Genomic DNA, 143,874 nt, shown 5'->3' with positions numbered 1-143,874 from the left:
AGAGAGAGAGGGAGGGAGAAAGAAAAAAGTATAGATTACGGAAGATTGTGTCCGAAGATGGCCTACATATCCAGCAAGCTGCAAGAAAGGGCATCGACGTCAAGCTGCCGAGGCTTTTCTTTATATTCTTTCTCTCTCCCTCCTCCTCCCTCCCTCTCTCTCTCTCTCTCTCAGTCTTCCTAAACGAGGAAGATGTCGGCCTGTACGTACAAGGGAGGGAGAAAGAGAGCGAGAGTAAAAAAAGGGGTTCTTCGGTCACCAGCACTTCCTTTGCACGCTAAATTCCCGCGGTCGTTTTTCGGTGGTCCCTTCGAATGATGAAAACCCGTGAGAGAGAAAAAAAGGGGTTCTCGTTTAAGTAGAAGAAAGCGTGCGTCTTCTACATCTAATGCATGCTTTTCTTGCGATTACGTATTCATAGCGTTTTACGCTCCCTTGAATTTGCCGGATGTGTAAATGGCTCCTTCGAAGAAAGAGACATATTCTCCTTTCAAACGCATAAACTCGCTCTCGTTTCTCGTTAAAACTATTTATTTCCAATACTTATTAATCATGATCGATTAATATCGAAATTGAATGGTTCGTCGGACATACGATCATACTTGTAACGATACGATTGATTTGTGATTTCAGGAGTAACGTTCAAAGCTCACAGATTGATCCTCGCAGCATGCAGCAAACATTTTCAGGAGCTCTTCGAAGGAATGCCGCCTTCTCCCGCAGGACTGATCGTTATTCTCGACGGGACGAGCGCTCACAATATGGCGTCGCTTCTCGAATTTATGTACCGCGGAGAAGTACACGTGTCTCAGGAATCTCTGAGCTCTTTCCTCAAGGCAGCGGAATGCCTTCAAGTATGTCGACGTTTTTTTCTTACCCTTCTCTCTCTCTCTCTCTCTCTCTCTCTCTCTTTTTATCCGTATCTTATCGTTTATTTAATTAACGATAGATTACCCGAAGAAACGATTTAAAGAGTACGAATCAGACGCGAGTTTATATGCTTAGAAAAAGTGGAATCGTAAAATTAAAGATGATAAAAAAGAAACAATTGTCGGAACGCCAGGTAAAAGGTCTGTCGATCGAGCACGAGAAACTAGCAGTGGCGCAGAGACACGCGGCTGAGAGCAATAATTCGTCGACGGACACCGGCGGAGAGGGTGGCGGAGGAGGCGGAGGCAACGGAGTCGGCGAAGTCGGTGCACCAGGAAGTATCGGTGGTAGCAGCAGCGTTGGAGTCGGCGGTAGCATCGCCGCTGGTACCGTATCTACTACGAGCGCTGCTGGAGATAGCGGAGCCGGTGATATCACCGATCTCAGCGAGGCCGGTGAAGCTACGATGCTGAGGAACAGTATAAAAAGATGCAGAGACGCAACCCCTACGCCTGCGCCGTCCCCGGCACCTGCATACACCGTACCCAACATGTACTCTCACTATTTCGAAAGTCCCCCAAAGAGGTTAATGAGGTAAGTGTACAAGGCCCTTTCGTCTTCGTTCGAAAAACTACGACGTTATTTTCGGTACTATTTTCGTACGTTTCCTCCGGTGTGACCTTTCGCGAGACTATTATCTCGATTAAATGCATCGACTCGACGAGAAGAGAGCTCCCGTTCGGTCGACGCGAGATTTAAAGCTCTTTCGAAATTATGCAAGCTGTGCGTGTTCGTCGTGTCTCTACGTAGCCGTATGCGCGTGGGTCGTGCACGCACGACGCTTTGGCTTATCTAACAGCCGATTCTCCGAGGACTTTCGCTCGGTTTCGTAATCTCATTGATAATCGATTGCGTCATTTATTTTGTTCGTTACAAGAAGGAGACACGTGTTGTTTATTCCCCTTGTAGTTTCGTTGTTGCTCCGGTACTTCTAATAAACAATTTTAGTGTTCGTCTGATCTTGCAGATCGCCGAGCGACATCGACACGTTAGGCAGGGCGAGCGTGTTGCGCGACGGTGCAGCGTTCCGACCAGCCTCAGCGCCGCACCCTCTTCTTTTGGAAAACCACTTTTATCAGCCCTTTGCCCATCCCTCGGAAACACCGGCCCACTCGCATACCGCGCCTCACACGCCAACGGATCTCGAGCAGGAATTGGAACAAGCGCGGTCGGAGGAACGGAATAACTGTGATAACAAGGAAAGCGTCGCGGAAGGTTTGTTGAAATCCATATAAAATCACGCTCGAGTAAGACTTTCGAATAATTTTAACGAACGAGACGAGCTCTTTCGTTAAATTCTCTCGAGACGAGCGGACTTTTTAATATCGCGAATATCTTCGTATTTGTTTGGCAGATCTACGGATAAATCACGAACGTATGTTATTGACGGATCGAGAGCGAGCAGAGAAATTGGCAGAGAGATTGTCGAGCGAGGTATATTCCGGGGGTAGGGGGTTCGAGGGTTACTGCTCAAATTCGGAACATTTACAACGCGGCGCGCAAATGGGTTCCGCGATGGTATCGATACCACCGGCACATCCACCGACTCCAGATCTCAGTCCCGCTCCGACTACTCCTGCCATGTGGAATACGAAGATGAACAAGGCTGGTACCGTATCGACCCCCGAGGGTAAGTACGATTCGTTTCTTTCTTTTTCGTTATTTTACCTGGCGATAGTCGACGACTCGTTCAACGACGATTAGCTGTTCCAAAGAATCGAACGACGAGCGTCGTTCGTGCAAAATATAATAATAATAATAATTTTTCGATTGATTAGACCTTTACTCGACTCGTTGCATCATCGCACACGTAGGCTGCACGTGGAACTCTGGTCGATGTTGCAACTGGAGCCCTCCGTAATATCTCCCCATTCTCTCACGAACCCTTTCCGTCCCTTCTCATTCACTTTCAAGGCTCTTCCGAGCCGAGTTCTTCCAATCGTGAACAGGAAGAATGCCTCGAGATGCTGCCGAGATGCCGCTGCGAAGGAGCACTTTGCTTTGTCATCGTGAAAACGAAATGAAATTCTTTTGACGATCGTGGTGCTGCGTCTTGCGTTATAACATATCTTGCGTTATAACATCTTCAATTTGGAAATTAATCAACGGGGTGCGATCTTATGTGGCGACGACGACGACGATGACGACGACGACGACGACGAAGACGACATTAAATTTTGGCGTTAACATTCAACGTTTACGGATCATTATCGTAACTTTTCTTTCGAAACGTTTGCGCTTCGATAATCGAATAACACGACGATATCAACATTATAAAAAGCAGTCTTGAGTGAACTTTCGAAACTTCCGCATTACAAGGTTCGACGATTTTCAAAGTCGTGATTCGTATTAACCACGACGAGGCGCATCGGGAGAACTAGGAGAGGTTAGCGGCTGGCTAGTCGCGTTAAGTTGCTGCTCGAGGTGTCACAAAGAAGCGACTAGAGAGCAAAAAAGAGCAGGAGCTTGAACGAGAGAGAAAGAGAAAGGTGCCGACGAATTTCGAAGTCGCCGGCGTGTGCATCGTGGTATATATATTTTCGTGGCAAGGCAGTCCTTTTTTTCCTGCCACGTGTCTACGTCACAGTCTCCGCTTCGGCGACGCTCTAACGTGCAGAAAGAGAGCAACGGAGCAGCCCGTGGGTAGGACCGATTTACGAGAGCGTTTCTGTGTGCGTAAATCCCTGTCTTTTTCTTCGTCATCATCGTACGTGTCTACTACGTGTACGTGCACGTGTACGTGTGTATCTGTCTAACGCCCATCTGGGACGGTTGTGCCTTAGAGCACGAGGACTCATCGCCGCTCGTTGGTGTCTCTCTCTCTCTCTCTCTCTCTCTCTCTCTCTTTCCCTCTCCCTCCCTCCCTCTCTCTCTCTCTCTCTCTCTCTCTCTCTCTCTCTCTCTCTCCTTCCTCGCCTTCACGGTTTGAACAAAGTCTACAAAGAGGATGCAGGCGAGCCACGGTGCAGCCACTGGGAACATCTTTTGCTTCGACGAGCAGATCACCGGGCGTGACGTTTACGACGCTGCTTGGTAAAACCTAAAGCCGTGAAGTCGCCATTATTTTTCGCGGTTTCGTTCCAACGATCTTCTTCGATGGATCGTTAGATGAGAGAGAGAGAGAGAGAGAGAAAAAAGGAGAAGAACGAGCATCCACGAAAAATAAGAGATAGAAACTTCCTTATCGTTACACCATCTCCTAATATTAGCTCGCACCAGATGATAAATGAGAGATAGAGAGACCATAACGCCGATTAAATCTTTGATCGCTCGACTCAATTTCGTGCCAAGATGCATATCTCGAATCGGCCTTTGCTTCTTAGTCGCTCTCGATGCACGCCATGTCGGCATTAAAAAACAATTTTGACCGACACGCCGTCCTTAAATTTTCCTTTTTAATGACTGCGAAAACGTAATTCAGTCGTGACCTCGACTCTATCGCGATCGAGAGGATATCTCTCTCTCTCTCTCTCTCTCTCTCTCTCTCTCTCTCGTCTTATTTTGTTTCTTTTCATTAAAAGTTTAGATCAGATTCTACAAGTTTGGATTTTTATCCGAGTGTACATTAACGTCATAACTTCTTTCAACTCGTAACTTTTCTCGACGACGACTCTTTCCTTCTTCTTTGTTCTTTTTTTCCCCCGGTTAATTTCTATGCGTTAGAAAACGTTATAAAACGTTCGCATTTGCCTGTGAAATCTATGTACATAACTGTACGAGATGTATGGAAAGATTCGAAGAACTAGGGAACGGTATTTAACGTTGTAAGTGTCAAAACTCGCTAGAAGGAGGAAGATAGAGAAACGCGAGAAAGAAAAATCACTTCCTATGTATTCTCTCTTAGCAGTTCTATGAGATACGTACAGTTATACTGGCGTTAAAATCTCACCTTCGTGCGGTCTTAAAATTGCTTTTTTTTCCCTGTCAGGGCGTTCAGGCTCGATCGTTAGAAGAAGAAAAAGAAGAAGGAGGAGGAGGAGACGATGATGAGGAAAGAGAAGAAAAAGGTGTCCTTTAATCGTCTCTCGTTGCCTCGAAAGGTGAACGTTCTCACATCTTCGAATTACGAAAGAATTTTCGAGAGCTCGTCGTTGAATAGAACGAATTCTTTGGATAATTTCTATTTAATATCGTTCGTACTTCACCTCAATAATGATAATAAGGAGAAACAAAAATATAGAAAAAAAAAATAAATAAAAAAAAATTAATTAAAGATATCCTAGAGAAAAAATGGCGAAAGGGAAAGAAGGGTGCTTCCAACTTAAATATAACTTTCGTCAGACTTGAAGATAACTTTCATTTTTGCGGCTTTGCGGCGGGTCCATCGAGATATAATTTATAGTGTGACGGAGATATGAAAGTTACGCGGCTAGGCTGTAACTCGTTAGATCCAGTGGTAGAAAACCACAGGAAATAACTCGAAAGTATCCTACGGTTGGACGATCTCGTACCATTTTTCTTCTTCTTTGCTGCCAACTACGATGTCTGAAACTTTCTCCTGGCCGTTCTCTAACGTCCAAGAAAGAAATCGTCTAACGTTGAGATCTCGTTAATCATATTACTGCTTTAAACGTCTATGAATGGAGACACGAAATTACCAGGTAGAATATAATCGGACGAGAAGAAAAATACGAGACAATAGATTTCATAGATTAAAAACGATAGATCGAAACAGGAAATAGACGTTATTACCTTAGAATTTCTTTGAACATCGAGGGTGCAATGAAAGGGGATGAATGCTATTCCCCTTTAAAAGGCACGCACGCATGCACGTCCCGTAGCGAGTTTGAATTATTGAAGAAGAGAGAGAGAGAGAGAGAAAGTGCAGTTGCACTCGGCACGTGCAGGCAGGTGCACCGGCTCGAGCGACCTTCCGTTTCTTTCTTTCTTTTTTTTCCTTTTTTTCCTTCTATCCCCTACCTTTACTTTCTCAAACCTTCTTCTACTATAACGTTCAACCCTTCTCTCCTATCTCGCGCACGTGCCTCGTAAAAGTTTCAATGAAGCGTATGCGACGACTATACACATTGGAAACTTCCGAGTTGGAGAAGTACGCTTGCATATGGTTGCTCGATTAAAAATTAATTCTTCCTTTCGTACTATTAATTCACTGTAGTCTTTTTCTCTCGAGATTTTACCTGTACGAACAAAAAGTTTACCGTCTATCGATATTCTCGATTCATCGACGACCGTTATCGAGCATTCAGAAACTTTTCTGTTCTTCTTTCTTTCTTCCAATCGCGACGACGTTCTATAATAGTACACGTTGTAATCGTTCTATAAAAACAGCTATCTCATACTTTATTCCTTCGAGTTAATTGCAAAGAAGCGATTGCAAGTGTTTCTTTAACGTGGAATACAGTATTTTTCGTACGAAGATAATCGTTGAATTTTTCAAAATCAATTCTCGTTGTGAAAACGCGAATCCCTACGTACGTATGTTATATCGTTACGTGATCGATCGGGGAATCAGAATCGTTTTTCGTTTTGTATTCTTTTCTTTTCTTTTTTTTTTTTTCTTTTTTTTTCCCGTTCCAAAATATTTCGCCGTCCACGATCACGAACTTTTTCCTTCGTATTTCTGCCCGCACGAATTATCTTATTAGGAATCGTTTAAGCGGTACAACGCGTGTTTCTCTATGTCGAACGAGTGCGTGTTTGCGTCTATACGCGTTGGATAGAGATAGGGAGATAGAGAAGGAGAAGGAACACACTCGAGGTTCTTAGAATCAATTAGAGTTCTTTCGTGTCTCTATGTTGGCTAAGTCCTCGCCAACTTTTTCGTCCCACACCTCGTTGGCTTAACCTTCTACCAGTCGAAAATCATTGCACAATGCAACACGTAAGCGCGCGAGTAAAGGTCTTTTGCTGCTTAGATTCTGCAACTTCGTGTATTCCCTGTCCCCGTCTCTCTATTCTACCTAAGAACTTTCCTTTTCCAAACCGTTTTCGTCGTATCTCGAACGTCCTTCGTCTATACTCCGACTTCAGAATCTCTTTTTTCACGTCGCGAAAGAAAAAGAAAATCGTTCGATGATGGATCTTGCTTTTAACCAATATCTATCGTTTTACACGGGCGACGAACGACGTGCTAATTCTTTCGGATTATGATAATATATATGTTCTATTTCATAGGAAACGTTTCTGTACGCGTGATCTATTTTTAAATAATAGTGCTCGTAAAATAGACACGTTGACAGACCGAAATAGAATGGAATTGTTAGAAATTAGATCGCGGAACTGGTGAGCGAGACAGCACGATGCCGGTGCCGGACTCGTTATTATCTACTTTGTGCTACGAGCGAGCGAGCAAGAAATACGTGCTATTGGCGACGAATAAATATCGTTTTCCCTTTGAGAGAACAAGGAAAAAAAAAAGATAATAAAAAAGAAAAAAGAGAAAGAAAGAAAGAGGAGAGGTGAAGACAAAAGGGTCCGTCGATGAAGCTGATAATAAATCGTTGGATATTTTTCAGAAAGGATGCGAAAGACTCTCGATGTCTTCCATCGATGTGTGTCATGGTCAGATACAGTCATACGGGTATTTGGAAATATTAGAAAGAATTTTGTGAACGTCAAGAGCGTGTATTACTGCAAATCGTACGCACGCAATTTATGTTACCCTATAACGAAAAACCGAATTTCCGAATATAAAGAGCGTAAATGGAAATCACGGATCGTACGAAGTAACGAGCTTTTCTTTCTCTCTTTTTTTCTCATATTAAATGACTGTTGCAATTAATTTCATTACTTTGATTAATTCGTCATAAAAAAAAAAGAAAAAGAAAAAGAAAAAAGAATGATTCTATCTTGTTCTTCAATGGTGATTGCGTTGAACGAAGCGATTTAAAAAGGGCTTCGATTTCACGTCGATTTAAACGTGATATCGTAACTAAAGAGAGAAGTGTAATTGTACATAATCGTGCGGTCGTCCTCTAATTAACGATAAAACGTGCGGATCTTGCGCGTTCACCACAGCCGCAACGCTTTGAGAAAGAAAGAGAGAGAGAAATAGAGAGGTAATGCTTACAAAAAATTCCGGAGGAAAACCAAACGATTCCGTGGGCGACTACCGGAGAGAGGAGAGTCTCTAATTCGGGTTACTGCGATCCTACCGCATACTGCTACCCTCTGACCGATCAATACGAACCCCGGGGATGCCTATCGTGTCGTTTTCTCTCCTTGTCGGCACTTTCTCTCTCTCTCTTTCTCTCTCTCTCTCTCTCTCTCTCTCTCTCTCTCTCTCTCTCTCTCTCTCTCTCTCTATCTCTCTCTGCACGCGCCTACGCATTAAACTCGACCAACCGTGATACTTGATAATTTGAAGAAATTACAATAAATTTCGGTGCCTGAAAACTTGGACAATTTCGTTCATCATAAAAGTAACACGAAATTTTGTGTAAAATGGACAAAATAAAAAAGTCAAGAAAAAAATAAAATAAAAAGGAATACGACAGTTTCGAAAAGAGAACTCTTGCGATATTACGCGAAGCACAAAGGTTTGTTACGACTGCACGCGTATAACGTTCGCAGCGGTAATACACGAATATCAAAGAGGAAAGAGGAGGTGGAGGAGGAGGAGGAGAAACGAATTGAAAGCGCGAATGATACAAGAGAGAGAGAGAGAGAGAGAGACAGAATGGTAGGTGACAATCATCTGGCCGGTTCGTGATAGGAAATAATTCCTCGCTTCGTTCGTACAGACCGATTCATATTAGATCTCACGATTTCTTTCAGTGAAAATAAAAGCTTTACTCGATTTCAAGAACGCTCGAAAAATGTTGTCTCTTTTTTCCTCTTTTTATCAAGTGTGATATCGAATGATAACGTCGATAAGTCTCGTTGGAGATAAATTGTTCATTCTAATCTCGCAAAAGGTAATATAAATATTTATTTTTGAATCAGCCTATAGAAATCTATTTCGAACGCAATACTCGCGCTTTACGTTTTTGTTCGCGAGCACAAACGGCGCCGCTCCGTAGCTCGTTGCGTGCGTGGCTGCGCGTTTGTGGTCGACGACACGGACGCGCGCATATACACACGAACACACAAACGTACATGGATATATATACACGTTCGAAACGGTCGACGACGACGACGACGACGACGACGACGACGACGACGACGTCGTTGTCGACGTTGTGTCGTTGTCGTTGTCGTCGTTAACCGTTAGAAGAGGAGGTGGAGTTTGTGACAGTGATGGTGGCCGGATACGATAGAGTCTAGGCTGCTCATGCAATACCGAATTCGGGTCACGAAATAATTTATGATAACACCGTCAGAGGGCCAACTCATGCGACGAAAAACTGATAAACGAGGCATACGTATTAGCACGGAGCGACGTTCATTTTTCGCTAGAGCTCTTTTCCGTCTGTTCTTTTACAGTATCTATAAATACGTATATATGCACGTATATACCTACGTACGTATACACGTGATCATTTCCTAACAACTTTTATTTCGCGCAACGACCAAATCGTCGAACCACCTAATCGCGTCTCTTTTGTAAGAATCACAAATATATGTTTCCGTGTATATAAATGAATGTATCCTGCTCGTACGGGTACGCTAATACAAAGCGCAGCAACGAAACGGAGGCGTTGAGGCTACCGACTTGGTAATCGCATGTAATTGGGACGCGCGTTATGCGATTTGAGAATGACACTACTAAAAAGCACCGGCCGCGCTATTGCGTTCTATGTCATGGTCACTATATCATCCCGTATCCGTCGATGCGAACGGAGCATGTTCCCTCTGTTTTGAACGCTACAAAATGCAGCATACCTTACGCACGAGTAGATACGCTTTACGCCGGCCGGATATCCCAATCTATGCGTTGTATACCGTGTTCCGGCGTACTTGGCTGGAATAATAATTTATTAGCATTAAAATCTCAAAGTGTTCTCGCGCTGGATGATTATTTCATGAAAATTTGGACTATTCGTGATTGGAATAGCACGTCGTAAGGCCAAAAATATTCGGGCAGAACGAAAAAGTGGAGACACTAGCGTACGAGTGTTTTTCTTTTTTTTTTTTTTTCTTTTTTTTTTTTTTTTTTTTTACGAAAGGAAACGCTTTGGAGGGAAAGAGGGAGAGAGAAGAGGGACATGGTCGGTCCCTCCGAGCTTTATTACCATACTCCTCGGCTCGACAAGTCGGAATAAAACAACGGAGAGGCGCGTTAGCCCGGCGCTACCCTCCCACGCACAATGCGTAACGCTATCTTCCCTGGAAATCCAGGAACCCCTCCTCTGCCTCTCATCCTGCTCTTTCCACCCCTTTCGGAACTTCCATCGTCCTACCCATCTCTATCCCTCCTTCTATTCTCTCTCTCTCTTTCTCTTCCTACTTTCGTATTTTCCTGCACAAAGGAGAAACGCGGCAACCACCACGGGAGTATGTCTCCCTTATCGAAATGCTGCATCGTGGGCGTACTCTCACACATTTATACCTAAGTGTTCATCTTTTTTCTCTCTTTCCATCTCTCTTTATCTTTCTCTTTCCCTCTTACTCATTGCGGAAGTTTCTGGACGCTCTCGAACGGTAGCGCCACCTGCATAAAGCACAGACACGTTTTTAAAATGCGGTGGGGATGAGAAAGCTCTTCTAATTTACTGCAAGAATAGAGATAATTCAATCTCTCTTTCTATCTCTTTCTCTCTCTCTCTCTCTCTCTCTCCCTCTCCCTCTCCGTCTCTTATGTTTTTCAATTTATTGCTATCGAATAGGTTCTATTAATACAGCGAAGAATCATTGGACGTTGGACGTAGGCAAAATCGATTCGGATCATAATACTTATGCATCGAGATCAGGAGACCGTATCTACGTGCGAATAGAGTCATTTTGTTTTTCGTTGGGAACGTAAAGAAACGCGTATGATAAATAGTCGTTGATATATCGAAAATACGAATTCGTCGTGTGCAGTCCGCGAAGGACGAAAGTTTCTCGTTGATTGGTCGATGGCGCGGGGTGCCCGAAAATGCTTAAACGCTCCTGTGGGTAGAGCACGCACCAATCAATAAACGAATGCGTGCGTGCACGGATGCGTGTGCGACTGTGTTCGTGCAACGGCCGACGCATTGGTGTAGGTGCACGTGCCGGCAAAAGTTCTTCGTGGACGACGACGACGCGCAAGGTTTGCGTGCTTCGACCGTCGCGTTTGCTTACGTAAGTGTGTACGTGTGTGCGTGCGCGTGCGTGTGCCTTGTGCGTGCGCGTTCGCTACATCGCGTGATTGTACGTGGACGTACTTACTTACGTAGATGCGCTCGTGTGCGTGACACTATGTTGAGAGTCGAATATACGTCGACGAGCCGTTCGGCGATCTCTCGTGGCTCCTCCCGTGCTTGAAAATTTTCGAGAGCCTGTCGGGAAACCATCGTCTCGTGGGGTGGTCCATCCTTGGAAAAGAGACAAGAGCTCATAAACGTTCAGGAAAAATGATCTTTCGAAATATTCCTTTCGGAGTAACCAGATTTTCGCATTATTTTAAATAAGAAAGACGACCAATCGTTTCTCCTTTTCGTCAATGCCAACAAAAGAACGAGTTGATTCTTTTCTTTTCTTTTCTTTTCTTTTTCTTTCTTTTCTTTTCTTTTCTTTTCTTTTCTTTTCTTTTCTTTTCTTTTCTTTTCTTTCTTTTTTCTTTTTTTTTTTTTTTTTTTTTTTGAAGGATTTCACGAGAACTAGATATTACGAAAGATATAGTTTAGAGGAACGCTTAGAACGTTCGACGGAAAGCTCGAAATTTGTGCCCGCCTGAAAATTTCTCTTTGAAAGTGGAAATGGAATGTTGCGGTCGGGCCGACTATCGTACGAGTCACTCGTTAAACCGATTTGCTTGATCGTTGCAACACTGACAATTAGATTCACTATTGCGAAATTCGTTGTAATCTCACGTATATCTACGTCGGCTTCGGAAAGGATTCTCAACGGACATCTTGAATCGTGGAGAAGTTTCGAAAGTGGACCGTTGTGCAGGTTATGGTTTCCCCTGATGGTCTCTCCTCCTTTGCTCGGTGAAAGAGGGTTGGCATCCCTTGCAGCCGCGAATCGACCAGGGCTCTTCTCCTCTCACTCCGTAGTACACTTGGAATAAGAGGGGGAGGGCCTAGGGCTCTCCCTTGATTTTGGGCTGCAACGCACACCCTGCCTGACATTGATTTTCCTCTCTCGTCCTTTGCCTCTTTTTCCTCTCTCTCTCTCTCTCTCTCGCTATCCATCTATCTCTCCCTCTTTCCTTCTCATTCTCCCTTAACTACGTTGTTTTCCATGTACCTGACGTCCTACCGAGAAAATATTTCGTGAATTTTAATTAATGTTGTTTTCGAGCGCGTATAGGCCGTCTAAAGAATTAGTGGAACTCTAAGTATCGCTAAGTAATTTCGTATATCCTTCGTACAATGAGTAAGAGGAATTTTCGTGGAAAATTGTTAGAGCCAAAAATAACGTGCAAAACATCGTGTTGAATCTTTAGTCGTATCAAAAGAGCATCACGGGAGGCTGTTTCTTAAATCGAACAGATTTACCACGGTATCCATAGTAACGCGGCTAACTCTTCTTTCGAGTAACTACCTCTCGCATCTCTTCCCTTTCGACTTTTTCTTATTTCTTATGATAGGCCGCCTGCTCGACGACCAATTTGGCGCCACCGAACAAAATGTGTCAAGGTCTCTCGATCCACGATCAGCCACTCGCGAGTCCCCTCTTTCTCTTCGCTCTTTTTCCTCTTCTTCGTCTTCTTCTTCTTTATCTCCTTCGTCTTTATCTCCTCCTCCTCCTTCTCTTCTTCTTCCTCCTCCTCCTTCTTCTTCTTCTATATATTTCGTTTCCTCGAGAAGAACACGCTCGCTGCGTTTGATCTAGGCTACTGTACTAGCTTCTACCATTTTGAGAAAATAGGTCGGAAATTTATTTCCTTTGGATGGTTATTTCGGATTGACGTTGGACAATAAATCCATGTTACTGATAACAATATAGCTCTGGTACTCTCCGTATTACCAAGATGCTCGGATAAGAATCGAAGAGCTCCATTGTAAGACGTTCGAATAGAATATCGTTAAGTTTCGACGATAATTGTACGAGTTAATTGAGATACCCTTGTATACTTCTCTATCTCTTTGTAAAAATGTGAAAATGTAGTGGAATCTCTCTTTACACGTCGGCGCTTCGTCTTTACGTTATTCTATCTATTCAGTTTGAAAAGGGAAAAAGGGTCAGATCGTCGTCATAGTTATAATCCAATTGGAGTGGGAGAGACCTTGGAAGTTGCTGCGTTTCGTAACTTAACCTTTCCATTTTCTCCCCTCTCGACGACTACTTCATCGTACCCAGACTCTCGGGCTTTCCTTCGATCCCTTCGGTCAAACACGCACGATTCCGCTGAGAGAGAACTGAAGAGCAAGTATTGCGAATGTGTTTTTCAACGCTTTCTTTTTTTTTTTTTTTTCCTTTTTATCGTATCCCCTATCGCCGATCCATAGATCGGTCTCGTATAATTTATAAGATCGTTCGAATAATTTGAAAGAACGAAAAACGACGAAATTCGAGGAAAATCGTTCGGTTCGAAATTACAAATCGATAATTATTCCTCGATCAAAGTTTTTCTATATTTGGGAAAAATTAAATAAAATTATGAGGATGCTACGATAACGATCGATGGACGAATGTCTCGAAATCGAGCGATTTCTAGACAGAGCAGATGGCGGAGCCTTTCTCGGAAGCGATCATTTTCGTTTCCTGAGCCTTTCGGCACCGTTTCGCGTTTCTGCATGTTTCTCAGGGGCGTATCTACCCCGCAGCGCTATATCTGTCTCTCTTTTTCTCATCTCGTGAAAACGTACATACGAACACATACGAACGCACACATTCTCTATCTCTTTCTTTCTCGTGCCTTTGTCTCAGGCACAACTCTTTCTCTCTCTCTCTCTCTCTCTCTCTCTCTCTCTCTCTCTCTCTCTTCTCTGTTTCACGCGCTCGTCTTCACGGATCCCGCTCTTTGTTCCCCCGGTTGGATCCTTTGTGAATTTCATAGTCAGCTGCACGAAACCGTGGCCCGCCACCGCGGCCCCGTTTACTTTTTCTAGGATGCCCGGCTTCTATTTTTAGGTGCTATCCGCCGAAAAGCCAGAGAACGCGTGGTTCCGCGTGTAAGTACACGCGCTCGCATCGTACCAGTTACCACGTATGCGTTGATTTTTCTTCTTTTTCGATCCAGTTTCTTATCGAGCGACAACCTGCACGTTTTAGTATTTTATTATTAATACGAGTGCAATCTATGGCAAATTCGTCGATCAAAAATATTCGATTTCATTATTTGATTTTCAGTTTATTATTTATAAAAAAAGTTCGGAGAACGCGTTACCGTTTCGTCTACGGTTCTTAGCTATTTTTGGCTGCCATTCTCCATTTGCATTACGTGTTTGATAGCATCGAGATATCCGACCGAATAGAAATTTCGAAGGAATATACCATTTGCCTCTCTCTCTCTCTCCTCTTTTAGGAGAGAAAGAAAGAGAGAGAGAGAGAGAGAAACGTACTATTTCTTATCGGCGATGTACTATAATAGTCTTGAGCGCAACCTGCCGTGTTCGCACGACGTATAATAAACGCGTACACGCACACGCCTCTCACGCCCACGATTATTTATGCGTTGCATGTGGTGGTCGTAACGACTTTCGAGGGCCCACGTTTTACAGCGTTCTAGCGTGCGAGCCAACCCTATACCTACTTCTGTTTTCTACGTTTCAGCTCTTTCTTCCGACTATAACGTAACGTTACTACTTTCGACACAGTAGATAATCCACTTCGACGCAGTAGGTAATCCGATATCATCTATTCGCTTATTTTCTCGCGAACGACGCTTTTCTTGAATCGGTCCAAAAATCAAATCGTTCCAACAAATTATTCTTCTTGTTTTATTCTTATAAAAAGGACGAATTAGAATCGCGGTTGATCGGTTCGCGTTTGTCCTTTTTATGCTTGTATTTGATTTCTTTTTCTTTCTTTTTTCTTACGTGTAGTAAGAATTTCGAACGAAGCAGGAAGAGTTAGAAACAGTCACGGTCGGTTTGCGGAACGTTCATTTCTAACGATCGGTTTCTCCGACAAAAGAAAGAACGCAAGAACGGAGGATGATCAGTGATCTCTTTCTCGTGAATGGCGAGGTTCGAAAAGAATGCGAGTTAATAGTCCTCGATATGGGGAAGCTAGTTGCTCATTGGATGGCCTTGCACGCGCCGACGATCTCTAGAAGGCATTGGCCCGATGCTCTACCGTGAACCGTTCCTTCGTCGTCGTTGACTTTGTTTTCTTCTTATTGAAGGGACTAATGGCAAAGCGTGCGCGCGCGACCATCGGACTAAAATATAGCCGGCGCGAAGTAAAAGGATGGAAGGTTGCGTAACTTGCATTTTCTACGCCAAGATTTGCCTCGATCCTCGTAACACGTGGAGCATGATCTTTTTAATTAAGTTCAATCCTACAAATTTCTTTCAGAGAATCACAGTAATCACAATCCAATTAATTCTCAAGTGGATTGTATCTAATTTAAACTTTATTGTACGAAGAGTTAAATTCAAAATCGAGTATCGCTGGGTTTTTTCGATTTATATACATTTCTGTATACGCACACACACACACACACACACACATATATAAAAGTAATATTACATCATACATACGCATGCGACTTTTAAATATTTTTCCTTTTTGTTTTCTTTTCCACAGGTAAAAAACTAAAGTGTCCCTTTTGCGAGAGACTGTACGGCTATGAGACGAATCTGCGTGCCCATGTACGACAGCGTCATCAGGGCATCAGGGTACATTGCCCATACTGTTCGCGAACATTCACGAGAAACAACACCGTGCGACGGCACATAGCACGAGAGCACAAAGGCGAGTTGAGTTTAAAAGCTTTCCAAGAGACGAATCACTCGGCCTCCGATTCGGTGCCGCAGTAACAACGTTCTCCTCGACCTTCTTATCATCGTCGCCGTCATCATTGTTGTTGTCATCGTCGTCGGCGTCGACGTCGTCGTCGTCGGCTTCGTCGTCGTCGTCGTCGTCGTCGTCGTCGTCGTCGTCGTCGTCGTCGTCGTCGTAATAGTAGTCATTGTTTTCTTCGTGATTCCGTGACCCAGAATGCCGAAGAGGAAGAAATGAAAAAGAAAGAAATGTCGAAACCACCGAAACTTTTTTTTCGGCTACACGTTACACGAAGAAGCTAAAGACGATTGGGGAGCCGTTTAGTTCTCCATTTACCCTTCGACGTTCGACTCGAACACACCGTCCCTATTCCTCGATCGGTAAACTTAGTAAGACGATGTTCCACGGTGTTTATACAAAAACCTGTCCAGCTTCCGAGAGGAACGTCCTTCCGAAGAAGATGAGAAGGAACGAGTATCCACGGATCTGGCTTCGATCAATCTCATGGATTAATAAGTTGGATGAATTTTTTCAACGAACTGGCAATCTCTCAAAAACGTTGCCAATTTCCGAAGATGAAAAAGGACGTCTTCGACATTTACGATCTTTTTCTTTTGCTTCGTTTCTTTGGTTATTTTTTTTTTCTTTTCTTTTGTTTTCACATTTTCCATTTAATAACGATTACAAAAAAAAAAGAACTCAACGGCTGCGTCTTACGAGACCAAACATCGTTCGAAGGCCGTTACGTCATCGTCGTCGTCGTCGTTGTTATCTACCTGGGATCATCGTCCTACTACCACAACATCGAAGACCGAAGCGAAGGAACTTTAAGGTCAGGTTTAGGACTCGCAGTTTTCTGAAAGATTCCTAAGACGCACGGCGAGTTCTTTCTTTCTGAAAGAAAGAATTTTTTTTTTTTTTTTTTTTTATTTTCGAGAAGAAACAAAGAGAGATATTATTTTTGTTTCTCTTCAAGTCGTTACGTTAAACGTTGAAGCGATCTTTCTTTTTGCAAGTAAAAAGAAAAAAGATTTATTGAGAAAGCATAATCGTTTTTGGTTTCCGTGCCTCTTGATGGATCTTTCCGAAAAATATACGTCGCGAACTCGAAGTGAAAAAAGCTGCCGTCGTATGAGAATACGATTATTAGAAAAAAGAGAGAAAGAGAGAGAGAGAGAGAGAGAGAGAGAGAGAGAGAGAGAGAGAGAGAATGCGAGTGTGAGAAAGAGGATGCGTGTGTGTGTACGAATGAAAAAACGTGAGTAAGGTAGAACGAAACGAGGATTGTATGCACGAGCAAGCAAGGAGGAAAGTTAGAAAAGGGAACGCCAGCGAATCACAAAACTAGTCAATGAAAGTGCAACGGTCGTCTAGGGACTAATTAACTATAACTATTAAATGAGAAAGCTAAGCGATAAAAGGAAATAGACGATGTAAGCAAAGAGCAAAAATAGTTAAACGAAGAATAACAACACACGTGGTTAATACAAGAATGAAAATAGTAAATAAACGCGCGAATTAATAGTATAATAATATATCGAAGATAATGCAAAACTGAAATAGTCATAGGATTGAAAACACAAACTCAGGTAAACATACATTTATTAATATACATACATAGGTATATGTTGAACTAGACGAAACGTTTTCATAGTTGAAGCTGCCGAGTACAGATAATAGAGAAACAAGGAGAAAAAGATAGTAGAAGAAAGCCGTGGTTGTCCCTTTTTTCGGTCATTCGCGAACGATAAGTATATACGTATATACCGAAAGAAAGGATGATCGAGAAGGACCAAAAACGATCATCGGTCGCTACTACTTTTTTGATAGTTCAAACGTGTTACAAAGAGAAAGATGAGATAGTCGCTTCATCACCGATTTTTATTATTATTATCACTACTACCATAAAACTGTTAACTTTTTCAATGCAGATTTCTGGTACTATATTACTGTTGAAGAAAGTCGAGCCTAGGATCGATATTTACAGAGATAACCGTACACGCATACGCATATTTACAGAAACGGGTGATATAAAGAATAATATACATACGTCATACGCTAGTTACGTTCAGTCGTTCACGCGCGCAGTGCCAAAACAATACTAAAATAGCAGAAACCTTTTTACGCTGGAAACCCAACTCGAACGAGATGCATTTCGTTTTCACGCGTTTCCCTCTTTTACTTCTTCTTTTTTTTTTTTATTTGCTACAGAATACGAGACTTTATTATCTATTATTATTATTATTATTATTATTAATTATTAATTATTATAGAGTATAGTTATTATTATTATCATTATTAATTTCTATTATTACTATTATTATTATTATTATTTTTATTATTATTAGTTATTATTTTTATTATTACTATTACTACTATTATTATTATTATTATTATTATTATTATTATTATTATTATTATTATTATTATTATTATTATTATTATTATTATTATTATGATCACCATCATTATCGATCGACCACCACCATGACTATATCACCGTTTTATCATTATTAAAACATCCGACTATCCGTGGAGATTATGATATATATCGCGAGGAGAGGTGGTGGCGTATAACTGGATAACGAAATAATACTGAAAACACGATTTTTGTACAGCTGACAGTTTTATACGAAAAGTTTATGAGATTATTACGATTCTAGGACGAACCGTCGTACGATATAAACCGGAAAGCACGAGAACTTAGTTTCGTTCTTTCTATGGAATGGTTCGATCGGAGTAAGGAAAATAAAGCAATTTTCTCGTACAAAAATCGTCATAAAAAATCAACGGGCACGTTTTTACTCGGGAAAAAAAAAATCGATTCATCACTTTTTCCAATAAGAATATCGCCGATAAGAAAACCACCATTTTCTCATAGAAATAGTTAAACGTTCGTTGTTTCCTTATTCCGATTTCTTCTCTCCTTCCTTAGAAAGACCGATCACGTCCGTGCGAAACAATCACTACCACTTTGTTATTTATTTACAATGTTTAAATAATGGACTTTTGTCCGAAGCAATAGAACCGCTAATCGGGAATATTAGAGAATAATAGAGAGAAATAGATACGGTAAACAGAAAATGAGCCAAACTGGATCGCGTTTATACTCTTAGATTAATGATAAGGTCTCGCGAAGGAAAAAAAAAAAAAAGAAACAAAAACTGCACTTTAGCCCGGTTTTATAGATTGTGATCAATGCAATAGCTTATATTATCTATTAATATTTAGATACTCCTAGTCAGGATGGCATCACGATATTACTTGTTGCAGTATTTTACAAACTTTATACACAGATTTTTCTCTTTTTTACTCGATGAAAATGTCGTTTATTCTTTCTTATTTTTGTTACAGTGAGAAAGAGCATTATAAAGATTTATATTCACAACGATATGCCTACCATAAGTTTATCAGAGAGACAATAGACGATATAGAATTGTTTAGCATTAAAACAACAGAACAAAGAAAATGAGAAACATAGGGAAGAAGGTACATGAAATAGGATATACAAAAAAGCATATTATATATGCATATATATATATATATGCAGACACTTTGTTTTTTTTTCTTCTTTTTTCTACTATTACTACTGATAATATTTAATATAATATTAATTATTATTCTTATAATTGTTTTCAATCGTCCGTAAAAGTGAGCGAGCTACGTCGCCGCTCGCAAATTTTTGCCAAAAGTATGAAAATACTACCTCATCGTTTTTATAATGTGTGCACATTTTTACGCGTAAACGTAACAGGGAACACAATTTACAATAATTAACAAAACAAAAAAGAAGAATTCTGTACATTCCGTACAGTTACCTACTATTGCTACTACTATTACTACTACTATTATTATTACTACTACTACTACTATTATTACTATTACTACTACTATTACAAATATTACTATATTATAATCAGCGCGCCCTGTATACTGGGTGATACAAAAGCACGGATCTCGAAGCTCCTCAGGCTCGAATTTCGAATCGTTCTCGCGACTTGTCGCCGATAATAACGATAATAGTAATAGTGATATTACGGTTTTTTGTACAGCACTTTCTCCACCTACCCCTCAAACGAGTCCTTTTTAATCGATCTACGACATTGCAAAGCATTGATTTCTTTCTACGAGTGAACAATACTAGTCAAGCGTACAAAGCGGACCGATTTTTACGAGTATTTTTTATCCTCTTAAAGCTTCTATCGATAGGACAAGGAAAGAGAAAGAGAGCGAGAGAGTACATAATTAAATATATACATACATATACATAGATACATATATATATATATATATAAATATACATATATATTTTTCGATTAACGAAATTCGAAATTGCTGGAAGGGTTTCGAGATCCACGGCGCACGTGATATATATATAATATATCTCTACGTATAATAGACCCGTTTTTTACAAAGCGTATAATACAACTATGTAACAATAGTAAGGAAGAAAGAAAGAAAGAAAAAATGAGAGCGACCATATATGTATGCGTCTACGCTTACGGCGAGTGCGCGTGTGAGTGAATGCGTGTGTGTGTTTTTATGAGTGTGCATATGTGTAAGCTTGAAAGAGCAAGAGAGCATGTAAATTTTTGAATGGACCAGAGAGAGAGAGAGAGAGAGAGAGTATAGTAAGTGCACGTGATTTAGCGACGTTAGTAACGCGAGAGAGAAAAAACCATAGACACGCGATCGAATGATTCGCCGTATATAAAAACAAAAAAAAAATCAAAAAAAAGAATGCGACACACTATACTATCCGCGTAATCGTATATTAAGCACGTCTGAAAATTGGTCATCTTTTTTATGCGATGTTATCTACGCGAAACCGAAAACAAATCGAAAATCCAAAAAAAAAAAAAAAAGAAAATAGAAGGAAGGAAAAGATTAATCTTCCCTTTTTTCGTGCAGTTAGAAAGAAAGAAAGAAAGAAAAAGAATAAAAAAAAAAAAAAAAAAAAGAAGAAAGAAAAACGTACGGCAAGCAAGCAAGCAAGCGTGTTCGGGCGCATAAATTTCCAATCTCTGTTGTGGGTCGATCGAAGAAACGAAAAGGAAAATGAACTGGAAGGGAGACAAAAAAGAAAGAAAAAGAAAAAAAGAAGCCAAGAAAAAAGATGCAAAAATCAGGGCGCGAGTCGCCGAAATATTTGTTTGAAGGGTTGTACTGATTGTTTCGACCGAGGGAAAGAGGATGATGGGGTGATGATTATGATGGTCTCCGAAATTAGACGACTTAGATTTTAGGCGATAGAGGAAAAAAGGGGAGGGATCGGGAATAGATCCGTGTGGTGGGACAGAAAGGGGAGTTAAAAATTGTGTTACGTGTCGTTATATACGCGCATACACACGCGATGGTACGGGATTTAAAAAACTGAGACAGAGAGAGAGAGAGAGAGAGAGAGAGAGAGAGAGAGAGAGAGAGGGGAAAGAGACAGAGAGAGAGATACCTACACATTTAATTATTAATGGAATGACGAAAGAAGAAAAAAAAAAATAAAATTGATGGTGAATACGCACGTACACACGACACACATACCGCGCACGTGTAAATAGTTACGGTCACATTTTGGCATGTTAAACGAATCTTTTACTTAATATAAATATTATATATATATATAAATATAAATATATATATATATAAATATATATTGTTTTTGGCTACCTGCTAAGCAGATGCAAATGTACCTTTAAATGGTACGTAATGAATTTAGTGTTAAGTTTATTAGGAATCGATTCGGTCGCATTAAAGGACGATAAGATCGAGCGTCGAAAAAGTGATAGAACGTCAGAGGGATGGGATGGTTCGAGGGGGTGTGATGACGAATCGACTTAAGCTTCACGGTTTATCTGTTTCGTCATACGTACAAAAAATAAATGAGGTCATTAGAACGCGTACGTAATGATATTATACGTACGATTACCCGTACACATATATATAAACACGAATACACAGAGTGAAATAGGGAAATGGAACGATACACCGGAACACACACACAAGCGCACACACACGCATACGTACATATATACACACGTAAATGACAGACGGAACGTCGATCGCGGGAATATTCCGAACAATCGGCGCACATGTACCTAGATAATCAATGTAGAATTATTATGGATTTAGAATTAGTCGGTATTTTGATGAAGATTAAGCAAATTATAGACGCGTATAATCTCGTGGCGAAAAAAAAAAGATGTTAAAATATATCTAGGAAGAATCCGGCACATCGAAGGTGGACACGGCTTTCTTTTTCTTCTTTCTTTTCTCTTTTCTCTTTTCTCACCTTCGTGTTTTGACCGACATTTGCTTTTTTTTTTTTTTTTATTTTATTTCTTTTCATTCGTTTTCTCTCTTCTTTAGATAAAGATTTTCGACGAGGTTGAGTTCCGTGTCCCGTGAGTTTATTCGATCGGAGAGATCGTCAAATTTATTTCTTGAATTTCCCGCGTCGGCCATTGTTTTCTCCGTTTCGACGAGCACGTATTGTCACGAGTATAAATGGAAGAGAAATTAATACACGTAGATATAGTTTTCTGTTTGGCGTTCGTGACAGACGTATATCTTCTTCGGAAGTGCAAAATTTCTGTGAACGAGCGAGCGTATCGACTCGAAGTCGAGCGGAGATTGAAACCTTCCTTTGGCGATTCATTGAAATTCGTTATATTGAGAAGGGAGAGATCGTGAGCGAAGAAAAACAAAGGAAAAAGAAAAAAAGAAAAAGAATCTAAAGAAAGACGAACGATATTCGAAATTCATTTTTTCCCTCTGTCACTCGATTTCGTGTCGATCGTTTATCGTGCAATTCTGGTGTAAATTTAAGGGAAAGAAAAAAAAAAAAGTACTGTATCCATGTATATATTATAGAGATACACGCGCGCGTACAGACGGACACGCTCATACACGGATACACGCGCGTTTCTACATCGACGCATGCACGTGCACACGCATAAACACACGAACACACATATTTAAAAGGACACACCGTGTTCCGTGCGACACACGCGTATTCGCGAATCGTCAGGGCTTTAGTTTTTCGGTGAAGAGTATGGAAAGTTATATGAGGGACGGGGGGAGGGAAGAAAGAAAGAAAGAAAAAAAAAATAAATAGAAGAAAAACGAAACAGAAGATCTAGGAAAAACCGAAAAACCGAAAAGAAGGGGACAGCTGACAACGGCTGCTCGTATTCGAAAGAAAACGCGTACGCGACTCAATTATCGTATTATCACGGCGTAGGATAAAATGTTGCATGTTGTTTCTATAATATGTGTTTTACGGATTGAAAATCCTTTTGCAAAGAAAAAGAAAAAAAAAAAAGAGAGAGGGAAGATGTCGTGTGTGACACAGAGAACTTTGGGTGGGAAGTTATAAAGCGAGACGAGGAGCTTACATTCGTGAGATCGATCGTTTTTGGAAGATGAAAAATGACGAGTACGGGGAGGTGTAGAGAGGGCTGGGGAGGAGAGAGGACTTTAGAACAAAAGGAATTTTGGGATCCACGATGTAAATGGTATATGTCCGTGACGGGTGAACCTTCTTCGTTTTATCCGGTATACTGCCTCGCGTGGCGGTTGTTAGGATTAGTTTCGGGATTAGAGAGAAGAGAGAGAAAGTGATAGGGATATCGAGGAAGGGATGAAACGATCCCCCACGCGCGGCTTAGAATGGAATGAGTAGAAAAAGAAAAAAAGAAAAAAGAAAAAGAAAAGTAATCGATGTATCGTTGCTGCACCTACACCATCACGCACAAACAGAGTACATTGGCGGGTAAATAAAAATCTAAAAACATAAAAAAAGGAAGAAAGAAAGAATAGATAATGGAAAAAAGGGAATACGAGAAACTCGCTGTGTACCGTTCTATCTATATTTTCTCTTTTGTTTCTCGTTTCTTGATTTTCGATATAGTATTCTAGATACTACATCGGCGATTAGATGATATAAATAAAAGACTAAGTAATTAAAAAAAGGGATTATATACATCGCTACGTGTAAAAGCGACGTTGATGCATATATGTGTAAATATATATGCATGATAATTCGAGAATGGTTAGGTCGAAAATGATCTAAGAAAGAGAAAGAGAGAGAGAGAGAGAGAGAGAGAGAGAGAAATATGGAAAATTGAAAAAACGAAGAATTACCGGTTAGAGAAGAGAAGGTAGAAGAAAGGAAGGAAGGAAGGAAGGGAGCAAAGAAAAGGGAAGAAGGAGAAAGGAAAGAGAGAAAAAAGGAATATAAAATAAAAAAAAAGAACGTGCGGTCGCAAGGTGGGGCTACTTTTCCGATTTCGGGGGCGAGCGGTCGATTCTCGGCCGTGACTTATAGTACAAAGTTAACAAAAAAAAAAATAAAAAAAAAAGAAATAACGTTTAAGAGATAAAATTAACAATTGACAAAGGTAAAAAAGAAGAAAAAAGAAACATAATAATGGTACGAACATATTAATCGATGGACACACAGATTGTGAAATTTTTCTAGGACTTAACTGTACACGCTGTAAATTTATTGGAACACGATGACGATCAATTTTATAGTGTAATTGTTGAAAGGTTGGAAGGAGGGTTGGATCTCGCGAGGATTGCTCTTCGATAAGAATATATATTCCGATGATCTCCACGTATACAAGTACAAGGAAAATAGAAATGAAAAAGGAAGAAAAAAGAAACGAGAGATACAAAGAAAGAAAAAAAAAACGAAAATGCAAGTTGAAAACGCATATACAATTTCATAGGAAAAGTTTGTCAAAAAGGGAGCACCACTGCCAGAGATCATCGTATATCTTTCGTCTTGTCGATCATCGCGTTTTTTTCTATCCCTGCTGTTCATCCCCGACGACAAGAGTATGATAATGGATCACAATATTTCATCGCACACTAGTACAAATGCTACCTCACACACGACATACAGGGTGCACGGAATATAAAGCTTATAAATCTCTATACGTAAGAGAGAATAGAAAGAAAGAAGAAGAGAAAAAATAAAGCCTACACGATATTTTACGATAGAACAAATACTTCCGAAATATCGAAGCGCGCTGATATTCTCTTCTTTTTTCGCGAATCGGCTGAAGAAAAAGAAAAAGAAGAAAAGGAAAAAAAAGAAGCTTTTAAAATTGGCGCCATCGTCTGAATTGTCAGAAGTAACAGAGCCGAAGAGAAAAAAAAAGAAATAATAAAATAACAAAAAAAAAAAAGAGATAGAGCGCAAAGCAAAAAAAAAAAAAAGAAGAAAGCTTTTCAATAAATAATCAGACAATTCGCGAAAGGGAAAAACGATCGTTGTTTTAATATCCTTCGTCGAGAAGAAGAACGACGAGGTCGATTCTTTTCGCGATCACGAGTCCCTCACTCAGGAATATGAAAACCAAGTACAAACTACAAAGTATAATAGTCGATAAGGTTTTAATAACATAAATCAATAATCAAGCGATGCAATAGTTCGAGCGTATAGTAGGCTTAAAAACAAAAAAAAAGGAAAAAAAAAAGAGAGAGAGAGAGAAAGAGAGAGAGAGAGAAAAAGGAGGATGCTGTCGATGTTCGTTCATTCACAATAATTACTTACTTGTTCGTCTTATTCGTACGAAACAAAAAGTAAAAACAAAAACGTCGTCGCCCGAATAAACTTCGAAACTTCGTCTCTTTTCTTTTTTCGTCGTCGACTATCGTCAAAGAGTTTACGACGATGAAAAAGATCGTAAAACTTGTATCGATCGAATGAAAAAAGGAAAAACGACGCACGCGAGGAACGATCTTCGAATCGTATTTTTTTGTTCGTCTTGATTTCATTTTTCGACGATCGATTCCCTCCCGAACGTGTGCGTTGTACGTTCGACTCTTTTCAAAATTCATGACAATCTTTTCTCATCCTAGCATCCTTTTACACTGCCGAACCGAGACGCTTTGCACGAGACGATTTTCCAAAAGAAAAAGAAATAAGAACCTTCCTTTTAGACGCGTCGAAAATCTCCTTATCCTCGCTTTTAGATTTAATTGCTTACATAAATCCTTAAGCTCGTTCCAAACGCACTTCTATTTTCTTTAAGATTTTTACTTAAAAAACGAACCTTTTCCTTTTTTGTTTCTTTTTTTATGTATTTATTTTTTTTTTCTTTTTGTAAAACCAACCACGTTTATTTTGATTTAGTCCAAATGTTACAACGCTCTTTTGATTTCGAAATATCACTGATTATTTTGAGTCCACCAAACAAGCGTGTTTTTCGTTCGATTTCTTTTCTTTTTTTTTTTTTTTTTTTAATTTAATTTTCTTTTCTTTTTCTCTTTTTTTTTTCTTTTTCATCAAAAGATCGCGAAGATCGTGTTTTATTTTTTTCTCCCATTTGTCCCTCATCTCAAAACACAGACACTACCACACGCACAAGCGCGATTATACGCCAATTCATCGTTCGTACCTGCAAGGAGAATCACGTGGCGACCATCGGTACATAAATAGTACATATATACATAAAACCTGCATTTAAATAATGACATATAAAATAAGTATACGAAACCGCTTCTACCTCAACCTCGCCGCATTAAGCGGATGTATCGCAATACACGAGAAAACACACGTACCTACATACACATGAAAAGAAAGAAACAAAACTCATAAATCATTCATAATTTTCCAACAACTTTTCTTTCTTTGATAATCATAGAAAAAGAGCGAATAAAAGAGGAGTATTATTGTCATTTTTCTTATAGAGACACTAACTCTATAGAGTCTCTAATTGTAAGAACACACGTTACACGTACTAACAAATGAACACGCACGCACGCGTACACAGATACACACACACACACATACATCCATACACATACGCACATACATATGGACAAACATAAATATAATATATACGTAAATGTAGTATATAGCGAGTATATACATAATATATGTATAGGAAAGAATTATACTATCAGGATCCTCCCACACACGAAACACACGCAAAACCACACTTTGTCCCTCCGTCGTCCATTCTCCTCCTCCTCCTCCTCCTCCTCCTCTTCCTCCTCCTCCTCCTCTTGTCCTCTATCATCGAATTCTATCCTTTTCTTCCCTTCCCAACCAGCAACTCCCCGAGTATATGTAAATATATCCGTTTATATTTATTTATTTATGTTTCTATGCGCTGGACGCGTCTATGTTACACGCAATTGCAAATTAATCGATTAACTATTTCCTATTGATATAAATGAAGAAAGGACGAAAGAAGAGTACACTCATTTTTTCAATATAAATATATTATATATATATATATATAGATATATAGATATATAGAATATATATATCTAACGATAAGGACGTACTTGTTAGAATGTAAGAACATACAAAAATAAAGAGAAAGTGGGAGAGAGTGATGTGTTTGTGTGTGCGTGTGCGTGATAGCAAGAGTGAATGAACGAACGTATGAAAAAGAAGAAAAGGGAAAAGAATTGCCCCCGACATCGTGACGCGCAACGCGGCCCCGCAAATTGCGACCGAGCGTTAGAACCATTTATTGATAATAATGATAAATAATAATAATAATAATAATAACATTATTATTCTCTCCCCTCGATTAATATATTACGAGATAAGCAGAAACAAAGAATCAAAGAAGATACAAAAGAAATACAAAATAATAAAAACGAAAAAAAAAAGAAAAGACAAGAAAAAATTAACGAAAAGAAGCCGATCGATGAGGAAATAAACCGACGATTTAAAGAAATGAGCGCGAATTTCAAATTTCCCGCCGACAACGGGGAGAGACGGAGAGAGAGAGAGAGAGAGAGAGAGAGTTTTCTTTCCACGTTCGACGTGTAAATAATCGCACTCACATATATGCAGGCACACGAATGACACACAAAAAGAGACACACATACGTCGTACATACGTGATCGTTTCGAAGCGGCTTTTCGTTCTTACGAAATTTTGAATGAAAGAAGATAGATACTACGTATAGTCGATTTTCGTGAAACGTTCGAAAAGACCGTTTCGAGACGACGATAAGAATAAAAGTTAAAATGTGAGAAGATATAGAAAAAAGGCGAGTCTATTCCGTATAGGATATCGCTTTAATCAAATCGATGTTCTTCGAATAATCAATATCGAGGAGAATTATATGTCGATTATTTCGATTTCAATGTAATTTTCTTCCGGATTCAAAATGGCCGGAATATCTCGGTGCGTTATTATTTCTAATTTTTTCTCTTCTTCTTCATCTTCTTCTTCTTCTTCTTCTTTTTTTATCTTTCTTCTTCCGTTTTTGATTTCCTTCCTACTTCGCGTGTATAGAACGCGAAAGAGAAAAAGAGAGGGAGAAAGAAAAAGAGTAGGAGAAAAAGAGAGAGAGAGAGAGAGAGAGAGAGAGAGAGAGAGAGAGAGAGGAAGGAAGAGAGAGAAAGAGAGAGGGAGATAGACATATACGTACTCGTAGGTCGATAAAACGATATGATAGTCTTTTTCTTTCTCTTTCTCTTTTTCTTTTCTTCGAAAAAGAGCCGAAGGAGAAGCGTCGGGTGTGTTTTGTCCGGGGATACGTGGTTACCAATTTTGTTTTTAAGTTGAAAGATTAAATTTACGTTACGATTATTGAAAATGAGAGATCACGTGGGATTTGGGTTGTGGGGTGGATCGGGGTGCTTTGGAAAGGGAAGGATAAAAGGAATATATCGACGTCACGTTTTCATTGGCGAAAAAGCTACGATCGTGACCGCCTGATAATTCTTTCAAAGGATTTCCGTACACGCGAACGTCTTCGTAGAGGGGTTGAGAAAAAGGGGGGCTCGGAGACAAAGACTCGTACGAAAGTCTCGACTGTGTTCTTCGAAAATGTCAGGGCAACGAGCTTCGCGTTATTATTACAGATATTTTATTTATACGAGAGACAGAGCGGGTGTAACTTCTACATCCGTTGTGTGCATGTAAGTGTGAAAGAAAGTGAGACAAAGCGAAAGAGTAAATTTAACAGGATGCAATTGCGCTTTATTACGTAGTAAAAGAAAAAAGGTAAAATTTGCGTTGGTGTGGGAAAAGTTTGAGCGTTTCGGAAAGAATTAGTATGAGTGAGCGAGAGAGAGAGAGAGAGAGATAAAGAGAGAGGGGAGGGGGAGAGAGGAACAAAGGTAAAAAATGTACGTCGAAGCTCTGCCATTGTCAAACACCTTGCGAAAGAGAACACTAGGGTGAAAGATAAAAGGAAGCTTTCTTCCTTCAAACGCGAAGAAACGCGAAGTATCACGATCGTTTTCTTTTCCTTTTCTTTTTTACCCCCGAGCCATCCCACCCGCATTCCTGAAAGAAAGAGTGAGAGAGAGAGAGAGAGAGAGAGAGAGAGAGAGAGAGAGAGGGAGAGAAAGCAGAAAGGTGGTAGAGGTTCGTGTTTCGTCGTTGAGTGTAACTCATCAATCCTTTTTGTTTGTATAAAATTAATCGAAATTTAATTAGACTATTAATAACTGTTCGATTACTGTAAAACAAGAAAAAAAAAACTTTACCATTAATTATAAATTACAAAAAACATGAAAGTCAAGAGAGCGAGCTTATTTTCGATCGATCCCATGTTATTCCTTTTTTTCTAGCCCCTCGAGGAGATCTTTTTTAAACAGAGAGCACCTTTGGAGATTTTCGATGAACCATCGACAAAATTTTTAATTGCTCGTTCTTTCAGTGATTACGTCAAAGGCACGTTCCGCCATCGCTATCAAGACGGAATTCGGTGTACCGGAAATTGGCGAAGGCAATATACTGGCGTCCATTATTCGCAAACCGATTACTCCTCTTACTCTGAACAAAAAGAAGAAACAAAAGAAAGATATCCTTCGTAGCATTTCGTATTGCAATTTTCTTTTCCTTGATATTCTTTTTAGACACGAACACGTTCTCCGCCTCACCTTAATTTTTCATCGACCACCGAGTTATCGTCTGTGCCCATTCTACAAGTACCACAGGGATGATGACTGGTAACTCCACCGATTCTCATAACGCATTCGGAATAATCCTGATCCCTGTAATCTTGTCTGAAGTGTCGGCATTCCTCGAAATCGGGAAAATGAACGCGAGCACCGAACTCGCGAAACTTTCGCGAATTTAAAGTCTCCACTGCCAAATTTATCGCTGCGAACATCGTCTCGTATTTTATAATACATCGGTATAATCGATATAATCTTTTTTCTTCGGTATATTCACTGCGTACCCTTGTGAGTGCAATGAACGTCGTAGTCGTTTTGAAGATAAGCCGGATCGATTTTCGGTTGATCGAAAATGCTTCGTGATTTCAAGGTAACGTTTCCACGACTCTTCGGTCGAAGACAAGTGGCGAGATAGAGGAAACCTTCGTGGGCAGTGTCGTTGTAAGCAGGAAAGAGCGACCTGAAAGTCTCGGTTTGATAATTAGCAATGTCCTTCAACAATTTTTCATCGGTGGAAGCCATCCCGAAGAGAATGATACCGCTATTGTTAACGCGTGCAGTAGCCAAAACACGATTCGAGGAAAGAGATCCTTATTTTGTAAAAATAAAACAAAATACAAAAGGATTATTCCGTTAGCGGAGGAAAAAGAAAGATCTGATTAAAAGTATATTTTAATTACCGGTTCCAAAGAGAAGGTATTTGGCTACTTCCTGAATCGATTGCATCTTTTTTAAAGTCAGACTAACCGGTGCTTTGAGATTTACGTATACTGGAACATTCATATGATCGAAAAGATTCTTCCCGACTTCTGGGAGATCGCTCACCGTTCGTATCTATAAAAATTCATCATTTATACGGAAGCTAATGTAGATCCGTCTTATTATATCGAGAAAATACCACTCGATGCGATTTTGCGCGACCTTGCGATTCGTTCGCGTTAGAAATTTCATACGTATTAACGATTGAAATAATACCTGATATTTGTTGAGATCTTTTCTCGGTCCTATACCAGAGAGTAAAAGTAATTGGACGGTATTGACGGTACCGGCGCAAAGAATAACTTCTTTTCTCGCGTTTATTTTTCCACGCGAAGCATTGTTATAGAGAACGTTTACGCCGACCGCTCTGGTGCCGTTGAATGATATCTGAGAAAGAAGAAAAGGATTTACAACGAAAAACTTTTGCGAATTATCCCATCGGATTTACCTTGGTAACCAGAGTATTCATCAGAACGTGAAGATTGTTGCGATTCAAAGAATTCTGTAAGTACGCGTGATAGGTACTCCATCGATTTCCTCTTTTGGCGGTATAGCTGCCCTTTTGAAAGATAGCGTCGTTAGATCCGATCGAAATTTCGGCCTCCATGAAGGCCGCAACTAATGGATCATCCGATGAAAAGGTAGTCACGCTCATCGTTTCCGTAACTTTTTTAAAATACGGTATCAAATCACCGTAGGACCATCCCTTAGGCCACGTTTCGTAATCCTCGGATCTCCCAAAAGAGTGAACGAGATAATTCATTTGACCACTGCCACCTAATCCTTTACCTCTTGGCCACGATTGTTGCTAAATAATAATTATATCGTAAAATATCAGGAGTTCGATATATTTAAATTTAATTTTGAAGTCAATCAGAACGAATCGTTTTCTATAATATTTATATAAATTTCATTAGAGACTGGTTACGTGACTCCAAAGTCCCAACGATGAAAACTTCTGCGTCTCCGTTTTATAAGCCCAATCTAAGCTGCTTCCTTGCATCAACGGGGCCATCAACGGCATCACCGACATCCAATTGAAATAACCACCCGCTTCCACGAGCAGCACCGTGGTATTTGATAAATCCGATAGACGCGATGCTATCACGCAACCAGTCGTACCAGCGCCAACTTTGCAAATCAAAAAATTTAACTAATAGCGAGGACGATGGAAGTTTCATCGAGGATCTCGAATCGTTTACGACGATTTAGACGATCAACATTTTTTCTTTCTTTTCTTTTTTTGTACGACATTATTTCTACTCGAGCAATGCCAACAATCAGCATGGCGAGATGCGTCATTCTACCACCTGATGCCACTTTTGATGCAACCTCGTTTCTCGTCGACGCAACGAAACGTCAATTAGCGAGAATATTTTTTTTCTGATGTTAAATCGAGTAATCCAAAAATTGTTCCGCGTTAAAAAGATATAATAAAATTGCACGTACTCACCGACTATATAATCATAATAGCTATTTGGATTTTCGATGATACCGATTGGTTTACCAAATTGATAATGATAAAATAACGATGACATCAGTACTACGAAAGATATCAAAATATAAGTCCACATGTTTTTAACGTAGAAGAATAAATTAGACGCGTATATCACATTAGAAACAAACGACCGATATTATCGGACTGCAAGACCTACGAACAAAGTGGAGCTAGAAGAGCAGCGTGCTATAATTGACAGATTTAATTAGCGTCTTGTAATCGATATATGTGATTGTTCGTTTCTCGTATAATATACAAGTGCATCGATACATTTCCTGTTGAATCGAGAATAACGATAACATTTTTTTGTAATATAGATAATAACGAGGAAAAATGTATGCGTATAAATACATGCGTTTCCAAATCCAATTACGAATTACCGACGTTTCTATGAAATTCGTCAATCAATCACCGACTATATCTGCGGAGTAAATGGTCAACGATTTACCGACATATCTATAGGCAGAGTTTCAATCACGTTGAACAATTTTTTAAACGTTTTTTTTTACTGTGAAATTCTTTAAAAATGTATAAATTTATCGATACATATAATTCTTATCATAAATCATACATGATTTGTGATAAACAAAAAAAAAAAAAAGAAAAGGAATGAGAAATATATAACAATCTTATTCATTCTATTCCAAAATGAATCAGCTCTGTATCAAGACTTTCCAGGTCTACTAAAACAGCAGTATGAGATGACGAGAATTGTGGAATAGAGATCAGCCTGATCACTTGGTTCTGCTCGCCTGTAAGTAAAAGGATAATCGATCGTTTTAGTTTTGAATAAAGATATAAAAAAAAAAATAAATAAATAATAGAAACCTTTCCACAGTTTCGTTTCGTATTTATCGGCATTCCCTGTGAAATATATGTCAGGACAATGTTTCATTATAAATAAATCTTTTTTATAAAATGGATAGGCTGGTAAGGTGTCTGGTGCAGTTGGGCACATGTGTCTCCAAATAATAGTTTTTTCTAGCCATTCTATTGGAGATATATCTTTAGAACCAGCAGCTTTCTTTATATCTTCGAGAGGTTGACCACTTGATCCCATTATCATACGTTTGTCAATTTGACTGATCCAAGGATTAGAACCACCTTGAAAACTTCCAAGTCTAAAGAAAATAGATTTGATCAAGTTTCGAAACGCACAGATGATCTTCTTTATAATTTTATGCTAATTAAATAATACTTGGATGATTTAGGTAACAAACAAGGATGGAGCGGTCTTTGCGGCAACATTCTATTGGTAGGATCGTATTGGCCTGGTAATAAAGTTACACAGCAGCATTTTGCAATATCAGAAAGAAAATCATCCAATTTTTGCGTTGCACTGACAGTTTCTTTTGCATGTTTACTCTCTTCTACTTTTACCTCTGACATGTTTTTATGTATATATTCCTTTTCATTGTTGCTAATAGCATTGCCTGAAAAAATAACGCATTAATGATGTAATTTTTTATTTATTGTAATAGAAAAAATATTACGTATTACCTGCTATGATAAGCCGTACGACAGAAGCTTCCTCCTTCTGAGCTTTTACATTACCAGCCATTCCACAGATCCATTCACGAAATAATTCCATCGCCAAGTCGTCCGAATTTTGAATAAAATTTAATCCAGATATTAGAACGATCTTTCCATTTGTATTTGAACTTGAACTTACTATAGTTTTAGGCACACAACCAGGGAAACACCAGTCTTTTACCTAAATAAAGTATTATATGAAAGAATTCTGTATAATAACGAAGTATAACATTACTTTTATAAGCGTTTGAACTTACTTGAAACGTACCGTCCTTCTCTTCGCTTCCTAATACCGCACAAACTACGCCAGTGACAATACTCTCAAGGTCAACTAATTTACCAACTAATTTAATACGTAGCATTTCATCTTCTAAGAATACCTGATCCTTTTCAGAACAATAATCAGATCTTGAAGCTGGTAACGACAATTGATGTTCTTCGCTAAGTTCCTGTAAAATTGATGGTTTCCATTGCTGATGTTTGTATAACGTTCCAATTATAACGCAGATTTCTCCCTCAAAATCCTCTAAATCTGCTAATTTTAAGAGTCGAACATCTTCTAACACGTAAAATAAAATATTAATTTTAAGATACAAAAGTATTAAAATCGATTAAAATATCAGCGATATCTTACTCCACTTTGCCTGAACTTTTGATGTCAAAACTTCTCCAAGTTCTGCAAGTCTAGCTGCATAAATATGTGCGAACTGTTTCGAGTAATCACTTGTCTCTTGTACCAAGGTAGAAGATAAATCTTTGTATACGACAGATTTCCTTTCAAGAACATCCACACTTTCGTCTTCCTCATTTTTAATTACGTTTTTATCATTGTTCGACGTCATATGAACCATTTTCAATGAAAATAAGAATAAGATACAGATTTTTCGATAATTCGCTGTCAACTAACGTTCGTTCCTCTGGTAAGCGATTTTCCTTCTTTCCCGCCATTTCTACATCGTCCATAACTTTTTTTAAAGGAAAAACGGAAGAGTTTAAGTTGAAACTCGTAATGATACAAGCATAATTTAATTTTATCAAAATATCAAACACTAGTGTTTCCTTTAGATATATATAGTATAGACAGTTCGATCAATGTCTTTGTTTTCTATTCAAACGCCTTTCTAAGAAATCTTCTATCTCGAGTTAAACCGTATCGAATTTATCTTTCGATAAGCGTTGAGTTAGTTCGTCGATGTAACACTAGGTGGTTTTGCAAAGGAATAAATTACGCGTCCATGTGCAATTCTTCGTTTACTGTCACTGTACAGGATGCGTATCGAGACGTGCTATTTTTGTTCGTCTCGGATTTATCCGGGACACGGAATTCAATTCGTCAGGAACGATTGTAAGGTAAGTAACGCATAAAATTGTTATTTCAGTTCTTTGTGAAAAATTTCGAGTCGAACAGCGATCGGTTGGCTTTGATAAACTTTTAAGGTTATGTCACGTGTTTCTATATTAATGTCGTCGTAAATGATATTTTAACAACTTTATAACCGTTGTAATCTATAGATTTTTAGATTTTGTCGATCGAAATGTCACGCGGCATTCAAAAAGAAAAAGAATCCGAGAAAGGTTAAATGGACCAAAGCGTATAGAAAGACCGTCGGCAAGGAATTGGCAATAGATCCGTCATTCGAATTCGAGAAGAGGAGAAATATCCCAATGAAATACAACAGAGAATTATGGACGAAGACCGTAGAAGCTATCAAGAAAGTCGAAAACATTAAGCAGAGGAGACAGAATCTACACATCATGCAGCGTTTGCGTAAGGGTCGTACGCTGGAACAAGAAAGGGATATTAAGGAAGTTCAGCGCGATTTGTCCTTAATAAGGTCACCGGCTGCTGGACTTAAAGAAAGAAAGAAATTGGAAGAGACGGCGGAAGAGGACGAAGAGATGTATGAGTCTAACGACGAAACGGAGGCACAACTTTTAGAAGAAAATTAATTATTTTTGAGTTAATGAAATTTTAATTCGAAGAACTTTGTAACGAACTGCAACGATTGATATTTAACTGTAAGACTTGTACATAAACCGAAGGATAAATTAGAATTAAGTGTCTTTAACGGTACATCTATTGATATATATTATTTTTTTGCGAAGAAAAAATTCTCTTTAATTTAAGTCCGTAATCGTAGTTATTTAAGTAATCGCGAATTAATACTTCATTGCTTCTTTATACCAACCGGCTTTCCTAGATGTCTCACTCACACTCATATAGATGGAAGCACTAATGCGATACATGCAATGCAATTTAATTAAACGAAGAAACTGGATTACGGATAGTACACTTAATCTTCTAATTATTATGCTCGAAGCTATTTTCAATAATATTTTCCATTATAATCTGCATGATACTGTGATGGTTGACACAATCTAGGAACATCAGAGATACAGAGAATGCATTCCACGCGTATAATCTTATCAAATGGAATCTTAGTGTAATTACCAGCCTCGGGATTAAGTTATGAAACGATTTGAAGCGCGAACATTTCTTGTTTAAAATGCAATCTTCGAGAGAACCAGTTGTGCCGACTTGGAAAGCATTTAAAACGTAATCGAAGCGACAAAGTGGTAGAGCTTTTGAACGAAGTCGCTTTTATAAGAACGTAAGGCACACATTAGCAGCGGTGGAGGCGAAGAAGAGGAGCTTTGGGAAGTGGTCGCAGTGCTGCGAGGTGTGACCGAACGTCGATGACACTGCAAACACTCGCCCGGTGTTTCCAGCAATTATCAGACAAAACGAGGAACTCTGTTTGCTTGCGGTACGAAATGTGTTACAACAACACGGTACGGCAAAGGAAAGAGACCAATAGCAGAAAAAGAGGAAGGTTCGTCAACGGGCCGCCATTCGAAAGGATTTTCAAGGGCGTGAGCTTGCAGATCTTGTCTAGCCCGTCGAACGAACCGACGGGCCAATATCGGACGAAGAATCAGCCTTTGATTTTTGCCGACGTCCTTGTTTGCTCGAACTTCGGCTTGTCTCGCGAGTCCAAATTTCCCTGCTGATGGACTTGAGAACTGGACTTTCGAATCGGTTCTCTCGAGCTACCGTTGTTATCCGTAGAATAAATCTTTCGAAAAAAAAAAAAGAAAAAGGAAAGAAACACGTATATTTTCGATCCATTGTGTTAGATCGCCTCGCTTCTCTTACAAGACAGAAAGATATTCGAAATAAATTGCGATCGACGAGTCATCCGGAATCCAACCAAGAGTTCTCGGTCTTTTAACAGAATGCCAAGTATGAAAATAGGAGCAAAGCATCGGATTCGTGAAAGTATTTTAAATTAAGATACTCGAGAAGATGGCCTCTAAGAGAGATTCGCAACATAATTAAAGAGGGGAAGTCTCGAGGAATCCCCGTTACTCATTTCGAGGATCCTTCAGCTGGTGCGCTCGTACGAGAGGATTCGTGTTTTCGACCACACGCAAAGTTTTAGCGATGTTTGCTGAGGCAACACGAGGGAGACGCGTGTTACGAATCGTAATTGCGAGAGTTGCGTTTTACGACAAAAGCGAGCTAGTTGCTGTTCTTACGTTGAAGTAGCGACGGACACGTACGAACCTTCTTTTCTTCTTCTTCTTCTTCTTCTTCTTTTTTCTCTTATTTTCGGGGTGGTCTTACAATGGCGTCAAGTCCTTTTGCGATGCTACGGAAGAAGGTCGATGGAACGTTTTTGTAAAGGCTTCCTCCTCGACAATGGCTTTGATCATTGCAATTCTGCAACTGATCATCCCGAAGCCGCGATACAATGAATCGAGACACTTTTGATTCATGCAAGACTCGCATTCGTGTTCCTGGCCTCGCGCGAATCCCTTTAACAGCACCCACACGTCCTGGATTTATCCTTACTTTATTTTTCTCGGAACCGAATGCCTTCAGATCGAAATCGTAAAACGTGGAATTAGCCAAAATTCTTCTAATCCAGGGTGGGACGTCTTTCGTCTTTCATGAAGGATCGACCATGATTTATCTAGCGTTAGGATAATTGAATTTGAAGAGAAATCGCGTCGACTAAATGGAGTTTTACGACTTGAAGATGTCAATAATAGAATGGACAGTTTTCTCGTTTGTAATTCTTCGAAAGATGACAGAGAGAGAGGGAGAGCAGATAGGAGGAAAATGTCGCTATAATAACAGTTAACGTCATTCGATCGTGCTGCTCGCATAAATAAATAAAAGAAACTTAAAAGCAAAGATCTCGAAATAGTTTGTCTTGTTTCACGTTGCGTAGCACGATGGAAGGCGAAGCGGAGGTGGAAGAAGAATTTAGTCGGACAATATTATTTTACCGCGAACGAGCAATGGTCCGGGCAGTATACGACCGAGAATGCACGTGCTTCAAAAAGGGTCCTCGGATCTTACCCGGCAAATTCAGAATAAATTGTCTTCGTCTCGAATACCCTCTCTTATAGATGGTGGTGGAGGTGATGGCGGTGGTGGCAATGGCGGCTGCGGTGGTGGCCTACGTTTATACACCAACAAAAACGATTAAGAGTCATCGTCTTATTTCTGACAATATTTTTTTTCTCTTGTCCTTCAGAAATATCTTAATCCGTTGGAATTGAAATAATTTCTTTTTTAATCGTTCGTCAAACCGTCGAAAAAAAATGTTCAAAGTCATTCGAAATCATTAATCTTCTTGGATTTATTTGTCCAAGGTAATAACGTAGAGTTTACTGGACATAACCACGTTTCGACTTTCCATGCGAGTCCTATATGTAGATTTACTTTAGTAGGAAGAAATTGAAGAATATCTATCGTTAAAAGGACGTTTAATTAAATTTCGATGTCCACATTTTTATCACGAGGGATAGACGGACGGATACCGATAGGATCCCCATTTATCAATCGTGTTTTGAACTAGCTCTTGACGTTTTAAAGATATAGATCCTTTACGTGACGATATACGTATGTATATAAAAATAGTCATGTGCTTTGTGAAACGATCATAACGTTTGTTAACTATTGTCGAAAGATATGACAAAAAATTCTTTCAAAGCTTACATATCGGAACGATTCATATTCAATGAACCATTGATATTCAACGATTTCTACGAGTTTGGAAATTGAAAAGCGATCGAAATTTCAAGTGCGACGAGACAGAAGATAAGAATTTTAAGAGGGGAAAAAGTTGAAACGAGTTTTGCGTTCTGTCGGACGAAGGAAACGTTGTCGCGCGTCGATCGAAGGAGGGATCGAGAAGGGATCGAGGAGGTATCGAGAAAACAGAAGGCGATGATCGGGTGCGGCTAGGGCGTCGAAAGCGGAGGCCACGAGAGGAATGTCAAACATTCACCTGTCTCCGGCTGAGAGACTCCATCTCCGGAAATCTTTTTTCTACCGGGGTCCATTACGTATGCGGCTGCGTTTTGAAACCTTCCTCTCGTCTTTCCCTTTCTTTCTTGCGCAGCGTAGGTCTCTCGTTATCGATGAACGCCTACCGATCGAGGCGCCGTGATCCCCGACAATGATCGGCCCGAGTGATCTCCGATCTACGATGACGTCCCGTCGTCGACATTTCAAATTAAACAAAATAAATGACTCGACTCGAGCCGTCGATAACATGACGCTTCTGCTTTTATACCTTCTACGTCTAGAAACATATATAAATCAGAATACTCTGCTCGTACTCGACCACACGTTTCGAGATCGTTTTAAACTCGTCCATCATTTTTCGTAACTTTCTATAACGTTTGATTTTATTTCTTTTTCTTCTTTTTTTTCTTTTTCTTTTTTTTTCTCCTCAAGAGATCAATGAAAATTACGTTTAAGAGGTAACATTATTTCGATCGTTCGCTTAAAATCCGTGCTTTTTGTAATCCGTGATCTTAGCATTTGAGTTTACAGCGTCTTAAATTTTCTTCCTGTCAAATAAAATATTTTGTTAATTGATTTTAAACGTAGTACAATGTAGCTTTTTGTAATATTCGCATTGGAAAGAAGCGTGTACAATCGATTCCGAATTCTTTCATGGTTCGGAGACGCGTACTCTTCTAATATCGTTTTTAGTAGGAAGCTTCTATCTAGTCTATATCTCTAATCGTTTGTGTGTCGACCATTGTATATAGTGCATATATATATATATATGTATATATATATATATACACACACACGCACACGCGCGTATACATCCCACGACACCGAAACGCCCCGGTGCATCGGCTTAATGCACCATTCGAAAGCTAAGCGGGACCGTTTAAACGGATTAGATAGAATCTTCGAAGATCGACCGATCGAATTTCTACGAAGTAGCTACATGTTACAGGATTATGTTGATCGTTCGCGGTGTACGATCACAAAGATCGTGTCGATCAGACTGATTCGCTTGTTCGCGCACCAAAAACCTTACCATTTATCTTCTTTACTTTCTGCTCCAAAAAATCTTTCCATCGATTTAAAAGGGTACATGCAATCGAAAAGAATCGATGTTTCAAAGTACGATATCGGGCAAATACAACTTTTTATACCATAGACGATTGGACAATAAAAATATTTCCTTCTATATAACAATTCACTCGGTATCTACATTTAAATAAATTCTTCCTGTTAAATAATGTTTGCCACAGTGATTCATTTTGATTTTAACGTGATTGAGTGGCCTCTCATCCTGACGTCGTTAGAGGATTCTTAAACTACAAGTGCGGTTTCTACGACTAAAGTACTCTGCTTGCTAACGGTTAACACGATTCTTCATTTGACTTTTCTCTTTTCTCTTTTTTTCTTTTTGCTTTCTGGAGGACGATCGAGTTTTCGAAACTCTAGAACAATTAAAAGTTTCAAACCTTTCTTAATGATGGTTTATGTTTTCAGAAATGTATAAATCAAATAGTTGATTCATAGAGGTAAGTTTGCTAGTCACGCTAAGAAGATTGAAAAACGATCGTAGCAACGATCGAAAGAACGACAGTTTGAAAAGAATGAAGACGGGTGAGTTTGCTGGATCTCTTGGATCGTAAATCAGGAGAACTGCGAGGACGCGCGCTTGTGCGCGACGAATAACGTATCGAAAGGAAATTTATTTATCAACGAAAGGAATAGCAGGACGATCACTATTACATCCGCGCACGGTAGCCTATCAAACGTCAAGCATTCTCGGCGTGGCTGTGATGTCTTAGAAAAAGGACAAGGATCTTCCCTTCTTGGATGTTTTCGATGGCGCACCCTCTTCTATCGGGCTACGAACGATATACAGGGTGATGAATTTTAATCGGAATGCCTGAACTTACATGTGTATATATATATATATATATATATATATATATATATATTATTATGGCACTGTATAGAAAAGACGAGTACGATGCATTAATTTAATTATTTTTCTTCGATACACGATCAACTTAATATTTGACTACAACGAATAACATTTTGATATGTACACAAATATCAGAAGTATGCGCTTATCCTTTTACCTATAGTATTAATTATTAATCAATTATTAATACCTTATAATATTAATTAAAAAGAGATACTGCGCCCCGTATAAAAGTATGTATGTATATCGAGGAAGAACGAAGAAAATCGTAGACTGCGTTCCATCCTACCGCCATAATCCTTTTCTCTCTGTTTTTTTCTTCATCTCTTTTTATCCTCCTCTCATTCTCTCTTCGTCTGTCTGTCTTTCTAATCTTTTCAATCGGTATCCGAGTATTCGTTACACGCGTGGCACGTACTACTAATTTATGTTCGTGCCTAGAAAGTAAATACGAAGCGGGAATGGAATCGAACGGAACCATACCATGGTGCCTCCTTCTTCGAGCATCGTGTGGTTACTTTCTTCGTGAGAACGGTGGACCTTCCGAAAAGGTAGCGTCACGGTAGCGGTCATCGAAAGAAAAAAGGAATAAGGAAAGAAACAAGAAAAGACCAAGAAGAAAAAGAAAAAAGTAAGGAAAATCGTGAGTGAGAATTCTCGATACGTAGTAACCGGTGAGAATTCTCATGATCGACGCCGATAAACGTACTACGTGGGAATAAAATTGAATTTCTTTCAACATTTCTTTCTTTTTTTATTTCTAAGATCCTTCTTTGTTCCTTTGAAGTCATTGGAGTTTATACGAACTTCAGAAGTGTCGATCGAAACGTTCATATTCTTTGTGCGAGTAGATATAAAGTTAAATATACGTATATATTACGTATACGAGTGTGTTATCGTGTATATGCGTTTACATTATCTACAAAGAAGGGTGGTTTTCTCTTTCTTTCTCGGTTCTCTCGATTTCAATTCATCGCGGAGTACGCTTCGCCTTCTTACAAGGTGAAACGTTATATGCCAGACGCGTTGTATGGAAATTACTACTCCTTCTTGTTCCACAACTTTTATGGAGCTGCGTCGAGACGTCCATCGAACGAAATCTTCTCGCGTCGTTTCGATGCGTAATGCTTTGAACGATATCCCGTCGAAGGACTTTTCAAACGTGTATTTAGGTACGCACGTTCTTTCTTCCTTTTCCTCCGAGACGATTTTTAATTTGATCGAGGAAGAGTCGTTTTTAAGAAAATAGTCGTCGCTTGAAAAATAAATCCTTTCTTCTAATACACCGAAGAAGGATTTAATATTCGGCCCATTCCCTTGATCTCGTCGATCGTAAAAAAGAAACTAGGAACGACGTTAAAGGCGAGAACTTGCAGAAAGAAGAAGTAGAAGAAGACGTTCCTTTCCAGTTTGTAATTTCACATTTGATAGAGCATAAAAAGGGTGACCGCTAACCGAAAAAAGAGATAGAAAATGACAGAGTTAGGGTAGAGACGAAAGAACGAAGATGAAGGAAGAAGGATGAAGGTGTAACAGCAACAGATGAGAGAGAGAGGGTTACAAGATGCGATATAGATTTTTATGGCGGACGTAAATCTCGCGACGGATGCAAGAAGCGACTAGGAATCGTGAAAGGCGCGGCCAATTCCCTAATGATTCTGATTTATCGCCTCTGGTTTGTTCCGGTAAGCCGTTAACTCCATGACGCGTACCTGGTGTCCCGGAGGATCTACGTACGACACACGAATACAGGTATATCATACACGTCTATAAGATCAGTTCCGCGGACATAAAATCCTTCGCTTTCTTACATCGGCCTACTCATTTGCTTGGAGTTACGCGAAATAAAGTTAATGGCCAGTTAAGAGCGAATATTAACGTACCGAGATAAAGTAAAAGGTATGACTTACGATCGTTCAACAAAATCCTTGAGAAAATTGGAATCTTTTGAGGTAAGGACTTAACATCTTTATGTCCTTTAATTAGCAGCTTTTTCGAGCTAGACTCAAGTCTCATGGTTGATACCTAGAAAATGTAAAAGTTACGAAATTAGAATAATTTGACCTGGTTTCCTTAAATATCCGTTACGAAGAATGAGTCGGCAATGTAAAATCGAGGACGTTTCGAGCGAACGGATCCCACGGGATCTCCACGAAGGAGAACCCTGTTGGTATCAGGTATCGGGACAAGAGCGACAATGCGTCGGAGATTTTATCTTAAAGTTTAGGGCGTGAATCTTTTAGTCGTGCCAACGATAGTCCTCGAGATATTAGCAGATACTCGAGATACGTTTGATCCTTTTAATATGATCTCGTCCAACTGTCGTTAAATGAAAATATTAAATCTTTTCAACGTTGAAAAGACGTTTACGAGCTATAAACTTATCGATATCTTGATAGTATTCCTAATCCATGTTTTGCTATTCATTTGATCACTTCTCTTAGATTTCATACTTCACGCATAACGGATTATTTATTGAAATAGATAATTCATCCTACGCGTCTAAGTAAACGCATAATGAGACGCTCAAAAGTGATGCTTTAAATAGTCGAAGAAAAGAATGCCAATCTCGAAAAGCTTTTGACGATAGGATTTCTTTGGAATTTCTTGCATTTGCTTTTGTTACAACGTAACGGTTGATCATTGTTCCATTGAATATGCGAGATAATGAGTTGAGTCGCATGACCTGCCAGGTGTGCAAACTGGAACGATACTTTTCTCTATTCTCTCGGATAGAAATCTCGATTGAATCGGAATTCTCAGAATAGACTTTAAATGGGTAATATTGAATGTTGAAAAGACGAACAAATTCGACGTAATGATAAAAGAGGAGGAGGAAGGATGGTACGACGAGGTAAAGACGAGAGCTGCCTCTTCTCCTTTGGTTGAGGGAAAGAAAAGAGTGGAAAAGAGAGAAGCAGAGAGAGAGAGAGAGAAAGTACTCGGATGGCCGTCGTCGCCCTCGGCGCCGTGGCTTGTTTAATTTTAGGGCATTACGCGCACAGGCGGCAGCTTGGACCGCGACTAAAGGGTTCCATGGCTCGGTATTTGCCGAGATATTATCGCCAAAAGGAAAAAGCGGGGTGGTGGAGAGAGGTGGACGGGTAACGAGGAGGGCGTGACTCTCCTTCGAGCCTCTTTCTATGATGCCTCCGACACCGTTTCACGAATTAGCCTGTCTTTCTTTCACTCGTTTTTTCTTTTCATTTTTTCCTCCTTTTTTTCTTCATTTTTTCTCCTTTTTTTCCTTTTTTTTTTATTCTCTCTCTCTCTCTCAGATCTTTTTTCTCACAACGAGAGGGAAAACGAGAACCCGGAGAACCTCGCAATCTAGTTATTGTAAGTCGAACGTACGAAAGGAAAACGAAGACAAGCCGATTGTCCACTTTAATTCGTCCGTGAAAAATTGTCTAATTGTCTATTTTTCAGCGTGAAATTCGCCAGTCTTAGGTCGCACTTAGAAATTCAAATTTATCGAGAAACTGGGAAACCACGTGAAACCGGTCGCCATTGTAAGTACGTATGTCTTTCTTCGCATTGCAACGAGGACGACGAGGACGACGAGGACGAGAGTAAAGTGAATAATGAAACTTAGGTGACAATGTGGGTTCTTCGTTGACGAAGAGTAACGAAGCTGTGCCAACGAAATTTCTCGATGGAATAATGCGAAATTTCACTCTTGGCTTTTACATGTGTATTTTACATGGTACATACGTATGTATATCCATTATTGAATCTGAAAGTCAATGGCCTGGTGTAAAACACGTAACAAAGAAGAGCCTACATATTTAGAATCGAATCAATACAATCTTTTTTTTTTCACGATATTCTAGTGATTATTTTTTCAAGAAATTAAAACGATGATTGGCCAACATAAATATTGATAAATAATCGAATATCGTGCACGATAGAGAGAGAGAGAGAGAGAGAGAGAGAGAAGACGTTCCTCTTACAGATAAAATATGTTTGTGCTTTTGTTTCTTGTAAAATAAAATATGTACTTCTGGTATATCGTATATTAATGACGCCTTTTACACTTTCTCACTCGAGTAAGATCGAACGAGATCTCGCTACCTGAATGTATCTTACCATTCGAGAATACATCGATACGGTCATCTTCGATTTTAATCTGCGGGTTCGCAAAGGGAGGAGGTACAACGCGTCCCTGACACATTAATTTACGCGACGCGTTTCGAAGCGGCACGATGCACCGCTTGTTTTGTTTTTTCCTTTTTTTCTGTTTTTCTTTTTTTTTTTTTTTCGTTTCATACTTCGATCGGGAATGATAATTAATAAAGTCGCTCGCTCGGTCGTTCCACTGTGTCTTATATACGTGTACCATATATACACATATATATATATATACGTATATATATATACGTACATATATAAATAAGCTTATGTATGTTATACGGACGAGTCTCGATCGTACGCGCGCGTGCATGTACATATGTATGTACATAAGTACGTATATCCGTAGGTGCACCTTCGAGCGACCACGAGCGCGGAAATTACTTGCTTTTTACGAGCGAGTCGCGCGTGCGTTTGCTGCGAATAATCCGACACAAATTTCATCTCTTTCTCCTCCTTTATTTCTCTTTCGAAATAGAGATATAAGAATAAAATAATCTCGTATTTATATTTCGTAGAAATTCGAACAAGTAAGGAAACCAAAAAAAATGACGTATCCCCTCAATCGATTAATCATACGTCCGAAGGAACGATCAATATGCTTGCAGAGGCAACGTGGTCTAATTCTCACGATAAAAACGTGATAAATCATCGAAAACATCGAAGGTATGCCTTTGTACTCGATGCGATCGATTTCTTCGATGTATGCTACACGATTTCGTAGGTATTAAGCGCCTACCTCACGTACGAGTTACATACCTACCTACTGCTTCGAGAGAACAGAGTTCGCGTGCCGAATCGATCGATCATTATCATCGTCTACCATGCAAGTTGTCTAAAGTGTTTATGGTTTAACATGTGGAATGCGTAAAGAGCCGTACATGTGTTTCGAAGTATCGAAAGTGTTGTCGCATTTGGTTGATCGACTCGATTAAATTTTATTTTCAATTACGTCTTCTTATATATTTTATTGGAGGAGAGAGAGAGAGAGAGAGAGAGAGAGAGAGAGAGAGAGAGAGAGAGAAAGAGAAAGAAAAGAAGAGAAAAAAAGTAAAATCTCCACGGTCGCTGTAGACCACGATTAGAATTAGAAACCGATGGGAAAACAGTCGTGAAAGAATACGAAATCGATTCAACGATGACCGGTAAATAATAAGAACGACGACGTTCATTTATGCGTTTGCCCCTTCCTGATTATATCGCGACCCTGATGCACGCGCACACGTACTCGTTAGATTTGTTTGCGTAGAAACTTATCCACGACGTTCGATATCGCAAAGAGATATCGGTTATCGATATATCGATCTATTCTCGTGCATATACATACGTACGTACACGAGGTGGTGGTCTTTCATAATAGGATGATACGATAGAAGATACAAAACGTTCGTTCGACGTTAGTCGAATCATTTTGCATTCTCATCGTCTCGAGAGCTAACTCGCGGACATTGTCCGTAATTATCGTAAAGAAACGAACGGGTAGAACAATGTAAACACGCTTCCATGTTGTTTCCAGCTTACCGCCATCGTTACCACCACCGACATCACCGCCATCACCACCATCTAAAACAACAGCAATACTTACTTAGTGAATATTCATAACGCGACACTTTGTACAGTACGTAACGGTCGGCTACTAGGGAGAATTAAAATTTCAACGCGTGTCCAAATATTTTCGTGCTGACCGCGCGCTCGGGAAGATCGGTAGAAATGTATCCTGCATTTTAATGGCTCCGCCAAAGAAAGAGAAGGGATAAAGGGAGGGAAAAGAGAAAATTTATTATATACGAGAGAAGGAAAAATGAAAAACGAAAAGAAAAAAGAGAAGGAAAGAAAAAGAAAGAAAGAAAGACAGAGAGAGAGAAAGGAAAAGGAAAAAAGGAAAAAGAAGAAAGGAACAATAGCAAGGGGAGAAATGGTATACACGATGACAGTTTCACGAGCTTAGTTACGTCGATGCAACGAGCGTGCGTTTACGTCGATAAAAATCATCGATTTATGTACGGCACAAGTGGAAAAGAGAAGGAGAAAAGTGTTGAAAAGTTGAAAAGAGGAGACAAGCTGTCGGGACAAAAGTCGAAGAATGTTATTCGACTCGCGTAACCTTTAATGGCGGACACGTACGCGTTAATGTCTGAACGCGAGTAGTCGAGTAAGCTTCGACGTATCGAGTTAGCTACGAGTATCGATGCTTCGGAATACATCCGGTGGTTTAACGTGCCTCGTGAACCTAAAGCATCCCTCTTTGAAAATACGTTATTCATCTCTCTGTCTGCTGTCTCTCTCTCTCTCTCTCTTTCTTTCTCGTCGACATCTTAGTCAGTAGCTCAACACGAATTCCACACGGGATATAAGCGTATACTTATATCGAAAACCTCGGTGAACTCGGCAGGTGCTAAGTACACGGCTTATCTACTCGTCTAGGTACGAGTTAGACATGCAATTCGTTCCAAATGAACGCGCTAAAATCACGGATCTTTTCTTGGATCACTCACGATCTTGAGATTGCTAACTTTGGTAATAAGCATCGTAGGTAATCGTCGACTCGTCCGTTCGCATTAAAAATAATTGACTTTAAAGTTATTTATCGAAAATTCGATCGACTAATTGGTCGGATTGATGGATCGAACGGTTAACGTCTACGACGAAAAAGAATAATTTGTTCCATGAAAAGATTCGACTTTCGTTTTCTTCGATTCGAACAAAACCGTGCAGAGATTAGTGAAATCATCTGCTTTGTTTTTTCTTCCTCCTTTTATTCTCTTTTTTGTTTTGCTTTTCCTTTTTCATATTTCAACGACCACGAAGAATACTTTTAGAGAATGGACACGAAATGGCAAGAAATCCTAAGGAGCCGTAAATTTGAGGGTAGATGTGTCCATTCTCGGAAGGAGAGCATGGATAATTGAAGCCGACGCAATCGCGAGAGCCGAGGTGCCGAAACGAGTCTTAAACGGGTTCCAAAGATGAGATAAGAGGGCCGTAATATTCGTCGAGATCGATTGCGCTGTGCATATAGAGCGACTTCTTCCAGCATCCTCATATTTTAAGGCTCATTTTGTTGACTTCCTCTTTATCTTTTCTCTCTCTCTCTCTCTCTCTCTTTCTCTCTCTCTCTCTCTCTCTCCATTCTTTTATGCTGGACACGAGTTATTAACAAAGATATAACACGAGTTATTAACAAATTTTCTTTAAAGATCATAGATATTCACTAATTTTTTATCAAAATAATTTCTATACTTCTCTGACTGATGCGCCACTTTGCGTTCGCTGCAAATAAGAACTATTTCAAAGATCCGAATGAGGAAATTGGATTCGAAAAAAGAAAAGAAAGAAGAAAACATCCGAACGAAAATACCCATAAGTGACGGTAGCGGGAACAAAAATTTGGTCACGAACCGACGACCGAAATTCGACGGGCGTTCGTAATTAAGGCACAAGATCGAAACATAATTTGTCCTGGAAGACTCGCGTAGACATTTTTTCGCTTTTAGTTATTTTTAGAAAACGAGAAAGAGAGCAGGGCGCGTGTCTTTGGAACGGCGGTGCATCGAACTCGAACGATCGGTTGTTCCAAGATTGAGATAAGCGGCTTGCGCCGAAGAAGAAATAAGTAGTTTAAGACGGTTCGCATGAGCGCTGAAAAGAGAAAGAGGGAGGGAGGGAGAGAGAGAGAGAGAGAGAGAGAGAGAGAGAGAGAGAGAGAGAAAGATAGAATAACAGAAAGAAAAAGAAAGAAAGAGACGTTGTCTTCGCTAAGGAAGATGCTGCGACCGTGAGGATATTTTATGCGCGGACCAGTGTATTATGCGTCGTGCCAGGTGCATCGTGAACCACTTCTGTGGTCTGTCCTCTCTCTCTCTCTCTCTCTCTCTCTCTCTTTCTTTCTCCTCGATATCAGCTTCCGCGCGAGAAGAGAGAGAGAGAGAGAATTCGTTGGTAGAGTTTACGGGAGCACGAGATGGCTCAAAGAGGAGACGTGATAAAACGGTGTTGCTAGGAAGGATAGAAAGGCGAACGTTACCGTCAAATCCTCTGAAATCTCGGCGAGTGAAACGGAACGGGTCCTTCCTTCGGAGATTAGAACCGAACGTTTTAAATAAGGAGCACGTTATACCGAGATCTCGTTGATACTTATTTACGGCGGATGGATAAGTACCAAGTATAAGACAGACCGGGAAAGCTCACCCTCTTTTATAACTCTCCTACGTTCTTCCACCTTCGTTCTCCCATCTTTCTACGAGGGAACACGCTGCGAATACGAAGGATAGCGGCGACACGAACGCGATAAAGCTAAGAAATATTCCGATTGGATTGAGATTAGATAGGAAATGCGTGGATTAGAGGAAGGCGATCTCCGATGTTGCGACAGGAGGCAACCGTGACACGTTCAACTCCAAGTGTCTTGGATATGTTCAACGTCGCGAAGGTGTATCGTCCGATCTGCTAGACTATAAATTTTGATTTCATATTTTTCTTCCTACAATTTATCTCTCTTTACACGGTAAGTATCGTATCGTGATCACGTCGAGACTGGAATTTCACCGTGTGGGACTTTATTCTTCAAGATCCTGACGACTAACAAGAGATATCTCGATCGCAATTGTTTCTCTTCTTTCTTTTCTTTTCTCTTCTTTTTTTTCGAGAAATTCTTTTCTTCGTGTGCCATCGATGTAACTCTTAAAACATAAGTTTTTTTTGCAACCCCAATGAGAGATACGATTGGTTGATAAGTGTAATGAGTCGACACCACCACCAACAATATCGTCGTGGTCGTCGTCGTGGTCGTCGTCGCTGTCGTCGTCGTCGCCGTCGTCACCGTCGTCGTCGTCGTCGTCGTCGTCGTCATCGTCGTCGTCGTCGCCACCACCACCGCCAACACCACCGCCACCACCACCACTACCGCTGCTGCTGTCTATGCCAGGCTTTGGCCGACGAGCGTCGTCGAGTCAGTGCGACTCGTGATTTCCGTGCGAGCGCCGGCCTCGCGTACGTCGAGACGGTGGCGTGTCTTCTCGGCCGGTCTCTTCCTTCAACGAGAGACACGCGATCAAAAAGGAGAAAGAAAATTTCGATCCAAATATATAAGTACGAAAATAGGAAAGAATACCAAAACAAGCAACAAATAAACAAAAAAAAAACAACAGAACGAAACAAAAAAAGAAAAAAAAAAAGAAAAGGATTATCGAGAACAGCAATTCTTTCGTACGTCGAATCGTGATATGAATGGACCTAAAAAGGATCAGGTGATTCAGGTTGTAGGGAAAATCTATTGATCTTGATAAGATTACAAAGGATAGCTAGCTCTGAATCGATTGATAAGGCTAAAGAAAACGGTTCAGTGATCCTTTTCACACGGATAGAGAAAGAGAGAGAGAGAGAGAAGCGCTTGTGCTGTCAGAGAATTTAGATCTATAGAAAGATCGTGGGTGGACGCTGGAAGCTCCTCTCGATCGATTCTCGGCGAAGAGACGCGTGGGTGGTAGGATTATCGTGTTAATTGTTAGTGATCACGAAGGGGCCAGTGATCGCGATGCTAACGTCCATCGTCGATTATTAATAAAAGCGAAAGGATTTTCGTTAGCTTATTCGCGAGTGAGGTTAAAGAGAGGTAGACAAGTAGATTGAGAGGAGAAAATTAAAATAAAAAAATAAAGATAAAAAATGCCTCGATCCTTGACGGGACTCCGTCGAATTGTGTACACTACGAGTTAACGCCTCGCGCGGTCTCCTCGTCGTTTTGAGACGACATAAGGACTGTCTTTGGGATGGTTACGTAAACGGGCGCCAAGCCGAAAGGTGATTTCTCGTGAAAGAGGAGAAAGAAGATTACCGAAAAGCGAATTGGCCAAAAACGAACAAAAAATCCACTCTCGTGGGAGCGCGTCCAAAATACTTTCGTAAGAGATTTACGAAAGTGTTTGACGTTCGTTGAAAAGAAATAAAAAAAAAAAAAAAGAGAGAGAAAAAAGAAAGAAAGAAAGAAAGAAAGAAAGAAAAAGAAACGAGTTTCATAGGATCAAACGTGCTAGAAAATTCTAGCTCGCGATGAGAAGACGAGAAATCGGTATCGAGTACGATCGAACGCGAGGCGGAAAATCGTCGTCGTTCGTTGCTCGTCAACGTCGTCAATAGATACGTATACGAGACAATCGCTATTATCAGGTGTTTCAGCCTCGGCTCAGAGTCAAGAGCGATAACCTCGCGAGTGTTGGCGAATCGAAGTAAACACAGGAGAGATCGAGATTACGATCGATTTATCGATCGATCGATCTATCGATTGGCTCGATTCTACCTCGATGTCGAGAAAAGATCTATTCTCTTTAGGCGAGAAGTAGTATCAAAGAAAATTGACCGAGACTAAGAGAGAATCTCGAGGAGAAAGGGTTTCGAAGGGAAGTCTGGAAGCCATTGATCGGAAGGAAACGTCGTATATCTTGGCAGTAATGCGCACAAATTATGCGTCTTGCGGCTCCGTCGAGCGACGGCCACTGAGAAGAAGCACGGAGTTACGCGTTTACACTTACGGATAATCCATTGGTTCTTTCTCTCTCTCTCTCTCTCTCTCTTTCTCTCTCTCTCTCCTCCTCTTTTTCTCTTCTTCCTCTGCATCTTCCTTTTCCTCTCCCTCTTATTTTCCTTTCTCTTTTTATCCTCACGCTGCTTTTCAAGATCTTCTTATTATTCTTCGTCCTTTAGCTTTATCCTCCATCTTTTTGGTTGCAACAGCAGACTTTCGCTCTCGCTCGATCATTAAGAACCTCCTCTCTTCTCCTCTCTTTTCTTCTCTTCCTCTTCTCTTCTCTCCTCTCCTCTTCTCTTCTCTTCTCTTCTCTTCTCTTCCCTTCTGTTCTCTTCGTTTCTTTCTCTTCTTCTCCTTCCTTTCTTCTTTCCCTCGGCCGTCCGTCCAATCGAGCAAGACGTCGCTTCGAGCGCCGTTTATTCGCGAAATTCCACCTTCAACCCCAAGACGCCTCCGCGCCGAGTTCCTATGACGCATTCAAGTTCCTCCGCGAAGATATACCATCGACGGCCACGGATACTCCTTGGTCACTTCGTCTAGGCTCTTCGATGAAGAATATAGTTCGTTACGAAACAATCGAGTCGAATAAATTTAATTGTGATTGTGGTGTCTTCCTCCAAAGTCAAGTCGCAAGTCGACAGTGTGAACTATATACCAAGGCTGGATTTTCATACAAGTGTTCGACATTATTACCTCGCGAGAAACGTATTAATAGAAAGAGAAAATCGGACCAACGATAAGTGACCAGAGGAGGACGAGAAAAGGAAGAATCCTTTTGGAATATATTCTCGAAGGGCTGGGGTGCACCTACGACTCACGCCACGGAATTTCTTCGTTCGCCCACCTTGGTAAGTCCTCTTACGCGGTTTCGCGTTTAATTTGCAAATTTACCTCGCGAGTCGACTCGTAGCCCGGCTCCTTCTCACGGCTAATTGCGTATCACGGTTGGCCTAAAAGGACGAAGAGAAAAAGAGAACGAATAAACCGCTTGTCTCTTGACTCGAGAATGAAATTCTTGAATCGATCCTTTAAAAGAAAAAGAAACAAAAAAAAAAAAAAAACGAGGAAACCAGGAGTCTTTCATTCTCCTCGTTGTTTTATATTTTGTTTCGAGATATATCCAACGGATTTAAAGTTATTGGCTTTGCTATTGGAAGATCGTGGAATATTAAAAATAAATCAATGGCTTATGCGATCCGGCGAAATGAGTAATAGATAAAATCGCAAGAAGCAGTAACGCGGCAAGAGATATTTTCGTTCTTAACTTCATTAAGAATAATTGATTACTTTATTGGCAAAAGCGAGTACCAATTAGTCGCGATAATCTAACCTATCTTTTTCTCTTTTTTTGTTCCCCTTCTTTCTTTCTTCTTTTCCTTTTTCTTTTTGTTTTCTCGCAATCACTTGGAATACGTTAGAATACATTACCACTAATGGCTCTATTCGTGGCTCGGAATTGTAACCACCATTCCAGTTTCCGGTTAAATGCGCGGAATAGTAGCACGTTCCGATCAAGTATCCGACTCAGCTTGATTAAGCGTAGGCATTATATTATTTATTTTATACCATTGGCAAAAGTGCGTCGGAACATTAAGCGTAAGTCTCTTGTGAAATCATGCCACCGTTTAAAATCGATCGTTGATCATTCCGTAAGATAAGGTCGGCTTTTTTCATTTTCGTCGTCCTGCTCTCGTCGGTCGTTACTCTGTACATAACGTAGTATAGCCGAACTACGAAGGGAATTTTTCTTCGAGACAAATCGAACGTTCGCTATTTAATGTTACATGTATATATAACGTTATAGGTGAGTATGCTCGAAAGCCGATCGCATTTCTTACGAAATCGAATATAGTTGCCGCAAGACTGCTTATTTTTATACCCGATGCTTGACAAAATTGCAACAATCCGTATAAAAACACATGGGACATATATATGCGTGTACGTATACACAAATATATATATATATATAGACATGTATATATGTAAACGCACACGCGCATACATATATAAAGAAAAAAGGGAAGACAAATTAAACGGGCGTACTTCGAAGGGAAGATCAGACACTCTCTTTTTTCTCCTTTTGGATTCACCCTACGAGCCGATCGTGCTCGACCTCTCGACTTGATTTCGATCGAGGTTAAGCAAACAGCGACTGGTTCTCACCTTTATCGCGATAATGGCTGTAATTTTGGTAGGTCTCAGGAGCCAAGGATCTTAAACGAAAGATCGAGGGTTGTAAGCGTGTGAGCGTTATGCGCTGACGCGCGCGCGAATCGAAGCGTACGTGCCGAGGTCCAGATTGCAGAGGCGTCGCATCCTGATTGCATGGCGTGGTCCTCTCGCGCGACTGCGATTTATTACGAACGAACGAAGAGAGAGAAAGAGAGACAGAGAAAGAAAGAGAAAGAGAGGATCAGAGAGAGAAAACTGGCACCCCTACTTCTCCTTCTCCTTCTTCTTTCTCCTCCTCCTCCTCCTCCTCCTCCTCATCCTCCTCCTCCTCTTTAACTTCACAGCATCCACAACCTTAAATAGGCGAGGAGTAACCCTCTCTCGACTTTCTTGATCAACGACGTTCGATAGAACGAGCCGAAGGGATAATGAACTGCATCTTTAAACGGTCCACTTCTTATTTTTCATCGTCGAAAACGATCGGTAAGCTTGTTGTGATACTTGAGAGTATGTTTGGAGTAGTAATCCTTTAGGTGGCGATCTTTTCGTTGGATTTATTAGGATGTGCTATCTCTTTTTCTCTCTTTCTATCTTTCTACACTCTGCTCGTACTCCATCAACACCGTGTTTGATCTCTTTAAATAAGTGGATAGAGTTCGAGCGCGTTGGGGAGATCGTAAAGACACGATAATTTCGACGGCAAGTTTATTGTACCAATTAATTTCTAATTGCTGATTTTACTTACGGCGTTTGTATCGACGCCAATCGATGATTTTACTCGTTCTTTCATTATTTCGTCGTGCTCGTAGAGCAACACGGAGAGAGAGAGAGAGAGAAAGAGAAAGAAAAAGACGGAGAGAGGATCGCTGATCTTTCAGCTAGACAAACGAATATGTACCGCGGTTCAATGAAGTGCACATCCGACATGCACGTGTCCGGACGTTTCTCGAGCTCCGTCTCGCGCAGTGCCGAAGCGTAGAATCGCGATGACGGATTTGTTTCTTTGCTCGCGAGCGTGCCTCCACGTTCCACGCTTCATTTGCGGGGTATATCCATTAGCCAACCGGCAAGAGTTTTCTTTTCCTTTTATTCTACGTCTATAAGAGCGATCCGATCATTGTAATTAATTAAATGTATTTAGATACATCTCAGAGGTTTCCGGTGCACTCCAACGATAACTATAAGGTATACATAATATTATCTGGTATATTACGTAACTATGTTTCGAATCGGTTTGTCTCTCTTTGATGTTCTTCGAGAAACACGAAATAACTGTTAAATAAACAGTAGATCCTTATCAACGAACTCCAAAAAAGAAACCAGTCTTCTTTTCGTTCCGGAACTTGAAATGTTTTTTACCAGAAATACGTCCATCTTTCCACGAATTTACCATTTTTTCCTTTCTCTTTCTCTTTCTTTCTTTCTTTCTTTCTCTCCGTGTATGATTAGATCATTAAACTTTGATAAGCTTCGAGCGGAAGTATATTTGTGAGAGGATCGCCTCTCTCTCTCTCTCTCTCTCTCTCTCTCTCTCTCTCTCTCTCTCTCCCGTAACTTAAATTTATTTTAACTTCTTACGTAAAACGACTTTAGATAGTCTCGGGTATATATAAAAAAAAAAAAAAAATAAAAAACGCATAACGAACGAACCACAGGATAGAATTATTATACATAATTCATATTCACAATTAATGAAACGTTTATCGTCGAATTTACTCGTTTACATTGCATTAAATATTCTCCTTTTGTAAACAGAAATTATGTTGGCTCGTTTCATTGTTTCTTCCCGTATAGACGCGTACCAGTTATATGTAGAATATAAAAAGGAAAAGGAATAAAAGAAAAAAATTCATTATGCAAGACGCACGGCGCTCTTTATTTGCGAAAGAGACTGACGGACGTCGAAATTATTTGTCAAACCATTTCGATATAGCGTCTTTGATTATGAAAATTATCCTATGGAAGTACGTTCCTATGGAAACTTTGAGATGGGAGATTCTCGCGAGGGTGGAGGACACGCAACGGGAAGATCTCGTAAAAGCTGTCCATCTAATTTCGACTACGGTCTGAAAAGCGTGGCGGGGAGCTTGTTTAGTCACGTTTGCGTGGCTGAAAAGATATATCGGACTTGTATTCGAGTTCGCGATCGAGCGAGTGTGTCTGAACGGGGGCGTGAGTGAGAGAGAGAGAGAGAGAGAGAGAGAGATGGATAGATAGATAGAGAGTGAGAGAGAGAGAGAGAGAGAGAGAGAGAGAGAGAGAGAAAGAGACGAGACGAAGAGGTGGGGGTAGCTGTGAATGAAGCTAACCACGCACTCTCTCTCCTCTCAATGGAGGTGTCCCCTTCTCCTCGTTCCCGAAGAAGCCACGCTTCGAGTATATTTCCGTTCCGTGTTTATACGCGAATGCGCTTGAAGATCCCGCGGCATTTGAAACGTAGCAGATCTACGCTAAGTTAATATCTCTCCTCCGATCTCAGACCGGAAGCCGGAAAGAAGAGGAGGAAGGAAGTCGAGTCGAGGAAAACGAAAAAGACTAACAACGAAAAGCTTGCCCTCTGCCTGCCCACTGGCTGTCGTCGCCAGATAGGCGGTAACAACTATTTCCAGACACTTGAGATTTTCCTTGCCATTTTATGGCGTTCTAATGACTTTATACGTGGAAAAAAAGCTATACTTTGACTACGATTTTTGAGTATACAGTTTAACACGCTCGTGGAGGAGAAAGAGAGAGAGAGAGGGAAAGAGAGAAGTTTCGTTTAATTTTAAATCATGCAATTTTTTTCTTAAGTTCGCGCGTAATTAAAGTGCATATTCGTGCATTTCTTGGAAAAATTTCTTATAAATAAAGTGAAACGTTGTATTTTGTATCGTCGAGTCTGTACGAGACACTCTTTCTTGACGATTAAATTTCAAGCATTCCCTCTTTCTTACAAGAGCAGGCTAAAGAGGAAAAGAGAGAGAGAGAGAGAGAGAGAGGGAGAAGCGTACTTCTTGTGTCTTTCGCGAAGGTGCACTTTAATTTAGTGCGTGTTTACGTAAATCCCCTTTCAACGTTCTTCCTCTCGAGTTTCTCGTGACACTCCGTGAGATAACCAAGTATAGAGAAAGGCGTCTTCAAAGTGCATCGACTAAGCGCCTTCTTACCCTTCTCCCTTCACCCTTCGCGAACGTTTATTTTCTCGGGAATTATCTCGGCACTTCAAAGCTTCTAAGCGGCGAACAAGACGACGTAAGTCGAACGGCAAAAAGAAGACGATCGATTATGAAAAAAAAAATGATAAGTTCGATTAAAAAAGAACGAAGTGGATAAAATGAAAAAAGAAAAAATGTATATATATATATATATAGGTATATACACGTACACACACACACAGACATATATATATCTAAAACGATCTCAACTGCAATTTGTCTTCGGAACATTCCAAAGATAGTCGATGCTAATGCATATACCCACCTTTTTTCTCCGTTCGATATCTCGAAGAAAAGCAGATGTCATTATTTTAGTTAAAAAGTTCCTAGACGCCTAGGCGACAGTAACTAGAAAGAAGACGAAGAAGAAGAAGAAGAAGAAGAAACGTTATTATCCTTATCTTAAGGAACGTTCGATAAAGAATTTTCTGGCCGATAAACGTTTCCTGGTATTTTTCTGTTTCGCTTGCGGCAAAAAAAAAAGAGAAAAGAAAAAAAGCAAAAAAGAGAGAGAGAGAGAGAGAGAGACGCCGAGCATCTTCGAGGGAAATTGGCTTCTAAGTTACGTGACGTAAAGTGCGTGAGAATGCTTAAGCGACTACTCGAGAGCTTATCGAAGAAAGCACGAGACCTAGCCCTATTGATAGTGACGAGATATACCAACTATTTGCATTTGTTTTCTTTTATCTTCTGCGAATCGACCTACGACAGCGATCGTTAAATTCTTATGGGCCATCGTCGTTTCTCATTCATTAAAGCTTCTCATTAAAACTTTACGTATTTCCCTAAAAAATAATACGAACATCGTACGAAAGACCGATGCGATGATAAACGCGAAGCACGAGAGGACGAACGATAAAAGTGTTAAAAATGAAAAAACAAGAGAAAGAAGAAATCTCACGTAAAATCGTTTGCACTTGCTATCATTATCGACTCGTTCGATGGATCGTTCGATATCTGAAACAGTAGCCTTATTGTTAATGGAATTCTTCCTTCTATTCTTTGCAACAATAAATACTAGCTTATCTATCTTGTAAGACAGATTAGAACACTCGAGATGGAGATAACGCTAATGAGATCTCGCAAATTCGTTTTTCCTTTTTCATTAGCCAAGTTTTAACGAACGAATCGAAGGAGAAGATAGAAAGAGGGAAAAGCGATGGTCGATGTCCACCATTGGAAGGAAAGTTTTTCAAAGATCGTGATATCGTTCTTACGGTACCAATAGGTCTACCGTTAAGCGTAAGACGGTGGACCAATCGCGGTGAACGTTCTTACTCGAACTATCCCATGATTGGTCGCTATCGATGCGGTTAACGAGATAAATTTGCCCGCGAGGTGGATCGACCGGCTCTCTCTTTCTCTCTTCTTCTTTCAAGGAGAGATCGTTCTACGAGCTTTTCCGAGTCGATTCGAGCCACGATAATCGCCTTACGACGACGACAACGACAACGAGGACGAGAACGATAATTGCAAACTTCGATAAGTCGATCGAAGAGTCCGGTAATCGGAACGAAACGACTTCGCGTCTGCCGTCGAAGAATTAGTCATGCATCTGATCTAAAAACATTTTTTTTCCCCTATTCCCTTTTTCGCTCATTTTATTATCGTCCGCGTTCTTTGCTTATTTTTTTATTCCGTATCTCGGCTTGTACGGGGAAAAAAGAGAAACGAGAAATCGGTAGAGATTATCGATAGTCCTCGTGCGTGCGTTTCGACGTTGTAAAATATTTCTACCTTTTATTTTCGTAAAATCTTCAAGGTTATTTCTTCGGATAGAAAATTTATTTACGGCGTAAAACTTTCGACCGAAAATCGTGCATCATCGGGAAAGAGAAATCAACGAGCTTAACGTTCGTCTCCTTCTCGAGAATAAATATTTGTTTAGCGATATTTTTGCGCTCGGAGGACGATCAATTTGAGATGGCAATTAGGCGGGAGACAGATTTCGGGTGAGTTAATTGGAAATGGTCTGGCGAGTGTCGTTCCCCTCTTTCTCTTTCTCTCGAATGAGAATGTGGTCGTCGTCGTCGTCGTCGTCGTCGTCGTCGTCGTCGTAGTCGTCGTTGTCGTCGTCGTCGTGGTAGCTCTCCTTTGGGAGTTCGAAGATATAAAACACTCCCGTCTCTGTTCACAGGAGAAAAGGAAAGTCACGATGAAACGTAGGTGCTCCATTCGAGAGGAATGCTTTGATATCGATGATAATACATAATATGATACGTATCAACATCGTGTCTGATGTAATCCGATTTGATCGGTACGATTTGAATTCACTCGAGCAAAACGAGATTAAAACGAATGCAAGGGACTTATTCGATGTCTATTTCTTTAGAATCGAGTTGATATTTTTTCACGAGTCTTTCTCATCGTACACTTATAAATATTCCGTTCGATGGATCGCACCTGACGATGAGTAATTCTTCGTTCATTGGCCTCGATATTAATAAAAAAGAAGACGAGACACGTGTAGTTTTCCTTTCTTTTTTACGAAACGTGCTTGATATGGCCAAAATGTGAAAGATGAACGAAATATGAGGTAAACACGGAATAGAGAGAGAGAGAGAGAGAGAGAGAGAGAGAGAGAGAAAAGAGGTAAAAGAAATAAAAAGAAACTCACGTTTCAAGAAGCAACGACGCGCTCTGAAGCACTCGATGACATGCCACAATATTCAAATTTAAGTATCCGAGTACTTGATGCGAAGGCACGAGTGACACGCACAGTTGTAGATATTATAATTTCGTTTGTAGACACTTTCTCTTCACGATACATGCCGCACGTTCTTCGTTCTTTACGAATGTCACTCGGGAATTCAAAGGGAGTAATGTCTCTTTAGAGATTGCAAAGAAGTTCAACCTTGTCGATGTCATGATTTTAATACTCCCGATAGATAAACTTATAATCATCCGTTCGTTCTCGTACTTGCGAAATACAATATTTCGACGACGATCGAGTAACTTTCGAACGTTTCTAATGGTTATTAGTATCCGTTGTTTTGGGGTGTGATGGTGGGATAGAAAAGAAAAGGGTCGATAAATCGTCAAAGATTTCGAGGGCAACGCGTGGGCGTTACGACTTAGGAGAGAAATTTCACGGCCCTTTTAAGATACATCTGTTATCATAACGACATAATAAGCGTACCTAATAGAATCCAAACGCAGGCATCGTCTCTTAACGAATGGAAAATAGAAAAAAATATCCGATCGGTGATTTATTATCATCCTCGATTACGTATGTACATGAGTTGGTACTTTTTGGAAAATTTTATTTCCTATTAAAAAAGTCGTAAAAAATAAGAAAATTTGAATTTCCATTATCCAGCGTCGGGGGACTAAGAGATTAGGAAAGTTTACTAGGAGCAAAAACCGCAAAAACCGCTAGTAAGAGTCGAGTCTCTTTAAGAGCTCGTATCTTGAAAGTACGGATCTCTGGAAGAAAAGTAGAAAAGCTTCTCGTCTTTACGATCGGCTTTCTTAAACTCGACAAAATATCTGCGGTATGGATCTTTCGGTGGTTGAAAGAGAATTCCAGATTATTAGGGACGGTAAAAGGTGTAAATTAAATGGCGTTTAGAAGGGAGAAAACCGCGATTCGTTTCGTACCGATATTTTCTCTTTTTCTCGCTCTTGTAAAACTGCTAAAGTGATTATTATAAAGACGTTCGCGGTAAGTTTACGAGTTTCGACTCCTTAGAAGGAGCCTGGCTATTACCACGCAGCAAGATATATATATATATATATATATATATATATATATATATATGTATAGTATATACTTGTTACGTTCGTTGAACATCGTCCTGGTTGTAGCGAGTTAACGACGAGGGGGTACTTTGTATATTCGCGAACGTAATGCCAAGCCTTTACAAAAGAGACGCGCGAGAAATGAAACTGTAGATATGTGTCCGTGTATTCATGTATATACGTAGGTACACAAACACGTTACGAAGATCCTACTCGTACTTATCTTTTTCTTTCATCTTATACGGGAGAAAGATCGTACAACCATCATCAGACACGATAGCCATTTGTTGTGGCTATAGACGAAGATGAATAAGATGTAAAAGAGGAATAAGATGCGTAAGCAAACGATATCCTATTTAGATGTTATTTATCATACTCCTTGTAACTTGTCAAGAATATCTATCAGCTATATTTCGATTAAACCTAAGAAGTTTTGCTTTGGCGGATGCTGGAGAGTTCAATGCACGATCTTCCCTTCGCAAATTTATTCTCTCTCTCTCTCTCTCTCTCTGTTACTTATTTAAACTCCTCGTAAACTCACATAATTTAACGTTAAACTCAACGAAATGGAGATTAGTTAAGAGTCGAGACGATCACTGCTAATTGCGCGTCTATCAAGCAGCCTCTCCGTACGTTTAATTGATGTAGCTCTCTCGTGCTGAAGAAGCGGACACGGAAATAAAGAATTCCATCGATGAAAAAAATCAGTCATAAGCTCTCTTCTCAGCTAATGAACCCTCAGTCACTTCATGAGATCTCGATCTCTCTCGGAGAAAAAGAGAGAGAGAAAATGTTCGCGTGACCGTTCAGAACCTTATCGTGCGATTCCGTAGCACGGATAATCGCGATTCTAATATTCCTCAGTGGTCTCCTCTAAGAACGGTACTTCGAAGGAACGATTAACAAAGATAGGACGAGCACGAGCTCTCTTAGATTTACTTCCTAGTAATTACAAGTTTTTTCTCTACCGTCGATCTTTCCTCTACAATGAATCATCCGATTTAGGATCCTTGCGATATTAATCGCGTCATTTAAGATCGTAATAATCGTTGAAAATTGATAAAAATGTTACAGTTTCTTAACTAAATCATTTAGAGGTTTGAATTTTATTATTATTCCTATTATTATTATTATTATATCTAATTATGTCTAAATCGCTATAGGACCATTATAATAATTAGTAGCTGGTCTTAAGATAGAACGTTTAATAAACTTCACCTGTGGGACATTTCAATGGATTATCTCAGAAATGGTAGAGAAACGAACACCGTGAAAATAAAACGAAAGTAATGGACGACGTGTAACGCGTTTATATATTCACACATCATCTGGAATAAGTTCGAACAACCGAGCACGGACTATTCAATTTATATACAGTCGAGTCCTTGTCAGATGGTCTGCCAAAACGATTCATTTGGTTACAATCGGACGAGCGCATCGCGCAATGATAAATTGAAATGCACTTTAATCGATTCGAGATATTTGCATTACACGAGGGATATCGCAAGCTACCTTGATCCATGATTTATATACCTACTGAATTTCGTGAGATGGATAGATTAGTAAATGCGTGAGAAAGGTTCAGTTTATATATATATATATAAACTTGATTCGATTATGATATCAAAGTTACGTTATTAGTAGATAAAAGCTGCTGGTGTTTCTGCGATATGCGCAAGATGAAATAAGTAAAGGAATTTTGAAGTTGTTTTCAAACGAAGGAACGGAAGACCACCTACACAGCAAAGTAACGATTAACATCGGGCAATAAGTCAAGCTGAAGCTGCCGTAGCTCGAAGCTATGTACGTTCTCGTATTATCGGCTCGTTTGATTCACACTGTCCCGGTAATTTTGGTTCTCGCGAAAGAATAATGGCAGAATCCGCAGACTTTCACCCGAGGCAGGAGAATCTAAACCACACCGAAGCATCGTACAACATCGCATCGATCGTTTCGATTTCATGGGACCGAGCACCTGCCCAATTTACATGACAGTCCTTGTCCTAAACCCGCTTTAAATTGATCAAAGAGAGGAATATGCTCTATGGGGGATACCTTTTGATCGTTCATTGACAATCGTTTTCCGGTTTTTTGTATTTTTTGAGAGAAAAATATTAGGATAGGTTGACAAAGAGAGAGAGAGAAAGAAAAATATGTATCAAATAAAAGTACTACGAAAAGATATTCAGGATCAAATTAATTTGTAGATCGTAATATATTAACAATTAAATATTATGACGAACCATCTTTAACGAATAAAACCAAATCCAGGAAAAACATTTTCAACGAAAAAGAAACGTATGTATATACATACGTAAATACTTGAACGAACGTTGTCAAGGTTTAGAATTACGAGACCCTTCTCTTTTCTTCACACTATTTCAAATTACTCGAATGGTAGGGCCGAGAAAGTTTGACCCTTCCAGGTATTTCGCGAACCTTTTAGATGTTGGAGTCTACGTTGGTGGCTCCTTTTGAAAGGCAGACCCTCATAAAATTACTTTCACACGTGCTGCCGGCACGAAATTAGCCTTCCCAGCCTCCGTCTCTTCTTCTTGGAAATTCCTAGACTATTCGGGGAAAATACGCGATACATATACGTGCGCGCACAACGCACACATACATGCACATACATACGTCATACATACATCATACATATCACACACACACACACACACACACACACATATATATATATATATATCTTTTTCGTAAGTCTATCGCGACTAGAATAAAATCTAGCTCGCGATAGGTATACACATACGAGAATATACTAAAGTATATAATAAACACGTAGTATGACGGCGAAGTGTGACGTTACGCTTGTGACTCAACTTGTGACGTAGCTCACCTTCTTTTTCTCCGATACTTTTAGTATCAATGAATCGTCGAATTCCTTCCTTCACACTATTTTCCAATATCTATATAGGTACTCTCTATTCTCGAATTTAAATTATCCAGCGTGATACAAAAGGCCAACACCTGAAACAACATTCGATGACGTTATCGAATAGGGGTGGCATTCGTTTTCAAAATGATTTTCTTCTCCGAAGCCGCATGCCTACGTGAACGTAGCCTGTTTGTTCGAGTATCGAATTCGCCGATATACACTACCAATACGTTTATATACGCGAGTATATAAGAGTACGACTTCTACTCTCTCACCGAGTTCGCTTACAAGTGCGGCCCCAAATGAACACACATCAATATTTATGCCTTCGTACGTTTATCGGGTTACCGAGTACGTGAGAACTCTGTCCTTTCGTTCGACTACGTTTTTCATCGTACGACGAAAAAGTCACGACCCTTTTTTCCCTTTCTCTTACTTTAGAACGCGTTAATTAACTATTTATGTCATTTATCTAACGTAATTATCTATCGTAAGCATAATTCGCGCAAGTCATTCATAACTTATTCATTCTTAATTAATTACAAACTATCGTTATCTCTCGAATTGAAATTTTATACGCGATCTAGTAATTATGTTTCTTTGCTTCTCTTTTTTTCTATTAAATATTTAAACGAGCCAGTCGGCCTTTTCGAAAAAGTTCCCACATTTAAATTATCATCAACGACTATTAACAGATTACTAATTAAACAAATCGATTGTTTTCCTCGGTATCGACTCGTCGATCGTCCAGTAGAAAAGCTTCGGACATGTTTTAACGATCTAACGCCTTGATTTATGAACTTTCATTAGATAAGACCCGGGACATATTTCTAACTATCGACTTGTACGATTCCTTTCAATTCTTCGGCCGATAATGCGTATCCGTTTCGATAATGCATGCTCGCGCGGATTACGATTAGAGTTCCGCAAGGTTTTCCAATAGATTTTCACGCCTACGTCAAATTCTCATGTTTGTATTCGTTAACGTCGAAAATATAAGATTATTAATTGCCCATCGAAATTTTTCAAAGAAATCTTATTAAGTATTTACGTAATATCGAATGAAATATTTAATTATCCTATTGACCCACTTTGCTCGATGATAACGAGTTTATGTGGCTGTTGAGAGAAAAAAAAAAGAGAAAAAGAATGGAATACAAATAATAACAAAGATAGAAATATGAACAGTTAAGAAATACGATATTAACGTCGAGCAATATATCGAAGACCGTATCATCGGGCAAAGGCAGCTTATTTTACGTCGCGTTTTAATATTGATTCAGAATTTCAGGCTATATACCGACAGAATAATCGTCATTTATTCACCAAGCAGGTTTCTCTTGGCATGCGATATCCAAACGGCCGGCCGGGTCGAAGTTAATTTACTTGTATCATCCTTCCGTCTAACGTCCGCGAATAGTCAGGTTTATTTCTCTTTTTCGATCGCGAATCATCTTAAGGAGATGGTAGGCGTATAGAATCGTCATCCATAAATTATCGGCAAGATCGAAGGAAATGTTAGGATATGTAATACATCAGGCAGGCTAGATTTTCTGGAAAACGTTTGTTCGATTGTACGTTCGAACTTACATAAAGAAAATTATGAGATTGTATTACATTGTACGTTGAAATAAGAAAGAAAAATTTATGCCGTTCGACGAATATAGTCGATATGATAAATTCGTATTAATAGTCATGTCGAGGATTACGAACGATTTAAATGGGCTAATGACGTTAACGAATGACAGCTTTTAATTATTACCAAGATACCATAACTCGACGCGCGATTCATTACGAATTTATTTCTTGCCCTTCTTCTATCAGCCGTGATATACGCTGCAGTAAAATCTACGAGACGAGCTTATAGGAGCAGGTACATAATCGTATACATAAATCGTAAATATAGATGCAACCGGCCCGATCTTTCTCACACAATGGAAACTCTCGTAGATCGGTGCCGATTTATTAGCGACGCGTGATTCACATCGACGTCTCGGAGCTCTGAATAAATTTAACGAGAGACTTAACAGACTACCACGAGCCACTTCTCTTCGTGCCGGACCAATCGTTTCGACGAACGAAAATGTTGTTGCTTTTATTTTCGAAGGAGAAAAAAAAAAAGAAAAAGAAAGAAAAAAAAACAAAAAAAAAAAAAAGAAAAAGATTCGACAAAACGTTTTTTACCGCACGAAAACGTTCGACCCCACGAACGTGAAATTTCCATTTTCATTTTCTAAGTTTCCCTTCGATCTTTCTCACCGTCTAATCTAAAGAAATTAATTAAGTGACCGTCTTGACGCTCAACCCTTATCTCTTTACGGTCCGAACATATCGACCGGTCTACACCCGAGAAAAAAAAAAAGAATTTCTCCCTCTTGGAAACTATTCCTCGAAGCCGACAACCTAAAATCCTTTTGAAGAAAGAACTAAGCAAACAACCGGAATTAGTACAATTATCGAATGGATCGTCCCGGCAAATACGTGAAACTCGTGGGAAAATCGTCCCGTCGATGCCGAAACGTCGACTACGAGAACGATAGGTCGTGTTATCGATATATCCCGAGTTTGTTCGATCAATTATGATCTTGATGCAACTTTTACTACGCTTTCTAATCGCGACGGCACTTATATCGACCGATAATGAGATTCTTGCTTGCGATCGTCGTTCACATGGTTGTTCTTCGTTTTCTCGAACTTGCTTTCTACCATGGGAATTGTTAACGTAATCAAATTTTATTACGTTCGTAAAGTTTGAAATTGATTCTAATGAGAAAGAAAGAGAGAGAGAGAGAGAGAGAAGCAAAAAGAGTAAGAGTCAAGCCCCGTGAGACTTAAGTTTCGAAACTCGCATTTCTATTTTTTTAAATACATATTTTTTTAAACACAATTTTATCGATTATTATCGAGACGTTATCTCGTACTCATCGATGTGTTAAAATCTTGATCGATCGAAAATAGAACAATCGAAGGACGATGACAAAACGGAAGCATCCAGCGTGATGAAAGACAAAGATCGATCGAGACTACCGATCTGGAAAAATGGATAACGTTCTAAATATACATACTACGTTCTTGATTTTCTTTGATCACCGCTTGTAAATCAATCAAATTGACGGTTACGTCGCGATACTAATACAACCAAAAGCACGAAGCAAATTTTAATGAGACTTTAACCAATGCTTATCGATTACGCTTAGGCACACATATATATCTTTTTTTCTCTCTTTCTCTCTCTCTCTCTCTCTCTCTCTCAATACTCCTGCGCTTTTTCACTCGACATAAAATCCCATTCATTACGAGTGTTCACGAGTAAAGATATGATTTATAGATTCGTATTGTCTCGTCGCAACGATGCCTCCCGTTTAGAAAACGTGTTTCTCGTCGGATGATTATTATTGGCACGAATACCATGCATGGAAAGGCGTGTCATTAATTAAGGACGCCCTGCAACGTACATGCTTCAGTGGTCATACCTTATATAGATATTCCATTGCGTAGTATCCTGATAATAATCCGATAGCCTTCGTGGGTAGGTGTTGCGCATCAAAACATTTCGGAATGTTTTATCGGATCTATTAATTGCTTATCAAAATTCGAACCATTCCTCTTTCCCCTCATCTCCTCTCGATTTACACGTACGATCGCGTTGAAAAAATATTTATACGATGTACATTATCGCGAAGGAATAATCCGCAGATCTTATAAGTAATCGTGATTGAAAGATAGCAAGTTCAAATACAGATTTCAAATATCGATACCATCCATCCGTTGGTATCGTCAAAGACGTATTACCTGTATTGCCAGAGAGATGGTTCAATGTTTAGACTGGAGACCGTAGCAAATTACTCGGCAAAGCATAGAAGGGACGATAACGCGACGGAAAAGTCATGCCTCGTGCTATAACTCAGATAGCCATCTGGACCCTTCTCGATCGATCCGCGAGCCCTTCGGCACGGATACACCGATGACTCGTTAGAATCCGCTTTGGTGAGTGGCTCGGGGTATGTATATCGCATGACGGCTTTGGTTCTTCTCTTCGGTTATATCGAACGCTTAAACCGCTTTTCAATACGCGTTTACATGAGCGAGATAATATCGGTACGGTCGTTATGCGAGCCCCGACTGGTCATCCCAGTTGCTTCTCCCGCGCCATTAGTATAACTCGCGAATCTTTCGATTTCGTGCGAATTACGAGAGTATGTAATGAAGATAGAGAAAGAGGAAGAGAAAGATTGGAAAAATCCTTTTTCCTCAATTACATATAATCTTGCTAACGAGCCTCGATCGTCCTACCGAAACGAAAAGAATAATTTCAAATTTGCAAATCCTTTTAGAGTTTCTACTGTAGAAGTAAAGTCTCTTTTATATATTATCGTATAAAAGATAAGAGAGAGAGAGAGAGAGAGAGAGAGAGAGAAGTCGACCAACATGAAAATTGCAAAGTAATCCCTACCACCTGCTTCGAGTTTTGAAGATTAATTAACTGTATTAATGGAAAATGTTAAAATATGGGGAGAAAAGGAAGGAAGAGAAAAGAATCTCGTATGATCCAATTATCCGTGTGAGATATGAAATACAGAAGGGTCGTTGATCGAGTCGGTCGTTCGAGCTACTTTTATCGAGACACGATTCGTTGCGAGTCGGAGAGGAAGAAACTCGCGGAAAGCTGGTTCTCTCTTTTCCTCTTTTTCTATCACGTTCTTCGAACGATCCGCAGCATCGTCGTTTGCATGAGGCCCACGTTCAGGACTACTAGAAAGAGAGAGAAAGAGAGAAAGAGAGAAAGAGAGAGAGAAAGAGAGAAAGAAGAAAAGAAAAAATACGAAAAGGCCTCGCGTCGGCTCTTAAGCGCCGAGCAGGTTTACGAGACGTTTATTTCCGCTCGGTTGGCGATCCACGAGGCGTATCACAAACGCACGGTGGCAGTTCCTCCTTCGGAGTCTCCCCGTTGCTCATAAATCTTTCGGTCAACGAGACCAAAGGACGACGTGCTTGCTCCCTTCAAGAGGGTGAGTTTTATCGAACGTTCGTTTAAACGCCGAGTAAATCGTCACTGAGCTTATTATTAAACGGATTCTGAATATTTATTCGAAGATTATCGATCTTGTCACTTGAATTTTATTTAGAAATTATCAAATGTACTTTCCTACCTTCTAGGCGACGTCGTTAACGCGTTTCGAGGAAACGATGGAACAATGTGCTTCTTTTTTCCTTTTCTTTACTTTTCCTTTTCCTCGTTCCACGATCGTTTAATAGCATAATCAAAACCGTAACCGAGGAAGAATCGTAAGAGTTAAAGTGAGAAAACGACAAAGGCCGTAAAACGCATTACTCGTGAGTTTATTTCATGGCACGTACCTAATCTCGGATGAGATTCAAGTCATTTAGAATTGAATTTCATCGTTCCACGGATGCTCGTTAAGAAGCGTACACTCTTACAAGACAATACCTCGTTCCATCACTTTTCTTAGCGCTTTTAAAGTCGCCAACAATTATCGTTCCGAGAATATCTATGAGTAGTATATACACACATACGTAAATATACGTAAATATATATATATATACACATATATATATATTTATATATATATATTTCTACATGCACGTACATATTATATAAGAAGGTGAAGCTGCGTGGGCAGCTAAGTTGCAGCTAGAATTCTAACACCGCCTACCGATTTTCAGACTCCACCTTAACGATTTATCTTCACCTCGTAATTTATCCACATGAGAATTTACCGTCCTCCTTCCAAACGCCCCTCCTTCACTACCGTGGATGGCTTACTCCTGTCTAGCCGCGATTGTTTATGCTCGAGTCCAACGTATTTAACAACGATACACCTGGTCAAGTAATATACTGCGAATTTACCTGCTGTCCTAATAGATTACGAAACGAAACTAGGAAATGAAAATTATTGAATTAACGTTAATCGTTAAATATTTTCCATAGTCGTTCGATGATACTTCTTGTATCTCTTATGGAACGATCAACGTCGTTTACCATAAAATTTGAATTTCGAGACGAGTAGAATAGCTCGAATAAGAAAAGTCGAGGAGTAGCCAAGCATTATCTCGAAGAAGCAGACGAGTATATAGAGAGAAGAAGAGAAGGGAAGAGAAGGAGAGAAAACGAAGGAGGTGGTCCGAGCACAGGAGGGAGGATGGATTCGAGAGAAACAACTCACTCAACCTGATCTAAAGCCGGCAGGCATCAACATGGTTTCTCTTCACCGCTCGCGTCTGTCCGCCTTCGTTCCTTCGTCCGTCGGTCCGTCCATTCGTCCGTCCGTCCGTCCGTCCGTCCGTCCGTCCGTCCGTCCGTCCATCCGTCCGTCCATCCGGTCTGCCGTCTCTGTTTGTCGGCTGTCGGCCAGGATGATCCTTAACGCGTGTTTTGACGCGATTAGTGGCTACGGATCGTGAACAACGGGGTCCATTGTTCCCGCTGCGCGATCTCGCGTGTGAATCTCATTCTGATTTAAACGTCGTTGGTCCTTGCCAAGGACACATTGTTACCACTACCAAGACTCGTCGTTGAATAAGATCGAGGTTTGCCTACTTTCAGGAACGTACTTTACTCTCGATAATTCGTTTACTATCTCTCAAACGACACGTTCTTGCACGACTTCGTAGTTGACCAAGGAATCTAGGCGACTCGTAACACGAGTATATGTACAGGCATTTACCAACCGTAAGTAAGAGCTATTACATTTTTTCGACAGACAGTACCAATCGACATGCGTCTGTCTATCATTAACCATAGATCGAACCAATAAACGGCAGTCTGCCCTCGGCAGCCGTACGTAATTTTACAAAAAGACAGGCCTCCTCATAATTGCTACTTCCTACGGAACCTCGTATTTATCCTTTCGATCGTTAGACAAACAACGCGTTCCTTGCACCTTGCATAATTTCAGAGCGGCTTGTTAGATGGACTATCTCTCTTTCTCTCCCTCTTTTCTCTTCGCATCCGAACCGCAGATGCACCTTCGGCTATTTTCCCTCGCCACGAACGAAAAAAGCATTTCTTTTCTTTCTTTTCTTTTTATCTCCAACAGAAGGTACGACGCGCCGGTCGTTCGACCTAAGGACACATTCCTGATAAATGAAAGGGAAAGAATTCCCATTAAATGCGATTGGCCATAACGAATGAACGATGAGTGACAAAGTTTATACGATATTTCAGGTGGTAAATTTTTCAAATATTTCCGACTATATTACCGCTATATTCGACGAGTAATTAAAATTAATTAGTCGATCGTTCGTATTCGTTAATTCTTAAAATGGAAAATAAATACGCGAGACGCGTCGTATGAAAAGAAGGAGAAGAAGAGGAGGAGGAAGAAAAAAATACGGAGAAAAAAAAGAAAAGTAAACAGGCACACGGAGAAGTTCCGTTTTAACATTTTCTATAAATGGATATTCACGACACTTTACGATCGACTCGTCGCGTGGCTCATCGTTCGAGCATTTAAATTTCAACGTAAAACTGCCGGATCTATTTATCATATCCACGTGGCTTCGCGTCAGGTCGTGTTTTATCGGCGCGACCGTTCTCGAATGAATTAGTGTACGGACTTGTCGTTTAGAGAACGATTTGTTTGTACCTTTGTAAGTTGAATCGATAAGGACAAGCGATAAGAAAAACGAGTGGGTTTTATTTAAGGAAACTCCTAGACTCGCTTGTCAAACTGTCGTAAGCTTTCAAAGCGTACGTCGTTCAAACGTTCTGTTAATATTTCACCTAATCGTAATCTTTTGACGACAAATTTCACTTTTTTCTTATTCGTCGCGAATTAAAATAACGAATTTTATCGCTTATTCGATTTTATTTACTTATTTCCTTCTCTTTTCTTCTTTCGTCGAGTCCACCGTTCGATTCTAAGAATAGCAAGGGCAATATGCATCCGATAGATCGTTTTCTTTATCGTGCCGTTCGATACTTTAGCTTTAGCATGGCCCTCCCCCCTCGTTATCGGTTTCAATTTTCTCCGACTGGAACAATGGGTTCCAGGTATCATCATTTATTGCTAATATTTTGTCTACGATGGCAAGTGTAAGTATAAACCGAGACGGATCGTGCCGCACGGACCGTAAATCAATCGTCCGAACGTCTAAGAAAGTTTAAGCTCGTCGACTTCTGATGTATCCTTTGGTTCGTTCGTTCCCTTATTAATTAAATCGACGTTAATTTGCAAAGTGTAATCGTAGAAAGGAATCAATTAACGAACTCAATAAGTAGAACGTTACCTTGACGATTTATCATCTCGGTCGGACGGTCCGAGTATAATTTTCTCTTATTAAAATTATTAAAAATCTCTCAACGCGCGATTCCGTTACGTTCTTCTTATCTTATTTCGTGTCAGGCCGTTCGGTGAAGTTTCGAAGCAAAATAACTGGACAATCAGAAAGTAATTGAATTACGAAACTCGTCCGATATTATCGGAGTGGCATCGATTTCCTTTGCTCGATGAGAGTCAGAGAGTAACATAGTTGAAGAGGAGAGACGGAGAAACAGAGAGAGAGAGAGAGAAAGAGAGAGAGAGAGAGAGAGAGCAAAAGACATCGGAGTTGTGTAGGACTGTCAGACGTCGTGACAGTGCAGTAATTGAGACGCGATTCCGTGGTGATAATCCGACAGGTAAATTACTCTAGATACGTAAGCCCTCTTGTCTCACATCGTCTCGCTCATGGAGCCAAAGAGGAAGACGAAGAAAGAGTTCCGGCTTGTAGATTCTCTCATTTTCTCTTTCTCTCTTACCCGCGCACTCTTCGATGCCACATTTGGTCTCGCTGTCGTTTTGATAACGCGACTCGATGCCAAGTAGTACGCGAAGGCAACCGATCTCGAGATTACGCTTTTCGTAAGGTGGAACATCGTATCTCGTTACCGAGTCTGTCACTCGTTACGATCGAATAGGATGTAAAGTAGACACATCCAACTACTCGCGAGAAAAAGAAAGAGAAAGGGAGAGAGAGAGAGAGAGAGAGAGACATCGTGTTCTTTGAGAAACGTGTAAGCCGCGAGACACCTCTACTTCCTCAACGATCCTATAAAACGTGTGGAAATATTTCTATCGATCGATCGATCGCCAGCTGCTTTTCAAACGACCTCGATGATTCTAATACGAAGAGATATAACCGATCGATGAGAGTACAGATTACGACAAGATTATGTTTCTTACAAGTCTACTCGGTTCGTTTCCGATCAGATGTTACTTTCTAAGCCATTTTTGGAATTGTCTCGAGTCACGTAGAAGAACATTTAATACACCTTTTCTTGGCTCTTTCGATTCGCACATTCGATTCGACAATTTTTTCGAGGAAAGAGATCACTCGAAATCCAGGTCGTGTGGAAACAATGATATTTCTCGTAAACAATGATTCATATCTCCGAGCATTTATTATCTCGGTAATAAATTAAAAAAGCAATTAGAGGTACTAGTCGTTCGTTGATACAAGGATTACGAGTTCGTCGACCATCTTGTCAAACAATTTGGAATATTCATTTTTATTCCAAGGTAAGAAGCACAAAAAGATGAAACAATCATCGTGGACAACCCCTAAGAGATAGTTTGCATCGAAATGCGTGGAATTAGGGGATGTTAGGTAAGACGTAAATTGCTTTGAATATGGGCATGGATTCGAGGAATCGACTATATATCCTCTGATAGAACGGACGTGTATCGACCCATAGAATTCGATGCATTATTCATCGATCCGATTCTAATACGTAATGAAAGCGAATGAAAAATGTTTGTAGCCGTATATACGAGCATAATTATTTACGTATTATATCACAAACGTGCGTGAAATATTTCTAACCTTTTATGTATATTCATAGTTTTGTATTCAGAAATAAGCGAATTCACACGATTTATGTTAATCTTTAGTTGAGGACTGACATAAATTCACTCGGTGATATCTTCGAAGGGAAGGAGCGTCATATGTCGAACATGTGTCTTTCTTCGACGCGACAATTATTTTTCAAAAGGTCCTACGAATCTTTCCAGCTTTCTTTTAAGATTCTTCGAACCCTACTCGCGAAGGATCCACGTTACCGATGTACTCTCGCTATTCGTGAGATTCGAAAGATCCTTTTTCTTTCGTCTAGCCAATAACTAACGAGCGAGAAAGAAATAAGACATTCTCCGCTCATTAAGGATCGAATTCTCGAACGATCGTCGATAATCCTCTCGAATCAACTCGTAAAGATCGGAGATACAATTCTCTCTTTGTCCTTGTTTTCTTCCTCTAGTATATTTCTCGCCGACACTCTCATCGAACTTGTTGCTCGAATTCCACGACGGAAAATCCGCCTGGTCACGCTGCTTAATCCGAGCGAGAAATCGTCCCACGATGACGACGGTCTCGGCTCGCCATTACGTTCGAAAAGGACCGACTCCACCGAGGTGGACGAAATCGTCAAAGAGAAAATCGAGGTTGATTTTGCTCGGAAACTCGAATATTTTGTTAACCGCTCGCTCGCTTTTACGAATTAATTAATACCGACCGATCCGTTCGTGCGCATTCGGTGATATTTTTCTTTTCCTTTCTGGAACATACGTCAACGCACAATAATTTACATCGGGTATTACGATCGATCGTCATTGGGTATGACGTATTAAACGGTCGTTTTATAAAACGCGTGTCACTCGTTCGTACATGCGTGTATACATAGACAAATGGAGAAAAAAATGTCAGGAGCATAAATTAGCATCGGTTTCCTCGATGTAACTGTTCCCGTTGTTCCCTCGCGAGCTCTTTCGTGTTAAACGACTATCCTGTCGACTTTCATCGTTCTCCAAATTCCTCGAAAACTTACGACGAGTAAATACGGATTACAGGGACATTGGCGCGCGTGCTAGTTAACACGCTCGGAGAGTCCAAATTTTATTCCGTTAAGAGGCTTACGATTTGCGACACGCTCGTGAATACGTTAGAAGGGAAGAAGGATAGGACGATAAAACGTCACATCGTTCACAAGCGGAGTTAATGATGTCATTTTCTGAGAAAATGTCGATCCCGAGTTATTCGAGGTTACTCCGTCGTACGAAATTCATCGTTATCTCGTCGTCTCGGTGAAGAAAGGGGAGTGTTTGTAAATTAATTAAGTACTTACATCGTCCGATATACGAATTATCGAATTCCTTAAAACGATAATCGGCTGATAATGAACGACGGATAAACATTTTTCCTTTTGATAAGAGTAAGATAATATTTGTATTAACCGTCGATACGAGTGATCCTAAATCATTTTATACCTCGTAAAATTTTATTCGTAGGAACGATCTCAATTCGACGAAATTGAGAACTCTGTGTACGGCGCAAAGTAGATACGATAAAGCTCGTAGTCTTAAATTACAGTAATTACGTTACGATCATAAACGAAGATACAAATGAATTAGCGGCTAAATTTTATCGCTCGATACCTCCTGACGTAATATGACGAATGCCTTGAATATCGAGCATTCTAATTCAATAGCCTTTATAAATAATTCAACGGACACGATAATTCATTTCCTTGCGAGTCGTTTAATACGAAATGTAACCCGCGTTTCTCACTCGACGAGAACGAAGAAAATAATTTACGTTTCGATACCGATAGATACGCGTAATAATTTATCCGAATGACGAACGTTCGACCTTCCCAAGTGCGACAACACGGAAAAAGAGAGCACGCGATTTTCTTTTCGCACCTATATATTTATATGTATATATACATATATATTTAGAGTTATGTCGTCTCGAATTTGTATTTTCCCTGATGAGTAACGATTACGTTATGACCCCCTAACCGCCCCTCTCCAAGAGTTTACATTTCTATAAACCGTGACTCACCGGATGGGGATGAATATTAAACGTTTTAGAAACCGTCGAAAAAAAAAAAACTATGATCTTTTGGCGTTTGGAAAAATGATGACAAAGAATGGCGGAAGTAAAGGTCGCTCATGATTGACCGTTGCTTTCGTACGAGGAATTTAGTTAGCTGAATAGCAAATGCACGAACGGCAAATAGTTATTGACTAGGTTGAGCATTTAATGGCGCTAAAAATACCGCGTGAAACGGTCACACTTCAACAACTACGCGAACAGGTAGTACCATAATTGTCTGTTGTATAAAGAAAAAACAAAGAAAAAAAAACAAAAAAGAAAAAAAAGAAAGAAACGTACGTAGATGCGAAACGTGAAGAAAGATGCGCAGATCGTTTTCCTGCTACGATACGATGAACTGTGCTGTAAAGAATAAAAAAGAAAAATCAAAAAAAAAAAAAAAAGAAAAAAGAAAAAAGGGGAAGAAAAGAGAGAAAGAAAGAAGCTGAAAGGAGATCGGAAAGAACGTTTCGCAGGTAACACGACAATTTTCCCCGAACAAAACGGATTTCCATCAATATCTTTGGCGTTCTTCCGCGCTTACACGCCTAACTCTTATACCTCAGCGTCTGGAATGCCGCTAACTGAGTATGCAAATACGACTGCCGGCACTTATGCGCCGCTATTGGCCAGACCTGCCATTTAATGGCGCCAGAAACGCAAGAACGCGGTCGCACGTAAAGTCCTTCGTCGAATTTTGTTGCTTCATACACGGCTGCGAACGATCGTTGCCGTTGCAACGATCACCAACGACGTGATTTATAGCCTCTTCTCTCGGTTCGTGGCAGGATCTTACGAATAATCGATAATCGCAAGCTCCTGATAGTTCTGCGACAAGTATGGATAAGAGATATATATATATATATGTATATATACATACTTGGCCTATCACCGTTTCTATATACGCCATTTTACTTTCGCATACAACAATTTTCTACCTCGTCGAGACAGAAAATGGACAACGTTTCTGCGTATATTAAACGTTCGAAGATTGTTCATACCGCGCGTACAGATTTATGGTAATTAATTAGGACACGAACGAGTAGTTAATTATATACCGCTTGTCGCGTTTTACATAATTACATATTTTGTATTCGCATCAGTAAGATAAACATATAATCGTAAAAAGTAAAGGTGTTTTAATTATCCCCCTTCTTAATTATTTCCCTTCGCACTTCATTTTTACTTTTATCTCGATAATTTCTTTTGTGAAATTTGTGCGTTTTATTTGAGAAATAAGTACTCTCTTTTTTCTTTCTCTCACTCTTCTCCTCTCTTTCTTCTTTTCCTTTTCTTATTATATATTTGACAAAATTGAAGTAAGCACGCGACTTAGAAATATAGAAATGCGTAAAGACGAAGAGATATAGAGAGATAGAGAGAGACAGGAAGAGAAAGAGAAGAAATTTATATGTCTGCGGGATTTCTCAAAAGGTTCCTCGTCCCTTAGGACATATAATCTTGTACGAGGCAAGCCACCTAGAAAACACGAGCTAACGTGAGATAGTGTATGAAAGAGTAGAGGAGAGAAAAAGAGAGAGAGAGAGAGAGAGAGAGAGAGAGAAAGAGAGCAACGGGACCTCGTTCAGAGATAGGTTTAAAACAGAGTTTAAAGACGCGAGCTAACGGCACCCTGCTGTGCACCCCGTAGCGAGGGGTCAGCACCCTTTTTCTCTTACTGACCGACCACCGTCCCTACACATGTCGAATTTTTTTTTCGTCAAAACTCGAGGTGTACTACGACCACGTGGACTTTCGCACAGGGTTTTTCTTTTTTCTTTTTTTTTTGTGACGCGCTCTTTTTCACCCTCTTCTTTATTTTTTCTTGTTTCTTTCTCTCTGGATGTAGATAACCGAACCATGTTGACACGACTGTGGACTAGCATAAACGAACGACGATGTATATATTTTCGTTTCTGTCCGAACGACTTTATTCGCCCTGTCTGTTGGCTATACGGATTTATCTTCGAATTCATGGTCATCGTGATTATTTCTTTTTTATTTCTTTTTATATCGACGAAAATGATTAAAGGAACATTTTATTATTATCGCTCGATTCAATTTTGATCATCGATCGAATGTAATCGGATCAACCGGTCGCCGTAACTTTCGCCCCCTTTCGGAAAGAACAATCGATCTGACCGAATGTGAGTACGGAGTATCAAACATGACTGTTTTAGAAAGCACGGAGGAGCACGGTGAATAAACGAAGAGAATTCGTAAACTCGTAAATCAAATCTCGTTTAATGTCCGTGTAACGAGGCTCGCCTTTCAAACGATTATTTTTTGTTTATGGTTTTTTTTCAATGGAAAACAACGAGAAAGGGAACACGCTCGTGTATTACGATAAAAATAAAAACAAAAAAAAAGAAAAAAGAAACGAAGAGACAGAGAGAGAGAGAGAGAGAGAGAGAGAGAGAGAAAATGAATAATATGGCTCTGTACGAATCTCTAGTTTCTTCCTTTCTTTCTCACAAAACTTTTCCTCGACCACGTGTTATTCTGTTTAGGGAAGCGAACTCGAGAGCTTACAAGTACGGTTCTCTGGTACCTCGGCTCGTAAAACAAGCTACGTGTTTCGAATTCGAGCGAGTTTTTCTCGACCTTGTCGACTGATTTACACGCGAGGACATCCCTTACAACGACCTAACTCTCCTCTTCTAATCCCCGCGAGTGCCACATTTCTTTCGCTTTCACTGTCATTTCGAGGACGCATATGGCTCCTGTGCTCGTATACATCTTCTCAAATGTTTCAAAATTACGACCTTAAAAGGCTTAACCATCGTCTTTTACATCCTCCTTCGTTTGTAATTCACGTTCTAATCCAAGATTTAAACCATGTTGAATAACCGAGCTACGAATGACGTTGGCCAAGTGTGACAGCAACGTCGTTAATGAAAGCCGTTGAAAGGGCCTGTAAATATTCATTAAGTATAAACATTTATTGCTAATTAGATCGTATACACAATTCTTAATCTTTACGATCGATCGATTGATCGATAACTCGTTATATTATTGTACAGATATTTATCTCGAATTATTTCTTGTGGGACTATTCTAAGAAAAAAAAAAAAATAAATAAATAAAAATAAAAGTCATTTACATGGAACGCTAGTTTCCGATCGACAGATGTAATAATTTTGACCCACCACAGAGAAAGAAAGAATTTCTTCTCATTTGAATTTAACTCGAATCTAAATACTTATAATGCGAACGTGTAAAAAAAATCACTGTGAAAGTGGCACCGAAAGTTATCACGACAAGGTGTCGCCCTTCGAAAGCGACTCTTTAATTAATCGACAAACTTTGAAATGGTTGCTTGTGAATCGCTGGAATATTTCTAGCGTTGAGTCTCATGTGGGCCCGCAACTCGATGCAATCTCGCAATGGTGTCTCGTCTTAATGCTTAACATACATTTTCATAAATTAACGCGCGAGTTCCTTTTTCCAAGGACCTATAAATACCATTAATGAGAGTCATCAAACTGGGACCGTATAAAGGCGGATTTCTTCGGTCTCTTTTTTGTTAGTTTTCTCGAAGTAAAATTATTTATAAAAAAAAAAAATAAATAAATAAAAATAAAAATAAAATAAAATAAAATAAAATAAACAAGACGAAGAAGAAAGAAGAAGAAAAAAAAGAAATGTGCTACAAACCAAAAGTTTATTTTAAAGTCAAATTATATCGGCGACGATATAAATTGTTGTTACGGGGTCAAAGATACGCGATCGATCTTGATGGATCACTTTATTCTATGCAAATGATACAGTTAGGCGAGCCAACGGTTCGAGAAATTACGGCTCGATCCGGTCTCGCTCTATTTCCATTATTTTGAGCACATCTCGACCGTGTAATCGAGTAATATTTCAAGCACGCAATCGATACACGTAATCATCTCGATTCGTTGATTCTCGATCGATCTAATCCGACGTTTAACATTTTTTTCGCATAGTTCTCTCATTCTGATTCTACGCAAAAAAAAATAAATAAAATAAAATAAAATAAAATGCCCTGCAGGCACTTATCTGCGAAAAAAAAGAAACAAAACAGAAACAAAAAAGAAAGAAAAGAAAAAGAAATCAGAATTGGCTAGACGTCAAAAAGGTCAACTATTTTCTCGTTCTCTTTTCTTCTTTCTTCGTCCATCGATACTCGCATGTAAAATAGCGGCGAGTTGGAAAGGCCGAAAATAAAACGTCACAATAAAGCATTTCTCCTCGGTGTCGAGCAAATTTATGGGTCGCCGGTCGAGGCTCGAGATCGATTAGAGACGCTTCTCCATCGGCCGGCGAAAAAAAGGCACCCACCGTTAAAAGGGGTGGCCCCGTCGTTCTTCGCTCCTTGCGACAGAGTAATCCGACTCCGGGCGGGCGCAGTCTCCACTGCCGCCCACGATCTTACGGCTACTCTCCTTCACTCTCTCTCTCTTCTCTTCCTGGGAAAGAGAGAGAGAGAGAGAGAGAGAGAGAGCCTGTCAAGAAACGCGCCACGTAAAGTCGTTCCGCGCCTTTCGCGATAGTCGTGCCCTTATGGATCACCTTCTACTTCCATTTCCTTCTCCTTGTTTTATTTTTACTTTGTCTCTCGGTACTTTCGAACGTTTATTTTTCTTTTAGAAATCGATGCGATCGGAACCTATATCCAGGCTTATAATTATTTTTTGCATAAGTAATTTAAAACGCGCTCGGTCAATTTAATTTTTAAAGCTTTAAACTCTTTATTAGCTTTTGATTGACGTTTATACCTGACGTTTATATTTTTTATTATAATCGAATGGGACATCGTTTAAAAATATCAATTTATAGTCGCCTCTTTCGCAAGATATTATAATTGACCGATCTACGTTATACCCGGTACATTTAATTCTTCTTTTTCCGAAGCCGAGACGAATTGAAACGGGTCGCATGTTGACAACAGCGAAGCTTAATGTGCCGTGTGACAATGTTAGGAATGCGTTCGTTTAACGTGCATTCAAACTGGACTACGTGCCTTTTACTATGGCCCATGTTAAACGAATTACAAAGCTCGAGATCTGGTACTTCGTTAACGAGATAACGCATTCTTCTTCTCCTTCTCCAAATACTCCTTTTCCTCTATCTATTTTAACAGTCAAAGAAATATTTGAGATATCTTGTAATTTCTTTTTTTTTCTTCTTCTTTCTTTTCTCTTTCTCTCTTTTTTTTTTTTTTCTACGAACAAGAATCATTGTCGAATCGTCGTACGAATCGTTTTATATACCGTACGATCGTTAGAAAAATTTAGAATCGATGGTCATTCGGTTCAATGATACTTTGAAATATTCTTTAAATCTTTAATATTTAACGTACGTATATTTGCATATCTGTGATATATTAAAAGTTCTTCTTTTTTTTTTTTATAAATATGGAAGATCTTAAAAAAAAAAAAAAAGAAAAAGAAAAAGATGCTTCAAAGGAATCGCGAAATTTGCATCCTATCAATGATTTTGATTTCTCGATATCTTTTATGTTTCCATGCGTTTGGTCGATGATGTTAAACGCTAGCTTAGGTCCTCAGGATCGCATGCGTAGAGCTTATTACGTTTTTACCGCGCATAAACCAAGTTTTAATTACACTCTTCTTACCTTTACGACATCCTTGAAAGTTTCATCGAACGGCATATCTTCGAGCTTTATCGAACGACTTCAGTACGGAGAGAAGCGTAAAATCGTCGAACGAGCGAGCCTAGTTTCGATCGTACCGATGCGTCCATGAAATCGCCGTTCCTATCGCAAAACGGCTCCCTTAACGTCGCTTTTCATGTCGCTCGTTTCATTAGAATGCTTAAAGCATACTCATGCATCGGATTCTGACCGGTTCGATGTCATCTAAGATTTACCGTTGCTTCTCTCGTCTTTAATCGACCAATTCTTTTTTTTTTGTTTTTGATCCTCCACAATATCTATCTAAAAAAGAAGAAAAGAAAAAGAAAACAGAAGTAAATAAACAAATTATTTTTCTCAGCGATATTTTGTCCGTACAGAATATTTATATAAAATAAAACGATTCAGTTATAAACACGTCGACGACAGAATAAACTTGTAGGAATATTTCCAACATACATACACGAAGGAAAGAAAGGCTATTCGCTTCGGATACTTCGAGTGGATACTTGGAATAAACTAATATAGAAACTATTCTAGGATGTTTTCTGTATCTAGGAAAAAAGGAAAAGTCTGTTTGTCGAAATACGATCGTTTTTTTTTTTCTTTTCATAGAGGTTTCCTCGAGTATGTGCATTCTCGATTCTTCGAAAGGTCATCACGAAGAGCCGTCGAAAAGTAGGTGGGTTTCGAGTACTCTTAAAAAATTTCGGCACGTTCTGTTCTCGAGAGCTCGTGCCAATCGAAAATACGAAAGATGTGAGAAGAAGGATGAGACGAGGATGAAGATAAGGATGAGAATGAGAATGGATGAGAAGGAGGAGGGAGAGGAGGGAAGAGGAAAAAAGGAGGCAACGAGAGGAACAAAAATGAAAGAAAAAAAAAAAAAAGAAAAAGAAAAGAAAAAAAAAAGGAAAAAGCGAAAAAGGGTCGAAGATTCTTCACGTAGCACGTCGAGACAATATGCGTGGGCCAGAGAACGCAAACACGTCGTCGTGTCGGTGCGGCCTTTCTTCCAATCTCGAGAAGAACGTTTGCTCGCGTCCGTCCAGTTTACGTTTCGAGATCTCGAAGATCCATATAATTACTGTGAGAATCGTTTTTCAAGGAGCACGTAGCGCCACTCGAGAGTAAACGGAACGAGATACTTCTCGCGCCTCGATCCTGTCCCTTAAGGGATACGTTTGTTTAGGTAAAGGGTGAGATCTTTTGTTTCTGAATCATGTTCCGTGAATAGGAATGTCGACTCGAGCATTGGACACCTTCTGTTCTTTTTTTCTTTGTCTTTTGTTTGTTTGTCTCTTTCTTTTCCTATCTCTTCTCTTTTCTTTCCTTTTTTTCCCTCGGTCGAATTTTAACCACTTCTCGATCACGAGCGACGTCGCTTACTAAATTAAATATAATCGTTGTGGTCGAAGTAACAGGAGGAAAAAAGAAAAAGGGAAAAGAAAAGAAAATGCTTTTTTTTTTTTTTTTTCTTTTTTCACTTCATTCCGATCGATACAAGTTTGAGAAATAATTCATTGTCCACGAAAACTCATAATTTGCAACTTTCACTTCCGACTTTTCTAAACGTGCGATTAATAAGAACGAGTTATATTTTCTTACGTGTCTCATTAAGAAGAATGCTAATAAGTTTCTCAAACTACGGTTCGTTGGTAAGCTAGGTGCCAGCTCTAATACCTGGAAATTAGTTTGCTTTATATCTGAGTAATTATATATATACATACACACACACACATATATGTATACATGTAAAAATAGATTATATCGGAGAAACGTAAAAGAGTCGTCAGGTTGTTTAAAGACGAGACGAATCGAAAAGGAACCGTGATCTACGAGGGTGAAGATCACGTAAGCTCGATTTAAGAGGTCGCACGTTGAAAGGAGTAAGATAAAACGTTTAAAGCTCGAAAGAAAAAATTGAACCCGTTCGTCTCGTAAAGCTATCATCAAAATGATTTTCGATGCATCGTCCCTTCGCCCTGAAAAAAAAGTCCAAATACGTTACTCGGTATATCGCACAATGGTTTATTTCATTACGATGGCGTCTATAAAAGATTATTACGAAAACGAATGTTGATAGATGTTATATCCACTTGTAGATGATATATCGATGAAATAAATCGACGAAGGAAATTAAGAGAGAAAAATCGTCGAAGCAATGGCGTACAGTGGCAGAATTATTCGTGAAAAGAAAGAAGAAAAGGAAAAAAAGAGAGAGCAAAAGGAGTCCTATAGCTCGCTCGAAGGTAAAATAAAGAAAAATGGAACGAACAAGACGATTTCTACGTTGCAGTTAGCAGGGAAAAATGTAACTATAGAGTTTCCAAAGTAACTCGTGGCAGTCTTTGGTAGTCTTTTGAAATTATCCGATCGCATGCGTAACGCGTCCCACGATCGCGTTTCTACAAAATAGGTATATATACGCTACGACTCTCCAGGGATATTTGAAATCGCCGTAGCACTCTGTGGGCACTACGATATTATACAAACTTTATATACGAGCGGACGGAAAACAAGATTACGCCGATCGTAAGCTCGGCCGTGGTCCTATCTCTCTACTCTCGTTATCCAAGTTGCCTGTGTATCGACGACAAAATAATAAACGTCAAAAGTTCCTACGAAAGGAAAGAAAGTAAGAGAAGAAAAAGTAAAAACAAACGAAAGAGGAAATAAAAAAGATAGAGAAACGCTTTCTCCTAGCAACTCATACTATCGAAATAACCGGACGTATATTATATCGTTTATACGAGAAGAACATTTCTAAACATTTCTACCCGTTGATAATACTTTTCTAATACGTCTGTATAAACATAGGTATATTTATACGTGTATTATATCGCGTGCGTAAACAGCTCGTTATTTAATTGCTTTCAGATGAAATTAGACACGGTCAACGTGTAAACAAATAAAAGAGCAACGCGCTATGCTGATCTGAAAAGTGATCGATCGAGATAATCATTGGCGCCAACCTAGCAAACGATCGATCTTGTGGCAATGCTCTCTTCTAATATTTAAAAGACATACCGACAATAATAACGAGCCCTCGATTATTATTAGCCATGCCGCGTGTCCCGTTCATTGATTTACTCGGACTGTCGCTCCTCGATAAGCTGCTGGTAATGCATTGCCAAGTCTAAGCGCCAGTCAGACGTGTAAGTATATATAAGTGTGTGTTGCGAGCCGGTGCACTGCGTGCGTCGTAGAGATCTATGAGCTCGACATGTGACATATTCAATCAACCTCCTTCCAACGTCTCGCGAACCGTATTAATATACTTTCGAGAGAGAAAGAGAGAGAGAAAGGGAGACACTTCTCCCGACACTTCTAGAATCGTTAAATGCATCGCTGAGGTATCAAATCTCTCATGTCGTTTCTGACTCGTACTCTTACCGCCGATGGATCGCCCACGCTCACGAATTCTTAGCTTTTACGAACTTGTCTCTGTTCCTTCTTCGACGATATTCTTTTATCCGCTCGCTCTTCCTGGAACTTTTCAATGGAGATTGCATCTCGCGGGAAGTATTTCGGAGAACATGATCTTGCGCTAGTAAGTACACGTATGCATACGCACGCACATATACGTATATGTATATACGTATGTGTATGTACATATACATATACATATACATAGCATATATATGCCGAAAGATCGAGAGATCAATTTTATCGCCGATCGTGGAAAATCTCGATGACTCGCTGCGAAAACCCGCCTATCGGTTATTCACACGTTCGTTGCATGATGAACCGATAAGAGTCGATTCGTTATCGGGAGGTCCACGCTCGCGGAAGCTTCTATGGTGTCGTCTTTGTAAACGCAAAATTCCTTGAAAGTATAATCTCCATAAGTGTCTTATCGATGTCCCCTCGATCTCGAGAAACGACGATTCAATCACGAGAAAGGGAAGATATCGTTGTTTTTATGTAAAAATCATGTTCCTTCCGTTCTTCGTAATCTTCGATTAAAATGACAAATTATAAACGAATCGTTCAAAGATTTTTTTACGAACGTTTCAATTACTTACAAATTTTTTCTTTCGTCGCACAAATGTCAATTTTCGTACGCGCCATGCCGATCTAAGCGTCCGACGAACACGAAATGTGTTCGCATTTATTTCGTGTCTAGATTATTATCGAATTACCCACGCGAATCGTACGATAACGACCACAATTAATATTCATTTTAATTAAAGCCTCTTCCTTTCTCTGTATCTCTCTCTCTCTCTCTCTCTCGACTCCTCTTAAGAAGCGAGCTCGGTTCGGTTTAACAATCCTCTTTTTCTTTTGTTTTTCATTCACGAAACAAGTTCCATACTCGACGGTGGTATCACTTACAGTAATTGGGAGTAATAATAAATAAGTACGTAATGACAAGGTGCACGACGAAAAAGTTCAGAGGGCTTTTTACGATAACATCTGCGGGTACGAGCAAAGAAATATTTTCCATTCCTTTATTCCTTTAGTTATCTCATAATCGAAGATTAAAGTCTCGAGCCACGACGCTTCCCTTTTGATCCCAGCTATAAAACCTAGTTGATCCTCGTAACACCAATTCAATTATGTAAAGTTTTAAAGGGAGAATTCTAAAAACGTTTAAAAACAATATTTTCTATTCGAGTACGAGCAAATACATTCGTGTTTTCGTGTGTTTAACATCTACGGTTTAAATATTTCTTAAATTCCTCGAGATACACGTACTTACGTACTCTAAATAACTTTTCCCAGGTGCTCCTACAAGCCGATACGATTCATCAATGGCTGTTTACACAGCAGGCTACAAATGCTTTCCAACCTCGAATGTTTCGCATCGAGTGCTAGACGAGAGAAATAGAGAAAGAAAGATATGCAGCGGCAGTACTTGTACTCGGAGAGATAATTAATTGCAATTATGCCGGGAGTTAAATTGCCTCGGTGAAAAGACAAAGGCGCATAAAGTAGGAATAATGTCAAAAGGCTCGCTAATGCACACACATCTTGTTCGCGGACATAAAGGTACCGATGTACCGAAGCGATTTATCACCGTTATAACGGCCAATGAGTGTAAGCTGTCAGGTTGGCCTGGCAACGATTTGTCATCTGGCAGCTCTCGCTCCCGTCTCGTATATATATATGTATATATATATATATGTATGTATGTATGTATATATGTATATATATATGTATATATATATATGCATATATCTACGTGCCTTCAACTTCCACCCAACTACGTTCCGATTGGTCGCAGCTCGGTATAGCGATTTCATCTCGCCTTCTTTCACGCTAATGCGAGTGTCAAAATGACGCGTGCGAGGAATAAAATGCGTCACTGCTCAAAGTTTACGCACGAGAAACCGATTTGTCACATTTTTTTCCCGATGACACTTTTGTAAAAGGTGTCGTTAAAAATGCGAAGGGTAGGAAATGGCCCTTAAAAGGGTTCGTTTATGGCGTTCGAGAATGAAATGGATGGAAAGAATTTGGAAAGTTATTAAGCATCGACTAATCGATCGAAATTTTATTTCACGTTCGATTTGTTTTAGATTAAAAATGATTTTAGTACGAAGGAAAAGTTGAAATTGAAAATATGAAGGAGGATCGTTGTTATCGTATTGTTTGTACGATTTTCGATGTAACGCAATAATTAAGAGATTATCTCGTCGTCCAATTTGCTTCGAAGATTGAGATCCGTTGGTGTTATCTGTCCGAGAAGAGCAATTGTAGGTACGTAGACACCACCGGTGCGATAGATTGCACGCGCGTGTATCTGCGTTATCATTTAACAGTGAGACGTTAGAAGCAGACAGTACGCGCGTTGTATCAGCACGTTTTCATGCATGTTAAGTAATACCCAGAGGGCTCGTAGAATACGTCTCGGGGATGAGATAGTGAGTCCGACGGGAATATCCCGTGTATTCATTCGCATAAATATTATTTTGCTTTCGAAGAGGAATATACTTGGCGTTTATGACTTTTATGGGTACCATTACGAAATTATGATTTACGGTCGAAGAGGAACATGTTCCTTCCACCGACAAAATGAAAATGTTCCTATGGCGACGTAATTATTAATTAAGTCGACGAATAAATCGGATATTGAGAAAAATCGGTGTACAATTTGGTAGCATTGTGTTTCAGGAAATTATAACGGTGCGAAAGATGGGATCGTCGAAGACCATCTTTCGGGTGGCTGGTCATAGAATAAGGAGTAAGTCGAACAAATCGATCGTCCGACTATACTTCCATCTTTATCGTTTCTAACGAAATCACAGAGTGCTAACTCGCGATTATCATCCATCGACACTTTAGTCCCTCTTTTGCAACCGAAAGTACGAGTTTCGGACGAAAGGGAGGAGTGGCAAGAAAATGAAAAGAAAGCGAGATAAAGGGGAAAAGAGAAATAAAGAAAAGGTCGACGCTTTCGAGAATAATAAAAAGCATGGTGTTCGCGCCTACTCGTTGGTATGCGATCGCCTGGGCTCCTGGTAAATTTGCAGTCACTTTGCTCCGTAATGACGTTACGCGGTTACAGCTTCCTTGTGTTTTCACCCTGTTTATGCATTATGCAAGGGGGCAGAAGAAGGTATATAAAAAAAAAGCAAAAGGATGTCGAGCGTGCGTGTGTAGGTGCCTGTGTGCGTGCAAGTGAAAGAGAGACAGACGTAGTAGGGATAATGAGAGGGCGGTCGACGATGCCGGTTTAATCATCTCGCGAAACACCTAACGGCTGTTACTCACGGCTCGCTTCGTTGACCATAGTCACCCAGGGCATCGCTTCTTCTTCTTGCAGCACGTAGCTCTACGCTCGACTCGTGCAAAAATGTACTGACGTCATCGAAAGGACTAATAAGAGGATCAGAGAGAATTTTTTCGTTACGTCCGAGCCTTGCGCCAATGCTTCCCTCTCGATATTTTGATTAATGGATATCGTCGGTTCGATAAAGGCCCTGATCTATCGTGGAATGAAATCTGTAATTAGATCGCTTGGTTTTTAAACTGGATCGAAAGTACCATTACGAGTGAAGAATCTCTGTACGGTACTTATCTACTCACGTACGTTCTCTCTCGAGAAACTACGCGATCTCCCTTTACGCCGAATTCATTTTTCAATAACCTTGTCGAGCGATTATTTATCTTCATTTCTCAAGCGTCCCGACGTACGGGATTTATTCAACGTCATTGAATAACGCCGGAATTCGTACTACGCTAATAATCGTTTCTCGGTAAAGTAACGATAAATCCTGAAAATTTCGTCGAAACCATCCTCGAAATGTTTTATCTCTCGTCTTCGCCTCTTCTTACCGTTCTTCCATTATCGCGATGGGAAGAAAACGGGGACCGACGAGATTCGCTACACCCTTCCGCTTTACATCCCTTCTTACTTCAAGAAACCGAGATACGAGTCGAAAATGGCAGGACGGGAGAAAGAGAGGGTCCAGAAAGAACTTCATCGACGTTATCGCTCACCGTGTGCCGGAAGGAGGTGCAATAAATCATGGGCACAACGTCCCAAAGTGAAAATTATCGGAACGGGAGATTAGAGTAGCGAGCTTTCGCAGCTGCGGCTGTGTCTGCACGACAGTGAGGAAACGAGACAGAGAGAGAGAGAGAGAGAGAGAGAGAGAGAGAGAGAGAAATCGGAGGCTGCGCGATTCCTTGCGGACCAGCAGCTTTCCGTTGCCTGATTCGTCGATTGCCGTAGCTCCTGCGCTGCTGTTGCTGCTGGCTGGTTTGCTTGCTTTATGTAAGCGTCGCGCGTAATGGCGCGGTTCTCGCGCTCGATAAGATTCGAGTCGCTCCGTGTACTGCTAAATGCGATTATATCGATGTAATCGTCGAAAGAGTGCATTACGCGAGCCTCGATTACACGCTAATTTGTTGCCACGGAACGGATTTGCTCTCTTTTTTTCGTTTTTCTTCTTTTCTTCTTCCTCTTTTTTTTCTCTTTTATTTCCTGTAGAGAGGGAGAGAGAGAGAGAGAGAGAGAGAGAGAGAGAGAGAGAGAGATCGGTGTCCAACTCCTTCTTTCTCTAACGAGCCTCCCACGTAACGATTCCTCAATGTAAAACGAAATAATAAAAGGATAAGTTGAGAGTGAAAGATGAATTTATGATAGAGTCTAAGGGAAAGTACATTCTTCTAAAGAAAATTCTTGGAAATCTTTCAAGTACGACGTATGTGGAAAGGAGGAACATTAGTCTAACGTTTTCTAAGCTTCGCAATTTGCATTTATAAATTGCGACCAGAGAGGCGCCAGGCGCCACACTAGCGCGCGGCTCTTGCATCGTTCTATAAATTATTTTTAATATGCGACAAGATTGCGGCTAACGTTCTTGATGCAATCGCCGGAAAGTTAACAGTTCTTCTCGGTCGTGCTGTTACATCATAGAAATATTTTGTGATACGTTGACTTCAGTCGTTTCAAATATAGAATACGTGTCAGCCATGATATATTTAATTAGCGATCCATAATCGGACGTAAAAGGTGCAACATCGTTTTACAAGCTACGTTGTAGTAAATTAGTTGAAAAATACAAAGAAGAAAAAGAGATAGAGATTACCATCTGACACAACATTTTTATGCTTTTTGAACACCATACGAGGACCATTACTTATTCGTAATGGGATTAAGGGCAAGGTGGTGCAATAATCCGTGGGTTGCTCTCGGAGGGACAAACGAGAAGAGAGAGAGAGAGAGAGAGAGAGAGAGAGAGAGAGAGAGAGAGAGAGAGAACGTTTCTCTCGCTTTCAGCGTCATCGAACGATAAAACAGTGCCCTCCTTCGAAAAATCAAAGTCGCTCGACGAGCGTTTTTACGGGGCGTTAAGCCATGAAATTGTAATTTTAATTGCTTCTCCATCTTTCTCGAAGACAGTATGAGTTAACTTGACAGCGATTTCGCGTTTAAAATTAAACGAAACACCTGTAACACATTGGTCTCTCTCTCTCTCTCTCTTTTCTCAAAGTCCACGTCTCGATCCATAAAAGAGAGATCTCATAAAAGAAATTTGTCGTCAATGAATTTATCTCTCTTCGATTGAAGAAAAAGGAAATTCATTCAATTCTTCGAATCGAGTTTATATTCGAAGGAAAAGTCGTCGAATGAACGGCCTCTGCATCCCAACGGGCTATCGACCATTGTGACTCTATCGGCATGACTAACGTACCCCACGTACCTATAACTATCACCGACAACAAGGGCGGCTCGTGTACGTACGGACGACCACAAATAGGCTGTAGCCATTATTATCGTCGTTGTCGTACGGCACGGAGAACCGCGGCGGGATAACCATGCATCTCTATTTTCCCTCTCTTTTCTTCTTTCCGAGACGAGATCGCATCGAGATCGATTTATCTCGGGGACGTCGGTAGATCGCCAGCACGATTATTCTTGCCAACAATATCTCACGCCTCCGAACTATTCAAGAATCCTACTTCTGCCACCGTGCTCTCTCTCTCTCTCTCTCTCTCTCTCTCTCTCTCTCTCTCTCTCTCTCTCTCTCGAGTTACTCTGACTTACGATTCAGAGTTCTTGTTCCCGAGAGAGATCAGAGACCGGGGACCTGGACCAACGATGATTCATAGAAACGTAGGCCACACGGCTGCTTTACTGCAATTTTATTTTGCCTCGTCGAAAGCGATCGCTCTCGTTGAAAAGACGACGAGATTGCGGAATACCTTATGCAAGATAGACCTTTGAGAAGCTTAGGCAGTATAATATTCGTTTGCTTTTAATGTCGTATTAACTCTGTCGAAAGGGCGATACTTTCCATTACCGTTCAATTTATGTTAATATCAGTAACTTTACTCGATGGATTTAAATCGCGTATGATATTACATTCTACGATTGATAAATATACCGTGCTCTTTAAATTCAATATTTATTCGATATTCCTAATTTACATAAATATCGAATCGAGTGAGCTTTCACTGGTAAGGTAGGTCGAATCAGAGATAACCCATTGTTGCTAGTATATGAGTATCGCTGAAAGAAATTATAAATATAACTGTTGCGAGTCACGTTTTCGATAAATCATAAATCGTATAAGCCGATCGATAATGTCAGTGTTGATAGAAACGTAAAAATAGATAGCGATAATAAGAAAACTAAAAGATAACACGTCAAATTTGAAACCTCCGTCTCTGAATACGTCGAGTTGACAAAGTCGATGAGTTTCATAGTGATGCAAATGAAGCGTTCTCCGTCGACAAGAAAACCATCTCGTTCCGTGAGAAATTTGTAGGAAGCATTGTGTTGGCAATGTTTGTTCGGTGACACCGGTGTGTTGCAACTCGATAAACCTTTGCCCGGGAACGCGTGAATACCGTTTTCAAGAGAGTTGGAGAATTCGAAAGCACGTCGTTACGTTTCATTCTAACGAAAACATATAGATAATAATTTACGAGTGACTCTTGTAAGAGTAGTAACAACCGACGTAATAGCTTACCGTTGTAACAATTGTTCTCCTTTGCTCGTCGTTAAATTTTCTAGGGAAAAATAAAAGATAGTTCAATTTGATGGCAGTTATCGTTACTACTGGCTCGACGTAAAGAGCGTAGGAATATTGTAAGGAAAGTTTATCGCGAAATGCTCGCACTCAAACGCCGATTTGTCTCGGACATCGAACAATAAAGTCTCCTTCGTGGCAGGAATGCATGAACGTTCGAACGGCGATAAATACGTACGTCGGCACGAACTCGATCTTAAAAAGGGCTTACGACTTCCGCGGAATTTCAGCGGGCAGATCTCTTTCATTTCGTTTCCTTTCCTTTCCTTTCCTTCACCTTGCTTTGCTTTACTTTCCTTTTATGTTGCTTTTTCTTTTTATCTCGCGGCAAAATATAATTTTCTCGTGATCGAGAGCAACGTGTAGTATATCATCGATAATATTCCGAGAGCACGTTTAGATCCTGGTACATGCGTACGTGCGTAAGTGCGTGCGTGCGTGCGTGCGTGCGTGCGTGCGTGCGTGATTTTCATGCAAAAGGCTCGTCGAATTGCCCGTAGGAAAGACGCTGGTGTCGATGGCGATGTCGTTATTAAAGAATATAAATCGTAAATAAGGTGCGTTGACAGTTTCGCCTTCTCCGACGTTGTAACATCAACGCTAGTGGTGTGTGGCAACACCCATGTAAAATAGGTAAATGCGAATAAACGACGTGGAGAACGTGTCGCCGTTCGTACTATTATATCGAAGGAAAATTTATGCGAGTAACTAACGCGCAGAGTCCAATGCCGGATACGCGGAAAATAAATTGCACGAATTCTCTAGTTTTATCGAGGTAGAGAAAGAGAGAGAGAGAGATTTTTGTTATCTTTTGATCAATGGCTCGTTAAGTGTCTCACAATAAAATAATTAATCCACGAACACGTGTTCTCTCGATTTCCCATGTTTTTCAAGCCCGCCGGTTGATAAGGTAGATTCCTAGTGCGACGTTTCATCAAGATGCGTTTCCTTTTCGGATTAGAATCTTCTACTTCTTTTTTCGGTCTCTTCCTTCTTCGGACTATCCGTTTAGAGTAGCCGAGCGTTGCTGGTGGCCGAGTTTCGCGTGTCGTTACCCTTGAATCCGGATTTAACGGCTGCATTTATGCTAATACACCGGCGTCGCCAAGGTGTGCACACGCGAACCGAGAGCAGACAGGCTCGTGTTCTTGTTCTTGTGTCTGTGCATGTTCCCGTTGACTTTTATTTCGTTGGACCACCGTGAACTAATGACCGACGTGATAAGCCTCCAAGGCTTCTCTTACGAAAAATTATCTTCCCTTTATTTTATAGTTTCTTCACTTCCTTTTTCTTTTTTTCTTTCCTTCTGTTTTATTCAATCCTGTATAAGGTTAAAACATGCCGACTCGTTCCCACGTATCTTTAATTTTAAGATTTGCTCGTAGCAAATGGAATTTTTAACGTCATTACCAAAGGATTAATTAATGAGTCGTTGACGTTACGGCAGACATCGTTGACGCAACTCAACTGTGGAGTCGTGCGTCGGGACAACGAGGAAGAAGAAAAAAAAATTAAATTCATTACGTTCCATAATTCGTTACGTAAATCCTTTCGTTGCTTACACCGCGCGAGTTTGTTGAAATAATGAAAACAAATTATCGGTAATAAGCGGTTCTAAAAAAAAGCCCCCCCCCATCTCTCTCTCTCTCTCTCTCTCTCTCTCTCTCTCTCTCGCTCTTTCTCTATCTCGTATAATTATATAATGTATTGAGCTTCGTTATCTCCATCTACAAAATTCCTCGTAATCAGTTAATTAGTAATAAGACAAGGCTGCCGACTAATTTTGGCGCGTCTCGATGAAATTTTACGGTCACTCCGCTAATCCTTCCCTTTCTAAATTAAACTCGATCCGTACAACTAATTTTCCGATAAGTTACACAGATAATTATCTGCTTAAATCGTGGGTATCATTATGGCTCCCACGTTTTCACTCCTGTCTTCGACTTCTTTTTCCCTCCCTCTCCTTTCTTTTTGTCGTGCTCGAGCGAGCTTTCAAAATCGTATCGGCAAATGGCGCGAGTAAGTATCGTTTTACGAATTTACTTAACTCGTGAACGCTCTTATCTACGTCGAATTAATAAACCGTGAAAATAATATCGCCACGGTCGTAGTGATTGACTTTCCATACGAGTACGAATTCGAAAATGAATTTTTGCCAGTTTTTCTAGTTTCTTTTCTTTTTTCCACTCTTTTCCTTGTTTTTTCTTTTTCTTCGCTCGTCACGCGTTATTAAATCCACGTAGGTCGTACGTACGTATGCAAGGGGCAAGGCAAAGTGCCGAAAAAACATTTACACGACTGTAAATATGTCCGAGTGCGGTTTCCTGCATGACCATTTTGGTCGACGGTTCGCATTTAAGCGCGGGTGTTGCGCGCTGTTTTTACTTCGTTTCGCGGTTTCGTGATTTATGCACTTCGTGTTAAATCACGGATTCTCTCTGACGGTGCAGAGAACTCATGGTGACCGTGAAAGAATTTAATGCGTCCATTTACCTTGATTAAAAAAACGAAGAACAAACGACCCCAGCGATGAAATTACTAACGTTTTGGGCATGCAAAGATAAGTCCGCCTAACGTGAGTACGCGTTTAAGAAGATCATAAATAATGCGTTATTATCTTTAGGATGAAAGGGTTGTTAAACGTCATAACTTGAAAATTACGATTTTATGATCTCTTCTCGGTTGAAATTCTTATCGATAATAAACCTCCAATTGCTTTGTGAAGTATCGGGTGTAGCGAACGAAACTAATAAATAATTCTCAATAATCGATAGTTACGTTATTGCGTCTCGATATCGATCGCGATAATAAAAAACATGTGCAACAAGAGAACCTAGATTCTAGAAAGGAGAGAAAGACGTAGAACGAACGAATGCAAAGCTCGTAATAAAATTACAATAAATCCGTGCGATTTAAATGTCTTTGACTGAGTAACTCAATCCGCTTAAATCTTTTTTTCATCGTGGGATCGGTCCAGAGATCGTTTTATGATTACGAATGCGGAGTTATCTCCGCGAGTGAGCCGTAAAGATGACTTTTGCTAGTGGATAGGTAAAACGTAACGCCGTCCCATTCATGATGATCTTTCGATTCAACCAGACTTTATTTCCTCGAGTAATAAGAAAACGTTCGAATATTGAGTGTCGATACATCGAATAAGATACGGACGCTTTTCGAAACACGAAGTGAAAGATTAATCGAGCTTCGATGAAGCGGATAGAAAATAATCATAGAACTATAACTCGACCTGATTTCTCCGACAATTAATGTACGAGCATTATACGAGCCATTGTCTCGCTGTACTCATTATCATTTGGCACGTCAGTATGTAGGCATCGCTACCTAGATTTCTCGCGCCTCCTGGCGCCGCATATATCGCGATAATGAAGGTAATTCATTCGCTTTTATTCACCGTGTCATTTTCGTAGGAGTAAGACATTAACGTTCTTGTTGGGAGCCTTCCAAAGAAGCACGAACAACGCGAACGTGGGCGGATCTTGCACGTCACCCTTTCCCGACGTCTTCCTCTTTCTTTCTTTCCCTTTTTTCTTTTTTTCCTTTTCCTTTTCCTATCATCGATGTCACCTAACTTTTATTTCAACGTCTCGTTTCCAACCCTTCGTATTTTCCAAGTTGATTTCCTCTATTAACGTAAGAAGACATAAACGAAGACACGCGTAATCGCGGTAGCGACCGTAGATAACTCTAAATCCTCGTAATGTTTCCTAATTGTCCGCAATTACGTCCTCCTCGTTGTAATCGTTTTCATTCAATTAACTCCACGGTGGCGTGCCATGTCAGATATCCGCGAGTCGTTTCTACCTATCGCATCTACATAAACGCCATGAATGCTTTTAACTTGTACGCCCGTACTTTTCGAATAAATTTATGCTCAAGATAAATATTGCCGACAATGTTTCACTCGATTGAAATGAGAACGATCGTTCCGATACCGTATGTACTCTCTCTACGAAATGTCATATATATTATATTATAATCAAGTATCTTATAATTACGAATCATGGATTATTTTCGCATTCGTAAAAAAGGAAAGAAACAAACATTAATAAAAAAGGAAGTAAAACGAATAATCAGAAATTTTAATTCGAATGGATTTATCGAGTGAAAAGGGATTTAATCGATAGCAATTGGACGTATTCGTAATGCTTGAAGGACCGTTGGATGTCACCGTGGCAAACTAAAAACAGTATCTCTAAAGAAACGAGAATTTCAGGTTTTTCGTTGACGAATAAAAAATACGAAAGAAAGAAAAGACGGAAAGGGGAGAAAGAAAAAGAGGAAAAGAAAGAAAGGAAGGAAGGAAGAAGGAAAGGAAGAAAGAAAATAAGAAAAAGAAAAGAAAAATATTCAGAATTGCTTAATACGTAATAAATATGGAGCATCGTCTTTGTCGGTGCCGCTTTAATTGGTGTCTGGTTTTGGAATCAGTCGTTACCTTACCGATATATACCAACCTCGCTCGATGACTTCACGAGGAGGACCATTCACAAACGACGCCATGAATGAGCTTCGCTACCACCCTGCGTCTCACCTCTTTCCTCTCCTCTTCCACCTCTTTCTTTCCAACTATACACGATTAAAAATGTTACCGTCGCTAAATATCCGTTCTTCAAATGCTTTCGCGAATCCGGTTTTCTCAAGGTCGAGGCGTTCGATCGAACTTCGATTTTTAAGAGATCATCATCCAGATTTATTTTCAAAAATGATTATTTGTCGATAATACGCGATTTTCTAATCGGACGAAACGGTTCGACGTAGTAGGAACTTTCTTATCTTCTCTTAAATATCGAAATGAAAAAGTTCAACAACGGGGAATGCTCGGTATTCGTAATATCGGACACGAAAGAAAAAAAAATATAGATGGTATCAGGAATGTAAGGACCACCTTACTTGTAAAGTTAACAAATATTAACATATAAAAGAATACTTTTCTTTATCATCGTATAGTTCATTAAGAAGAAATCTAGCTTTTACTTTCTTTCTCTCTCTCTCTCTCTCTCTCTCTCTCTCTCTCTCTCTCTCTCTCTCGCTGTTCGACTTAGTCGATGTAGTCAGACCAATCCCTTTAATATACATATACTAGGCGTACGCGTAATAACAGTAATTTATAAAGGTTAATTCTCTGGAATAGAGATAAAAGGGAAAGAGTAAAAAGCAGGGTGGCGTGGTTTGCACGCGCGAAGAAGCGACTCCTCGTAAAGTGTTCTCGTATAGATCTCGTCTAATAATAAAGAGAGAAGAACAGTCAAAGATGAGGAAGAAGAAAAAGAAGAAAAAGTTCCGTTGATAATGGGACAACTTCTTTCGTGCTCGTCCCCGAGGAGTAGGTATATCCAGGTGTTACGATATAATTTACAAGAGGGAGAGTAATGTTACTCTCTATACGGTAAGTCTTTCCTTCGTATTTTCTCCGACACTTATCTACCAGCCTGGAGGGCCAGTGTAACTCGAAGGAGAGACAGAGAGAAAGCTTTATGTTTGCCGCGATCCAGGTTCAGCCTCGTCATTTACGCCGAACTCGAGCTCGCGCATTTATCACCATTTCATGCAAATTCCAAGAGTCCAGCCGAATTAAGTCAAAGAGCAAAAAGAAGCGTTCTCCGGTAAATCAAAAGAACGATTCTTATTTCTTAGAGCGTACCCGCAACATATCAGATTTATATCGCGAGATTGGATAACGTTAACGTGTTGCTGAACCGATACTTATTATATTTAAGATACGTACAAGAAAAAAGAAAGAAAAATATATAACAATTCGTTGGTACGTCGTTTGAATGGAAAATCCTCGTACGCGTTACTTTCTTCATTAATTTCTTAATAATAAACGATAATAAAATAACGCGACGATACATACGTTGAAAAGGCGCCGAAATATCTGGAATAACTCACGCAATATCGCTGCAAAGTTTTATCAAGATGTTACAGGCGCCACTGATGAGTATATTAATGACTCATGTCGAACAAAGTCCGACTCATGTCGAAGTACAAATGGACTACCGTGAGAATTATTTGCGATTCGTCGATATCTATATCCTAAATATTTTTCCAATGTGAATCGATTGCAATTTCTTCATGATCGAGATTCACAGAATCAGGAATCATCGGTGTACTTTCGATCGATTCGATGTAATCGATCAAATAGATTTTTACGTTTCAATCGAAGATAATTATATGTTGGATTTAATACTTTATAGATTTAATTGAGTTCGGTCGATCATACTTCTCGATCGTTTTGTTTCATTTAATCGTACTGTTAATTAATCGCGATTATAGAATCAATTTTTTTTTTTTTTTTTTTATTCAAGTAATATCGATATCTATTAACGCGTCGAGATCTATGGTTGATCGAGTCACAGTAACAAGGCAATTACTGTAACTCGTATGTATCGCAACTAAGTCGTAAACGCATGATCGTTACTCTTTTCTATAGACGTGCCGCCAAAGAAATTAAAAAAAAAAGAAAAAATAAAAAACATAAAAAGGAAGAATAAACGTGAATATATTCCTTCATTAAGAATTCCTTCAACTACTTTATAGTGCCATAAGTATTATTAGCTGAGAATCAAATCTCTTTTAGTAGGTAATCTCGTATCAAGCGCGTACTTCATTTATATTAGATAGATACATACATGTGCGTGCGTGCGTGCGCGTGTGTGTGTGTGTGTGTGTATAGTTTAAAAAGATTTATATGTCTCGCTAATTTCATCATAGATATTTATTACCTGCCCCTAGAGCATTATTACGATTATTTAATTCACGTATCGTGAATTAAATAAGATAGGAAAAATTTCTTAACGACTTTCTATCGATACTTAATGATCAAATTAGTATTATTAAATCTCGAAATGAAATCGAACGTTATCTTATTAATTTAACATAGAATCTCAATGTTTTATCTAAAATTCGATACATTTCCACAAGTAAATTCCTATCCTCTGATACGTCTATTACTATTCTAGGATATGTAATATGTATTAAAGATAACAACGCGATAATACGTTCTACGGATGAAAGAAGATTTCTGTCTGGTCTTTTCGTAAAAACATGTAACTATCGTTTAAAAAGAAAATCACGATAAGAGATTCACAGGCACGTTTGTCTACCCGATCGTGACGTAGCGTGATTCTTCTCTCTCTCTCTCTCTCTCTCTCTCTTACCTTCTAATTCCTCAAACGTTATCATCGAATTCCTTGACAGAACGATGATTCATTGGCAATGCCACCGATAGATACCTTCCTCCGTTGCGTGAGATAATCCAAAATTATATCCCTAATCCGCTTACGATTACACGGGAGCTGCTTTTATCGATATTCTTTGCCGCCTACCTGGTACGATCGAATCGTATAGAGCCTGTTCGGTGGCCTATCCGTGTTCGGACACCCACGGAAAAGGATCACGAATGATTCACGACGATGATCTCGATCGTAGAAACGAACAACTTCGATCCGTCTGAGAAAACATTCGTCATCGATTCTTCGATAGTTACGCGTGTTCGTACAAATAGAGAAAGCTCCTCTCTTCCCGTATTACCTTCTATAATATTTTTATTTTACAAGATATTTATGTTTGGTAATGTGACGTGAATAAATGAATTCGATATTCTATCATAGAATACGATCTGTGCCTAATCGGATTAACAATTATACTATATTAATTGAACGTGCCTCTCCGCCTTCTTTTATGAACTTAATCGATGGTCTTATTTTTGCGGTAAAAAATCTCTGCTAGGCTTGTCTTCTTTTTTTTTTTTTTTTTCATCGTAGGACACGACATCGATCTTTTCTATTCTATAGCTCCTACTTAGAAGAGATTGCGTGAATAGAATCAATTACGAAGGAAAGGACATGACACGATGGACTTGTAGAAATAAGTAAGAGGGTAAGAATCAGGGCAATGTCAATCGTCTCCGGTTAAACGAATTTTCCGCGTCGTCAACTCTCGTCTCTGGATTGAATGAATTCGCGATGAACGTATACGTAGATTATTATCCTATTGGAAAATTTGGAATGATAGTCAACGAATATCTCGATCTAATTTCGAAGATATCGAAGAAAATATTGATATTTCGTTGTCCTCGTTCGTAAAACTAATATGTACGTTTCTTGAAATAATAATTTCGATGAAGCAACCCTGTTTCTTTCGCACGTGTTCGAGTACGAGGACATTCGAGTAATGGAATATTCACCGTAAGAGAAAACGCACTTAACATCTCGTCCATTACGGTACGTGAGAAGGCGTGTTTTCACGGCGCGTGAGAGGCGTCTCGACTTCGGGACGGACCAATCGATGATTTCTCGAGAGTCATTAACTCATATAACGAATGATACTGGATCCCCCAGCGTGCTCGTTCGATACCCGCCATGCTGGGAGCTACCGATGTCTATCTACTTGCATTAAGCAAATAGAATCCGTAGACGAAACGCTTCGACTACTTGTCTCGACTACTTTACTCTTGCACGTGGAACGAAAAGATAGCTATATACATGCGTGATACGTTCGGTGAAAGTGAACCACTTCGTATCTATAACTCTTCTGTTATTTCTCCGATAATAATTTTTTCAATGCTTTCTCGAAAGACAAAAATCAAGAAATTGAGAGAAAGAAAGAAGAGAAAGAAAAGAAACGAAACGAAATGAATTGTTGTAACGATTATACAATCGTTCGATAATTTCTACCTATATTTGACGATAATTGACGATAACGATGTAAGAATAAATAACGATAAAAAGAAATGATTCGATATAAATGACGCGACAAAATTCGAACGAAAAGCTTGCTAATAGGAATTGTCGCTTCGGTAGGTCAGTAACAGGACTCCCTCCGATGACCGATGACAAGACGTAATTGTTAATCGTCGAAAGCACACGTCGCGAGGGGGGAAAAAAGAGAAGATGTTTGACACCTTCCCGATAAGATATCAAGAATGGCAAGAACCGATCGTCATCGTGAAGAGTTCGATGACGAAATACGACGCGCCTCTTCCCTTTTGCTTCTCTTTTTTCTCTTTTTTTTTTTATTTTCATACGAATAGCCGGCGCTTCCTCGGCCATCGATCGCACTTTTATCGGCAAAACTTAAATGCCGATCCAGTCGAACGCGATTCGTCGAGGTGCTCGTGTCGTCTCTCATATTTACAACGCTCGTATCTACCACTCTCATATTTATCACTCTTCTGTGAAAAATCTCGTGCGTGAATAATTTTCGTCTCTCTTGAATTATCCGTACTTTGTCAAATAGAGGAAAAAATTCGACCACGTGGATATATAAAATCGTCTGGAAACGTCGTAACAGGCAGATACACTTCTTCCTGCTGTGAAAAGTACGTTTCAGTGTTGCTATTGCAACTCTTCTTTTCTCGAGAAACGAATTTATGCTAACGAGTGTTGTGGAGCCCGAAGAATGACGAGGTATTTTAATGTTTCGCACGCACGCTGATCCGTTCGTTAAACTTTGAAAATAAAAAAGGAGGAGAAAAAGAAGTTTTCTCTCTTTCTCTCTCTCTCTCTCTCTCTCTCTCTCTCTCTCTCTGTCTTTTCTTTGATCGTCGTGTAAAAGGTGAAATCACGTCTTCGTGGGTGCATGTGAATGGCATGCACTTTGCGCGGGTGGCAGAGTAGAGCGTTTAGAGATTAGAGCGTGCCTTATTTATCGTCTATAAAGCGCCGCTGGTTCTCTCTCTCTCTCTCTCTCTCTCTCTCTCTCTCTCTTATTCCGTGTAGAAATTCAGAAAATCCTTCCATACCTTTGCCAATCCTTTTCAGAGACATCGTCGTCTCCTCGACGACAGATATTCTATAGTAAGACGATAATTTACGGTCGTGTACGTTTGACTTTTATTCGCCGGCATCGTTTTCATTGTACCGCGCGTGCAAGTATTTAGATTGCTATCGATATAACCGATGTAAAGTCCGATTTATGTACGTTGTCACGATATCGAAGATTGTCGCTTGAGTTCAACATTTACATATTCATTTCCCGTGCAACCAACGCAAATCGTTCCCTCGCCCTCAACGTCCTCTCCCTTGGACGTTAACGTCTATGATGATTATTGTTTAATCATTTTTTCATTAGGCAATCATTTTTTCTTATCGAACTTGCGACTGAAAAGCGACTGAAAGAATCACGTCGATCATCATTCGTGATTCTTCGCGAGAGGAAGAACCAGGTCGTTGCGAGAAACTCGACTTGAAACTTGTCCAAGTATCGATCCAACGATCTTTATATCGTTCCTTTTCTCCGCAAATAATTTGTTTAAATTTTCTTTTTAGATCGGTGCGGTAGTCATGTCACGGCCGAATCGACACGGCGGATCACGAGAAATCGACGTGGAGGAGCCCGGAGAAACGGATTATCGGCCGGCCATCCTTGGATTTCGAACCGAGTGAAATCGCACGCGAGAGATCGCCGTTCGATAATAACAATCGAGGATCGATACGCGAATTCGATCCACCAGTTTGGAACCTACGGCCTCCCCGCTGGCCTGGCCAGCTACTATGCGAATTGAAGCTCTCAGCGCCCTCGTCGCGGTGAGTCTACTTTTTTTATTATCTCTTTATCATTAGCGATCTCATCGAAGATAAAATATTTCTCAAGTTATTCGGTTATATATAGAACGTAACGAATTCCAACAAAAATTCCAACAAAAATACCCAACAAATAAATTAATAAATAATTTCAAATAAATTTCATTTCGTTAAACGAAAATCTGATTGCTCTGTTATATCTAAGAAAAAAGAAAAGAAAAGAAAAGAAAAGAAAAGAAAAGAAAAGAAAAAGAAGAAAAAGATTACACTCCGTTTCCACCGACATCCGATATAAATTAATTATTCAAACGAATCAGCAGCGCGTGCTATCCCTATCGGCTTTGTAAATCGAGTACGATCGGCGGTGTTTAATGCAACAATAAACGCCTCGTGCACGCCCCTTAACGTGGCCATTGTATAGCACACACCTCGAAGGTAAGTACATTGAACGAAACAATAATTACAATATCCAGGCCGGATATAATGAGCATAAATTACCGCCCGTTGAGAGTATTATTAGCATATTATCGAGCTGTCTTATACGGCTCGCCGGCGTCGCGTTGCAAACGCTCGAACGAACGTTCACGGATAGAGCTGTAAGTACTTTTCAAGAGCTTCGGCTCTTTCTCTCGAATATACAACACACGAGTGCGCGCGTGTACGCACACACACAAACGCACACAGATTCCCGTCACGAACGCATCGATAAACTTTCGAAATTATGGTTTCGATACGACTATCTTTCGTTCTTGGTCCTCTCTCTCTCTCTCTCTCTCTCTCTCTCTCTCTCTCTCTCTCTCTCTCTTTCTCTCTTCTTTTTCTTTCTCTTCTCTTTCACTCGCTCGCACGACTTTCTTTATATCTTTCCACGCGGTTGGGTGTCCTCCTCACATTTTCTCAAAGCCGACTTTTGAATTAGTTAGCTCGACTCCCGAGCACCTCGTAGGCCTCTTGGCACCTGCCACGAGTTTCTCTCCGTCTGAAAATATTTCCTCACGAGACGTCTCGAGATAAAAGCTTTGATCTTTCTCAAGTACGCAGGTCGTTCAAGGACGTATTCGCAGGTAAATTTGGAACTTTTGACGACGGAGATTCGAGGATCGCGCGAGACGCGAGCTGAAAGAAAGTTTGTTCGATCGGCATCTTTGCCTCGTATTTACAGAGAGGATGATTTTTTCGTATTAAGTCTTTCGAATAAGTTCCATGCGGAACAATTTACTAAACCTTCATCTCTGTATCTCGAAAGAACGATCGATCAATCGTTGTTTATGGTAATCGAAAAAGAGCTTGCCCACCGATCGAGAAAGTACGGCTTACAATTTGCAAAGTGGACGTCTTACAAATCAGGAAAGAAAGTAGCTTATTCTAACGAACCGTCTAGAAACAATATCGATACCGATCTAAAGCTCTAAGTTGTATGGATTAGAAAAATTGGAGGATTAGAAAAAAATGTCGATAAAAACGGACCCGTGAGTTTTTCCAATTTATCATCGCGAAAATAGTTAATCAGTCGCGTGATATGGAAGCTAACAGAAGGAAACGATCCTGTTGAGAAACACACATGTGATTCACACTCCTGACGATCCTCGGTAAGAAATGAACAGGTATCCTTATCGTTACTCGCGTACTTGCCGTTATCTATATAATATTAAACGCTAACGTACGGATAGGTACGATCGGTAGCTTCGACGCGTTCGCGTAGCCAACGATATTGATAAACGGCGATCATCGGCGTCCCGACCGTGCGCATGGATAATTTAATAATGGCAGATTAGCCGACACCGGCAATGTATCTACCAAGTTGCACCTATGAACGAACGAATAGGCGAACGGCATTAGCATGCTAATCGTTCTCTCGGCACCAATATCTCCAATAAATAATCTCCTTAACGCGATTTCGAACGATCGACGCCGACCTGTTTTTCCGCATCCTTCTGGTAGAAACGACGAGACGATAATTCCCGAGAAATTGTCCCATCGCCGATCGACAATTGCTCTTTAAATCACACACGTGTTTCCTGGAAAATTCCTCTTCTGCGTGCTGGCTCCGAGTGCCAACAAACAGCAGGATGTAGCGGTTGTAAAATGTGATCCCGTTTTTCGAGATGAGAGATCGTAGGAGAGATACTGCATTCCGATATCGAACGAGTCGCGATATGCGCAGACCTGCGGATCTGCTACGATTACTCCAGGAACACACGAAAATCCTCGAGCGAACGACAAGCAAGATCCACGGTAGTCGATAACGATCGTAAATTTGTATTTATTTGCTCGACGTATTCCGTTTCTTGATTTATTTCATATTTTCGAGCGACTCTTTACCGCTTTATCGATTTCAAAGGCACCGTGCACGAGACTCTCCCAGACCCATCGATCGTCTACCCACGCGAACACTCCGCGATCGTCGATGATAGCTGTATGAACGAATCTCGAATCGTTCTGTCGTGTTTGACATTTCGATCTTAACGTTTCTCCTCGATCACGATCTTCGATCGGAAAACGTATTGCGAATATTCGATTAAATTTCTAATAAATTATTCAAAGGTACGAAAAATTGAACCCATTGGATAATAACATATTCGAAACTGATTCGACATAACACGAACATTCGAGTACCGAGAAAGTTAAAATAATTCGCCGATACGTATTATCTTCGATAGGCGTAAAATGTATTTGGCAGATAATGACGAGGTTACCGATAATTTCCATTGCGGTTTACCTTTAAGTCCGCCGTTGTCTTTGCATTATCGTCGGTAGTCATTCGCTTACCTTACGGTAAGTTAAGTTAAGTTAAGCCATACTCGCAAAGATTTCACAGGGTCGTTTGTACGTCGTTGCATTTGCATAAGGTTCGATCCCCTTCTCCTGCCTCCTCCTCCTCCTCCTCCTCTTCTTCTTCTTCTTCTTCTTCTTCTTCTTATATACTTCTAGAGAATCCAACAAGGTTTTTAGCCTCGAAAGGAGATATTGCCGAATGGACGCCCTTCTCCTATTATCACGGTTGCGCATCGTAGTCATGGAGCCTGTAATTTAAAACAATTCAAAAATAATATATTACAAATCATAGTTGGCTATACAAAAGGAGGTGGATCCGTGTTGTTCGCACACGGATTGAACCCTTCCTAACGTTCGAATGATTTACTATATCGTGGGTGGATATTGCCTTTGGGCTTTGATCCTTACGAAGGGATTTTCGCAGTGAGATTCGCGATAGAAAAGGATCCATGAAACGTACCACGAAATACGAGCTCGTAGATCATTCGAAACGCTTTTTTCCTACGTACTTTTGCTCTTTGTATTTTCCTTTATGCGATACTATCCGATATCTTTGGAATGCCCTACGAAACGAAACTGCTTTCGTACCTGAGGGTGACTCATATTAGCCACGTGAAATAACATGCAACGCTACTTAAGGGGTCACTGAAGCTATGTTAAACGTCGAGAGGAAAGATTCTGCAAGCTTTACGAACGACAAATTATTGACCAATTGAAACGAACTTTTGTTCACTTTTAAAGGCCAACGGCAATACTAGCCGCTAATAGAAAATAGTTAGCCCGTTCGATCGTTTATTTCCAATCCAAATGCACACGTGTTGCAATGTGCGTGCGTGCGTGCGCGTGGGCGTTTTCATAGACGAAAAATCAAAAAACATATTTAAGACGATATTAAATTATGGAAAAATAATTTTTAATAGGATTATACCGTATGAATCTCGTGAATACGTGGAACACGTGTTGTCGGAGAAAGAAGAAAAAAAAGTAGAAAAAAATATCTGGTAAAAGTATTCCCAGATGATGTTAATTTCAATCAAGCTCCTCTCATTAAAATCTCTCGCGGACAAGAATATCCAGCAAGTGCAGCGGAGTCGAGACACGGCGAGGAATTTATGGTCGACAACTCGTTCCCGGCGTATCCTCGTCCGATTTCGGTCTGATCTCTCCTCCTTCTCGTTGTCGTTCCACACTCTAGTAACGACATTCGGTCGTCCGTAGAGTCTCACGCGGAGCGTAACGAGCCTGTCCACGGGACGTCATTAATTTCTCGCCTGGAGGAATAGAAAAAAGAAGGTCCTGCTCGTGGTGGTCACGCGTGCGTACATCATAAGAGTGGAGAAAGAGAGAAGAAATCAAATGCGTAGATAAAGATAGCGAGGGAGAGAGAAAGAGAGACGCATACACACGCACATACGCTGCTCGCTCGCTTCTAGAAGCCGCGTGCGTACGATTTACGCATGAAACGGCAAGGCGACTAACCAAATATTTATACACGTCAATCATAACACACGGCGAAGCGTTCGCTGTCTAAACAGCCCGCGGGCTTTCTCAAGGGATGGTGGGGTGAGAAAGAGAAAGAGATAGAGAAAGAAAAGAATACATACACTGGTAGGCCGGTCATCGTCGTGCGAGCCACTCGGTAGCGTTCATTGTGCTGAAGCACAACGTTCGAGGACCTTTCATTTCTTCTTACTATCTCTAACAGGCACTCGATAGTTGCCGTTTGTCATGGGCTCTACACTGTTTGCTTTTCCACGAGGAAAAATCCTCCTTGTCGAAGGCTCTCGTGCTTCGAATAGCTACGCTACCATACGAGAGGACTGGAGTAATATCCTTACAACAGGTTCCAACGTTTCTCATTCCCGCGACAGGACCTTCCCTTCCGACGCGTGCGACGCGTGCCAATCCGAAAGACACGCGATACGATCTAGTATTATATATTCGTTCTAACGAGTATTATATAATCTTCAAATATATTCGTCGATATTATAATATTAACTGTGTAAACGACTCTACGAGACGTTCGAAAGGATCAGCTTATTTTTTACTTTTCGAAAAATTTCTGACAAATGTTTCGGACGAAACGGTTAAATATAGTATCGAACGATGGAGAACTCGAGAGTGTCTCTTTCTCCATTTCGCGAAATGTGCTACAATGGCGAAAGGACGGTGTTGAAATCACCTTTGGCACTTTGCAATAAGTCGAGAGCATCGGGTCCTCCCCATAACGCGTACAATGACTATGCTAATGATACGGAGATGTTGCATCGGCAACGGCTGAGTAAATACACGAGCTGCTCATCCTCGCTCGGTTTATCTTGTAAACTTTGGTTAATTATTGCCAAGGCAAAGATCAATAATGCGCGTCCGTCTTTCGACGTTTTTCTTAGACTTTAATTCGGCATGAATCGCCATTCTAGTCGTTTACAACGATTACAATTGTCGGTTATTAAATATCGTGCGACATGCGGATAACTTTCTCGTACGAACGAAATGATAATTCCTAAGAGAGAGCTACGAAGATGGTCAGAATTGGTGAATCTCCACTAGTGTTCCGTTAGATTCTTACGTCGTTAAGTGCGTCGTTAAGTTTGATTTACAACGGACCCACGAGCTCTTGCTTGTTAATAATAATTACACCGAAATTCGTCGCAGGAATGTCGCTCCGAGTTATACCATGCTAGAGATTGCATTATTACGACGTCCGATACAAAGAGATACGTATATACATATGTACGTATGTATCTATGTATATATACATATGTATACATATGTATACATATATATATATATAACCTGCCAACGTAGTCTACCTGCTGCATAGTTTCTTAACACAAAAACGGTGACTCGTGGAGACTAATAAATTATTACTTCGTGCTTGTCCAATCGCACTATCGTGCCGACGAAGGTGCGAAAAATTTGCGGCCAATAGAAAGGAGAGAATGCTTTCCAGGCATTTGTTGTTCACCTAACAACCTCCGTTCCGATGGCGTTGTAGAATTGTGAGTTTATCGCTGCTAATGCCGTCATGGCGTTTCGATTGAATTCCCATTAGTCTTTATATATCGAATGTGGTTGTTTTATCGGTAATGGATCAATGATCTTTCTTTCCTTAAATTATATTTCTCGTCAAAGCGTTAAATTCGATCTCGATGTAACGTTCCAAATAAATCAAGCGACAATTTTCTTCGATTATCAATGTTCTCGTTAATTGGCCGCTTTTAATTTACGAAGTGTACCTTGCGGTTTTACTATTTTTTATTTGCGACATTTATAGAAAGAAAAAAATAAATAAATAAAAAATAAACTAACGTTATCGGTTGAACGCAAAAATTCCAAAAATTTCGATGTATTCGTACACGAATAAAATGCAATGACGTGCAAGGCGTCGATCGGATAAATCGAGATCGAGATCAATGCACCGAAATACACCGTTCGGACGGATCCCACACGCCCTGTACGTAAGAGATCGGATGGCATGGAGAAACATAAATACGTCCGGCGATAAGCAGCGGCCTTTTCAATACGAGTCTCGGTTCTTTGAATGTTATCGGTTCACCCTATATGTAGGTATGTATCTGAAACGCAATGAGGCCGAGCACATTCCAGGACTCGTGAGATACGAGCTTGGGACTGGTCCTAGACGCCAGAACTCGAGACTACCGTACTGCCCTCGGTAACATTACGGTCCCTTAATTACGCTACAAATTACTTTCGCAGCGAGCACGTCGTAAAACATTCTTTAAGCCTCAATGGAAATGATCTCGAGCAATATATCACGTTTAAAAATTGGAAGTCTATCGATTCATAAAGGAAAAAAAAAAAAAGGGAACAAGACCGACCAACATGAGCGATCTAATCGAATTTAATATAAAAATTCATTAAAATTCAATTTTGTTCATTTCGTCGAACCTCGTCGATATGTTTATCATAAATAATCAAAGTTTGGAATTCTCTAAACTCGATCGTCGTCGATCGGGAATTTACGAGCTACGTAATCGGTAATATTTTTCTTTCACAATCAGTGCGTGAATTCTGGCCGTAGAACGCTACTCTTAAAAGCCAAAACGAGTTTGCAATCCAGATGCCGTACGTTACGTTTACGTTCGTACACTCGACACATCGCGACTGTAAATCTTTATCCGCAGGATTGATAATAATCGGGGAGGAGGTAGTGGAGAATTGTTGGACCGTCATTAGTTAAAATTGCCAGACGATCGGCCAGTTGGTGCGTGTATCACGAACGATGAAATGAATGCTCGCTCGTGTTGCCAAAGCTCGTATCTCGCGATGATGTATCGCGAAGAAAAAAGAAAAAGGGAAAAAAAAGAATAAAGATGAAGAGACAGATAGATCGATCCCGTTTTTCGACGAACGTCCGACGGACGTGTTACCGAGATCGAACTGGAACGAAACGTCGTTGATAGCTTAATTAACATAATCTCGAGTCAACGTTAAGAGAGTCTCGGGAGGGACAACGCTCGAAAGGCGTTTAACGTTGAGTACAGAGATCGAGCAGACAATATAACGATTTGAATCGAAGGAGATCGGCAGTTAAGAAAATGGCATAGAGGTCGGGACATTTCCTTTCGACGTCGAATAAATATTTAAACATATTCCCTCTTATCTCTTTTTCTTTCTCATTCTGGAGTAGTAATTAAGGATAAACGTCGTTGGGAATCGTATGGCATGGGGCATGGCTCGCGATACGTTCATATAAGTATCGATTAAAATCGCAGCAATGTCAGTCGAAGGGAGAACTCTTTCGCTCATTCGAATGATGCAAGAATCCGATAAGAATCCCAGAACTCGATGTGTGGCCATTGCCGCGTGCGTGAATATCCGTTTAATCTCAACGCGAGTCTCCTGCCTTCTCGATGAGTTCCTCGTACGGGAGGCGCCAGTTAGTTAACCGTTCACCCCCAAAGAACGATGGCTCAATTAAGCTCCTACAGGAACGACTACTATCTCTTGTTGTACCATTTCTATAAATCTTGGAAGGATGCGACACGATCCCAGTCTTCTACGTCTTTTCTCTCTTTCAACCGGCGGCTCAAGTTTCAAAGCGAATATTCTCTCTCTTCCTCTCTCTGTCTCTCTCTCTCTCTCTGTTTCTTTCGCTCTTCTAATTACACCAATGACGGCTCTAACTCGTCTTCCCGTAACTCGATAGACAGATATTACGCTTTCTTACGACGAAAGGCTGTTGGCACGCTCGATTCTTCGTCGTCATGATGTTATTTATATCATCTACATTTATGTAGTTACGCATAATAACTATAGATTTACAGAGATATATAATTTTTTAATCGATAGATAGAGGTACACTTGATATCTCGTGGTAATTGAATAATTAATATTAATTCGTGTTATATTACTATATTAATTTATAAGTATATATTTCATTTTTATCGGTTCGTCGAGACGATAACGTTTTTAATTTACTATCAAGAAGGTGATAGCGCTAATATCACCTTCGGATCGTATGCCTTTCTCGCTACGCTTCGACTACGTAAAAAAGAGCGCATTGAGTGTTGCACGAATACGTATACAAAATATCGTCCGACCTATTATACAGTAATTATCGCTCACGGCGTTATCCATTTTACTTTATACCCGTTTAACCTTCACAATGATGAAAAAGGGAATCCTACCGTGATGCTGCAGATAAACGAAACACCAGTTTCTGGTTACAGAGTTACGTAGCGCAATTAAATCGAAAGTATACAAGAGAAAGGGGGAAAGGTGAAGAGAGCCGAGTAGAAAGGGACAGACCTTCGTGAATGAAGAATGCCGAGGTTTTGCCGTGAGGCCTGTTTTGCATAAAAATTATAAGCCGAATTAATGTTTTCACCTCCGTAAGCTCATACGCGTACCGTACGGCCGATGCGTGACTAACGTCGTGCTTTATTACACAGGTTGGCCTTTAATCTCCTATCTCTTGTACTTTCTCACGCTTATTCTTCTCCTGACGTGTTAAAAACATAAATCGATATACATACGCACACACACACACACACATATTCGTTCGATTATCATTGCGAATTCATTTAAAAATTCAATCCCGTTCGAGAATCATTTAAAAAATAATCAGCTAGAAAACGAAAGACATTTGACGATGACAACGTTGACATTACATCATCTTTTTATTCGCAGGTGGTTTGGCTGACCGCAGTCCTGTGCCCGCGGCTTGCTGCCGCCAACCTCACTTTATCCTTTTCCTCTCGTAGATCCAGAGAGCATCCCTTCAGAGGACATATCTCTCGCTGGTGAGCATCGAAAAAGATTCTATCGTTTTCCTAATTACTTATTATTTCGTTTATTATACTATTTATACGCATACGTGACAATTTTCAGGACGGTGCCATTAGAAGACACGAACAAGCGAATGACGTACCGTGAGATGCAGATGGTTCTGCGCCAAGAGGGAGGCGAAGATGGCCTCGCAGTCGATTGTTGTCCGACGATAGAGGAAATGGTCGAGCCCGTTGGCGGCCGAAATCGGCAAGATATGTACGTCGAGCTCTATCGAGACGGCGAAAATGCCCAGAGGTTCTTCGAGTACTCCTGCAGGCCAGACGTCCTCGATAAGCCCTGCAGGTTCGTTGACCGGAAGCTTAGTAACCAGTCGAGATGCGTGCAGAAATTCTCATACACCTACGCTATCGTCGAGAATCCTGGAACGAAGGTACGGAAAACATGTGTGTCGACGTTAACTCTCTTAACAAAGAAATTTATATTTAATCGTATACTCATTGAATTATCTAATATGTATAATTATTTATACGCGTATAAGTATTGAAGCGTTAAAACAAGTATTCTTTTTTCCTAGGGAGGCAACGAAGAACACAGGAGGCATCATCACAGGGAACACAGATTTCCAACGTTTCCTGGGAACACAGTGAGCGGGTCAACGTGGACGTTGGACTACATCAGGGTGAGGAGCGGCTGCAGCTGCGAGATCATGCCGAAGCCGAAAAAGAAGAAACCCATGGCGACAAAGGCGAGAAAAGCGAAGAGCAAACTGCGCCAACAAAGAGATCAAGACTCAGACTTTGAGACGTGAGACTCGTGTTTGGTCGAACTGCAATATGAAAGAAAAAAAGGTTACCAGTGGTCGGTTCGCTGATCGCAGAAAAAAAAAGACGTTTTAACACGAGTAACGCCATATTTTCGATGTTATTCTGTTTATGCATATACACATAACATCATACTTCGTTTAATAATTTCGTATTCGCTTAACCATTGCATATTTATTGATAGTAATTTACGTTGAAATATCGAGAAGGAAGTCGATTCGTATCTTTGTGCGAACATAAACGAAAAGTGAATTAAACGTAACGATGTCGAATGTGTTACAATCGAGATACGTTTTCTAACTCGATACATCGTCTACTTAATTTAATATCTTAGTCGATAAGAACGATTATTCTATTTCTTATTTTTCTCTTTCCTCCCTCTCTCTCTCTCTCTCTCTCTCTCTCTTTTTCTTTCTTTCTTTTTTTTTTAAATTTATAAAATTGTATCTACCTTTAATTAAGAAACTATCTGTAAGAAAAAAATACGATTAGTTATAAAGTATAAGCTATTTGTGTTTCATAGATCTGGGTGCTTCCTGTTTTAATTCTTTTGTTTCTTCTTTCAATAGGAAGATTTTTTCTCTTTCAAGAAGAGTCGAACGTAGTTTCTCTAGAACACACGCACTTATTTAATTCTTTACAATTATAATATTTAATTATAGTTGTTAGATGTACTTTTATAAGGCGCTGTATAGGGAAACGAAATGGTATAGGAAGCGAGGTGTTGACTTTGCGATAGCCATGACAACTATTAACAAATCTGATTACTTTAAGGACATAAATCAAAAGTTACTTTCGTTAGATGTGAAATAAAGTATTGTTTTTTTTTTTTTGAACGTAGGTATATGTATTAGTCGATTTCTAAAGAAATATATCGTATCGTTTATATATGAACTTATGTATATGTTATAATCGAGGTCACTCTAATCTCAATATTTTATAATATTCGGTCTATACTCTTCCAAATTGTCACTTGAAAATTAAATAAAATATTTTTACAGGATCGTTCGAAAATGAACGTGTGTATATATATATATATATATATATATATATATACATATGTATATACATACATACACATTTATATATATATATATGCATGATAAACGATCGATACATTTCTATACCTATAGTATTTTTAATTAACGCAGATCCTTAAGTATTCGTACTGTTCTACATTATCGTAATTGTCGTATTAATAGATTTAACAAACTGGCTTCGGCTTGATAACATTCATGTATGATACATAAAGCATAGGGCTGACAGAATATTTTCTGTATCGCCATGTAAACATTGTACATAAACGTCATTAAATACAGTTGTTATAAAACATGATTTTTCTAACGTATCTCTCTACGAACCCACATATGTCGCTATTGAACATTTCTGTTTCCTCTGATACACTCGTTCGAGCGTAATTCGATATTTTTTGTTAGAAAAAAATTTTGTAAAATGAATTTTGAAATTAAAATTTTTCAATATGTTTCTCTAAGAAATTGTATTAGAATTTTGTTATTTATATATATTTTGTTTATCTATCGAAGAACGATTAATAATACTTTAATGTTAAATTAGAATTAGATTGAAAAATAGATCGAAAAATCTTTGAAATATGCAGCCATTCGTTCGATAATACTCACGTTATATAATCTCATTAATAATACATATAGATTTCGATATATCGTAAGTACTACCGATTAGGTCTTACCACGTGGAGATTGCTGTATCTGATGACCCACGGGCTAAAGCTGATTACTCTAAAACCTGCGTGATCGGCGTTCGCAAGCTAACCGCGAATGGATGGATCGTCAAGTAGCAGCTACACTTTCAATAGTTCTCACAATTGCCACATCTTATACGTTTCGTAGTTATGTCTTTAATTTATAACAGTAGAATTGGATTTTATAAAAATAAAATTACGAATTTAATCGAACTTTAGAAAGTAAAAAAGTGAAAATTTTGTGAATCGACTTTAATGTAAAACTTGATTTTATTGAAATAAAATTATGATATTAATTGAACTTTGGAAAAAAAAATGCGAAAGATTTATTATTCCACTTTAATAATAAAAATCCATGAAATATGTAATAATTCTATTCGCGTACGCGTTGGCAATGTGGGATCGGAGACGGAATGTTACGTTGTCTCAGTTTTTTAAATCTACATTATTACATTTACATTTTGAGCGACAACATGGTAAAATTAAAATATGACTAAGAGCCATTCTCGAAACGTTCTGCGAAACCTTCGAAAATAACTTAATAGCTTAATAGTTGCCCTCTTGAGGCACAGATTGTATGGGCCTTTCCGGCATATAGCCTCTTCTTTGCTTTCGATAATTATCGTCTCTTATTCTAAAACTAGGAAGAAAATTAATAAATTTAACGCTACTCTAACGCAATCCTAAAAGAAAAATCGAAAAAGTATAGAAAGTGAGAGAGAAACGAAAATCAGTATATTAATTGCTAAAAATCCTGAGCTAAAAATTGATTAACTTATTCTAGGACTTACGAACTATGATTCTACAAGTCTCTTTATCTTTTATCAAAGACTCTACTCGATTTTATTCTTTCAAAAGCAATGACTCTATCGAGACTTTCTTTTTTCTGCAACAAAATTAATTTAATATTCGATCAATTTTTATTCAGAAATATAATGAAAAATCCTTGAATGCTTCTTTTTACGAACGATTACAATAGTTATTAGAGAACAAATCATACAATTTCGCTTGTAATTCAAAGATTATTCATCGCGAATGTCTTCTTGCTCGTTCTTTATTACAACTAACGAATGTCGATTTTTTACTATTTTTGCGAGAAAAAGAAAATTGTTTAAAATGCATAAAAATATTCCAAATTTCAAATAATTGTAATTATAAGTTGTTACAGCGTTGTAACAAGAAGGCCGTATCCTGATCTAATAAATAAATCGAAAAACAAGAAAGCATTCACGAGTAAATCTCCGAAGAAATTTACTCGTGGTCAGTCAATGCTCTTCTACCAATTAATTACAACCGATCATTCGTGTCGATTCGGACCTTTCGTCCTCGACACGATCGAGTGATCGGAGGTACTTAAAAATTCACTTACTACTTAAGAAGTTCTGCGAAGGCTCCAAAACACTCGTTCGCGATTTAGGTCGAAATTGAGGGTGGATGATTCGTAGTTGGTTGAAAATCGAAGTTGGACGAGATCGTCTTCGATGATGCACTGACTCTAATTCGCGATAATTATTTATTAACGAACGCTCACTGAATTTACTTCGCGAAACTCTATTGTCTTTTATAAACACAGTCTGTGCGACTGTTAAAAAAGTAAAAAACTTTGCGAACAAACACTGACTCTAACGACTGCATTGCACGCAATCGATAGACAAAAATATTTCTTGTTTAAATCGCGAAACGCGAACGAACGAACGCTCGATTATTTCATTGCTACGCGCGCGATTGTAATAAAGTTCTGAAACAAAAAATATAAACAAAATAATCAATATCGTTGTTAGAATAAAAAATTGTATAAATTATCCAAACAACGAGTAATAGAGAAATATATTTACTTTTAATCTTCGTTGATACTTGCAGCAGACATCTTGTGAGAACTTCGATGTTCACTCGAATAGAAAGAAGAATTGATCCAGTAATTATCAAAGTCAATCGAAGATTTGTTTCTGTTGTCGTCGCACGTAGTCAAGAATCGCCAATTCAAAATAGAAATCTGAAATAAAATAAATTTTATGGATTATTAAAGAAACGTGTAATATAAGAGTATACTGTAATTACTTAATTACTTTAATTCTTCGTTATTACTTTGCAGCAACTTTTATTGATATCACAGGTAGCCAATCACCGAACAAAATTTTTTGCTATTAAAAATTGTAAATAAAATTGTTTTAAGTATTTTACGCGTTACGATTTTTGTAATGATTAAACGAACGTATTATCGTTTACATATTAATTTATTATATTCCGTGTTCATTAAAAATTGTTTAAATAATTATAAAATTATCGAAAATATTAATTTCTAAGATTTCGCGTTTAGAAAGTTAGAGCTCCGATGTTCTCTCGTCGAAATACAAAATAAGACTGATTCAATAACTTTTAGTCGATCAAAGGTTTGATTTTGTTGACATTACACGTAAACAACAATCGCGAGATCAAAACTTTGAAGTATTGAAATGTTTCCGTAAAATTATTTTATGTTTTTCGCTAGTTACGATCTTCTTCGTAATATATATTCAAATATACTATCGTTTAATTATTAGTTTATTGTATTCCGTGTACATTATATATCGTTTAAACAATTATAAAATTATCGAAAATATGAATTTCTGAGATTTCGCATTTAGAAAGATAGAGCTTCGACGTTCTCTCGTCGAAATACAAAGTAAGACTGATCAAATAACCTTTAAAATCGATCAAAGGTTTGATTTTGTTGACGTTACAGGTAGCCAACTATCGCGAGATCCAAACTTTGAAGTATTGAAATTTCGAAGCAAAATTATTTGAAATTTCTTTCTTATTACGATCTTAATCGTAATGTTTATTCGAACGTGTTACATTTGTTTAAATATTAGTTCACTGTTATTCCGTGTACATTATGCATCGTTCGAACAATTGTAAATTCACCGAAAGTACACGAAAGCTCTTTCAAATATCTGAATGAGTTACCTTTCTCGTGCGAGCATCGCGATATGCGTTTATTTACTTACTTAGAACGAAACAAAAAAATCTAAATATCGATTTACGCAGGAAACAAACGGGCAATCGTTTACTTCGCAGAAACAAAACACGCCGTTCAAGAGTTTATTTGAAAATCAGTAGTGGGGATACGAACTTCTTCTCTTTTGCCGCATAGTTTAGGAGGCGCCACTGTACAGAACTTTTTTTCACATAAAATGTCGCAAAAAACGTTTAAGCCAACGATTGATCGATATCAATGAACAAAGTTTCGTACGAAGAATGATTTTTTAATCGAGGACATGTCCTTTTCGAATTTTATGATAAGAACAAACTTTATTTTCTGTAAAAAAAAGTCGTGCCAAAAAATGATGCATTTTTTCGGAATAATTTATACGCGAAAATAAAAGTTTTTTTTTCTTTTTTTTTTTTTTTTTTTTTCAAAATTCGAAAAACCCATGCGCTCGTTTAAACCTTCGTCTTTAAAATGAGACCTCGTTCGTCGATATCGATCAAGAATTACGCTCTTACTCGTCGCTGATGTAAACCACGAACGACCAACGTCTATAAGAAAAATTTTAAATTGATTTAAATCGATGCTTCCTCGTTGCTAAAAATAAAATGCAGTCTATTATTATCATTAATTATATTTATGGAAATATCAGTGTACCAACCGAAGCGATCAAACTCGTAGGATTCGTTGAAAGGAACGTGGTGTCGTTAGAATCGCTTTAAGGATCGTTCACAACGATAAGAATACGAATTTTACGAAGACTCTAGAAATACGTCTTTTCATTTAGGAATAAATACATTCTTGGGTATCTCTGCGAAGAAGAAAAAGTACCTTTGCGTTCCATGGTGGATTTAATCTTGTCTAGTGTTAAAAATTGGGGATGACATTAACCGCGTGCAGATGCATTTAAGGCAACGTGTGTATATTGCACGTTCTATCAGGGCGTTTACACGCGATGTCATACGATATATATGAAACTCGTTCGTTTTCTTTAACGACTGATTATCATCGTCATCGTTGAAAACACGATTTCGTAAGTTTAACGATCGTCCGGAGAATCGTAAGAAGGAGAAAGAAAAAGAGATAGAGAAAAAGTGTGCGTTGCGCGTGTGTGTATGTGAAAGAGAGAGAGAGAGAGAGAGAGAGAGGGGAGAGAGAGAGAGAGAGAGAGAGATAAGGAAAGAACGCAAAAGAGAGAGAAGAAGAGGGAGGGAGAGAAAAAAGAGGGACGTCGAGGAAAATGGAACACTGCTGAGAGGCACGGCGCCTCAGTATATGTTTTGTTGATACGCGATACGCGGGTGAATAAATGAAACGGGGCAATATATCGAGAAGTACTACGTTTCCTGCGTGAAAATGTCCACGGAAACGTCGTTGGGCGACATGCCGAATGTCGTCTCGAGGATACACAATTTACGATTGGGTCACGAGGATGGCGAGGAAGCCCATAATGGAAATAATGCTGCGGCCGATGAATCCGCGAATTCGGCGCAAAACGCTCAACCGATTGGGACTCTTTCTCGTGCTCGGCGTGCACTCAACTTTGTCTGGGACGAAGAACAGCCTACCACTTCTTCTACCTCGCGAGGCGTTGATATTTCATCGTCGAACGGTGATAAGTAAGTATTTTTATCCTTGTTCAAAGTTCCATCGATATTTATGGTTATCGAAGACGTCGGTCTGATTAACATCTCGTAATCCAAATGTTGCCTTCCATGTGACGTTTAAATTGGTTTGTTTTCTTTTATCAGCAGGCCTCCAACTAATGCAGCTAATACAATCCACATCGATGGACATCCTCAGAATAATGTAGCGTTGGAGAATAGCCACGGCTCTGCCGTGGCTACGTACAATTGGCAGGGTACGAAGGCTACGATGCGAGAGAGAATAGTTTTTCTATTTAACAACGAGATCCTGTCCGACGTGAGTTTCTTGGTAGGACGAGGAGCTCAACAACAGCGTATACCGGCTCACAAACTAGTCCTGTCTTCTGGAAGTGCCGTATTTTACGCGATGTTTAACGGAACGCTTGCTACAGCTTCTTCGGAAATAGAAGTACCTGATGTAGAACCTGCTGCTTTTTTGGCAGTGCTTCTTTTTTTATATACCGATGAGATACAAATAGATCCTGAAACTGTGATGACGACATTGTATACTGCTAAGAAGTATGCCGTTTCTGCTTTAGAAAAGCACTGTGTCGATTTTTTGAAGAATAATTTAACCAGTGACAATGCTTTTTTACTTTTAACGCAAGCTCGTTTGTTCGATGAACCTCAATTAGCAGCGGTCTGCTTGGATACTATCGATAGATTTACGACAGAGGCCCTAAACGCGGATGGATTTGTAGATATTGATATCGATACGTTGATGGTTGTTCTGGAAAGAGATACGCTTCGAGTCAGGGAATCTAAAATATTTCAGGCTGTGTTAAGGTACGTGGTATCCGACAAATTCCGTATAACGTCTTAAGAGCGATCACAGTTTGACGTTTATTAAATATTTCGAGCAGATGGTCGGAGGCAGAATGCGTGAGGCAGCAGCTGCCAGTTGTTCCAGAGAATCAACGTTTGGTTCTAGGCAATGCTCTTTCTTTAGTTCGTTTTCCTCTTATGTCCAAAGAGGAATTCACCGCGGGCCCGGCACAATCTGGATTACTAAATCATTCTGAGGCTAGTATTATCGCTGTTTGATATACGCTTGATTAAGAATTCGTATATTCTTATTAAATATATTCTTCCTTTAGGTTCTATCTTTGTTTTGTTATTTCATACTGAACCCGAAACCAATGGTAAGCTTTCAAACGATGCCACGTTGTTGTATGACTGGCAAAGAACAGACTGTCTGTAGATTTCAGCATACCAAAAGTAAATGGGGTTACAATGGAACAAGTGATCGTATCAGGTATATACTTTTGTACGTTATAGACAACATTAAGCGTTTCACAATAAAAACACAAAAAAATATTTGCAATAGATTTAGCGTGGATCGACGGATATTCCTTATCGGTTATGGAGTTTATGGCAGCATGCATGTACCCGCGATATACGAGGTATTAGTGGAGCTAATACATACGGCATCAGGGAAAGTAATCGCTTCGAATTCAACGACGTTCAGTTGTGACGGTTCAAAGTATACTTATATTCTAATGTTTAAAGATTTAGCCGAAATTTTACCAAACACTATTTATACGGCATCTGCAACATTTAAGGTGGGTACATTACGATGATCGTATTGATCTATAACCGATGTAATATTCACGATCCTTTTTGTATTCTATATTAAACTTTGTTGTAGGGTCCCTATTCTCATTACGGAACGAAAGGTGTAAAAACAGTATTGGTTGATTGCGATTCCGGAAATGGAAAAGTAAAATTTGATTTTAATATCGAATCTGGTGATAATAATGGAACTTCCGTCGAGGAAGGACAAATTCCTGAGCTTATCTTTTACACTTAAGAAATCCCGTGGACACAAATATAACATTCCTCCTATTACCTTATTCATCGCTCTGAATCGATTATATACAAACTGAATTGTATAAAGATATATCTTTTTTTTTTGTTCGATCGATTATATATATTTTACGGATATCAAATAGAGTGATGTAGTTAGCATGAATAGTCCACGAGCATGCCAAAGGATTAAGCAAGTTTAAATTTTGTTATAAACGGTGTCTTCGATTTATATTAAGGGATGCAGCTTTCGCTTAAGCTTTATTCTGTTTACAAATGGTGCTTAGATCCTTCTGTATCACACTGAGCACTGGGAATGGAACTTGCGAGTCTTAGGAGGGCCTTATTAGAAAAAGAGACTGATCTGTGCCACTGATACATATTCAAATGCAAAGTAAATATTTTACCTTTTCATTATCCAATTAATCAAAATTAATTCTGCAATCAATATCAATTCTTACAACTGAAGACAATCTGTCTATTTTTCTATCCCTTTGATTAGTGTATACTTGAGACAAAAGAAGATAGTTAAATATTTGAAAAGAAAAAAAATAAAACGGAGAGGGAGGGAGAGAGAGAGAGAGAGAGAGAGAAAAGAAAGAAGTTTTGTTATTTAGACAAAATATCAATGCAAAATGATTCTTTCCAATAAATATATATCTTGATTGAAAATAGTAAATAAAACAATACATATATGCAATGTATCTCAATGCAAAGCAAGAATAACAGAGCCTAATGCTTCTGAAATATTTTTTAGTAAAAATTAGTTTTAAGAAGAACCTCATATCGATTTTGGAAAGTATGCAGTATTCTCTATATGTATTTCACACTCTAATATCAAAAAAGATAATAAGAAAGACAGGTGTTAGAGATAATAATAAAACATTAGATCGTTAAGAACTACAGATATGTTTGAATATTCCTTGAGAGCTAATACAAAGGTATGTTCATCAATTTCTAATGTTTTATTAGTCATCGTGATAATTATCTTGTCATTATGATATCGCTCCTAACATTGTTAAATTTTTTAGTAAAAAATTGTTCTAAAATATCTCTACACATTCTTATAGAAAAATAACAAAGTTGAAACGATATAACTCTTTCTGATCATATTGTTTAGCTGCCACTGGATTTGAAGGAAATATTACAGAATTTATGAACTTCTTCCATTATTAGATGAGTTAACATATGGATTTTGAGCCTTGCTTAAATATCAATTGACAACACAATCAAGTCAACAATATATCAATATCTGCACAAGAAACATTAAACTCATCCTAGCAATATTATTTTTATTAGTATTGCAAATGTATGAATAACAATTTGTAATTAAATTAAATTGTATTTATAGAACGGAAAATGCACATATAATGTTAAGTATTGAAATAAAGTATTTGTTCAATGAATTCAAGTTTCCTCTCATTATATCATAATTTTCTCTTTTACATTTGCTTTAGAATATGTATTTCTTGCAATTACAAGCAAGAAAATTGTTTAATCTTGCGGTTATATAATCGTAATTTTAAAAAAATGTCTCGATTGTTTGTAACAATCGGAAATGGGAGAGAACGACTCCTACCGTATCATTTACTCGTTATATCACTCCTCTCTAGTTATCCTTACGAAAAAATTTCATTTATTACAAAGCTGATATATCCTAACGCTAATTTAAATATTAACAATAGAATGCGTGTAATATCGTAAAAGAAGTTGGATGATTAAGAAAAATATTTTGATATTTTTTAAAAATTGCGAAATATTTCCCGATAACATTTTAAATAATAAAAAGAAAAAAAAAAAAAAGAGAACGATGGAAAGACGTCATTCTGGTCACCCGATGCGATCCATGTACATAATGGTCAGTTCATCGGTTATTATCGAGTGCTTACAATCACTTAAAAATAAATCAAAGATTAATTGATATGTTGCCACGTGATTTATCGTCGATATAACATAACGTCGGCTGCTGCCCCATTGTGGCTTCACTGAGTGCAAGTTTTGTCCAGTGAGCGACGACAAATAGCATCGAACTTGTGATGTTAACGAACTGCGTTTTATAATTGTAAATAATTTTACAAGTTCTTACGACGAATATACGATTGATATGTTATTGAAAAAAGTTTCAATATTTATGAAAAAATTAATCATCATGGATTGAGATACATTTCGAAATCACACGTCCTCGAATTTAACCTCTACTTTATGTGATTTGCAAGTGATACCGAAGAGAAATTTATTCGATTGATTGTTATAATTAAAGGTTCGATTTTATAACGTAACATGAAGTTTATATGATATTTAAGTAATATAGTGTGTATAAATGACAGTGTACATTTAATCTCCATGGCTAAAGAAAAGATTAGAAATTCTGAATCAGGCAACAAGGTAATATACGTATAAATTTGTTATTACAATAGATCTTTCTTTTTTTTTTCTTCTTCTTTTTTTTTCTTCTTTCATTTACTTTGTATCGTTAACACCAATATTTTTAATTAGATAACTTTTAAAAGTGGCGAGACATATACTTCAGAGTTTGAAATCAATGAGACACCTCCTAGTGCTAGGACTTTACTCACTAAAGGTTACATACAAGATGAAATTAATTCGTTCTCTGGTAAGATTCTTTGGAAAGAATTCGATTTTCTTACGAAACAAATGTATATTAAATATTTTGTATCCCGTGTCTTGCGTTTAGGAGCTACGGTATCGACCCGCGGACGTTTTATGACGGAACAAGAAAAGTTACGTTGTCCTAACGAACGGCCTTTATACTTATATATACAAGGACATTCAAAACATAATGTTGATTGTATGTAATTTTATTTCTTTTCATTTAATTTCATATAGAAACATTTTTAAATGTATCATTGATTTAACAGTGGCAATACAAAAAATTAATGAAATTATTAAGACAGAACATCAAAGTTCATTAAACAGACCAAGCCGATTTACTAATGCACCTCCACCTCTTATGAGTTTACATTCTGGAATTACATCAGTAGTAAGATATATATTTACGTTATTTATAATATAATCGAAAATGGTAAAGAGAAAATTATAAATGTTAAAGTATTTTTTGTTTGACGATAAAAAATATATTATTCTCGGCAGGAAAAAATATGCGTTGGTATAGAAAATGCACCGCAAGGTTTTGATCTACGAGGAAGAATTATAGGCATTGGTGGAGCAAATTTGTTATACATAAGAGGAGAGACTGGTGCGAATGTAACTTTAAGGGGAAGAAGCTCGCAATTTATAGATCCTGTTTTAGGATCCGAATCTCCCGAACCGCTTCATTTACATATAGAGTAAGATATTTGTTATTGCTTTATACATTTTATCATCGATATTGTTTCTGTCAAATAAATTTCTGTTAACTTTACACTTTATAGACATCCAAAACCAGAAGCGTTACAAAATGCAAAACAGTTGGCAATTAACTTAATACAAACAATGCAGTCCGAGCTGCAAACTTACATACAACAACAGCCACCACCAGTGCAATCTCAGCAGGTTATAGAACAACCTCAAATACAACCATGTACTGTCTACTTTTGTTGCATTTATATGCGTTGATAACATATTGATTAAATTTACTATCCAAAACTGTATTATTTTACAGCACAGTTTCAAACTATGAATATCGGTACTTTAGGGCAGCCTAACGTTGTTACAATACAACATCAAGGTACAATCTGTCGTCATAAATTTAATCTCGATTATATAGACGAATATGTCACTATTCGTATAAGGCGATAATCTATATAGAGTTACGTTTTTTACAGATATAATACAACATCCTCAAAGTAACGTGGTAACCCTACCGGCAACTATTTTGACAGCTACTGTAGCTGGAGCACCGGGTCCTGGAGTAACAGTTCCTCCTCCAGGAGTACATATACCACCTCATTCAGGACCATTAGTACCTCCTACGCAACCTCAGGTACTATTTTAGTCAGTTGGAAATCAGTCGTTTTATCGGAAAATCTATCTATAGAAAAAGAGCGGCGAAGGAGGGGATGGAGGAGGAGAGAGTCGTTACTTCATGTTCTGTCGATAACTTTGATGGCAAGTACCATCTATCGGAAAGAAACTCTTTTGTCGTTTCAAAAGGTAACTTTTATTGCGTAAAAAGTATTGCCTCGCGTAGAGGCTCAAAAAAGTTTCTCGATGAAAGATGTCGCTCGTTATTAACATTATTGACGGGGTATAAAGTGTTGCCTATTAACAGGGACGACGAGTTGCTTACATCAGTCCTTTTTATTTGAAGGAAATACAAACTTTTATGCCACCACCACCTGTTGGACAAGTACAATTAATCGGGCCTCCATCAAGTGTAAGTCAAGTGCAATATCAAATTCATCCTGGACAACCGCTACAAATTCAAGGTATCCAACCAGGGTCACAAGCATCACCGCAGCCTGTTGCTCAAATGTATGTTATGAGTCAACCACCACCACAAAGTCCAGCTCAACAGAATTTCATTTCGACTGCCAGTGTGCCAGTTAGCGGGGCAGTGTCATATGTTTATACCCAACCCAGTGTACAAAGACCTGCAACACCTTCGCAAGGAATGATCGAGACTGTTAATGTTAACTTACAACAACCACCTCCAGCAACTCCTCTAAATATAACTCAACAACCGCCACCACCATTATTACATCTTCATTTTCCTCCACCTAACTTCCCTCCAAACCAACCACCACCTCCTGTGCCTCAAACTTATCAGATACAGTATCAGCAGGTACAGGCACCTGTGTCACAATCACAAGCGCAGTTCGTTCTACAGCCTGGAGAACATATTGTGCCACCACAAATACAACAGAATCATGAACAACCTCAAGCTGTAGCACAGCACATGATTCCACCTCAATTTGAGGGTCATCCTCCACAATTTCACTTACAAGTTCCACCACCATCTACTCAAACTTTTTTGGTTCCTAATGCTCAATCTCCCCAACATCCTCAGCAACCCCCATTACCTCAAGGAGGTGAAATTCAGCATCAACAAGACGAGCAAGGTCCACTGCCGCAGCCGGTGCCTCCTCCGCAAATAGTACCCCCTCCGTCAGTGGCACAAATGCAAAATTCGATGAATGTTCTTACTAGCGTACCTCCGCCAACGCAGGCACCTCCTCCTCCGCAAAATGCTCCGTGGCTCTATCAAACGCAGCAACCGCAACAGATACCTCACTCTCAGGGTCAGCTACAGGTAATCCTACGAATAACGAATAACGAAAAGAACGAATGCATAAATGCGCGGTAGTAGCGATAAACGAGGTAATGAATTTTTTATAGAGTTTGTTTCGACTATTTTCTCATAGGTACAAATGCCACCTGGTAACATGCCACTTCATAATGCACCTCCGCCACAAATACAAGCGCAAATACAATATCATACTCCCCATATGCAATATCAAAATGGGCATATACCGGCCCAAGTACATTATACAGTGCAAACACCCCAACATCAACCCTTCGAACAAAAGCCGGATTCGCCTGAACAACAGAAACCTCATGGAGTGAAGAGAAGGTTTTCTGATATAGAAGGAAATCAGGTATATTTACGATTATTAGTTATTCAGATATGGGTATATGCGTGATAAATAATAAAATACACAAATGAAACCGATGTTTACGAACAGGAACCACCACCGTATCAATGTGGCCCTTTACCTGCTCAACGTCATGGCACAGGGTAAGCACATGCATACGTTATTTCAGTTGGTTTATCCTTATAAATTCATATCAGTCATTTACGATAACTTGTACGCCGATAGTAGGACAATCACTAGGTATAAAAATCAAGTTATCTTTGTACAAAGCGGATTTAGTATAAGCGAAGTGTTCTTTGAGAAGATTAGTAACGTACAACGAGAGATATAGTTTAGTTTTTATCTTAGAAATTTTTACTTAAATAAATATAATCTAATACTTTGCTTTCTTGCAAAGCATTCTTTTTCTCTTTATATTATTTATAATTTACATATATATCGGCATTGGTAAAGCATCGTTTGCTTATATAAATTTATGTTTCGATTAGTTAACAGTGCGAAGAGATATTGTACAAAACGTAGCAGAAAAGTAACGGAGGTAACATTTCAATCGAAACAATCGTATTATTGTTTGAACAAATTTTTTACAGAAACCTGCCTTTACCAAGACCGAGTAAACTTTGATGACTATATGGATTTCTTATGAAACTAAACAGATCTATGTAATAATTTATTTGCTATCGATGAACTGACGATCGTGAAACTTCACGTTTGTCGATTCACAATTTTTGTAATTATTGAGCATGTCACATCGATTATTTGTTAAGTATTGTATCTTAGATATAATGATTATTTAATCACGAATTTTTCTATGAAAAAAAGAAAAAAAAAAAAAAAAAAAAAAAAAAAAAAAAACAAAAAAAAAAGAAAAGAAACTCGATATATTCATATGTAAAAATAAATTTACGATGAATACTTATAATTTGAACAAGAATCACGGGCCAATGTCTGATCGTATGTCGTTGTCGTACGTCAAAATTAATGTATGGATATATAGAGTTTTATCACGCATAACTATATTTTTGTCACGAAAAATATATTTACATAGATTTGTTCATATCATGGGATAATTCAGTTATGGATAAGATTTGAAAAGGAAAATAATTAATAAACAAGCTTAATTGTCATTTAAATTAAGCAGTTTGCACAATGGAGGTTTTTATATTTAAAAAGAGATTTTTGCTTTCATTGTTAATTATAAGTTCCTTCATCATCAGTAGCAAGCCAAACGTATGCATCATAAAATTAAGTTTTATTTTGTAGAATTATCCTTTAAATAATCGACATACCGTTAATACGTAATGAAATAAATTTTGATACTATTAATTATCATCTGGTGAATTCAGGCTTGTTCTTAATATTTCAGAAATAGCCATGGGTGTGCATCAGGTGACTTTTACATTAATATATGAAATGCTTGCGTGCTGTTAACAACTTAAAAATTAATGAGTTCAACTGAATTGTTTAAGCAGAGAAGGTGAACGTCAACAGCAAGTCTTACATGGTCCATCGCCAGCAGGTGCCGGCCTACCCCATGGAGATCGAAACAAGCTGCTAATGCCACCTCCACATCCAGGTCTGTAACTAAGAGTATTTTATGCGAAAAAATGCTAGATATTTTTTTAAACGGAACAACGTAATATATTCATCACGGGGAAAGACTTTACACGCAAATCGATCGTTGTTTATGGTAGACCATTTTTATTTGCCATAAACATAAAAACAAAAAGAAAACCAAGGCAATTTTTAATCAAATAAATAATTTTCTATCGATGTAAAGTCGTTCCTTTACATATATTTATCCTTAACGTGTGCTTATAATTATTGAAAATAAAGTATCTAGCATTTTTTCTCAATACTCTTAGACTGTAGTGTTATTTAATGTAAATATATCCTTATAAAGATGATATAAAAAATGTTATAGGTGTTTTTTAATTTCTATTTTTTGGTAAGTCGCTTCTTTTAAATTTGCCTAAGTACTTTACAGATGGGCACGAGATTGACAAAAGGATTTGTGACACTGCTACTTTAGCTGCTTCAACTTTGTTTCTTATTATTTGGATTTTATGAAACTTTGCACATACTGTATGGCTACAGTAGTTGATTCAGGCATTCTGATTTTACTGCTTTTTTAGCAATGTTTCTTATTAATTACTAATTCATATTCGTATGCATATTTGAACATTATGTAATCAGCAAAGTTTTTATTTCAGAAACCATGAATGTCAAAGATACTATAGAAATATGGATCTGATATTTTATTAAATATATGTCGAGAATGTTAAATGTAACGAACATTGAAATATTGTAATATTTTCAACATAAATTCTAGGATAACGTATCTTTCTACGGTCGATGGAAATTCTTCTGAAAAGGGAATAGCAATAATTTATTTTGTTAATAGATAATATAAATTAAATAAAATTTCCAGAAGCATCCTAACAACGAGATTACGACGTTAGCGATAATTCGTTTCTAATCATTTGAAGTTTATATTGCAGTAAGAAATGCTGCTAGAGAAAACTAAACCGGACGAGTACATATATATATATATATATATATATATATATATATATATATATACATATATACGAAAAAGTACTATTAAAAATATTTACATTTTAGTTGTCTGAATATCGATCCGGAGTCTAATCAGGATTAATAATTATATTTTATCAGCGCAGCGTGTTCGGCGAACGATCATGCAAAGGAGATGGGACCAATTCGAAAGACGAATATAATTATAATTAATTTAACGATTACATCTTTAGCCTTAACAAAAGCCATGTGTTTTATTTGTCGCTGGGTGTATTATCAACAAATAAAAACGGACTTAACCGGCAAGAATATTTGTTTTTGCAAAATAATGTGCGAAACACAAAGTTACTTTAGCGTACCTCGTGATACTAATCGCAATATCGTAATCTAAAAGCGATTTTATGCGAGACAAAGTTTTTATAGTTACATCGATATCGTTATAGTTATATTAATCATTGGTATTATTCAGGTGAAAAGCGTAACGTCGATCCAAAACACACGGGACTAAATCCAGGTATGTAAGTTTATGAAAATTTTCTTTTGTTTAATTCTTACATAGATATGGATGAGAAATACTTACTCCTTTTTAGGTAATGAACCGGTATTAATCGCTGAATCCGGAGGTATGAATCCTGCGAGTGGACCGCCTTTACCACCACCTCCACCTCCGCAAGCACCTTGGCAATCTCATCATATCAGAGCTCCTTGGGGTAGACCTCCACCAATACCAAGAGAGGAACATCACGCGTTATGTCCTCCCAATTTACCACCCACGAATATGCCACCACCACAGATAAGACCAAGAGGTATATCATAATCAACTATAAATTTATATTGTCATTAATTATTTTGCTATTACGAAAATAGGTCATTTAGAAGGTAATCGTTCTCCCATTCAAAACACGGTGATGGATCATCCGCTAAACATCGAGTACAATCAAATACCACCGCATGCTGCAAAACCACCACCTTACAATTCGCATCCATTGATGCAGTCTATTTGCAATCCACCACCACCACCACCTCCGCATCAACAACAACGGCCTCAACATCCGGCGCAAACTATGCCGCCGCATTATCAAGTGCCAATCTCTCAAGCATATCAGCCACCGGCGCCGTGTCCACCATGGATGAATTGAAGTTATTTTGTATGATTTTCGCGCTACATGAATGTATTGATAACGTTGATACGTAAGATCCTTTATGAAGATCTTTAAAAACGAATTAACGAGAAACGTTGAACGAATGCAATTTGATATCGATTTGTTCCTTGATAGGTTATATATCCTTGACAGGCATACATACATACATACATATATATATATATATATATATATATATACATATATATACATATACATATATATGGTTATTGAAGTATACTGTAAAAAAAGGAAACAGTTAAGATATATTGTTCTGTAAAAATTTGTACATATTCCAGAACTTCTATCTAAGTTATGTAAGTTATAAGAAACGAATGATAAATTTATTATAAACCATAGGTATATGGAAAAAGGTGGTGTCGAAGCGTCCACACGTATCATTTCCAAGCTTCAAAAAGATTTAGTTTACAAAGACTTAGTTCGTAATTAATCTATTACACTCTTAATTATTACTTTTAATTATAAATCTTTTTTAACGACGACCCGCTACCATTAGCGGCTCAGAGTTAATCTATTTCTTTTTCCTTGCGCGAGGAAAATCGCAAATCGTTTTTTCATTCATTTGTTGGATGACCACCCGTTACGGAGTATGTAATTTTTTATGATGGCACAAATAAACAATTAACATTGAGAATCCAAACGTTCGTTAATGTTGAGAATTGGAGTAGGCGTAATCGTATTAAGTGTCTCGTTAAAAAATTCTTTACCTTGTTGTTTGCAGTAACGTTACGAGGTTGCTTTCGACGAAAGGTAAATCTAGGACGACCGAGAAAATCGTGAAACAGACGAACGTTGTAACGTAGACGATGTTGTAACACCGTCGTTGATCTGAAACCGTTCTCTACATCGCTGTAAACTGTTATCGAGCAAACATCGTTAAAGCCTCTGTGTTTTCGCTTCTAATTACTCGTTGCCCTGATTAGTGTTATGACCTGGCGTGCCTGTGAAAGGAAAACGTCGACCAAACTCGTTCGGTTACGTCTATGGCTTTACGAGAATTTCTAGTTCTATATTTCGATTGATTTTCCACCCGGAAAGTACAATTTACTATCCCGTTGATTTCCGAACTTTACCGATATATAGACAGAATGATCAGATTATGTGAAATTATTTTCATAAATTGAATATAAAGTTTGTAAAATCGACTTTGATAATCGATTAGAACGTTATGTCAACAAACGGAGGAAATTAATCGGATTAAATATAACCAAAGAAAATCTTAAATATTGAAAGATATGATCGAACCTATCGAAATCATTTTTCCAAGATGTCGCAAGGTTGTCCATCCGTTTCTCATCAGCTTGCCGCGGCATCGATCGCCTTCCGTCGTGCTCGTAAAAAATTTCCAAAGGATTACGGCGTAAGATCTAAGGACACCAAAGTAATAATGCCGATACGAGGAAGTTTGATTTAAAAGCGGTAACAAGTAATGTACCAATGAAATTTTTCTTTTTCTTTTTTTTTTGTTTTATCATAGACCGAAGTAGAATGGACCAAGAAAAATAAGAACGATCAACCTGCGAGCTCTTCGTCCGCGAAATGTATGACTAACAACGATAAATCACAGTGTTTTTGTTCGTCATCCGTGTACAGCGACGATGGTCCACGTTATTTGTCTGCAAAACAAAGTTTATCGATTAAACAAAGCAAATGTACGTGTTGTCGACATAACAAGGAATATTTCGAAGATTCCACAAGATGGTCGAACGATCAAAGTGCCGTTGGAGATGTTCTAGATAAAGTGTCAACTCGCGAACGTTTTATCGATGTTGAATCAAGGAAATCGGTAGATCGATACAAGTGAGAGCCTTACGATCTCGTTCGAGACCAATTTAACGCGAATTATTATCATTCGAATTTTTCTACAAAAGTCACGACCTGGAAAGAGATACGAAGAATAATTTTACACATCTCGCGAGAAGAAAATGTACATGCTGTCCAGTGTCTATCAAAAAATGCGTAGAAAATGATTCATCCAAGTTAGATTCCGTTGATCTTTTATACGTTGCATCCCACGAGAAACATTGTTGCGTTAATTCCATGGACAATCATGGTGAGTTCTACTCGTTAAAAAATTATAGCTTCGAATCAGGATTATATATTTTTTTTTTATCAAATATATATTTATATATATCTTTTTTCAAATATTTTAATTCATCATAATTTTATAAACGATCGACGTTGAACTGGATCGAATGAGAACTTTAGAAAAATATAGAAATTCGATCGAGAGATCGTTTCGAATTCGAAATTGTTAAGACAACACTGTTTCAGAGCGTCTCGTTGAAGACGGAACGCTTGACCATTTCTCACGAAGGAACCGGGACGATCAGGAGCTTCGTCGATCTTGCTCGAAATTAGATAGGTCGACGACAAGGAAAGAAGAAATCTCACCTTTGCTCTGTACGTGTGACCCTCGCTCCCCACGAGACATTAACCTCGATCTCTTGCAATCGCCCGAAGACCATCGGCCTCGTTTCTGTCATCGTTGTCCTGCCTGTCCTCGTCGCTCCTATCGACAACGATGCTACTTTTGTCAGCAGAAAAGGTTTCCTTCTTGACATTTTAAAGGGTTTTTCACTATTTTCGCGTTACACCGACGTACTTGACAATATTTGAAGTTATTTAAGAATGGTTCTATCGAGGATGAAAGTTTGTCTGTATAATTTTTCAACACCGTTCAACCATTTCAATCTTTAACTTTTTTCTTATGTTAACATTATAACAGGAAAAAGTTAAAGTACGACGTTGAAAAATTGAATAAGAACATATTGTTCGACGGTATCAGAAAGAAAAATAATCGAAATTGATTAGAAAGCAGTCCCGTAGACGAGCACGAACCCGTAAAACTAATTACGAAGACCTACGAACGTCTCTTTCTCTTTCTTTCCCTTTTTCTGTCCCTTCAAAGCGAAAGGATTTCTAATTTTCTCCCGGTCGGTTGCACGTGCCTCTCTATTCTGGGTAATCGTCGTGGCTGTTCGTCGAAGGATCACGAGAGGATACGAACTTATGGGAAGAAGGAGGAAGAGGAAGAGGAGGATGAGAATGTAGGAGTTATCGATCACAAAGATTCGATATCCATTCTCATGGAAAAGTATAAGTCGAGAAATGCGCAGGACGGGCCGACTCAGGAAGGACAGAAAAGGAAGAATCGATCGAAGGGAAACGAAAGAATCGGCAATCGTTACGAGAAGTCGCCGACTTCGAGAATTCTCGCTCGCGAAAACAGAAAGGATTCGATGGAGGGCTTGGAAAATTCTAAGAGTTGCGATCGCTGTAGATGCCAAGAGAATCGTCTGAGATGGAAGGAACAGGAGGAAAGGGAGCAAGAGGAGAAGACGCTGCTGTTCGATGATGGCCGTAATCGGATTCGTGGCGAAGGCGATTTCTATCGAAGGAAGAAGCCTGCCCGATCGAAATTCGGAGTACCCTGGAGACATACCTTTTGACAACCGTATCCTCTATCCTCTATCAGTTTACTTTTCTATACACATACTTTTTATAAGGTTTTTTATCCGCAAATTTTATAAACGTCTAACATTTTTATCTACCTTGTTCGCTATGTATATTGTATCTGATTTATTTTAACGCTTTGTTATATATAGAATTTATTACGAATGTGTAGAGTTGATAAAGATGTATTAAACATTTTTATTACGTATAAATTTATTACCATTGGATAGAATTGATAAAAATATATTAAACATTTTCGTAATCGTTTGCCTTTGATTATTATTATTATTATTATTATTATTATTATTATTATTATTATTATTATTATTGTTATTTTTTTTTATTCTTTATCAAAGAGATTTCAATAAAAAACAAACTATGAAATCCGATTCCTCTTCGCTTTGTTGGTTTTTAACAAAACTCTCCTCCTAGATGCGATCTAACGGCGCTTTTAAAAATTCTAGTTTCAAAGGTAGTCCTGCAAAGTTAATGATCGTAGCGACAGTTAATAAAACTCACAGTTAAGAAAACTTCGATGCTTACTTTGAAAGCGTACCGGGGCAGGTGGAATTACCGAACGTGGCCACTTACATTAACCTGCCGTGTCGTTCGCAGAAGTGCCCTCGCGGGGTACCTCCTGTTCTTCCTCTTGCTCCTCTTCCTCTTCCTCTTTCTCTTGTTCTTCCTCTTGTTTTTCTATTTCCTCTTTCTCTTGCTCTACCTCCTGCTCTACCTCTTGCTCTACCTCTTGCTCTGCCTCTTGCTCTACCTCTTGCTCTACTTCTTGCTTTACCTCTTGTTCTTCCTCTTTCTCCTCCTCTTGCTCTTCCTCTTCCTCTTGCTCTTTCTCTTCCTCTTTTTCCTCCTCCTCTTGCTCTTCCTCTTCCTCTTCCTCTTTTTCCTCCTCTTGCTCTTCCTCTTCCTCTTTTTCCTCCTCTTGCTTTTCCTCTTTCTCTTTTTTCTCCTCTTGCACTTTCTGTTCCTCTTCCACTTGCTCTTCAAGCTTATCTCCTTCTTCCTCCGTCTTAATCGGCTCACCAGTTACATCTGCGCCATGTTCGACTCTTAGTTTTACGCTTAACGTTAGCTTTTATTCCAACTTTTATAGTTTTCTCGGTGTATGTATGTATGTATGTATGTATGTATGTATGTATGCGTACGTATAGAATTTTCCCGTAAATGAAGTGTGAAACTTTGGAATTGTGTTCTACTGATTGTAAGAAATGAAAAATATTAAGAACTCCCACTGGAAGTTTTGTAGATTTGAAATTTGTTGTGTACCTACTTCAGAAATTTTCGTTTGACAAAATATCTATGAGAAGAAATTTTAAAAGAATTCGACCGTGCGATTATTGATTCATAAAATACTATGCATTAAATATTTGCTTAAATATATATTCGTCTCGTTACTTTCCAAAATTTCTTTAAATTCATTTACGATTTTTAATTCTTCCTTTTCAATTTCCGAAGGCTTTCTCACTTCTTCTGTCTCATTTGTCTAGTTCAACGTTTCTACTTCTTATTTGTTTTAATTTAATCGATTTACGTGGAAATATACGATCACGTATCTTCGTTCTCTAATTAGATAGATGATATTTACCTTCCGTAGAAATTTTCACATTTCTTAAGCGATCCTTGTAAATTTTTTGAAGCAATTCTATAGCTTTCTTCAAATCTTCTCTTGTTCCCAAGTCCTTGGGAATGTCATCGCGGGATATCACTTTGTCGAAAGCACTCTGACGTAAAATGTCGAGAATGCCTTCTACAACGAAAGACCTTGAAGAAATCACCTTTTGAATACTGAAGGAAGTTCTCCTTATGCGATGCTTTTTATAAGCTCTCTGACGAGACGAAAGAATTAGCTTTATGAAAGCATTCATTTTACTTTCCTCTTATTACTCTTATATTATATCATTAATTAAATATAGTAAGATGTTGAAAAAGTTTCAACGTAATTAACATATAGATAACAGAAGATTGAACATTATAAAATCATTTTAAAGATAGTATCAAAATTAAGAATATTACTTGAATGACTATGGCAGCTTGGTTCATAATTTCGATAGTCGATCTCGAATCCTCGTATACCATTTCCAACCATGCAACAGCTTGTATGGATTGTCCAGGATCGATAATAGGATCATGCATCTCCTCTTCCTTACTAACCTCCTGATCCGCACCTGAAAATTACGCGAAACCAACATATTTTTCTCCTTTAATTTCATTACCGAGAGAACTCGTTAAATTTCTCATGAAATTTTTACTTCAAGGTCTTACTCATTTGCATTTTTAAATTTCTATTTATGTAGTATCCACGATAAGCCGCCTGTATACACATTAACATTGATAAATTAATTTCAAACGTAGGGAGACCACTTTGATTCTATTGCAAATTTCCAAAAATCTACTTGAATCGTTGGTAATGATTTTATTATTTCTTCCTGTGGGACACCAGCTTTTTTCATAATATTCAAAGTATTTATCAAAGCTCTCTGCCATTGAATTTTTCCTTGGGATTCAGCAACCAACATTTTAGTATAATGACCACGGAAAGCTGCCTAATGTTAAAGCCGAAAAAGAATTGTGTGTGTGTATGTATATATATATATATATATATATATATATATATATATATATATAGAGAGAGAGAGAGAGAGAGAGAGAGAGAGAGAAAAGAAAGAGAGAAAGATAAAAAAGTTTTTACTTGTATAATCGTGGCCGCTTTGTTGGCTTGATTCATATCAAATCCAGTTTTTTCTAAAATATCTCTTAAGGAAATCTTCGATGTTTCGTCGAATGTTTCATCTGAACTCATAGATCATTATTATACAAATTCTTAAATTAATTGATATTCAATTATGTTTTTACCTTCGTCTGGTTGCTGGCCATCGATAATATCCAAATACATACGGAATGCTTTCTGAGCAATAGAAAAAAAAGAGTCGAATTATTCTATCTGTTTCATCAAATTCAATAAACGAATCAATGAATATAATTTATGCCTGAATCCTTGGTGCCGCAGCAGCAATCTGTTCAATGGTCAAACCGGTTTGACAAAGTATGTTCATAATCGTATGAGTTCCCTTTAAAATATTGTTTATAATTTTCACCGCGACTGCGGAAAATATTTAACATTTATAATTTAATTGAATCAATAAAAATAAGATTAAGTTTCCTAACCTTTAGCATTTTCACGAGTAATCAAGAGAACATCTATGTAATCGGCAATAAATGAATACATTTCTTTTGGTTGGGATCTTAGTACCTTCGAATAATTTCGAATTATTGAACAAAGGTCTGAACATATTTTTCCACTAATATTATTAAAATAAAAATCTATCGTGAAATAGAAAAGGAAAGGTATCGTGTATATACACCTCGCGTGTAATGTCGGTACAAAGCTCACGTAATCCTTCTGGGACTTTATAGATGTGTTTGGCGCCATGTTTCTGAAGCGTAGCATCCATTTTTATGGTTTCTGTTCTGGCTCTTTCTCTCCTTTTCTTTTTTCTTTTTCTCTTTTTCTTTCTGTTCCTTTTTTTTTATCGAATTGATCTTTATCGCCTCAAATCGACGGATCCGTTCGACGAAGAATTAATTAGTCACGAAGTCCAACGCGCAATTCGATTTTTAGGCCTTTCTCATTTATCACGATTGAACGAACCTAACTTCGCTTTTTATTAATTCTTGTCGGCTGAGATAATTATCTTTGGATAATTTGAACGATTCTTTTTTTTTTAGTTCTCATTTGTTTCAATTTAACAAGTATACATAGCGTGCGTATGTAATTTTTGTTTCTTTGATTTTGAGAAAATGAGAATCGACAGCTATCGTTCAATCATACTTCCTTTCTCTTTTGTAGAGTCAAAAGCAAAGCTTCGTAGATAGATATTCAAGAAAGATACGAGATTCGTAACTTCAAAGAACGAGCTGCTTTATATGTTGATTTTATATTTTCTTCGTGTAAAGCCTTTTACAGGAATAAAAAGGACCGGGCATCTGAAACGAAAATGCTCGCGGAAAGAAAAGGAAAAAGTTGGATTTTCGTCGAAATGTCGATTCGTCGGGTTATATCTAGGATATCGTAGAGATCCTTGTTTAAGTCTTCTAAACAAAGAATTCGACGTTTCCTTTCCGAAGCACGCGTATAAAGATTGAAAAACAAAATAAAAAGAATTGTACGATCTCGAAATTTTATGGATATTTTCATAAATGGACATTTTTATTGCAATAAATCGAGCATATTTCGAAAATGAATTCGGACTTGATTAAATCGAATTTCGCTTTTACAATTATTTAAATATTATAAAGAACGTTTGATGTTATCTGTGTAAAAGAGAAAGCGAAAGGGAAATCAACGATCGTAGAGAAGAGACGAACGTTAAATTTTATTAAATTTCAACTAAAATTTACACGATGAATTTTGGAACTCATACAAGGAGAGATTATTAACGGTCTAGCGATTGTAACTTCTGAGTAATTCCATTAGAGGCGGAATAAAGTTATATGTGCAATGTTGAAATAGAAAGAGACAAAACGAGAATCGTTCTGTCGAAGATTTTCACGGTTTGACGAATAAAATGAAAAGCCGTTATATTACCTATGTAATAGAATATATCATTTAGTAATATAGATGTCGTTTAGTAATATAGGATCTGTAATTACCCTATTTCGCTACTTAGCTCGTATAACTTTTTCAAGTAAAATTTTACAAATAACGTGATAAATGTTGAAAATTTTTAATGAAGTATTATAGAATACATCTATCATAAATTTATAATGACTAATGAATTTACATTTATCGTATAATTACATTTTTACGATTAAATAAAATTATGATTTTAAATCAAAGCTTATACGTTTGACACAACATTTATATAACGTTTGAATATAATGGTTGAACAGGTGTTGCTGGCAAATAAAACGAATCGAATAAAAGAATAAAGATACGTTAGAATAAATCAAATAATATTAACGATACGTATCTTGTTTTATGCCGTTGTCATTAATTATGAAATATTATATTATTGGTGAAATCTGATTAATAATTTGAGATATTCAATAATTTTTAATATTAAATTCATTAAATTTTAATAATAAATTTTTGAACAAGGGTATTTCGCTTAGCGAACAAGTTTCTAGTCGGTTATACATCGATATTTCGTGAGGACATCCTTCCGATGGTCATACGTTCGTGAAAATCGATCGCGAACAAGTCATGATCGCACGTTGTCTACTCTCTATCGTAGTTCTTTCGTTCCTGATCTTCCTACCGTCATTGCGTGAGTAACTTACATAATTCATACCGAACATAATCGTACCTGTTATCGTACGATCATCTATTTATCTCTTTATATTTTCTTTGCGAGTTTCGAAATCTTTATTTGTTATATTCGATAATGTTCGAGAAAGTTACTTAACTTACGAGTAAAGTATTATAAATATCGATTTTCTCAATTATAATTTTTTAAGTGCCGGTATTATCGATCCTAAACTCAAGAATTTCGTTTATGTTTTGTAAGCAATTAGCGTAACAAATTTGAATTACACTGATCTATCGAGCTATTAGTACGATGTTTCATTTATTGTTGATCATCTGATTTGTTAGTAAATTACACTAATCGTTAGTTAATACCGTATAGACTTTGATATCTCTCATACTGCCTCGAGTATTATATCGATTCAATTTAATTTCGTATCCGTATTTAATTATTATATATAGATATGTACCGAAGGATCGTTAATAAAAACGATAGTTGAATCCTCATGAGGATGCACTTTCACGCGATCGTGGAACTTTTAGATAATAATTTTTGTTCTTGTTAGATGGGACAACTCGAAGATATGTCAATTCTCATTTCGTGGTTGACGATTATCAAGGACGATCATTGGGAGAATTAAGTTTCGGTTATGGTCGTCTACTATACAGAAACTATTTTGGTTTTGGTCCTCCGAATGATCCGATATATGATCCTATGGGTTTTAAGGAGCCACTGGAATTTCAAGGTTCACCTAGAGGACCTTCTTCTGGTAGGGTACCTATCAAGACGATGGTTGCCTCTTATGAACGATCTAGGTGTTTCGGATCGAACGAACAAAAGAAAAAGACAGAACTGACAATGAAAGATCTAAGTAGCGACGAAACTAACTGCGTTATGTAAGTGTTCAATAATAAATTGCAAAAATTTATCTGTAAAGAATTTCGAATATTTGTATATCTACGATAAATGTCGGACGACGAATAGTTGCTCAGAATAGTACGAGGGAATTTTTGAAAAATTAACTTCTTCCATCTTCGATGTTTACGAAGATAAAAATAACATTTCGTATTATTCAATCACCATGGCGAGAGTAGTTACAAAGTTCTGGAGTTGTTCTTCGTGGAAATGTTTAACGAGCTACGAGCGGTTATCGTGCCAAGCCAACGAAGAATCGCGGTAGAATCATCGCGAATAACACGCGAATAAGCGGTTTGCAATAATTAATCAGTCGCGCGTGCGGCTTACGTGTAATTTGCAGACCGCCGAGTCCCACGGGTGGATGTATTCTGCCTAAACAACCTGACGGTGGGCAGTACGTGTTGGGTGGATGCGGTGAGCCCTGTAGACTGAAAGCAAGCGATAAAGTCCCTAGGAATAGTATTCTCACTTACTCCTGTAATGGTAATTACGTGCTCAGTGGGAACACCATCACCGTTTGTATAAATGACGAATGGTACAACCCGCCTACTTGTCAGAGTAAGTGATCAAACTGTTCTTTACGATGCTTCAACGCTTTGTCAAACGATTTCTTGCATGTCTCTTATTTATAATAAACCGGTTATAAGATTTTTAATAATAATTATTAATATTAAGTGATAATACATGCGAATAGGAAAATAGATTAATGAAATTAAATAACATTATCTTATCTCTTCCGACATCGTACGTTCAGAAACGTGTTCACCTCTGGAAAGCACCACCATCGATATCTTGTGTACTTATCAGGGAGAGAACGTACTGTGCAATGAACGGGCAAGGCCAGGAACACGAGCAAAGCTCTTCTGTAAACAATCTTATAATTTACCACCCACCAACGACCCAGTCTATCGGGAGATCGTCTACCTCGACTATGGTCTTTGGGATCGTACACTCTTCAGCTGCTTGCCAGGTAATTTACCTTCAAGATAGATATCGGTCTGTCTATCTGGCAAGATATGTTAATCCTAAAGTCCTTTCAGGAATAGTTCTGTATTTATATTCTCGAAATCTTTTTAAAATGTATTTAGAACGAGTGTATCTCATGGCGATACTCTCATTACAAAATACGGTTTTTTTTCCATGGCACGCTGGTATCGATCAGAAAATAGCTAACAATAGGTCAAGTACCGTGAAAATGCGATGAAACTTTCATCAGTAATAATTTCGTAGTGTCCGACAATTATGTTGTATATAATAAAAACAGAAACAAAGAGGAAGAGAGAGGGAGAGAGAGAGAGAGAGAGAGAGAATAACGAGAAAAGGATGACGTTAAATTTTGTAAAACATCGTCGATAAATTTTCCATTCCAGCCGCGCATTGTTTCTATGACGAGGGATTGTCCAAAATGAAAGACGCGTCTAGCTACTACGTTCCTGTCGGCAAGTATTACAAAAGTTGGGAAGCTAGAGAGAACTATGTTTAGAAAGTATTGTTGAGAAAATCATTTTACCTGACAGATACATAGGAGCATGAAGAAATTTTGCTCAAGATATAGTCGGCTAAGCCTTTCGAGTTAACAGTTTTGGTTAAATCGATATACCTTGATCGGGATAACATTTATGAGAAAGAACAATTACGAGTTGTTGTACGATGCCGGCATGGTAATTAATCGTTTGATATTTTATACTATTAATTATGTGTCCGTTTAAAGGCTCGTAAGATATTTTTCTTTTCTTCTTTTTTTTTTTTTCAAAATTAGATTATAAGACTCTCGATGGGACGTACAGCGAATATCTTCAAGAGATTAATTTACCCTTCGTATCCTACGATCAATGCTTGTAATCCGTGCCCAATGATTTTTATGATTGTCTTACGGATGACAAATTCAGTGTAGGATATTTAAATGGTAAATTAATTAACTATCTTAACGTAACAAACTCGTTCGTTAATCCAACGCAATATCTCGATAATATTCAATATAATAATCTCGATAAAGCTAAATCGTACTATTTCATTACGTCCTTCGCTTCATTATACGTTATTAATATGTTCTTTAATATCTTCGAGAGAATCCTTCGAAAAAAAAAAGATTGAATGATTAATCGTCCATGTCAATTATAATATAATCATGATAATAACGATGCCGAGATAATGGTTTTGTCGATCGAAGAAACAGTAAATAGTAATTAATTATTCATTCGTATAGAGGCCCGGACTTTGAACGATTTTTCGTTGTTAATTATTTTCGAAGAGCTAGGAAAATACTCGATTATAATTATTTATTGGAATATTATTATCGTGCCTGATGATAGGCATCGTTTTATACCCTGTACTTTATTGGTAGGTAGACGACAGCGATTAAATTAAAGAGATATTCGATTTACCAGATACGAGTTTATGCAACGGAGACAGTGGAGAAGGACTTTGTTTCGAGATGCATAGAATTTGGTATCTTCGTGATATCGTGAGAACCGAGTGAGGCACGATAACTCTGATTATGACTCTTACATCGGATTCATCTATGTCAGCTACTTTTGTGATTGGATACGATCAATCTATGTAAAGGCGTAATGGATCTAACTATACATGAATCTTAATGAAATCGTCTATATAATAATTCGACAGGGTAAAATCAATTGTATTTATAAACGTAGACAAGGAGAAAGAGAGAAATTTGTAGTCGATTTCACTCGATGCACGAATCTTTTTCTTTCTTATCAAAAAAGTATCACACGATTTATTCTACAAATGTGATTAATAGTAAGGATTAATATTTGATTATAATGCGATTATATTGTGATTATAATAATGCGTGATTATAATGAGAATAATAATGAAGCCGGTTAGATAAGAATCTCGTTTAACCACGAACTTTTTTTCTTTCTTTCTTTCTTTCATAATTTACAGAGAAAAGAAAGTATGAGAAGTTTGGAAGAAACGAGAGAATAAAGAAAAAGTTTTTAACGAAATCGACGTAATTCCATTTCTCTCCCCCGTATGATTTTTTCTTTCTTTTTTTTTCTTTTTTCCTTTACGTTCGTGAGTTTCTATCCGATTTCGCAAAGTCGCATTCGCAAACAAAGCGACGGCGAATAAACCGCATCGGCTTGCTCGCACTATCCGACAGAAATCTAAATTAGTAACGTATCGTTATTTATAACTGTCGGCTGTATTGCTACACACAACGTAGAGTCACTCGAAAACTTTTTCTCGGTCGAAATATCAAAAGCATGTATTACTCGTTTCCCATAGGTACTTTCCAACGAGTATCGGAATTATCTTCGATGTTATCGATATTCCACAGTTGGATTTTGTTTTATGAGCTCATGCCATTCTATTCTTCTATTCCTCTCTCCTTTTCTATCCATATGATAAATTGAGTTGAATTGCTTTCGTATTGACGGATATCTTTCTTTTTCTTTTTTCCTTAAATAATCACTTTTTATCTGATTAACAAAATCGTTTTAATTATCAATACATATTTATTTTATTTATACCTAATATTACATTAATTATAGAACGAAATGATTAATCAGTTAACCGAACGTAGCTCTGTAGCTGCTTATACCTCATTGAGAATCGAAGCAAACATAATTTAGTAACGAAGCTTAATCGATGAACGACGATGACGATGTATGCAATTTATTAACGTTTGATTATTAAATTAGGATATCTCCAGGCAGAACCTATGTAATTGTACAGGATGTGAACATCCATCCGAGTCGCAATATTCGCTAATACATATGTTTGTTTCTGGAAGAGTCGCGTTTGCTATTCGTATGATTCATGCGTTAATGGAATATATGTAGTCGGTAAACCTCAACGCAATCGACGGAATTAGAACAGCTTGAAGCTCTCTCTTGTTCGTTCTAGATATTTATCAATGCTTCTTATAAATAATATTCCATTTATTTTTACTCTACGAAATCGAAGTGTGTCACTATGTATTTTATATACACACTAGTTAATAACTACGTCATTACAAGTTTCGCAATCTCGTTCGTTAATTCGTCGACGAAAATGAAATTATGTTCTACTTCATTTTCCATTAATTAATAGGGAATTAATTAGAACGAGCACCTAGTTAAATTTTTTATTTTACGTTGGAGTAACGCGATGGTTGTTCTTAGATCGCTGTGATATCGCCGATGTGTCCTATAATGAATTAATAATTAATTTTGATGCATTTAGATCGATGTATTCGATATAGATACTCATACGCATTTTATCTTTCAATTAACAGAATTAAATAATAAACGCGATGGACTAGACCGGCTATTTTCTTGGAAAATAAATTCGTTCGATGAGCTTTAATGTAATTCACATGTTAATTAATTTTTTACTCGCAACTTTAAAAAATTATAATAAAAAGAGATACCAAGCGGATGAATTTCTAAAAAGCGAATATACGTTACAATTACAAACGAAATTAAATACGTAATTATTTACCGTCCGAAAAGATCCGATGTTGTTGAGTTCAAAAATAATGTATTTTCCTGCTTAATTTGACCTTTCAATGGACGACTTGAAAGGTCGAGAACTCCCGAGTTCTATTCTTTTCTAATGCGTTCTAGATGCTTTATCTTCTACTTTTACCTCCTCCTCTTCGTTTCTCAGGAGCAGCTTCAACCACGCGTGTTCCTCTATTCCGCCACCTGTGCAACATGCTTCGCATCGTTGTCGAGAGCTGCTTTGCTACACTTGAGGAATTTTAATTTCGCTCCAACGTGTAAACACGCTGGCGCCAATTTATTTCACCACCGGGGGAACGTTTTAAAGGGCAACGTGCATTCTCTCTCTCTCTCTCTCTCTCTCTCTCTCTCTCTCTCTCTCTCTCTCTCTCTTTCTCTCGTTCTCTTTTTCCTTCGTATACTCTTGCTCTTTCACTATCCTTCTCTCTCTCTCTCTCTTTCGTTCACGGTACCGCCCTCATTCAGCTTCCGCTTGGCGATTTACGACGATGCGGAACAGCCCTGGGGGCTTCGAAAAAAGGAAAAGAAAGAAAAGCTTTCGTAG

The 143,874-nt window shown here is 38.8% G+C and overlaps 9 protein-coding genes and 3 long non-coding RNA genes across 24 annotated transcripts in view; 9 read left to right on the top strand and 3 right to left on the bottom strand.

Moving 5' to 3' along the window:
• Positions 1–17,060, top strand: part of LOC122630490 (zinc finger protein chinmo) — a 41,553-nt gene extending 24,493 nt beyond the window's left edge. For 6 of the 7 annotated variants that reach the window (XM_043815031.1, XM_043815028.1, XM_043815032.1 and 3 more), the window contains 5 exons: positions 634–854; positions 1,064–1,464; positions 1,898–2,145; positions 2,285–2,560; positions 15,658–17,060. In XM_043815031.1, the coding sequence (XP_043670966.1) occupies positions 634–854; positions 1,064–1,464; positions 1,898–2,145; positions 2,285–2,560; positions 15,658–15,890 (1,379 nt within the window). In that variant the 3' untranslated portion in view covers positions 15,891–17,060. Of the gene's footprint in view, positions 1–633; positions 855–1,063; positions 1,465–1,897; positions 2,146–2,284; positions 2,561–2,708; positions 2,992–15,657 lie in introns of those variants that run through there. The other variant, XM_043815029.1, reaches the window with a different exon arrangement.
• LOC122630502 lies at positions 3,081–5,492 on the top strand. The gene is made up of 2 exons (XR_006327497.1): positions 3,081–3,602; positions 4,868–5,492. It is a non-coding gene; the product is annotated as an uncharacterized LOC122630502 (long non-coding RNA).
• Positions 17,061–28,223: 11,163 nt separating the features above from the next.
• Positions 28,224–32,326, bottom strand: LOC122630492 (neither inactivation nor afterpotential protein G). Its single transcript, XM_043815035.1, has 8 exons — positions 31,952–32,326; positions 31,427–31,629; positions 30,947–31,306; positions 30,715–30,885; positions 30,420–30,573; positions 30,024–30,329; positions 29,722–29,944; positions 28,224–29,614 (listed from the first exon to the last, which is right to left on the bottom strand). Exons 1-8 carry the CDS (start codon positions 32,070–32,072, stop codon positions 29,479–29,481), a joined length of 1,674 nt encoding a protein of 557 aa, XP_043670970.1. The 5' UTR covers positions 32,073–32,326; the 3' UTR covers positions 28,224–29,478.
• Positions 32,327–32,480: 154 nt separating this feature from the next.
• On the bottom strand, positions 32,481–34,627 carry LOC122630494 (DNA polymerase delta subunit 2-like). The gene is made up of 6 exons (XM_043815038.1): positions 34,164–34,627; positions 33,787–34,088; positions 33,497–33,710; positions 33,195–33,429; positions 32,825–33,117; positions 32,481–32,748 (listed from the first exon to the last, which is right to left on the bottom strand). The coding sequence occupies exons 1-6, from the start codon at positions 34,378–34,380 to the stop codon at positions 32,630–32,632; spliced, it is 1,380 nt and encodes a 459-aa protein (XP_043670973.1). The 5' UTR covers positions 34,381–34,627; the 3' UTR covers positions 32,481–32,629.
• Positions 34,628–34,727: 100 nt separating this feature from the next.
• Positions 34,728–35,600, top strand: LOC122630498 (probable ribosome biogenesis protein RLP24). The gene is made up of 2 exons (XM_043815046.1): positions 34,728–34,879; positions 35,042–35,600. Exons 1-2 carry the CDS (start codon positions 34,799–34,801, stop codon positions 35,477–35,479), a joined length of 519 nt encoding a protein of 172 aa, XP_043670981.1. The 5' UTR covers positions 34,728–34,798; the 3' UTR covers positions 35,480–35,600.
• A 6,742-nt stretch (positions 35,601–42,342) lies between these two features.
• On the top strand, positions 42,343–44,807 carry LOC122630501. Of its 2 annotated transcripts, XR_006327496.1 has the most exons (3): positions 42,343–42,543; positions 43,236–43,645; positions 44,070–44,807. It is a non-coding gene; the product is annotated as an uncharacterized LOC122630501 (long non-coding RNA). The 2 variants fall into 2 exon arrangements; XR_006327495.1 differs by having other exon boundaries at positions 42,343–43,645.
• A 5,038-nt stretch (positions 44,808–49,845) lies between these two features.
• Positions 49,846–112,349, top strand: LOC122630497. Of its 3 annotated transcripts, none has more exons than XM_043815043.1 (5): positions 49,846–52,293; positions 101,719–101,976; positions 110,905–111,017; positions 111,106–111,436; positions 111,581–112,349. In XM_043815043.1, exons 2-5 carry the CDS (start codon positions 101,944–101,946, stop codon positions 111,812–111,814), a joined length of 711 nt encoding a protein of 236 aa, XP_043670978.1. In that variant the 5' UTR covers positions 49,846–52,293; positions 101,719–101,943; the 3' UTR covers positions 111,815–112,349. The 3 variants fall into 3 exon arrangements, with proteins under 3 accessions (XP_043670978.1, XP_043670980.1, XP_043670979.1); XM_043815045.1 differs by lacking the exon at positions 49,846–52,293 and adding an exon at positions 100,528–100,769; XM_043815044.1 differs by lacking the exon at positions 49,846–52,293 and adding an exon at positions 100,528–100,857.
• Positions 111,700–117,630, bottom strand: LOC122630499. Its single transcript, XR_006327494.1, has 5 exons — positions 116,977–117,630; positions 116,535–116,694; positions 115,383–115,540; positions 114,917–115,285; positions 111,700–111,832 (listed from the first exon to the last, which is right to left on the bottom strand). It is a non-coding gene; the product is annotated as an uncharacterized LOC122630499 (long non-coding RNA).
• A 33-nt stretch (positions 117,631–117,663) lies between these two features.
• Positions 117,664–121,373, top strand: LOC122630493 (BTB/POZ domain-containing protein 1-like). 2 transcript variants are annotated; one of them, XM_043815037.1, is made up of 6 exons: positions 117,664–118,134; positions 118,270–118,947; positions 119,025–119,184; positions 119,259–119,416; positions 119,489–119,723; positions 119,810–121,373. In XM_043815037.1, the coding sequence occupies exons 1-6, from the start codon at positions 117,872–117,874 to the stop codon at positions 119,969–119,971; spliced, it is 1,656 nt and encodes a 551-aa protein (XP_043670972.1). In that variant the 5' UTR covers positions 117,664–117,871; the 3' UTR covers positions 119,972–121,373. The 2 variants fall into 2 exon arrangements, with proteins under 2 accessions (XP_043670972.1, XP_043670971.1); XM_043815036.1 differs by having other exon boundaries at positions 118,267–118,947.
• Positions 121,374–121,784: 411 nt separating this feature from the next.
• On the top strand, positions 121,785–129,857 carry LOC122630489 (extensin-like). 3 transcript variants are annotated; one of them, XR_006327493.1, is made up of 15 exons: positions 121,786–122,352; positions 122,464–122,581; positions 122,663–122,776; positions 122,847–122,968; positions 123,079–123,275; positions 123,360–123,508; positions 123,590–123,655; positions 123,753–123,910; positions 124,238–125,179; positions 125,292–125,525; positions 125,613–125,665; positions 126,889–126,911; positions 126,995–127,098; positions 128,530–128,574; positions 128,651–128,744. XR_006327493.1 is itself a non-coding variant. In XM_043815026.1 (15 exons), exons 1-15 carry the CDS (start codon positions 122,311–122,313, stop codon positions 129,197–129,199), a joined length of 2,832 nt encoding a protein of 943 aa, XP_043670961.1. In that variant the 5' UTR covers positions 121,793–122,310; the 3' UTR covers positions 129,200–129,857. The 3 variants fall into 3 exon arrangements, 2 of the variants coding, with proteins under 2 accessions (XP_043670962.1, XP_043670961.1); XM_043815026.1 differs by lacking the exon at positions 126,889–126,911 and adding an exon at positions 128,928–129,857 and having other exon boundaries at positions 121,793–122,352; positions 128,651–128,866; XM_043815027.1 differs by lacking the exons at positions 128,530–128,574; positions 128,651–128,744 and having other exon boundaries at positions 121,785–122,352; positions 126,995–128,059.
• A 154-nt stretch (positions 129,858–130,011) lies between these two features.
• LOC122630495 lies at positions 130,012–132,893 on the top strand. The gene is made up of 3 exons (XM_043815040.1): positions 130,012–131,276; positions 131,498–131,771; positions 132,135–132,893. The coding sequence occupies exons 1-3, from the start codon at positions 131,264–131,266 to the stop codon at positions 132,673–132,675; spliced, it is 828 nt and encodes a 275-aa protein (XP_043670975.1). The 5' UTR covers positions 130,012–131,263; the 3' UTR covers positions 132,676–132,893.
• A 4,419-nt stretch (positions 132,894–137,312) lies between these two features.
• LOC122630704 lies at positions 137,313–140,062 on the top strand. Its single transcript, XM_043815488.1, has 5 exons — positions 137,313–137,322; positions 138,506–138,836; positions 139,199–139,416; positions 139,613–139,828; positions 139,947–140,062. The coding sequence occupies exons 1-5, from the start codon at positions 137,313–137,315 to the stop codon at positions 140,060–140,062; spliced, it is 891 nt and encodes a 296-aa protein (XP_043671423.1).
• Positions 140,063–143,874: the final 3,812 nt, after the last annotated feature.

This window comes from Vespula pensylvanica, chromosome 7, assembly GCF_014466175.1.
Source record: "Vespula pensylvanica isolate Volc-1 chromosome 7, ASM1446617v1, whole genome shotgun sequence".
Lineage (NCBI taxonomy): Eukaryota > Metazoa > Arthropoda > Insecta > Hymenoptera > Vespidae > Vespula > Vespula pensylvanica.
Note: the sequence above shows the minus strand (reverse complement) of the source record. Positions and strands in the feature narration are given on the sequence as shown.

Excerpts from the sequence above, each read along its gene's own strand:
- LOC122630492 (XM_043815035.1), bottom strand. The coding sequence starts at position 32,072 with ATGTGGACTTATATTTTGATATCTTTCGTAGTACTGATGTCATCGTTA. Across the intron at positions 31,630-31,951 it reads CTATTATGATTATATAGTCG|TTGGCGCTGGTACGACTGGT; the intron begins GTGAGTACGTGC and ends TGATTTGCAAAG. Across the intron at positions 31,307-31,426 it reads CGTTGGGACTTTGGAGTCAC|CAACAATCGTGGCCAAGAGG; the intron begins GTAACCAGTCTC and ends ATTATTATTTAG.
- LOC122630494 (XM_043815038.1), bottom strand. The coding sequence starts at position 34,380 with ATGGTTCATATGACGTCGAACAATGATAAAAACGTAATTAAAAATGAG. Across the intron at positions 33,430-33,496 it reads CGTACGGCTTATCATAGCAG|GCAATGCTATTAGCAACAAT; the intron begins GTAATACGTAAT and ends TTATTTTTTCAG. Across the intron at positions 32,749-32,824 it reads CGAAACGAAACTGTGGAAAG|GCGAGCAGAACCAAGTGATC; the intron begins GTTTCTATTATT and ends TTTTACTTACAG.
- LOC122630498 (XM_043815046.1), top strand. The coding sequence starts at position 34,799 with ATGCGTATCGAGACGTGCTATTTTTGTTCGTCTCGGATTTATCCGGGA. Across the intron at positions 34,880-35,041 it reads TCGTCAGGAACGATTGTAAG|ATTTTTAGATTTTGTCGATC; the intron begins GTAAGTAACGCA and ends TGTAATCTATAG.
- LOC122630497 (XM_043815043.1), top strand. The coding sequence starts at position 101,944 with ATGCGAATTGAAGCTCTCAGCGCCCTCGTCGCG. Across the intron at positions 101,977-110,904 it reads CTCTCAGCGCCCTCGTCGCG|GTGGTTTGGCTGACCGCAGT; the intron begins GTGAGTCTACTT and ends TTTTATTCGCAG. Across the intron at positions 111,018-111,105 it reads AGAGGACATATCTCTCGCTG|GACGGTGCCATTAGAAGACA; the intron begins GTGAGCATCGAA and ends GACAATTTTCAG.
- LOC122630493 (XM_043815036.1), top strand. The coding sequence starts at position 117,872 with ATGTCCACGGAAACGTCGTTGGGCGACATGCCGAATGTCGTCTCGAGG. Across the intron at positions 118,135-118,266 it reads TCATCGTCGAACGGTGATAA|CAGGCCTCCAACTAATGCAG; the intron begins GTAAGTATTTTT and ends TTCTTTTATCAG. Across the intron at positions 119,724-119,809 it reads CGGCATCTGCAACATTTAAG|GGTCCCTATTCTCATTACGG; the intron begins GTGGGTACATTA and ends ACTTTGTTGTAG.
- LOC122630489 (XM_043815026.1), top strand. The coding sequence starts at position 122,311 with ATGGCTAAAGAAAAGATTAGAAATTCTGAATCAGGCAACAAG. Across the intron at positions 123,276-123,359 it reads CCGCTTCATTTACATATAGA|ACATCCAAAACCAGAAGCGT; the intron begins GTAAGATATTTG and ends TACACTTTATAG. Across the intron at positions 125,180-125,291 it reads ACTCTCAGGGTCAGCTACAG|GTACAAATGCCACCTGGTAA; the intron begins GTAATCCTACGA and ends ATTTTCTCATAG.
- LOC122630495 (XM_043815040.1), top strand. Across the intron at positions 131,772-132,134 it reads TACTTTTGTCAGCAGAAAAG|CGAAAGGATTTCTAATTTTC; the intron begins GTTTCCTTCTTG and ends GTCCCTTCAAAG.
- LOC122630704 (XM_043815488.1), top strand. Across the intron at positions 138,837-139,198 it reads GACGAAACTAACTGCGTTAT|ACCGCCGAGTCCCACGGGTG; the intron begins GTAAGTGTTCAA and ends TGTAATTTGCAG. Across the intron at positions 139,829-139,946 it reads ACTCTTCAGCTGCTTGCCAG|AACGAGTGTATCTCATGGCG; the intron begins GTAATTTACCTT and ends AAATGTATTTAG.